Genomic DNA, 139,078 nt, shown 5'->3' on the forward strand with positions numbered 1-139,078 from the left:
ACGCCCCACAGTGGAAATGAATGAATAAATGAACAGAGAGTGAAAGCTTCACATCTGCACAACAAAGCCTCTGGGGGACATTTGCACAACAGGAGACTACTTGGTGCTGATGAATGGTAAGCTCCAACGTGACTGAGATGAGGAAATCCCATTGTGTTTCCTGCTTTTGCCAAGATAACGAATCCATTACCTAAAAAAGGTGACCGGACCAGCAGGAGAGCAAGGAAGTAAACTCTGGCCACCAGGGGGCGCTCTGCACCCGCTCCTGTTTCGTTCCGCGGTGAAAGACCTGGGTCCTGCAGGTGGATCGTTCCTGGGTGGACCAACTCTTTCAGCCCCAGGGGCACCGAACACATCTGGGTCACAGTAACTGTCTGTCTGGTTCTTTCCGTGGTCCTTCTCCTCTGCCTAGGTCAAGGGCACCCACAGCCAGCTGACTTGGATTCAAAGGGAGAGGTGGTGAGAGCTCGTCCAGTCTCCATGGAGTAGGAAGACTGGAGTCCATGAAGAGTGGAGACACATATCCAAAAACCTGTGTACCTATGTCCCCAGATGCATGGTCCGATAGCGTGTGAAGTCTGCCGCAATGCCTGCTGGGAGGTTAGAATCCCGAAAGAGTTTACAGAATGTACTTGAAACATCCCATGCCCAGCACTGGTTTGATAGAACTGCGTTCTGGGTCAGACATTTTGAGGAAGAACCAAAGAAGCAGACTCTGGGTCCGGACCACTCTGAGGACTCAGGAGTGTCTGTCCTCTTCTTCTTCTTCCTCTTGCCTTCCACTAGCCTGATCCATTCTTTTCCTCTGCTCCACCATCTTCAGGACAGGAGCCCACACCCCCGCTCAGGCCCACTGACCTCCCCGCCATTCCAAATGGCCTCAGGGATTGAACTCAGGTCTTCAGGCTTGGGCAGAAAGTGCCTTTCCCCACAGTATCATCTTGTCGGAATCAGTATATATTAAATGTTTGTTGGTTTGTTTGTTTGTTTTTTTAACCAAGGGATCTATGAATGGCCCCCAAACAGGCAGGGAATGTTCACAATGCAGACACACACACACACACACACACACACCCCTCAACCTGCCTTGGTGTCACTCTCTTGAATCCAGAAAAAAAAAAATCAGTTTCTCCGGTGAGGATTGTACTCTTAGCATCTTTGAGAGCTCAGGGGAGGATAAGTGCTCTCAAGGGAGACCAGCATTCAGATGGTTGCAGCACGTGACCTTGAGGGTACAAAGGGGATCTTCTCACCCTGGGCCTCCTGCCTCTGGATGGGAAGACACCATTCCTGGAACACAGCTTAGACATGGTCATCAACACAGCAGCTCCTTGTCACTGGGGTGGGCCTCACAGGTCACTCTATAGCCTCAGGAAGTTCCCTGACTTCCAAGGGCCCCAAAGATATTTCAAGGATGTGTGTGTGTGTGTATGTTTGTATATATGTGCGTGTGTGTGTATATATGCGTGTGTATGAGTGTGTATATATGTGTGTGTGTATGTTTGTATATATGTGCGTGTGTGTATATATGCGTGTGTATGAGTGTGTATATATGTGTGTATGTGTGTGAGAGAGTGTGTGTGTGTGAGCAAGTGTGTATGAGTATGTGTGTGTGTTTGTATATATGTGTATGTGTGTATGTGTGTGTGAGAGAGAGTGTGTGAGTATGTGTGTGTGTTTGTATATGTGTGTGTATGCGTGTGTGTTTGTGTGTGTAGTGTGTGAGTATGTGTATGTGTTTGTATATGTGTGTATGTGTGTGTATATGTATGTGTGTATGTATGTGTGTGTATGTGTGTGTGAGAGAGTGTGTGTGTGTGCGAGCAAGTGTGTGTGAGTATGTGTGTGTGTTTGTATATGTGTGTGTGTGTGTGTCTACCCTCTGCTTCCTGATCTCTTCTTAAAGTTTTTGCAATCATAGAAGGACAGAAAAGAGGTGGCCCCAGCTCTAAACAAACAGAGAGGGGCCCGGAAGCCTGCGTCTACCCTGTTCAGGAGTGACCAGTACATGCTCCTAGAGACCCAGAGAACCTGCCCCGTCTAGGCCCACAGCCACAGGTGACTGTCAACTGCGGTGTAGTTCTTCTCAGCCATCCTCCATGAAAGGCCTCACTGAGCTAGCTCCAACCAGATCTCCTCTATTCATCATTCAGCAAGCATCATGGCAGCAAAGGCTTTGGGGGCGTCAACTCCCACCCCTGCTAATTCTTGTGGGAAGCTGGACAAAGCAAGTAGCCTCTCTGAGCTTCCAGAGATTTTGTTTCTCTGCCCATAAAATGACGACACGGTCTTACCTCCAGGGGCTGAATGGAACGGACATTCAATAGACAGAATCCATCATGCAGTGATCTCGGGCCAAAGAGGTGAGCCATGGTGGAAGCCCTTAGGGATCTTTTGAACAGGAACCGGGTTCATGTAAGTGGTTAAGTAGCTGGTGGCATGATACAGGGTGTCACAGAGGAAGATGGATGAACTGGGAAAGGCTGCGGGGGAGGAGGTGACTGGATTCTTTTGGTTTTGCTACGAAATCCCTGTGCGACTTTGAGTTGATGACTTCCTTTACCTTGAGGACCTCAAGTTCCCACCTATCACAAAGTGGTCATTAAGTAGTGACTATATGTGGTTGGAAATGGCTTTCTTTCTTTCTTCATATATAAACATATATATACATATATATACATATATTGGGTACATATATATTGGATTTTGGATATATATTATATATATAATATATATCAACGCACAAGTCTGCCTCCTGGGTATAGGTTGGATTTTTATGCCCCTCCCCCAACCCAAGAAGTCATTTTGAAGACCCTGGACACAAACTCTCAGCCCCTCCCAATCTTGTGGGAGGCTATCCCACAGACCCGAGGGCTACCCTCAGACAGGTCACTGACCTGTCCAGGAGCTGGCAGCCCTGCAGGACAGAGGGCATCCTGGGCAGGGGAAAGACTCCAGCTGACCCAGTTTGGTTTTGGGAATGCGCCTAGTGTAGCCTGCCCTTGACCTTGCTCTCCCCTCCACACCATCCCCCGCTCCTCCCCTGCCTCCAGATCCCAACAGTGAAGCAAGGAAGGGATCTGGTCTGGTTCTCAAACAGATCCCTTAACCTTGTTCAGCTGCCTGGGTCATAATCCTACATGGCCTGGGGCTGTGGAATCCCCAATCTAAACACCTTAGGCCCTGGCCCTGGGGTTCTCCCCTCTCAGCCCATGCTTGTTTCCTCAGATGCTGGGTTCAGTTTGCCAGAGGCCAGAGGGCCTATCGTAGTGTCTGTGGCTGCCCCGAGGATCACCCTGCATTTAGGGAACACCTGGTGTGCAGGTGGCTGTAAGAATCTTGGTGTGAGGTCTTCCCTCCCTCCCTCCCACCAGCCTGCAGGCCTGCCTGGTCCCTTCCCCCACCCCACCCCTCACCCCCAGTGACAGATAAACGCCATCCCCATCTCCCCATCGCTCTGGCTTGCTGACAGTAGGGAAAGCCCATTTAGCAAACTGGGTCGGTCCTGAGGCCAAACCAGAGCGGCACACAGGTCGCACAGGTCGGATGGCTGTCCAGGCTCCTGGGACACTGACCTTGATCTTTTTTTTTTTTATGTTTTCCTTATTTTAGCTTTATTTTAATTTTATGTACACTGACGTTTTGACCGTTTTATTTCTTTATGAGGGTAATGGATCCTCTGGAACTGGAAGGGCTGCCACGTACGTAGGTGCTGAGAATTGAACCCGGAGGCTCTGGAAGAGCAGCCAGTGCTCTTAAGGGCTGAGCCATCTCTCCAGCCCCGCAGGACTGGGCCTTCTGGGCCCCTTCCACTATGGCAAGGAGATGCGTAGCCACCCCAGGAGACCGTATGAGCAGTCCTTAGACTGTCGGTAAATCAGATTTATTCATTCAAGCATTTATTGAGCGCCTGTTGTGTACCAGGCCCTAGCACATACGCTAAGTATACAGATGATAGATTGGAACCAGAACCCCTAAACACAGATCAGGTTAGTGTCTCCCTGCCTGGATCCGATGCCTCGTGGGCCCAGCCGGGGACTCGGTGACTCGCGTGTCACGGAGGCTGGGCGGATCGGTCTCCTCCCCTTCCTCTACCCGCCCCGCCCCGAGGCCGCCTCCACCCGCGGGATCCCAGCGACGCGTCCGACGCGTCCGCGCGCCAGGACTACTGCGTCCTCCTGTCTGTCTGTCCGGCAGCGGGCGAGGTCCGGGCTGGGGCAAAACGGTGCCCTCCTTCCCTCCCAGGAGCCCGCGGGGAAAGAGCCAGAGCCGGGAGATCACGGTGAGCACGCAGCGCAGAGACCCCAAATCCCTGGCTCCAGAAGACCCATGGGCAGATGCCACCGGGCAGGGACATAACGACCTGCAGCTCTTTCGCCCCCGGGGACGCCACCCCTGAGGAAACCTAGGTCGCAGCTGCACCCGGCATCCTCCATCCATCTCGACATTCCGCATCTTGAGCTCGAATCCCTGCATCCCACATCCTTCATTCTGCATCCCCGAATCCTGCATCCCCACATCCCGCGTCCCTGCATCCCACACCGCAGCCCCCGGTAGCGCGCGGCCTGGGGCGGGGGACGCGCTCCAACCGAGCACGGGTCACTGCGGGTGACAGTCTGGGGTCTGGTGCCTGCTCTTCTCCGGGCACCCCAGGGACTGCAGGGCACCGACCCTCGAGCCTCCCTGCCGCCCCCCCACCGGCGCCCCATTGTTCTCTGCCGCTGCTCCTAGGAGGGGGAGGGGGCTGCTCTCTTCTTAAAGGGCCCTCTCCCCTTCTTGTCGCCCCTGCAGGTCGCGAACACCAGTGGGGTGGGGCGTGCCCCCGGCCCCCGCCCCTCCCAGGGTCCCCCAGCTGCAGCTCCGGAGCCGCGATCCCCACGCTCCGCCCCCTTCCCTGGGAGATCTGCGACCACTCAGGCCGACCAGGAGAGGGGACAGGGGTGCAGGGGTGCAGGGGTGCAGGGAGCCCCGTCGGGAGGGGCGGACCCGAGTCACCCTGAAGCGAGGCACGGGATCTGAAAAGCAGAGCTGAGCGCGCAGGGAGCAGCAGGCTGGGGCCAGGGCCTCCCGGGTGACAAGGCCCTGCGTGGCGGACCGAAGGAACGGGAACGAAGCAGGGAAAGGCCGAACCTAGAGGGGCAAGCGCCTCCTCACTCCTGCACCTGCACCGAGAGGACTAAGGAATTGAGAACATGTCCCCCACCTAGGACAGACATTGCCTTCTGCGCACCGCTGTGTGCAACAGCTGCGCTCTGCGGGAAGGGGTCCTCGCAGCGTCTGGATGGCCACCCATCCCCCTAACCCAGGCCTCTAGGCCTTGGAGAGGAGCCCAGCTGGAAAAGAGGCCACACTCCTCGCCTCCCGCCCTGGAGAGGGAGGACGAAGCTTCCCCGGTGCTCCGAGGCCCAGGAGGAGCTGGGCCAGCAACAGTGGGGACCTGGCCCCGCAAGCGTCAGCGGCCATGTCACGGCCAGGCCAAGGTGTGATGGTGCCGGTGAACGGGCTGGGCTTCCCGCCGCAGAACGTAGCCCGGGTGGTGGTGTGGGAGTGGCTCAACGAGCACAGCCGCTGGCGACCCTACACGGCCACCGTGTGCCACCACATCGAGAATGTTCTTAAGGAGGATGCCCGGGGCTCTGTGGTCCTTGGCCAGGTGGACGCCCAGCTGGTGCCCTACATCATCGACCTACAATCCATGCATCAGTTCCGGCAAGACACAGGTGAGTAGCCTCCCACAGGCCAGGCCAGCAGCTCTCACAGGGGGGATGCAACAACCCCACCCCCACCCCCTCCAGGATTCCTGAAAGGGGAGTCTGGGGCTCTGGAGGTCCTTGTCTCTCCTGGAAAAAGAGACAGTGTGTCCTGGTCCAGATTAACATGTTGGTTCCAGTCCTCTATCTTATATTAGCGCGGGGGGGGGGGCATTGGGGGGAGCAATAAGCAAATCACACGGCTCTGAGCCTCAGTTTCTTCACCTGCAAAGTGGGTAGATTGCTGTCTCTCCGAGCAATGTAAAGATTTCTTTAAGTGGATCCTTCCCCTCCCCCAGCCCTGAGCCCCTCAGTGCTGTAGCACACCCTCCTATCAAACCCACAGGGGCCGTTTGGTTTCTCTCCATCAATCACAGGCAGAAAGTCTTTTTTTTTTTTTTTTTTTAATTCCCAGTAGTCCATTTTACAGGCAAAAGAAACTGAGTCTCCTAGCAGCTGAATGATTTGACAGCTGGGAGTCCAGAGCTGTGGGGGACAAGCTGGCCGCAGGTGTGGGGTGGATGTGGGAGTGGGGGTTAATGGTGTAGATGATGCCTGAGTAGTGCTGGTGGTGTCCAAGATGGGGTTGGGGCCATGCTGGAAGAAAGGGTGGTGGCGGCCCAGTAACGCTGAGACACTGAAGTGTCATGGACAGTGGGAATCCTTGATGGTCTGAAATTGATGGTGCTGCTAGGAGTGACGTTAGGAGTGGCCTGTGACTGAGGGCGGGGGTGCTGGCCATGTTGGTAGCCCCCTGGTGGGGGTGGTAACTGCTGATGATGGTCGTGGTATGTCTGCAGTACAATTGTAACCCTGACGCTAAAGATGTCCCCTATCCTCAGGCCCTCTCTCCTCTTCTGAGGATTGGTCACCTACGGAGAGTTTCTGCTACATCACTGGGTGCCCTCTGAGACACAGGACAGGCAGTGCGCAGTGAGGCCCTGCCTCGTGGGAATCAAGGAACCCTTGGTGTGTTTAACCTCAGGGGCTGTGATGGGGACGGAGGAGACCTCTATGCTTCCCTGGGTGAACTAGCTTTGAGGACAACACAATCTTCGTCCTCCTTATAGCTTCCCAGCCGGCCTCCAGGCCGCTAACCACCTGTAGCTATTTCAACTCCAGTTAGTTAAAAACACGTCAGCAGGTAGCCACCCTTTGATCGCTCAAGAGCCACAAGCAGGGCTAAGCAGGCTACAATGTGGACCCAGAGCGTCCAGGGTTACAAGGGGTAACAGAGTCCAGACATGCAGGGGGTAGGGGATGGGGGACACATCTCCAGTGGCCCATCAATGTGACATTTCAGTGTATCTATTTCCGTACCTTCGGGCATCATCTGTGGCCAGGTCGGTCACAAGGACATTTACTGACCTCCTACTGTGTGCTGGAGTGCAGCAGGGAGTGAGACCCTTCTTAGCAGCAACTGACCACTAGTGATTGTCTGTATGTGGTGAAGGAGTGACCAGGAGGCAAGAGCCTGTGGGACAGAGACGTATGGGTACTTGGGAAGACAGACCAGGATATGGTGTTCCCAGAAAAGGGGATCAGCCAGGGCAAAGGTCCTGGGGGTGAGAAGGAACGGCATGGGCACCAGTCTATAGCGTTTGGGAGCCAGGGAAGCTGGCTCCAGACATGCAGATGTAGGCTTTAGGCTCCTCCTCCTAGAGAAAAGGAGGGTGGGTGGTGTCTGAGAGGAGAAGGTGGGGTTGGTCCCCTCACCTGCATCTTGGTTTAGCTTTCTATAGAGATTTTCCCAGACTTAAGTTGGAGGGTGGGGTCCTTAGAAGCAGAAGTAGCCCCTCCCAAGGGCCCCAAATTTGTATCTTTGCTGGTGATCCTCCCCTGAGGTCTCCTTCATGTCTCGGCACCCCAACTGGAGCCCCCAAGTCCTCAGAGTCCCAGGCCTATACCACAGCATCAGTATCTGTTCTTTGGCCCAACCCAGGCCTAAGCCTTCACTTCCCAACTTCTCTCCGACTGCTTCTTCAAGTCACGCCTAGTCTGTGAGCTGGGAAAGGGACTGGGCCTCTGAGCGCCTGCCAAGATTCTCCAAGCAGGGTACAGGTTATAGAAACCTGTAGGGAAGTAAAGGGACAGCCTAGGATTCTGGGAAGCTTGGGGCAGACTCCTCCCTGCAGAGAGACAGACTGGGCTGAACTGGTTAGGGAAGGCCTCTGGCCCTTCCTGCCCCAGTTCCAGGGAAGAAATGAGATGCATTCAGGCCTCCCTTTAGCTCTGACCAGCTTGGGGACCAGGCCTGAGGACCTCTCTCCTCCCCAGGCCTCAGTTTCCACATTGTGTCAGCAGAGAGAATGGAGCCAGTCTCACCTTATAGACCAACTCCTAGTGAGCCCATAGCTGGGCACACTGTGAATGAGAGAGGGGGTGGCACATCCTAGTGCCAGGGGCTAGGAATCTTGCTCAGTTGAGGGGACCAGAAGTTCAAGGTCATCCCCAGCTATATTGTGAAATCACAACAACCTGGGATATACAAGGCTTTGTCTCAAAAATCAAAACAAATTCAAAGAACAAAAACCAAAAACAAAAACAAAACCGGCCAATTGTAAAGCCATAAAACCCAAAACTCGCGTGCATGCACCAAAGCACACAGGGCCCCCATCAAGACTTGCTTAGTATCAAAGTCCCTGGAAGCTTCTGGAAGCTGACCTGTCCTCATGTGGGGAGATGTGAGCCTGGTTTTGCCCTGATGCACAAGCTGGTGGGCTTTTCAGTCACGTGGGACCTCTTGCGAACCAGAACCCTGCCACTGGAGCATGCGCACTGCGTGGAACATGTGCAAATGAGAAAGTGTGGCTGGGTTCCGATAAACACTGTGGCCGCCGCTGATATTTGAATTTTGTGCCATTTTCACAGCTCATAAGTTATTATATTTTTTACAACTGTTGGAAAATGTAAAAACCACTCTCCATTCTTCTTCGGGTGGGGAGTGGGGGAGTGGGGGTGCGTCGACCCCTTCCACTGCAGTTCACCCCACCCCTGCCCCCTGCCAGAGCATCTTCTAAACTTGCCTGTGGGGTGTGACAGAGGCCGACACCCCAGAACACCCAGCATGATGTAGGCACGCCTCAGGATGTGCCAGACGGAGCTCATGTTCAGTGCAAACACACGCGCGGCCACAGCCTGCTCATCAGCCGCCGGCACACAAATGTCCTGTCAGTCTGCCTGCAAGGCGGCCAGCCAACCCAAGGGAGGGGAAGGGAAGGGGGCCAGGTGTCAGGCTTGGGGACAAGAGGAGAGGACAGATCTGTCACGTGTGCGTGGGGGAGACATGATTGTTTACTCAGCTGCCCCAGATGTTTCCACTTCTCCCCTCTGGGAGGAGGGGTGGTTCCCACAGAGCCCCCCACGTAGAGGCAAAGGCTACATCCCCTGACCTCGGGATATTAGATCCCTAACAGCTACACCCCATTGTCTACTGCTAGCTAGGTTTCTTTTCTGGGCTGGGGATTTGAACTTTGAGCCCAGGACCTCACACACACTGGGCCAGTACTCTTCCACTGAGTTACGTCACCGGTCCTCTTTAGTGTTCGTTTTCTTTTGAGACAGGCTCTCCCCAGCTGGCCTTGAACTTGTGACCCTCCTTCTCACTCTTCTGATGGAATGACAAGGCCTGGCTGAACTCCCAAAGCTTAACCCCTTTGCCTGGAGCTCCACTACCTCAGGTGGTTGCAAATTGTCAGGACCTGAGGGGTTGGACCAAATGGGCTCATAGAGGCCAAGGAGCCATCGGGATGTGAGGTGGGGAGGAGCTAGGAATGGCTTTACTCTTCCCCAACAACTCTGAGACCTATAAGGTTTAGACTCCAGGTAGGAAGACTGAGGCCCAGAGAAGGTGAGTCACTTGCCCAGAATCACACAGCTTAGCAGCCCCAGGGCCTCCTTCAAGACCTTCTCTGAACAGCCAGGATAGTGGGCTCCGTGGTCTCTATGGCCAGGGAGTGGGGGTGGGGAGAGAGAGTTTCTGTGTGACAAGTCTCCCATGTTCCTTCTCAGAAGAGACAGCTAAGGCAGACGCCATGAGAGCTCCACCAGTAACTGTGGCTCTGGAGACAGGGATAGAGTGGTCCTACATCCCTTCCCTGGGCAGCCATCCCTCATCCCTCATCCCTCATCCAGTCCTTAAGGGTGGGTCCTGCCTGAGATACTTAGACTAAAGGGGAGGACTGAGGTCACCTATCGAGGAAGGGCAGCTGTTGCCATTGAAAGCACTTTCAACATTCACAGTCCAGTTGGGATGGGACGACAAAGCTCCAGAGAGGGTGATCAACCTGCCCAAGGTCACACAGCTTTTCTCTCTCAAACCAAAAGTAGGCATCCCAAGTCGGGTCTCAAGGATAGAGATGAGGGCTGGGTGTCCCCTGAGAGCTCTCTTGGGCGTGTTGTTGTTATGTCTAAACTAAGGCAGGGACATCCCGAGTTATCCTGGAGCCTCTAGGGCCCGGGGCCATGACTACCACACCTCTGAGGCCTTTTCCTAGCAAGTCTGGGGCTGGGCTTGATGCCAGAGCAAGAAGGACTGGAAAGTGGTTTCTGTCAGGTCCAGCTAAGCCCTATGCCGCATGTCCCTGTCACAGGCCACAGTCCCTCCCCCGAGCTTCTGTTTTTTGGGGGCTACTGTTGGTCAGGTCCATGACTCTTGAATGACTCTGTCATTATTAAATTGGTGTTGCCCAGGGCCTGGTACAGGGCTGGGTGTTGGGGGGACTCTCAGAGAAAAAGACAAAATCAATCAATCTCAGATTTTATCGATCAATACCAAATCCTTGTCGGTGTTGAGGAGAAAGCTAAAAGCCAGCACATTGTGGAAATGACTTCTGAGCCCATTTCTGACAAGGAGGCCAACAGAAAAGTGTATAAAAGCCCACCTGCTGCCTGTGTGATTGTGAGCAAACCACTTAACCTCTCTGGTTAAGTAAACTCCACTTACTGAAGTGTAAAATGGGACTAATCCTTCCCCAGGACGCTTTCGCAAGAAAACTTTAAAAAAAATTATTTATTTATTATATACAAGTACACTGTCACTGTCTTCAGACACACCAGAAGAGGGCATCGGATCCCATTACAGATGGTTGTGAGCCACCATGTGGTTGCTGGGATTTGAACTCAGGACCTCTGGAAGAGCAGTTGGTGCTCTTAACCACTGAGCCATCTCTCCAGCCCCTTGTCCCTCATTCTTAAGGTAGGAGAGGGACCTAAGTGCCTTCTGAGGCCCAGGGTGCTCCAAGCAGGTGACGTGGGCTCCTGTGGGGAGAGGCAGTCAGTGCAGGAGGCACACTCAGGCCTGGGGACAGAGGGAGGCCATGACAAGCAGGGGGCAGAAAAGGTGTTCCCTTGGGGCCCTTAAGACCTGGCAGACTTGGCTGCCAGCTGCTGCCTTTTAGCAGCAAGGCCCCAAGGGACTCAGAGCCAGTATGCACTACCAGCATCTTAATCTCAGACCCTGGGAGGCTGGCATCAGTGAGCCCGGGGGCGGGCAGGCTTCTCTTCAGCGAGTAGCACTCCCCTTAGCCACACCTTGGAGCTGGGAGGTGAGAGCATTTGTCCAAGACTTAGCCAGGGGATGAAACACAGGCTGGGGAGTGTGAGTCAGGGTGGCGGTGACAAGGACAACTGTAGCAACACCCCCCCCAAGGTTGCTATGTGATACCTTGGATGACCATGAGGGTCCCGAGTCTGTGAGGAGGGGGGTCCTCCTGCCTCTCTTCTCTGGCAGTTCTGGAGTCTATCCTGAGAGCTGGGATGGGGGTACTGCTCTGATGGAGGAGAGAGAGTTGAGAAGGTGATAAAGAGACCAATACGAAGAGGATGGGGAGGGAGGAAGGAAGGGAGGGTTCTCATGGAGATGGAAGGGAGGAGGGGAGAGAGGAGGGGTCATGGTGGGAAGTGGGAGTTTGGGGGCAGTATTATGTCCAGATTCCTCTTCATGCAGGGACCCCAGGGTCCTCCCCGTTTTCCCATGAGCCTCCTATCTCCTACCTAGCCACTATCATAACAGAGCCACACCCAGCTCAGGCCAGTCCTCAGCACAGCCTTGTCTCCTGGGGACTCACTCACCACGAGCCCACTCAGCCTAGAACAGCAGCCAAGGACATGGGAGCCAACATAGACCACCTTGGAATCCTGTGGCTGAGGACAGGATCTCCTGGTCTGGCCCAGGAATTCACTGGGCACAGCGATAAGCTGCGACTTTAGACAAGGCCCACAGGTCCCCAAGCCTCCGTTTCATCTGCAATGTGGTCCCAGAAGCATCAGCCTTAAGTCATTTTACAGGGGCTGGGGACACAGCCCAGTTAGGGATGCTCCCTGGTGTGCGTGAGGCTCTGGGTTCGATTCCCCAGCCCTCCATAAACCAGGGGTGGTGGAGTACAGTTGTAATCCCAGCACTGGGGAGGCAGAAGGGTCAGAAATTCAAGGTTATCCTCTGCTACATAGAGAGCCTGAGGCCAGCCTGGGCCTCAACGGAAAAAAAAATATTAATTTAATGAGCACCTACTGTGTGCGAGTGTCCGGAATGTAACAATCGACAGGGTGGACACAGAAAGCCTGCCTGCGGTACTCAGTCCTGGTGGAGTGAGGAGGTACCACAGAAGTCTAGGACATGGGGCTGTCACTGACCTTGAGCCTGCACAGCTGCCAGACTGGGGCTGCGTCTCCTCCAGATCCTTCGTGGCTATGCCCTTGTTCTGCCTCTCTGGGCCCCTCCCACATTCTCTCTGGACCTGGTCCAGGCTGCCACCTCCACCTGCCCAGACAGCAGTGACTGGAGTTCGTGAAGGAGCCTGGCAGGCAGCCCCATAGCCCAGCATCCTGAACTGTAGAACAAAGGACCCAGCCATCGCAGGTGGCTGCCAAGACAGCCTGCCCATACCCGCAACCCAACTCTTTCACAGTGACAGCGCCACAGCCCCTGTGAGCCTCTGTCTCTCTCTCTTGGGCTCCAGTAGGGCCATCAAGGGTAGCAGAGCTCAGGGGGGAGGGAGGACCATTCCTGTTGAGGTCTGAGCAGCTAGGCCCTGTGAGAGAGTCAGCCTGAGGTCAAATGCTGACTAGCTAGCTAGGTGACCTCAGACAAGTTTCTCTGTCTGGAACTCAGTTTCCCCATCTGTGCAGAGTTTGCAAATTCAATTGTGTAACTGGAAAACAGTGCAGGCAGACGCTGGAAACGCACAGGTCTAGGGGTATCTTACATTCCAACCCACGGCACACAGTAGGTGCTTAATAGATCCTTGAAGGCACTGAACCAGTGTTACATCTGTGATCCCAGTACTCTGGAGGCTACGGCAGGATTATCAGTTTGATGCCAGCCTAGGCTACAAAGTGAAACTCGGTCTCAAAACAAACATCGGGAAAAAAACAACAAAAAACAAAATGAAAAACACTTGAAGTCATGCACAGGGTGGCCCTGACCCAGCTCTGATGACCTGTTGCTAAGGAAACCAAACCTTGTAACCATGGTCTCTGGATATTTGAGGCTAACGTGTCCTTTATTCCCCTCCCCAATTTTTTTTTTTTTTGAGACAAGGTCTATGTAGCCCTGGCTGTCCTGAAACTCACTCTGTAGACCAGGCTGGCCTAGAACTCACAGAGATCTGCCTGTGACTCTGAAGTGCTGGGACCAAAGGCGTGCTCTGCTATGCCTGCCTACTCTCCCAGCTTTTAAATGTTGTTCATGAGTTCTTTCTCGTCATAAGCAGTGGGTGAGCGGAGAAAGCCCACATTCATGCCAGTGAGAGCCTCCAGCCTGGCCGTGGGAACGGCCCACTTAATGCCATCCATATCCACGAATTGCATCATTCATTGGTTGTATCATTCATTCACTGCATCATTCATTCACTGCATCATTCATTCCCTCATATTCAGCCATCATTTCCACGGCTCTGGCCTTGTGCTACTGACGACATTGAGATGCAAAAGAGGCTGAGAAACCCTGTCCCAACCTTCTGGGAGAGGGGTATTAGCCAGGCTGAAGGGGACACAGACAGCCTGTCACCTAGTGGTGCAGCTTCCAGTATCATAGAACGCAAGGTTTAAGTTAAGGGAGCCTGTGGGAGAGTCCTTGGTTCTCCTTCAGATTGGTGGAGACGATTCCAGAGTTAAGCCAAGAAAGTTGAGCTCAGCGAGGAAGAAAAGTGGGAGGGTGGAGGAACCTTTAGACAATCAGGGTTTGGCAGGTGGCAGCCCCCAAGAATATGGCTGTTCAGGATTGTGTTCCATTTCACAGGCTGGAAGGAAAAGCTTGGGGGGATCCATGGGAAGAGGATTCAGGGTCCCCCTGTCTCCTCCCCTTCCCCTTCCCACCCTCAGCTGCTGCTGAGCCAAGCCATCTGAATCTCTGGCTATGGGAATCAGTGTCAGGGAGGCTCCAGGGCCATGAGGTGCACAAGGATTCCCCCACAAACACACACACGCACACACACATGCACACACACGCCCCATGCTGCAGCCTTAGGACATCAGTGGCCAAACGAGTGGAGGAAACTTGGGGCCAAGTCCTCCCCACCCCATCACAGCAGCCCACCCCTAGGGAGCTTGGGCAGCCCCATGCCCAAACCACTAATGGGCCAGTGCCAAGCCTGAGAGTCCCACAGGAGCAATCCCAGAGAATCAGATCTGCAGGTTCATTGATCGCGGCCAGAGCAGGAGGCCCTTGACCCAGAGCCAGCTGCTTCTCCCTCAGTCAGCCAGTGCCGGGGCCGGACATCTGTGTCTTCCTAAGGAGCCTCTGTTTCCCCACTTTTCAGGTGGATCCCCTTGGGGAGGTGATGTCAAAAGATGTTACTCAGCCCCGGGCTGCCTTTTTTATTGCAGCACCAGCCCTGCAGACAGCCTGAGGTGCAAAGCTGCAGTTCTCCTGGCTGGGGTTTCCGCTTCAGCCTCAGCCATGTCTCTTACTTGCTAGGTAGCCTCTGTGCCTCAGTTTCCCCCATGGTGACAGGGCCTTGTGAATACACATAGTTAAAGAAACAGCCACAGACAGTCTGGAATCTCAATGGACCAGGGAACTGTGGATGACCCTGCGTGTGTCCCAGAACTGCCCGGCACCTGGGCACCCTCATCTGTACCCCGGGCAGCCAGCTCCATTTCACAGTGTGGTGGAGGATGAGATGGAGGGACAAGTGGGTTCTGGACAGGGAATAAGCTTACTGATGGTGTCATTGTTTTCTGGGATAGTTGAAGATATCACAACATCCCTCCCTGAGCCTGGCCTCCAGAGGTGCTCAACCGCTCACTCACTGCCCAGCCCCTGGTCTGAGGCCCCCAATTTGACAGGACATCCATGGCTGACTCCCACAGGCCCTCCTTCCCACCCCGTCTGAGTGCCCTTAAGTGAGGTCATGCCCCTTAAGGAAGCCACCTCCAAAGGGAGGGGCCTCTACTGGGAACTGTTTAGTGCCAGAGGGGCAAGCAAAGGTTACCCCCATTGGCAAAGCCATTGTGTTCTGAAGAGCTGCAGGTGAGACTCCCCCATACATGCTATGCCTCTAGGTGTGTGTGTGTGGGGGGTGTCTGTGTAGGAAAGCAAACTGAGGTAGTGAGCTCCCCGTGAGCTCAGGAAGCAAGCAATACTCTCCACTTCCTCTCCTGTGCTCAGCCCTCAACTCTCACCCTTCCTTACCTGCTCCCACCCCTACCTCTCCACCCCCCAACTCCCCCACCCTACCCCGTCTCTAGCCCTCAAGTGTTAAAAGGGATCAGTCTGTGTGGCCTGAGAGGGAAGAGATGGAGGGGGAGGACAGTAATGAACCTGCAAGGGGGCACACATTGTAGGTGCCCATCAAAGGGTATACAGTAATACAAACATGCCTTCTGGTGGTGTCCCCCATCCCCCACCTCCCTTCTCTCACTGTCTCAGCCCCAGCCTGCAGCCCTCTCTGACTCTGCTGGCCTGCCTCTAGGCTTCCAGCCACTCTCTGGTGCAGCACACAGTGCCTGCCCTCTGGCTCCCAGAGAGCTAAGGATCTTGGAGCCTCTGACAGCCTATGAGTGAATGTGTGTCTGTCTCTCTGTCTCTTTGTCTCTGTCTCTCTCTTGCGTTCTCTGCCTTGTCTCTCTATCTCGCTCTGTCTGCCTCTGTCTCTGTCTGTCTGCCTCTCTCTGTCACCTATGCTCCCTCCCTTTTTCTGGCTGTCACCTCTGTGCTGTCTCAGGCCCTGCAGCCTCCAGCAGACACGAGCCCCCCAGCCCCTCACCAGTTCAGGCCATTTTTCAATTGCTCATTCTTATGGGACAGAGGAAGATGGTGCACCCACAAAAGCTGATACATAACACCAGGCCCAGGACAGCCTTCTGCACAGGTACTGACAGCCTTGGGGTCCCACTCTGGGTGGCCAGCCCCGGGCTGGAGAAGTCTGAGTAGTGGACATCTCCCAGGTTCATGCACGGGGTGTCCAGTCTTTGACTCATTGTTCTATCCACAAATCTAGGCCAAGGCCACCATGGAGGAGACCTAGGAAATCTCAAGATTCAAATCCAAGCAGACACTGGGAGCCAGCTGCCTCCCTTCCCCACACACCCCGGGTTCATGGCCACCCTGGTCAGGAGGGACAGATGGGCAGGCAGCAGCAGCCGCCGCAGCCATGCAGGGTCTAGTAGGGCGGGCACAGCCGCCCTAATTACTCCAGCTCTCCAGGCTCCGATCCGTTCTCAAAAGGACTCCGGGGACACTGCCTTTAATAACTACCACTAAACAGGCAAGAAAATCCATGCCTGGTAAACAGAGCCCTGGGGAGGAGATGCGGGCTGGCCAGCTCCCAGAATCCTTTGCAGCAGAGCCCTCTCCCAATGCCCTAGGTCCACCTCCCCTCTTCTCTGCCATGCCCAGACCCTCCCCTCCGCCTCAGCTCCAAAGGTCTGGGGTTCAGCTGCACATGCGGTCCTCCCCCGGGGCAGGTTTTGGAAACACTGTAGCGCTGATATGGGCTTTTGTCATCCCAGAAGTTATCAGCCAGTTCAGAAGACAAAGCACAAAGGATTCCCGGCAAACATGGCAGGCAGCCTCTGCCCCTGAACTAGAGGGGCTGGACTTCCCTGGAGCTCTGTGGGATGATTAGGATTTCACCGTGTAGGGTCCCTGGAAGTGGGTCATGTGTGGGATAGCCTCCATCGCCGCCGACACTGGTCAATGGCTTCTACAAGCTAAGTCACATGCTAAGAAGCAGCTGTCATGCCTTCTTTTATTTTGTCCCCCCAGAAGTTCCTTGGAGTAGTTGTTGACACCCCCATTTTACATATAAGACCACTGAGACTGTATGAGGAGCCAGGGTTCCTGCAGACTCGCTAACCTACTGGCTGCTTACAAGAAGCATTCTGGAATTCTCACTCATTCTGACCCTGAACCCACTTTAGCTGGGGACCTGAGCAGGACCTGCGCAAGGTGGCAGTTCCCTTGTGTCCCTCCTGTTCCATCCAAGACACATGGCTCCTCTTACCTTACCACAAAGCTGACCACCCATAGTACTTAGGGTTCATCTCTTTACAGCCCCTCATTCTGCAAATGGGGAAACTGAGGCATTATGTGGGGAGGAACCTAGCAACCAGGAGCAAAGGGACAGGATACAGGGTTTGCTCCCAGCACAGCGAAAACCACAGAAAATCAATATGCAATTCATTAAAACAAACAGGCATCAGGCCCTGGGGAGTCTTCCTGTGGTTGGCTGGGACATTGTTGCTGCCTAGGGACCTTATTTCATGGCACCTTACACCCTGCCCCCGCCTCTTCTATCAACACCTACAGCTAGAAACCTGTTTCCCCACCTTTCAGGGCCAGTGCTGTTGTGAGGGGGCAGCCCTAGACATTCTAACAGACAAGGCAGATGGCAAGGTCTTTGCAACCTGTATGGCAATACATTGAGGGACAGTCAGACAGGGTCTGTGGTCAGGAGGGGAACCTCCCAGCATGACACTATCTGGCTTAGGCTCCTGCACCAGACACCCTGGAAAAAAAATCTCATGTTCTGAGGACCTACTGTGTGAGGCACTGTGCCCAGACTGGAGATGAGAGAGCTGGAGGGTTAGGCAGAGGACTCCCTGTGGGCCTGAACTGACAGGTCAGGGAGAAGACGCAGAGGACTTGACCGGGATGATTAAGTACCAGAAGTGGGGATATGCCAAGGCAGGGACAGAACAACTCATTCAGCAGCCATATGTGGGAAGAAGGCCATGACATCCATACAGACCTGGATTAAAGAAGTCTGAAAGTGGCTAAGTCAAAATCCAGGCAGAAGGAACAGCCATGCAAAGGCCCTTGAGGTAACACGAGGTTTGGGATGGCTAGGGAGCAACAGGGAGGTCAGGTCATCATGAGGACTTCAGCTCTTACAGGTCACTGGGAGCTCAGGTTTGTGAGGATGGATGTGATGTTGACTGGACGGGATGTTCTGGATGTCCAGTGGGGACAAGGGCACGAGTCTACTGCTCTGGGACAAGCAAAGGAGGCAAAATGGCTCAGGCACAATGGCTCAGAGGAGCCTGGAATCTGGCAACAGAGCTGTCAAAGAGTCAGCTCAATGGTTCCACCTGGTCCCAGGAAGGAGGGTAGAGCCAATGGCACAGGTTTGGGAGGAATCAAAGCAGAGGCAGGATCCTCCCCCACAGCTTTGGGGAGCTCTGCCCACCTGGCCCGTTTCCCTGAGGAGAACCCAATGTGCTTACAGAACTGCACAGTCATGACACGGGAACTCCAGATGAGGGCTGTCTGCTCCTCATCCCCCTAGGGCCTCCAGAAGACTCTGCTAGAAAGGCTACCCTCAAGTCCTTTCAGTGGTCTGCAAGACATGTTGGGCCAGGGAGCTGTGGCCAACCATGGAGAGGAGGCCAGCATATTAATCCTCTGTCTCACTGCTGTGACAAAAAGGCCTGGCAAAACCACTGTTTATTTTGACTCACAGTTTGAGGGTACAGTCTGTTGTGTCAGGCGCCCCGTCATGTGACAGCCAGTCAGGAAGCAGAGAGAGACAGACACCATGGCTCAGCCCCGGCTCCTTTTTTCCTGCAATCCAGGACCCTAGTCCACTTACATCCAAGATGGATCTCCCATCTCCACTAACTCAGTCCAGAAACTCCCTCCCAGACACGTCCAGTGGTTTGGTTTCGAGGTGAGAGATGCTAGGCCCTGGCCAGTTGATGATCAATACTGGCCAGTTGATCAATCACTGTTGTCCAGGCCACAGAGGCCGGGGGAGACATGAAGGATTTCCAACGGCTTTGTAGGAGGTGGCAGCCAGCCTTACAAGTCCAGGGGAGAGATTTCTGTGCTGTAGGCCAGAGCCAGCTAAGGCTTTGAGGAGTCCTGCAGCCTGTGTTATCAGTCACTGGTCAGTTTTCTCAGCTCGGCTCTCAGGCAGAGGGGTTAAGCTTCAGCCAGTGCAAGGGAAGCCACAGCAGTGGCCAACTGCAGGGCAGACCAAGATATCACAGAGCTTCGTGGGGGTCTGGGTACATTCTCAAGGAGCACAGCAGATACTCAGCACCTGAGGACTGGGACACCCACACACGGGGGGGGGGCAGACAGACAGACAGACAGAGTCAGACATCGGAGGGAAGGAGAAAGGCTACGTGTGGGTGTGAATGTATACAAGGTGTGGCTGAATGAATGAAGCAAGAGATGAATGAATGAATGAGTGAAGGTGTGGCTGAATGAAGTGAGAGATGGGCAAAGGTGCAACCAAATGACTGGTCCAACGGGAGAAGTGTGGATTCCGGTGGATCCCGTATGAACGGAGAAAGCCACACCTATTCCGGTTTCTGGGAGTCCCGGAAAGAGCTCGGTGGGCAAGTGGGCCTTGCTCTCTGTGTGGCCACTACCAACCAACCTTTGCTGTTCTCCCGGCCCCTGTGGTTACTCCAACCTTTGGGGCTGCCCCTGCAAAGGACAGACTGGCTCTCCAGGCCCGCCCCTGCCTCTTTTTCCTTTTTGGTTCTCTTTATGGCCCCATCGAGTGCCTGTTTCCTAGCGTGCTGACTGGGCCTCTGCCTGCTTCTTTCCCAGCCCCCTTGTCTGTTAATTTTAATTGCTTTTATTTATTAGTTTATTGAAGGTCAGATCACAGCCTGAGGGAACCGATTCTCTTCTTCAACCGTGTGGGTCTCTGGGATTAGAATCATATTGTCAAGCTTGGTAGCAAGCACCTTTACCTTCTGAGCCATATTGGCGGCCCTGTCCCCATGTCTTGATGCTCCCTGTCTGCACTGGTCCCCTTCCTGACTCTGAAGCCTGGGCTTGTACTGACACACCTCTCCCTCCTGAGCGCAGGTACCATGCGGCCAGTGAGACGCAACTTCTACGACCCGTCGTCGGCGCCGGGCAAGGGCATCGTGTGGGAGTGGGAGAACGACGGCGGGGCGTGGACGGCCTACGACATGGACATCTGTATCACCATCCAGAACGCGTACGAGAAGCAGCACCCGTGGCTCGACCTCTCATCGCTCGGCTTCTGCTACCTCATCTACTTCAACAGCATGTCCCAGATGAACCGCCAGACGCGCCGCCGCCGCCGCCTGCGCCGTCGCCTGGACCTGGCTTACCCGCTCACGGTTGGCTCCATTCCCAAGTCGCAGTCCTGGCCCGTAGGAGCCAGCTCGGGTCAGCCCTGCTCCTGTCAGCAGTGCCTGCTGGTCAACAGCACGCGCGCCGCCTCCAACGCCATCCTGGCCTCACAGCGCCGCAAGGCGCCCATTGCGCCAGCCGCGCCTCCAGCGCCCCCACCGCCCCCGCCGCCGCTGCCACCCGGAGGGCCTCCGAGTGCGCTCGTTGTGCGCCCCAGTGCCACCTTCGCCGGGGCCGCGCTCTGGGCCGCACCTGCCGCCGGTCCCACGGAGCCCGCGCCGCCTCCAGGAGTTCCCCCAAGGAGCCCTAGCGCCCCCAACGGAGCGCCCACCCCGGGTCAAAACAACCTCAGCCGGCCAGGACCACAGAGATCCACCAGCGTCAGCGCACGCGCTTCTATTCCACCTGGGTAAGACCCACACACACACCTCCTCCAGAAGGGCACCCAGGGCCACCCAGCGAGTTAGCAAGCTGGACAGCAGGGCCCCATGAGTCAGGGACCATCGTCATCCCATTTACTGCTGGAAGGTATCCCAGCCCACCACCTGTATAAGCTGGTTGGCAAGCAAAAGCCCCTGGCATCCTCCTGTCTGCCCCCTCCCCCAGCGCTGGCACTGGGAGACCATGACTACCATTGTCTGGCTATTCACACCCATGCACGCCCATGGATGCATGCATTCACGATTCTGAGGGATGACATTTACGCCTTCACCATCGCGTGACGAGCACTGACCCACTGAGCCATTTCCCGAGCCACAAGATGTTTATTATTTGCCAAACTTTCTGAGAGTCATTTTGTGACACCCCCAAAGACGAATCTAGAAGCCATAAAAGAGAGGTACCTTCTGTCCATCACCCAGGAGATCAGGGGTTCATCCCAGACCAATAGATCCAGTGATGGGAATTTTGTTTTGTTTTCTCATTTACTGGTGGGGCAGGGAATCGAATTCAGGATGCCAGGCTTAGTGACAAGCCTCATCTTCTGAGCCATCTTTCCTTTCCAAAAGAGAATGATGCATGGGAACATAGGAGTCTCACCTGCTCCAGGCCACGGTAACCTTGAGGGTTGAACCAATTTTCTCTAGAGAAACATCACTGTCACTTTGTGTTCTTTTTTTTTTTTTAATTTATTATATATAAGTACACTGTCACTATCTTTAGACACACCAGAAGAGGGCATCAGATCCCATTACAGATGGCTGTGAGCCACCATGTGGTTGCTGGGATTTGAACTCAGGACCTCTGGAGGAGCAGTCAGTGCGCTTAACCGCTGAGCCATCTCTCTAGCACTCTCTCCACTTTGGGTTCTTAATGTCACTTTCCAAACTGGGCTCCAGGGACTCAGGTGACCTGGCATGGAGGCCCAGTCAGAGGGAACCAGACTCTTGCTTCAACCAGAGTCAACCGTTTTGGGGGGAATCTTTTCCCCGTAGGACCTCACTAAAGACTCCAGGACCGAAGTCCAGTTTTCGAATCCCAGGGTTTAGTGTAACAGGCAACAGGACAGGGCCCCAGTGAGCTGCTGTGAGGCCCACCCTGGACACGGGAGCATCCCGGAAGGTGTGGGAGGTACATCTGCAGCCAGAACAGAGCAGTGAAGAGACCAGAGCTCGAGTTAGTGGGGGTCCCCAAGAGGAAAGGAACACAGAAGCAACTCTGTGTTCCCAGCGGTGGGCCTTGGGGTCTCCACCATGATTGTCCTGTAATAGGAAAAAGTGGCTAAGATCCAACCAGACAGGGGAGGACGGATGGGAGGAGGTTAAGTGTTCTGTGTACCTGGAGGCTAGAGATACCGGTGTGCGCACATGAGGACCTGAGTTTAGTTAGCGAGCACTGACATAAAACCAAGCAGAGGAGTGTACCCCTGTAATCCCAGTGCTGATAGAATCCTGGGGCTCACTGGCCAACTGCTGGGGCAGATCATCAGCCAATGAGTGCTGGCTTGGGGGATGGGGAGGGGACTGGAGGGCACTGGCTGCTCTTACTGAGTTTAGATCCAGCACCCACATGGTGGCTCACAACCACCTGTAACTCAGGCTCCAAGAGACCTAATGCCATCTTCTGACATTTGTATGTACCAACACACATGTGTACACACCACACACACACAGACACATACACACACACACATACACACACACACACACACACACACACACATACACACCTTCTCTGAAACTTGAAGTCATTTCTGCATATACTTCAAAGCTGCCCTTGCCACAGGGTGTGTGTGTGTGTGTGTGTGTGTGTGTGTGTGTGTGTGTGTGTGTGTTCTGTCTGTTGTCTTGTGTGTATGCACCAGAGGGTGTGTGTGGAGACCAGAAGAAATTTGTGAAAGCCAGCTACTGTGCTGATCCCAGACATGGAACTCGGGTCATCAGGCTTGGTGACAGGCGCCTTGACCCACTGAGCCGTGTCCTAGGCTGCACACACATCACTGGTCAGTGAGGACAGTGTGGAAACCACTCCTTCAGGACACGCTGTAAATCACTCGGCTTTTCCTGCCTAGCCTTGATTCTCCACACAGGTGCCGTGAGATTGAGCTCTCAAAGCTGGGCTAGTGGGGGAGGACTGAGTTTCCGCTATGCACACACACAGGAGATAGACATACAACAGTCAAAGGAGTCAGTGGGCACAGTCCTGGGAGGGAAGGGGAGGTCTGCGGAGGTGGTAGGACAGGGGTGGCATAAAGTCCAGAGTGAGTGGGTAGTCAAGGACAGGCCACCATGGGGGCCAGAGGGGGGAGCACGTGGGAAGAGACTGCTCTTAGGGAGTTCAGAGGACAGGGCTTATCTAGGGAAGAGCTGGGGTGTTCTATACCCGGCAAGAGGAAAGGCATCCCAGCCTGGGCTTTGCTGGTACGTAGGAGTAGACGCTGAACAAATCTAGAAGGTTCTCGAAAGAAACCTCACACAGAAGTAAAAGCTCCCTAATGGAATGGGGAGGGGGGTTATCTAAATTGGGATTTGGAGCCAGATTGGGGAGCCTCAAGGGATCTTGGAGTTGGTGCCACCAACAGCTAGGAACCATAGAGTGCTTGAGCTAGAGAGGGCCTCGGGGGCAAGAAAGCCATCTCCTGGTGGTCCTAAAGACATATCCTACTCTGTCCTGAGTAGCATAATAAAGCCATACTCTCCCTTCTCCTGCCTGACAAGTCTGTGTCGAGACCCCCCCAACCCTCCCTCTCCAAGGAGCCCAAGAAATATACCCCTGGCTCAGCATGAGGTGCCAGTAGGCCCCAGGGGAGTAGATGAGAGGGTGGGACAAGCGACCCCTGGTCCTGTCATGTTGTGAACTGGACTAGGAAAGGCATGTGGGTGTCTCCATGGACTGGGCAGCTCCCCCTATGCCTGCCTTTCCCAGGCTGCTCCCTGAGACGCCTCACATTTCTTCCTGTCCCAGTTCTGAAGCTGAGTCTTTCCCTTCACCCACTGACCCACACTTCTGAAGCCCAGAAACCCAAGGTCAAGGAGGAGGTGGGGCTGGCCACCTTCAAGGTCCTACCCCCTCAGAATCAGGGTGTCCACCCCTTCTCTCTCTCTCTCTCTTTCTCTCTCTCTCTCTCTCTCTCTCTCTCTCTCTCTCTCTCTCCCTCTCTCCCTCCCTCCCTCTGGTATCCTCACGTTGCCTTCTCTCTGGGTGGGCTCTCACACTGGCAGCTGTGTCTCCTTGTTAAATGGCTCTGACCATCCTCATTCTTTCTGGAATTCTGGAATCTTACACTTAGGTCCTTGGGTCTCTGCGACTCCCTCCACAGTTCTCTGTGCCCCGCCCCCATGGTTTCCCCTTTCTCTCACATCCTCCCTTCTCCTCTTTCCCACCTCCCAGCTGAGTGGCCTTCAGGAGTCCTCTCACTGGTCCAGCCTCAGTTTCTCCACCCATCAGACAGAGTTCCACCTGACACCTGTCCAGGGCTCGCAGGTGTATGAGATCACACACTAGGTGTGACCGTTGTACAGAGGGACAAGGGGGTCCTTGGTCTATGATGTGATTCACTGGAAGGGGGAACCAGAAGAGAGGCCCAGAGAAGGGGATCAACCTGCCTAGGGTCACACAGCCGGTGGGGACAAGCCAAGGGTGTTTTCCACTCTCCCTGTGCTGGGACCGGGAGCCAGCTGGCAGGGTGGGACTGGGGGGACATATAGGGTGGGAAGATCCGCCCTGTCTCACGGGAGGTCAGCATCCATCACTGTGGAACACAGCTGCTGGGTAGAGGAACAGAGTCAGACTTTCCATCCCACATGGGGGGGACAGCTGCCGACCTGTTTCTGTTTACTGAACATGCACCGTGTCCCCAGTCCCATCTCACGACCCTGCCAGGACTGCCAGTCTCTATCACAGAAACCCAAGTGATGGCCCCTAGCGTTGCCACTTCTCAGAGGGCAAAATCAAGGCTCCAAAAAACCATGACACTTGCTCTGGTCAAATACTTTCAACTTAGCTTGCCCAAGGTGATGGTGTCCTCTTCCCTTACCCCCCTCCCCCACATGTTCTTGCTGTCCCAGGCTGTGGCTCCCACAGAGTAATAAAGCCCAAGGTGAAGCAACAGAGGCCAAGTTGGGGCCCAGTTTCAACGTCATTGCTGTGTGATCTAGCTAAGCCCATTGCCCTCTCTGGTTTTTGGTTTTTGCAACTTGTAAAAATAGGACTGACGACAGAGGCTGCTGTCTAGCATGTGTTTTTCTTGGGCCTGTGTGTTTCCCACGGTACAGTCTGCTCTCCCTGTACAACACTGCCAACTGAAAATAGGCACCAAGCAGGCACTGTTTGAACCCCCAAAGCCTCCTCAGTGATTCTATATCCCCCAGTTCCCCACTCCCAACCCCCACCTCCATCCCCGAGCCTATGGCTGGCTTATTTCCCTAGCCTCACCTCTCTCCTTTCTTTTCTCTGTTCCTTGTGAGTTTTCTCCCTGCCATGAGGGTGTTCACTGGACATCTTTTCCAGCTCCTCTGCATAACTTATGTCTGTCTGTCTATCTGTCTGTCTGTCTGTCAACGAATTCCCATTTGTTAAAGAACCGCTGTGTGGCAGGCAGCATGGAGAATGCTGGGACACAGGTCTCTGGCCTCTGAGGATTTACAGCCTAATCAAGGCAAACAGCCCGTGAGAGGGATGTGCTAGAAGGTGGTTAGTGCAGCAGAGGAACCACAGTTCAGCCCTTCTTAAAAATTAACAAAGTAAGCCAGGCAGGTGATGGTGGCACGCGCCTTTAATCCCAGCACTCGAGAGACAGAGACAGGTGGATCTCTGTGAGTTGGAGGCTAGCCTGGCCTACAGAGTGAGTTCCAGCCAAGGCTGCACAGAGAAAACTTGTCTCAAAAAAAAAAAAAAACCAAAAAACAAAAAACAAAAGCAAAAACAAACAAACAAAAAACAATAACAACAACAAAAAAGAAAAAGCAAAGAAAACCAATAAAATAAAATGTCATTGCTATTGCCCTTCCCTTTCTATGGCATGGTGGCACACACTTAATCCAAGAACTCCAGAAGCTGAGGCAAGAGGACGGCTGGGGATTTGAGGCCATCTTGGGTTACATAGCCTCTATCTCCAACATGGGGGGCCAAGTGGGTAAAGGTGCCTGCTGCCAAGCCTGATGACCTGAGTTCAAAGCTTGAGAGCCACAGCATACTTATAATCCCAGCACTTGGGAGGCTGAGATAGACCGTGGATTTAAGGCTAGCCTGGCCTAAAGAGACTCTTTGGGGACAGCATGTCTGGAAGGGAGGCAGGGGCAAGCTTTCCAGGCAGTAGGAACAGACCATGCAAGCCTCTGAGGCAGGAGCTGGCCTGGTGCGTTGAGGTGGGACCCAGCTTGCTTTAACTGGTTTAATCTAGTGTTGAGATGAATCTTCAGCTGTGGGGAGAAGTGCCTGGCTATATATGGGGAGGTGATTTAAATTAATATACATATATGTCACACATATATGACATATACGTATATGTGACACATATGACACATCCATCCATATATATATATATATATATATATATATATATATATGTGACAGAGTCTCATGTAGCCTAGGCTGACTTTGAACTTGCTACATATCTGAGCAACCTTGAACTGTTGGTCCTTGGGTTTCCTGCCCTCTCTAATGCTGGATTTACAGGTGTGCCCCAACCCTCGCCCATTTATGTGGTGCTGGGGATTAAACCCAGGGCTTCACGCATGCTAGGCAAGCACTCTACCCGCTTAGCCACATCCCCAACCCTTGTTTATTTCTTGTGATTTTGTATCTGCTGAATGGCAACATGTTATCTCTCTCTAGGTCTTTACATTTAAATGGCTCTTTAAAAAGAAAAAAAAAAAGAAAAAAGTTCCCAAGTCTTGCAGGAGCCTGAATGCGGGAAGGGAGGAGCCTGGCTTCCCACCCATCCCCCCCTTTCCTGGCCAGGGTAGCTATGAGGAGGCAGGGTCACACCCTCACCACAAGGTCAAACCCAAAACCTCCCAGCCAGGCCCCCACCTGAAGCACTTCCTGCCCACTCCCTGGGAAACTGAGCCACTTGCTCCTGTTTGCGCCTGCATGGGGCGTGGGAACGGCAACCCAGCCTGTCCTCCCCTACCTGGTCTCCACCGGAGCTCTGGGGAGGGCAGACCGTGAGATATAACACACACACACACACACACACACACACACACACACACACACACACACACACAAGCAAAATAAATCAATCTGTAAGAGGAGGACTGGAAAAATCCAAATCCTAAATGCCAGCCAGGGGTTCAGGTTGTGGGGGATGTACACCCTGGGAGGTAGCTGGGGTGGGGGTGGGGTGTCATTTAAGAAAGGGAAACTGAGACCTGCAGATGGCCAGAGCTGGCCAGTGAGGGTAAGACAACATGAATGTGAGGCCCTGGATCACTGATGGTGACCCCAGCCCTCAGGCTGCATCTCCGGGCCTTGCCTTGTCTCCACAGATGGGGTGTTGCAGTACGTGTCCTGGGGTGATCATAAGGGCAGAAGGTGGCCACAAGGTGGACTGGAGCACAGGGTCAGCACCTGGGAAGTGTGGGGGACTTCCTTCTCCCCAGTGAGACAGTTTCACTTCTCTCTCCTCTCTACCTGAACTGAGACCAGAGCTTTGGGGGGCTCCCCTGGCGGCTCCTGGGTGCATGTTAGGCATCCTGAGAAGGTCTAAGGCTTGTAAGGGACATGAAAGCCACCATCAGATAGTGTGGCAAGCCTGGGCCTTCTGGGAGATGGAAAGATACAGAAACTCGGAACTATAAGGGGGTCTTGGTAAGGCTCTTGACTCAGGAAACCTATATGAGGAGTTAGTGGGGATCTTGCTCCCAAAGATGGTGACTTGATCTGATGGGTAGACGATGGCCTGTCCTGAGGTCACTTGTACAACTCCTGAGCTAGCTCTGTGGTCCAGCTCTGTGGGTTTACCTAACCCTATAAGTCTCAGATCCATAACACCACCAACTCTGGCCAACCTGGTGGGGTCAGGCCAGAGTCAGACCTAGAAATTCCAGCCAAGAACAGCACAGGCCAGCTGGGTGGCCAAAATGAAGTCACTTCCTTTCTTTGGGCTTCACCATGCTGCCAGGTGCAGGGGTCCATGATAGACTGTCTCTCCGGTGTCCCTGCCCTAGAAGTATGGGCTTTCTGGAGTATGATATTGAGGTTGATTCTCAAATTACATCTTAGCTGTGTGGGAGGGAGTGCTGGGATTGACTGGTGATGTCTGCCATGGGTGCAAATTTGGTAGTAGTGGTACCCATGTTATTTATTTGACATCTGCTCTGATCTTGTTTGGGAATTAGGGGGTAACATCTGGAATTGGAGCCCTTGTTTTTAAGTGTAACCAAGGGACCCCAGAGCTAGTAAGCTACTTTCTTATCTGGTCAGTACTGGGAGCCTGTTTTGCTATCCATCCTCAGTCCTAGGGTCACAGGGTTGGGTGGTTCCCAGAGCTAGAAATCTGGCAGACAAGATAAGAGTAGAATCACACAACCAGAAAACAAGATGAAAAATGCCCAGATCCTCAATGAGAGATGAATTCTGTCCCTCATGGATAAAAAGGAGCTGAGCCTGTGGTCAAAGGACAGATGTGGAAGCTGATGTGGAAACAATGTAGCTGAGGTGCTCAGATGAAAAAAAAAAAAAAAAAAAAAAAAGACGGGCAATGGTGTGGTGAACAGCAAGTGATGGAATCTCCCGGCATTCTGCCTATATGCTGTGCCCTCCCGCCATAACAGGCACAAGTATTGTCTCTGCTCTCCTGGTGGGAGAAGGGACCAAGTGGGCCTCCTTCCTTCTCAGGCTGGAGAAGGAGATGAGTTCTCCCACCCCTCAAATGGAGCATCTTGCCTTAGCCTCTGAGCTATGAAAGAGAACCTGGTTCTTTCCGTGTGGTCTTGTTATGGGAGAGGAATTAGCAGCATCCTTTCTGGGGACTCCTTCCTTCAAGAATGCTGGGGTTGTGGGGGTGGGGTTCTGTTCTCCAGGAGGTCCCCTGAGCATTGTCATCTCAGCATGAAGGCAGCCCACAAGCTGCAGGTGTTCCCTGAACAGCTGCTTCCTTAAGATATAGGTCAGAGGAGAACCAGGGATAGTGTGCTTAGAGCAGCACAGCACCCACCCCGCCATCACCCTGATATGCTCACGGCACAGGTTTGTGCAACATCTGCTAACACGCTCCTCTCTGTCCAGTGTCATCCCGAGAGGCCTAGTTGGGGATATAGTGGGGGAAGTCACAGAAATGCGAAGGCAGAAGAGAGACTGAGTCTCCAACTTAAAAAAAAAATGAAAACCCATTGAGTATGAAGGAGACTGAGAGGTAGGAGGGGAGGCCAGAGAAGGGCCAGATGGTACAGGGCTTGACTGTGCATGAAGATTCCCTTACATCCATGCTAATGCCAAGAAAGCAGTAAGATTAGGAGGAACAGGCTGTCTAGGAAGGCAGTGTTGAACCTAAGACCTCTCTGAGGGAGGATGCTAGTTAAACATCTTGGGGAAGAGCCGTCTGAGGGAGGGTTAGCTGGTGCAAAGGCCCTGGGGTAGAAACGAGCCTGGTACTTACAAGGAGAGCACAGCTGGTGTGGAGCGTGAGAGAGTACATACACAGGAAGTGAGGTTCAGAGCGCAGCAGAGGTTCGATCAGATGGCCAGCCTCAACAGGATAGAGAATTGAGGTCACAGGGCAGCTGACCAGGACTGGGAACAGTAGTTAGGTTCAGGCCTGCCCCCCGGGAAGCTTGTCCTCAGACCCTCTACCAAGTAGGACCCCAAGAAGGCAGGGCAGAAGTGAAGGCTACCCTACTCCCCCTTCTGGAGGCTCTAGGTGACAGTGCTTGTCCAAGGAGATCTTCTCGATGCCTGAGAGGAAGCAGTGTCTTCCCACATCAAAAGGGCCACCCCCCAAGGCTCCCACGCTTGGCGGCATGGGAACTGGGCTACAGAAGGTTCTCTCAGGCAGCTTGCAGACTGCAAGAGGGTGTGTGCCACCTTGGGACTGTCCCCTACGACACAGAGACGCTGCACCATCAGGCCCCATCACAACCCTCCTCCCAAAATTAGCCAAACTAATTTTTATACCTTTGGCCTCTTTGGGAAAGAAAAGGTTTTTGAAGCTTTTCTTGACATACGACTGTGGCCAATCAAGAATACTTTTCCTGGGGTTTCCCTACCAATTTCTCAGGGACAGACTCAGCAAGATGGGGAATCATTTGAACCAGACTTTGGGCATCATGTATCTAAGGTAGCACTCTGACCATCTTGATTGATAAAGGCTGACTGGAGAGCTGTGTTGTGGATTCTTTGGACTTTGGAGAACTGGGATTGATTAGTAGTCATGCCTTCCACTGATAGGAGACGAGTGGGTAGTGGTGTGCATGCTAAATGTTTTCCTCCCTGCCCATATTATACACTGTCCTGAGTAAGAAAAGGGGAGTTCTTGTGAGGCACTGAGGAAAGAGAAGTGGGAAGGCAGAGATGAAGTCAAGTATGTCCGCACAGTTATCGTAGATAGGTGTGATGGAAGGGTAGGGCTGTGTCCCCCTCGCTGCTGCCCTGTAAAGATGAATAGTAATAAATTAGGGTGCTGCTGTCCTCCAGGAAGGTCTTGGAAGGTTGTGATAGAGCCTGAGGTAGGTCACATGGCTGCTCAGTCCTTCCCTTTTGAGAATCCCACCACACCGCAGAAGGAGAGGCTCTTGGATTCTCACAAGACTCCTCATTCAAGGTAGGGAAACTGAGGCTCAGTGTCTTCATCTCACATCCACTGACCATAGACTCCAGGACTCATCCCATCCGTACTCCCTTTTCCCTCCTCCCTCCTCTTTCCTCCCCTCCCCCTCCTCCCATGGGAGCAATGCTTAGTGACTCTAGGTTGTCCCAGCCACTCCTCCAAAGATGGGGCTAGGTGGTGATGATGGTGATGCTGATAACAATGGTGAAAGTGGTGATGATGGTGGTAGAGGTGACAATGGTGATGGTGGTGAGGATGGTGAGGATGGTGATGATGGTGATGGCAGGGACAGAGGTGACTATAAATGATGGTGGTGGTGGTGGTGGTGGTGGTGGTGGTGGTGGTGGTGGTGATGGTGGTGGCAGCGGCGGCGGCAGTGATGTTAGCTAGTCTGCAAAAACAAAAAAACAAAAACAAAAAACAAAACAAAACATAGGCACCACATCATGCCTGTACCACACATAGAGAAATTGGTTTATGAAGGCTGATGGGATGTGCCATGTGTTGCCAGCCACGTAGTGGCTGAACTAAGAAATAAAAGCAACTGTGGTTGACCCCAAAAGGCAAAGAATACCTTTTTCCAGGATCTCTTCATCTGTAGAGGGGACTGGTGTTGGACTCATGAGAGCCTTCATGTGCTCAGATGAGTTGAGAAGCTCAGAAAGGCAGAACATTTTTTCCCAGCTTATGCATACCTGAATTCTTTCCAGAGTGTTCTGCAGGAATCGGTGCTCTATAGACCAAACCTTAAGAGCGCTAACTCACTGATAGTTGGGTTCCAAGCCAGAGAAGGGGAGAGAACTGAGGCCCAAATGTTCTCTGGTGGGAGGAGGCAGTCTGGAGTTGAGCCTGGAAATGTTGTTCAATAGGTAGAGTGCTTGCCGCGTTGTGAAGCCCCGGGTTCAATCCCCAGCCCCACCTACTACTGAGTATGGCGGAACTCACGTGCAAGCTCAGCACACCGGATGGAGGTGAAGGCAGGAGGATTAGGAGTTCAAGGTCATCCTTGGCTAGAGTGCAAGTTCGAGGCCAGCCTGGGCTACATAAGAGCATCTCTAAAAGCAAGAGTCAGAAGTAGGCCTAGCGGTGTTTCCAATAGAGTCCACTGACTGTACCCATCGCTGATATGTGCTCAAGACGGAAAGGAGTTTCCTGAAGGTTCATCCAGATGGTGGAGAGGCAGAAGAGTTAGGGTGTGTCAGGAGGAGCCCTGAGGTGAAAGCAAGCCAGGGCTGTGCTGGAGCCAGTCCAGCTTGAGCTTCTTCTGATCCCCTCAGGGTTCCGGCGCTCCCCGTGAAGAACTTGAATGGCACTGGCCCGGTCCACCCAGCCCTGGCAGGTAAGACCCAATCCATGAGGCCCCGCCTATGGCAGGTAAGACCCAGCCTATGTGCTCCGCCCCTTTGATGAACTGGTGGGCGGGTCTTTTCTTTTGGGTTTGCTTAGCCTTAACCTGAAATGGTTTTCTTGAGTGGGTAGGGTCAGCGTCTGGAGAAATACCTATGGCACACACTCCCCCCCCCCCTCCGCCCCATCAACTCTACGAGGGGAAGGCGTGGCTTGTCATGACTCCACCCCTAATCGCTACACCCTCCCCTCCCCATCCTCCAACCCCCAGGAATGACCGGGATCCTGCTGTGTGCAGCCGGGCTGCCAGTGTGCCTCACACGGGCGCCCAAACCCATCCTGCACCCGCCGCCAGTAAGCAAGAGCGATGTGAAGCCTGTGCCTGGAGTGCCCGGTGTGTGCCGCAAGACCAAGAAAAAACACCTCAAGAAAAGTAGGTCCCGCGTGACCCCCAAACACAACCGCAGTGCTCTTAGGACCCAGCATGCACCTGCCTCTGCTTGCCCTCAACTCCCCCTTCGAGCCCGCCCTCCCTGCCGCTCCCCTACCTGCTCTCCAGCACTTGACCCCCCCCCCACTCCTCCGAAGAGACACGTCTCCGAAGAGACACGTCCCACTATCTCTCTGCAGGCAAGAATCCCGAGGATGTGGTTCGGAGGTACATGCAGAAGGTGAAAAATCCACCTGATGAGGTGAGCCAGCCAAGGAGCCTCAGCACCCTGGACCAGTCTCCTCCCAGGCATCCTGGTCTCACTGAACTCACTTGGTCTTGGCGGGGAGCTTAAGTTTAAGAGCGTCACACCTGTCCGTCATAGTGATAGATGGGTTTTATGCGAAGTTTTCCATTCCGGCTTTTGCTTTGGGTGGTTAAGCATTTAACCCCTTGTTCCGGGGCTAATCAGGCAAGGGAGTCAGCCCCAAGGTTTTCCATCCCCGCCCAAACTTTGTACCCCTCTATGGCCTTCCTCATGGCCCTCCCCCATCTCCTTGGCCATCCAGGACTGTACCATCTGCATGGAGCGGCTGGTCACAGCATCCGGCTATGAGGGCGTGCTCCGGAACAAGAGTGTGCGGCCCGAGCTGGTGGGCCGCCTGGGCCGCTGCGGTCACATGTACCACCTGCTCTGCCTGGTGGCCATGTACTCCAATGGCAACAAGGTGGGCCACAAGGTGGGCTGCCGTGCAGTGGGTGGGGGCCATGCGGTTAGGTGGGCAGTGGGTGGGGGCTCGGTGGGACCCCCGGGGACCTCACATCAGCACACCTTTCTCAGGATGGCAGCCTGCAGTGCCCTACCTGCAAAGCCATCTATGGGGAGAAGACAGGGACACAGCCACCTGGGAAGATGGAATTTCACCTCATCCCCCACTCGCTCCCTGGTTTTGCAGACACCCAGACTATCCGCATTGTGTATGACATCCCCACGGGCATCCAGGTGAGCCTCACAGGCAACAGCCCCGACTCTCTGCCTCCCTACCCCCACCCCCAAGATTCCATCTGTGGTCTGAAACCCTCCTGCTGTCCCCACAGGGCCCTGAACATCCCAACCCAGGCAAGAAGTTCACCGCCAGAGGCTTTCCTCGCCACTGCTACCTACCCAACAATGAGAAGGGCCGGAAGGTGGGTGTCCACCGGGTCTCCACATCTTTTAGGCATGCTCCCCCTTGCCCTCATCCCTGTTGTCATTGCTTTCTAAGCCAGCACGCTAAACAACAGGTCCTGAATCTGCTTCCTCTTCTTCACTAGCTAAACAAAGGTTCAGGGAAGGCAATGAACTTAATGTACAGTCGCACAGCGACCAAGTGGCAGAGCCGGGATTTGAACCCAAGCAGCTCTTCAAAACCTTCATCTTCACACTTGGGTCACGTGATTTTACTGTTTAACCAGGAAGCCAGTCACGTTTAGATTGTCTTGTGAAATCTCCAGATCTTTAATCCTGGGAACTAATTCACAAAGTAACTATTTAGTACCAAGAGTGGGGTCTAAGCCTGGTCAGTACTGATGACAAGCCCCGAAAGAAGCAGAACTTTATGTAGTGGATGGTAATGGAGCTGGTTAAGGCTCAGACTGCCTGTGATATACACCCCCACCCCACCCCTCTTCCTCCAGGTGCTGAGATTGCTCATCACCGCCTGGGAGCGCAGACTCATCTTCACTATTGGAACATCCAACACCACGGGCGAGTCAGACACCGTGGTGTGGAACGAGATTCACCACAAGACGGAGTTTGGTTCCAACCTCACTGGCCACGGCTATCCGGACGCCAGTTACCTAGACAACGTGCTGGCTGAGCTCACCGCCCAGGGTGTTTCTGAGGCTATGGCTAAGGCCTGAGGCCTGAGTTGCCTGCCTTCCCTCTTGCCTCGCCCTTAGCCCGGCACATGCCTCCCTCCACCAGGTGGGAGGAGCCAGAAGCGCTGAGGGGATCTGGCTGGTGGCTGTGGGGGGTGATGGAAGCACACCAGGCCAGCTGGTTCCAACCTGTGGCTTCCGGCAAGAGCAGCAGAGATAGGACCACCAGCAAGGGCGACTTCCCTATGGAAACGATGGCGCTTTGCCCTTCACACCACACACGAACGCACACGTGTCCTGTTGCACGCACGCACTCACGCACGTACACCCACGTGCCTCTGACTTCTCCCAGCTTGGGGAGAAAAGAGACAGAAAGACTCCCATGACACATCCTGTGGATTCCACCTGTGTCTCCATTATACAAGCTCTATAGGTTTGTCCCCCTCCCAGGACTTGAGTCAAGCACGGGATAGTGGGGACTCTGTAAGGCTTTCAGGGGCAAGTCTGCCCCTGAGCCTCAACCCTTTAACCCACGTCAGCACCGCCACCTGCCCACTGAGCACTGCAAAGCCAAACGGGGTAGAAATCCCGGGTTACTGAGTAGCTTTTCGCAGGCCACTGGGGACGAGGCTATCTTATTTTGTGCTTGTGTCTGCCTTTCCGGGACCCTTACTTCTTCCTCCTGTGCCCATCTCTTGACCTCTGTCTATCCCAGGCAAAGACATCGTCCTTGCCTCTGTACTGGCTTCTCCCCAACTAAAACGCTCCGGACATTTGAGACCCACTTCTGGCTTCAGGAGCGATGGGGAGGCCTTGTTCAGGCTCACGCATTGAGCTGAGCGAGCAGCAAAGCGTTAACTTCTCCCTGCTTGGAAATAAGCGGTGGGTGGCTGATCATCTCAGGCCAACCAGAGGTCCGTTGCCCAGGCAACTCACCAGCTCCGCCTCTGAGGATTGGCTGTTGGGATGGAAGTTAGCCAAGCTTTAAAGGGACGCCAGCAATTGCTCCTTTGGGGGAAAAAAAAATCTACCAGTCCCACTGTGGGTGGAGAAATAAATGGTCTTTCTCCTTGTCAGGTCTTTTTTTTTTGTCCTGCTGGGTGACGGTGCTCCTTTGGAACACCGAGGATGGCTTGAGAGACAGTAGCAAGCTAGGGGCAGTGGGGGAGGGGGAGGGGAGCAGGGCATGGACCTTGCGCCACACCTTTCCTAGTGCTCGGAATCCAGCCTGATGGACTTGAGGTTTTTTTCCTGTCCAGAGCTCTCCTTAGGCAAACTCAGGATTCACAGGCTCTTCCAGCTCTGCCAGCCGATTGTGTCCCCTCTGTGGGTTACTCTCAAGCCACACCTCAAACCCACAGAACCATTGAGCCCCAGGACTCACACACCTGCCCCTCCAAATCCTTAAATGCATTCAGTAGCTAGGGCAGAGCCTGGGAACCTCTATTTCTAGCTAAGAAGCTTCTCACTGGCCCCTAGGGTACCCTGATTTTAACACTTCACAGCTAAGCATGCTCACACGTCACTTTATACAGGGTATAGGAGGGAGGAAGAGCCCGTGTCCAGCTTCGAGGCTCCAAATTGGCATGCTGGGCTCCCAGTCCGTTCTTCCGAGAACACCGGGTCCCAGAAGCTTGAGGCCGGGACTGCCAGATGAAAGTGGGGTACAGAAGGATCTGTGAGGTCACCGGGGCCCACGGAAGTGATAACACGGGAAGTTCCTGGTCAAGCATATTGAGTGTTTTTCTGCATCAGCCAGGATTGGAGTTCAGGTACAGCTGCACCCAGCAGCTTGGGGTGAGATGGGTGCCACCGGTATGGGTTCCACCGGTACTGGAGGAGCTGTATCCAGTGAAGCTGAGGCTCCAGGCTCAGAGAAGGAAGTGAGGTTTGGTCAGTCGGTACAAGGCTGGGCCCTCTTAAAGGTTCCTATGCCCTGGCTGGCTACAGGGCACACAGGACCACACTTTGGGAGGCTCCAAGCCACGACAATGAAGATGCCTAGGCCAAAGTAAGCTCAGGGAAGCCCCGTGGCTCTGTCCCCAACTGGCTCTGGCACCTTCTCAGCATCCAGTGTCCTAGAGGGCCACTTTCCCCTAGCCCCGTTTCTGGAATTCCTCATGGGCTTGCTCCAAGTCTTCAAGTACCTGCAGCAGACGGGTGGTGGCCTCCCTCTGCTGGGCTAGAACCTCAGCACAGGGCCCTGGTAGGAAAGAAAAGGCCACAGGTTCAGCAGGCTCCTGGTGGTTGTCACCAGAGCCCACTCCATGGAGCTGTAGGTTTTTTTTCCCCCCCATACAAAAAGAATTCCCAAATTCACCAGGATACTGTCCCACTGGTGAACTGGAAACAAGAGGGCATGCAGGAGGACAGAGGGGGTGTGCCTGGCGTACTGGGGCACACATTTGTAAGGGACAAGAATGGAACCCTTCTCGCTTACCATCTACAGCACTGGAGTCCTTCCCAGGGTCCACATCTGGAGCTGTGTCCAGGCTGGAGTCCTCCAGCAGTTTCAGCCTGAGGGTTGATAGGGAAAGGCAAAATTGGTTTCTGAGGTACAGTGCTGCTCCTACCCAAGATTCTCTGCTGCTTGTAGGAAATCAGGTTCATCACCATCACCACCACAATCGTCGTCGTTGTCGTCGTCGTCGTCAGCAGCAGCAGCAGCATCGCCACCACCACCATCATCATCACCATCATCACCATCACCACCATCATCACAAACCATCACCACTCAGTGACCACAAACCTTTCTAGAGTAGCAGACACTACACCGAGAAGCCTTGTACACACATGAATTCATCTACTTACACAGTCACCTTACACGAGGTAGGTACTTACCAGTAACCCTGTTCAGATAAACCACTGACACAGAGAGATCAAGGAACTTGCCTAAGGCCACACAGCATAATAATATCTCCTACATATGGGAGGTTATGTAGTGTCCTTTCACTATGAGGTCAGTATCCTATAGCCTTGTTTTCTATACAAGGCATGGAAAAGCCAAATGACTAGCAGAGAACCACACAGCCCCTAACTGGCCCAGATCTAAATCCAGGCAGCTCAGTACAGAACCTTCTCTATAGTGGGATGGAACACTAAGTAACAAAGCTCTTCAGGCCAGGAAGTAGAGGCAGGGGAGGAAGTGGGGAGGTGTCCAAGATACCAGGAAGGCTCAGAAGCCAAGTTATATAGAACACCATGCCTCAGTCTCTGGAGCCCCCATACTGTAAGTTCCAATGCTTCCTGGGGTGATCTGAATTTTGAGAACCACACTCACAGGCTCATATGCTTGAATGCTTGGTCCCTGGTTGGGGGAACTGCTTGGGAAGGATTAGGAGGTGTGTCCTTGTGAGAGGAGGTGTGGCCTTGTGGGAGGAGGAGTGGTCTTGTGAGGAAGTATGGCCTTGTGGGAGGAGGTGTGTCCTTGTGGGAGGAGTAGTGGCCTTGTGGGAGGAGGGGCCTTGAGAGAGGGGGTGTGGCCTTTAGGGGGAGGTGTGGCCTTGTGAGAGGAGGTGGGGCCTTCTGAGAAGTTGTGGCCTTCTGAGTGGTGTGGTCTTCAGGAGAGGAGTAGCTTTGTGGGTGGAGGTATGGCCTTGTGGGAGGGGGTGTGGCTTTGTGGGAGGAGGAGTGGCCTTGTGAAGGGAGGAATGGTCTTGTAAGAGGAAGTGTGGCCTTGTGAGAGGAGGTGTGGCCTTGTGAGAGGAGGTATGGCCTTGTGGAAGAAGGTATATCACTGGGAATGTGAGTTGAGGTTTCAAAAGTCAAACCATTCCCAGTAAGCTCTCTCTGCCTCCTGCTTTGGGATCAAGAGGTGAGCTCTGAGCTGTTCCTGCTGTCATGTCTTTGGTCGGCCATCATGGACTCTAAACCTCTCAAACCATAGTTAAAAGCTTTCTTTTAGAGGTCACTTTGGTCATGGATTTTGTCACAGCCATAGAAGCCTTAACTGAGACTATCCCAGTCTGCTTTACACATCTAAGCCCTCAATTCCTGAACACTGAGGCCCCATGGTGGCCCGCACACCTCTAAAAGCTTAGCCAGTGCGATAGAAGATGGATAAATGGGACTGAGTGGAAGCTTGGCGCAGTATAAGGCTCTGAGTTCCACCCCCAGCACGGGCAAACAGAGAAAGAAAGGGAAGAAAACGGGCTGAGCCTACAGCTCAGTCAGTAGTTTGCCTAACATGCACAGAGCTGGAGGCTCAGCCCTCAGCACCCTATAAACCAGGCATGCTAGCACACACCTGTAAGCCCAGCACTGAGCAAGTACAACCAGGAGGATCTCAAGTTTAAGGACATCTGCTACATAGTGAGTTCAAGGCTAGCCTGGGTTACATGAAGCCCTGAGGGAGAGAAACACTTCTTCAGGGGTGAATGAATGTGAGGAGACCACAGCAGGATAAGGCACGTGACACCCACCTGAGCTGGTCTCGGCCCAGGAGCAGCTGGCGATACACCATCTGGGCTTCGGCGTCAGGATCCAGTGGGTCACTCCAGTCTCCCAGCGTGACAGCTGAGTGTGTGCGGCTACAGCCAACAGCTGAGGGTACACACATTGTCAGGAAAGCCTTGTTCCAGGCACAATCACACCCTGCCTTCAGCTTGCCCAACACCTGTGCACACCTCCTCTTAGCCAAGCCCCACCCCCCAATCCTGTAGCTCTTGCATGGGTTTCAGCCTCCTCCCCAGCCTCCTTGCCTCTATCATGAACCCTGACCCTGTTGAGATTTAGCAACTTGACACAGCGTAGAGCCAACTGAGAGGAAGGTCTCAAAATTCCACAGCCACAGAATGCCCAGATCAGATTATCCCGTGGTCACATCTGTGTTGATTGTGAGTGGGTCCAGCCTACTGTGGGCAGCACCATTCCTTAGGCAGGTGGTCCTGGGCTGCATCAGAAAGCTGGCTGAGTGTGAACCAGTGGGTGAGCCAGCAAACGGCGTTACTCCATGGTTTCTGCCTCAAGTTCCTGCCCTGATTTCCCTCAGTGACGGACTGTGATCTGGAAGTTCAAGCCAGACTAAGCCTTTCTTCCCCTAAGGTGCAGAGTGTTTTATCCCAGAAGGAGGAGAGCTAAAACAGACCATAATGATCCATTAGCCCTGCCCTAGCCCCCTCTGTTCAGCCTGATCTCTGCTCTACACATCCTCACTCACCCTCTCAACTCCACGATAGCCACCCAAAGCAACACCTCCTCCAGGCAGCCTTCCCGATCCCTGCCCTGGGACTCGGCCTCAGACAAAGCCTCAGGTTGGTCATTCTAATACTGTTGTAATTGTCTGGCTAGAGCCAGGGTGCAGGTCAATGGTGGAGGGCTCAGGGCCAGGGATTCATCTCCAGCAATAATAGCAGAGCAAACTGTCACTGTCACCACATCACCATCTAACTTCAATAAGTCTGACTGTCTCTACTCTGGGCAGCTGGCACATAGTAGGAATGTTGGAAACAGAACTTGCATGTACCAATACTGCACAGCAGATGGCACTTGGAATATATCCACTTGGTATCAGCTAACAGGACCAAGGAGGTAGCGGCTATCTTCAAACCCACTTCCCAGATGAGAATACTGAGGCACAGAGAAATTAAGTCACGTGCTCGAGGTTGCACAGCACGCCGAGGTGGAAGCTCAGTGCTGCTGACTGGGGACTGTAGAGCCTGTGGCACAGACACCATCTCACCTGAGCGCTCGGCCTGGAGGCAGCAGGTCCAGCGCCCGCTGCGGAAGGCACCAGGGTGACAAGCAGCCAGCTTGCCCGGGTTGGGGGCGCTGGCTTTGCGCAGGGCTGACAGCCATTGATTGAGGTCATTCACGTTCTGCAAGAGATAGAAGCAGAAGAAGATGGGTGAGGCTGAGCCACAGACCCCACCCCTGGCTGTGCCCCATACCTTACCTTGCACTGGAGGTAGGTGGTGTGTGATGCCCCGGTGCCATCCTGTGTCACCACCTGCATGACATGTGGCAGTTGGAAGGCACCCTCATCCACACGCTCCACAGCCCGGATGCAGGACAACGGGATGGATGAGTGAACCTGTGGGCGGCCAGGGACAGCATGCCATTGGCTGTGGAACCAGGTGGGGTCTTCGAGGCCCCGTGTTCAATTCCTAATAGCTCTCTGGTGTCCTCCCCACAGTCCCACTCTGCCACCTACTGAGTGGCTTTGGTTTTTCTAAGTCTGAGCTTGCTTTTGTCAGTATCACTGACACCATCATCACTAGAATCTTTTAGCACCACCATCAGCATCAGCACCGCCATCATCCTTGCCACGGCAGCTGCTGACATGGCACTCGGCTGTGGCTTTCAGAACCACACTTCCATCAGCCCACTCAACCACCACAACCACCTTCTGACACTGGGTCTGTTTGTTATTCTCCCCAGTTAGAAGATGAGGAAACTGAGGCCTGAAGGTAAATGACCCTTCCAAAGTCACTTGATCTGTGGACCCGGCCTGGCAACCCGAACAGCTGATGAAATGCAAGTCGGACACACAAGTCAAGTCCTGGTCTCCCTCGGGCTACACTGATTAGCACAGAGGACAGCGGCTTCTCTGTCTAGTGCAGAGCCCGGCACAGATGGACAGCCAGCCAGCCAGCCAGCCAGCCAGCCAGACACACACACACACACACACACACACACACACACACACACACACACACACACCACGGGTGATTACGTAGTTGAATGAGTGCCCGGATACACACCTGCACAGAGCCGTCAGAACAGATGGATCCTACGTGTGAATCTATGATGCTTGGTGTAGACTTTATGGCCCCCGCCCCCGCATGTCCACACCTGGCAGAGTATGTGTGCCCAGTGTCCCTGGCATGGGCCAGGCTGGCCCTAAACTTGGAGTAAGCCAAGAGTTTGGAATAGCTGCTCTGATGGGGAGGAGTGGGGAGGCGGGGCGTGTTGGAATCCCACCTGCCACTCAGGAGTCTTAGAGTAGGAGAGGTCCCGCCCACTCAGTCGGAAGTAGCGCTTCTTGAAGGCAAAGCGGGTGGCCAGGCTTGCAGGCTCCTCCTTGCGCTTCAGCAGAAAGCCTTCTCGAACAATTGTTGAGGGTTGGACCAGGGCGCAGGTTGATCCCCCAGCCTCTGGGAAATAGAAAGGGAGGTGGGGAACTCTGCCATGTCTGAGGTCTCTAGCACCTATGAAGGGGCCGGAAGACCAAGGCTATGACCTCAGACACCACTCCTTCAGCCATCAACCACCCTCACCAACCCGACCCCTCTCACCCCGCCAACCGCTGAGGTAAAGGAGGGGTCAAGCAGCAGGGGAAAGTGGAACCCAGGTCACTCTGGGAGGCTAGGGCCCTGCAGGTAAGCCTGCAGCTGGCCCAGTCAATCCAGCGATGTCCCTCCCAGTCAGCCTCAAGCGCCAGCTCCAGGCTGCAGACCTTTCACTGCAACAGAGACCCCCTGCCCACCCCAGACCATCACAACCAGGGCTCTCCACTGCCCAGGTTACCCCTTTGTGATCCGAGTCCTCCACTCTGAAGTGCCCTCTGTGCTAAGTCCTTCATTTCAGAGGGCTACCCGACACCACACCCAACACAAGCCCCTGTTTTCCCACAGCTTTCCAGCACCCCACTTCCTTCTTTCTTTACCCCACCCCTTCTCTCTCCTGCACTGGCCTCTCTGATGCTCCCTGTTCCCATCCCAGGTCCTTTGCACGTGCTGTTCCCTGCTGGGATCACTGTAACATTGACACCAGTCCTCCAGATCTTAGCCAGAGTGACTCCATCTTGCACCAAGACGCCATTTAACTATTCTGCGTGCCCAGACAGAATCCAAAAAACACCATCCTCGCCCCGTCGCTGTCTCTGAGGCCAGGAGAATCTCTGATAAGAGCAAAGTGGAGTGTGTTTTAGTCCTGGTTTGGGTTTGTGCCCTGTTGTCTGAGTCTGCAGTCATTCCACAGCACTGACACTAGGTGGCGCTCTGACCCCAGGGTTGCATCAGCGCTTGGGCAGACAGACGCTTGGAGAGTCGGGGGGCGGGACGGGGGTGGGGTGGGCTCTGTGAGGAAAAAAACAGCATTCCAGCTAAACTCTGATTCCATTCTCTGGGCACCTGGCAGCGTCCTCATTTGGGAGCTGATGTCAATTTAACAACACTGCGAAAGAGTAACAATGCACACTCCAGATTGTCCAATAACACCAGGGAAGGCCACTGGGGCCATCTCTTCTCCTGTCTACTCTTCTTCTCTCCCCACCTTTCTTTAGATAGGATCTCACTGTGACACCCTGCCTGGCCTACGACTCTCCATAGACCAGGCCTCTCTTGCCTCTCCCTCCTGAATGCTGGGAATTAAGACGTGGACCACCTCCCTCAGCCCACTCTTCCCTCCTTGGTAACTCCCCGACACTCCATCAACTTGGCTATTGCCTTTTTTGTTTGTTTGTTTGATTGGATAGTTTGTTTTGTTTGTTTTTATAATTTTTAAATTATTTTATTTATTTTTATCTCATGTGCATTGGTGTTTAGCCTGCATGTGTGTCTGTATGAGGGTGTCAGATCCCCTGGATCTGGAATTAGACGGGTGTGAGCTGTCATGTATGTAGCTGGGAACGAACCCAGGTCCTCTGGCACAGCAGCCAGTGCTCTCAACCACGAGTCGCCTCTCCAGCATGTTTTGTTTGCTAGCTTGTTTGTTTTGTTTTGAGACAGGGATTCCCTGTATAGCCCTGGCTGTCCTGGAACTCACTCTGTAGATGAGGCTGGGCTTGAACTCAGAGGAAAGCCTGCCTCTGCCTTTGGAATGCTGGGATTAAAGGAGGGTGTCACCACCCCTCAGCTCTTGGCTACTATCTTACAACATGGCTCCCATTAGAATGAAATTCTACAAATAATTCCAGGGTTTTCTTCTGTCTCACTCACCTTTTTTGGTGTATGTGGTGCATACATGTGTGTGCATATGTGCATGTGTGTGCATGTATGTTCATTGGATGCATGTCTGTGCATATGTGTGCATTGTGTGAATGTGCATACACTTGTGTGCATGTCTGTGCATGTGCATGCATGTGTATCCGTGTGTGCATATATGTGCATTGGATGCATGTCTGTGCATGTGTGCATGTACATGCATTGTGCACATCTGTGCATATGTGTGCTTGTGTGCATGTGCATACATGTGTGTGAATGTGTACACGTGTGTGCATGTGTGTGCATGTGAAGACCCAAGGTCAACATCTGGAGTCTTTCTCTGTTGCTCTCCAGCTTATTTTTTGAGACTGGGCCACTTGTTGAACCAGAACTAACCATTTTGACTACAATGGCTGGCGTTGGTGGGAGTGGGGGAGGGGTGGGAGTTGGGGGCGTGGCGGATGATCTGCCTGTCTTCACACCACCAAGGCCAGGGGTATAGGCAGGCACAGCCAGGCCTGGTTTTAGGTGATTAGGAATTTGAACTCAGATCCTCAAGTTGCTCAGCAAACACTTTACCCACGGAGCCATTTCTCCCTCATCCAATGACTTTATCCAAAGAACCTACAGGGGGATCTATCTTTTCTGCCTTTCTTTCTTTCTTTCTTTCTTTCTTTCTTTCTTTCTTTCTTTCTTTCTTTCTTTCTCAGTGCTGGGGAACCTAGGACCTCATACATGTAAGGCAAGCTCTCCTCCACTAAGTCCTAGTCCCAGGCCTTTGGTGTGGTGCCTGTTATACGGCAGGGACTTAATAAGCATGCCCGCACCAGAGATTCCATGCCATGGCCCTACCACACTGCCACATTGGCAGAGATGACCTAACCAAGCCCGACACAAAATGTTAGTTGACTGACTAGTTGACCTGCAGGTCCAGAGTCTTAGTACTAGGGACTAAGGGAGTGGGATGCTGAGTGCTCCAGGGGACAGGGTCGGGTGAGGGAGATTACAAGCCAGGAATGGTGGAACCACAGGACTCACCCTCATCCCCATCCACATCCACCAGCTGGTCCAGGAAGTCCCTCACACGTGAGATGCTCTGCAGCAGGAAGGGATGGAGGGGGGCTAGCCACTGCTCTTTGCCCTGGCCCAGCTGCTGGCCCAGGTTTCCAATGCTCTGCACAGCCTGGAGCAAAGGAGAAAGGAGGCCAAGTTCACCGTGAGGCAAGCACCTTCTGTGGCCCCAAATTCTGTTTCTCTAATCTATACACCTTGAGCACTGTCTGACCCTCCCTTTTGGGATCAGTACCCCTAGCTCCTGCCCAGACGATTGCACCCAGCACCGGGCTCTGCCCATTTCTGTCAAGAATAGCTTAATTCATACTAAGGTATAAATGACTGCTGGTTCGCTTCTCCTGTTTCTTTTGGAAAGAGTGCGTTTTGATGGTCTAGTCAAAAGGAGGAGGAGAAGAAGGGTCAGGCACTGGGGCTGTAGCTAATGGTAGAGTGATCACCTACCACGCCTAAGGCCTGGTGTTCAATTCCCAGTACCACCAAAAGGAGGGGGGAGCAAATGAAAGTTAGGCATGGTGGTACATTTAGAATCCCAGCACTTAAGAGGCTGAGGCAGGAGGATTGCCCTGAGTCCTAGGCCAGCCTGGGTGACACGGCACGTTCTAGGTCTCGGTGGCCCAGCAAGTCCATGTCACAGAAACAAAGATACACACAAGGTGCTTTGAGTCTTCTCCCAGGCAACCTTCCTGATCTTTCCCACCAAGCTTCTCAGCAGCTGAGAGGATCCAGATGGATTCACGCAATACATACACACGCACACGCACACACGCACACACACACGCACATGCACATGCTCACACTCACACACTCAAACACATACTCACACATATGCACACACACACTCAATATACATACTCACACACATACACACATGCACACACACATACACACATGCATACACATAAACACACAAACACACATACACATACAAATACACACACATACTCAAACATATACACATGCACATACATACTCATACACACATACTCGCACTCATACACACATCCAAACACAACCTCATACATATACATGCATATACGTACTCACACACACATACACACATACACACATACTCATACATACACACACTCACACAATACACACATGCATACACATAAACACAAACACATTTACATACACATATACATACAAACACATTTACACACACATACACACAAGCACACACATACTCAAAAACACACACACAGACCTTGGCAAGCAGCAGCAGGGAGCGGCTGGTCTGGGGGTCTGCGTGGTGGTCTCTGAGGTCAAACAGCTTCGGTGTGAGGATGGCGGGCGCAAAGAACCGCAGAAAGAGGAAGCCGCTAGTGGCCAAGTACTTCACGTCCTGCCGGAGAACCACAGATGACAGGCCCTGAAGCCCACATCCCAGCTGGGAAAACTGAGTTAGCAAAGACTAGCTGTCCAGAGGAGGGAGAAGGAGTTGGGTCAGAATGCTTCTCCTTGCCTTCAGGGAGGGTTCTCTTCTCTGCCTCAGTTTCTCTAGATAGAAAATGGGGCCATGAAACTGATCTGGCAAAATGGCAAAACCAGTTTTAGCAGGCTCCTGTGCTCAGAACAGAGTCAGAGGAGAGAGATGGAGTTGCCACCTCAGAGAGGCCAAGTAGCTTGCTCAAGGTCACACAGCAGAGGAATTGGGATTCAAACCCAGATCTGTAAACTACAGTTACCAAGAACCAGCCATATTCTCCTGCCAATACCTGCCTCTCCCTCTGGGGTGGGTTACATCCAGTTTGAAAGAGGCAACAACTGAGGCCCGAGATTACCCAGCAATCAACAGCAGAGGCAGTGTTATTTACCACTCTCCTGCCGTTCAGTCCCAACACAAGCAGTGCCCCCAAGGGTCAAAGGTCACAAGTGCCTCAAGTTCAACCTTCAACTCCACTTGGTTTCTAAGGAAACGGAGGCTCTTGTTCAGTTGAGAGCCTGGTTGAGAGCCCAGGCTGTCAGGCTGCAGAGCCCTCCTGAGTACACACTGTCCCAGCCCCACTGAGAACCTCTGCGGACTTCCCACACTGGGCACAGCTTGCTCCCCCAGGGCTATGTCAAGCCCGAATATGTATGCTTGTGTTTATTTCGGGGTGTCAGTCACACCTATGACAATAGCTGCCCTGGAGTGTGCTAGCTCCCTGGGCATGTCAGCCTTGCTAATGGGCCCTGCCGTGAGTGACTGTACCCCAAGGCTTCCGGTGAGAGGGGCCCTTCCCAGGCTGATCAGAGCCCAAGTCACTCCTTCATCCCAGGCAGGTCCTCAGGCCATTTTGGCCCCCAACATTAGCTCATCAAGGTACATGTGAGCCAGGGATGGTGGCACATTAGCCCGTCTACACAGAGGCTGAGGCAGGAGGGTCACAAGTTCAAAGCTAGCCTGGGCTACAGAGTAGGTTTCGGGCCAGCCCAAGCAACCTAATAATACCCTGTCTCAAAATGAAAAATAAAAAGAAGTTGGTGTGTATATGTGACGCTGGAGTGCTTGTCTAGTGTACACGGAATGCCGGGGTCGCAGAAACCGGCTGTGTGTGTGCCTATGACTCCAGCCTGTGGGAGGAAATGGCAGAGGAGGCACAAGTTTGAAGTCGCTGTGCTAGTTAGTATGTGTGTGTATTCCTGCCCCACCTTGCACGCGTATGATAGAGAGAGAGAGAGAGAGAGAGAGAGAGAGAGAGAGAGAGAGAGAGAGAGATTGAGAGATTTGTGGGCAAACCTGTGGGGGCCTTTTCTGAACTAATGATTGATGTGGGTGGGCCCCGCCCACTATGGATGGAGCTATCCCTGGCCTGGTGCTCCTGGGTTCTAAAAGAAAGCAGGCTGAACAAGCCATGGGGAGGGAGCAAGCCAGTAAGCAACGCCCCTCCATAGCCTCTGCATCAGCATCAGCTCCTGCCTCCAGGTTCCTGCCTTGAGTTTGCTCCATGATGAACTACAAGCTCTTTTCTCCCCCAATTTATCTTGGTGTTCATCACAGCAGTAAAAAGCAAACCAGCGGGGCTAGAGAGATGACTCAGCGGTTAAGAGCACTGACTGCTCTTCCAGAGGTCCTGAGTTCAAACCACAGCAACCACATGGTGGCTTACAACCACCTGTAATGAGATCTGATGCCTTCTACTGGTGTACAGTACACCCAGCTACAGTGTACTTATGATAAATAAGAAAACTGGAACAGCCATCCTTGGCTATGTAATAAGTTAGAAGAGGCTAGCCTGGGCTACGTGACACTCACGCACTTAATAAAATGCCATAATGAATCCTGTGACTAAATCCTGTGACTCAGGGACTGTCCAGGACTCCCTACCTTCACAAACTGAGGAAATTTCATGGTCCCTGCCCTCTGGGGACGTGGATGTCACTGATGTTGGCTTCCCCGGGCTGACTGAGAGCTGACCCCTGCTCTCTTTCACTTCTCCCAATCTCAGCCGTGTCCCACTTAACACCTATGAGTTGTTGGCCCAGGCAATGCTGTCAGAGCTCAGCCCTGTGTGGGAGGATGGGGAACCTGAGATGGGGAAACCTGGGGAGGAAATCTCAAGCCCTCTGGGCTCAGTTTCCCCTTCTGTGAGCAGGAAGCAGAGAGAGGGGTGGTATATATGTGCAAAGCTCTCAGCTCAGGCTGCAAGAACTGGACTGTGATATTGCCAGTGTTCAACAGTTTCTAGATCTTTCTGCTAAATGGCCTGCATCTAGCACTGGGTAAAAGTTAGTCTGGCTGGGGCTGGAGAGTTGCTTCTGTGGATAACAGCGCTTACTGCTCTATCAGATCAGGGGGCTCACAAAGGTCTGGAATGCCAGGGGCTCATATGATACTCCCTGGCCTCTGAGCATGTGCACCTGCACACACGCACATAAATAAATCTTAAAAGAGAAGTCTTGCTGATTTCATTTGTAATTTAAGACAGTAACAGTCACCTCTGTCTGTGGCGCAAGCTGGCCTCTTGGGGACCTGAGATTACAGGCTTGTGCCACAAAGCTCCCCGTGACAGCCACCTCAGGTTGTGCACTGAACATTGTTAAGATAGGGATCTCAGGCTAGTAGCCCATGGCCCAGGACAACTTAGATGTGTGGGGACTGACTCCAAATGGCTTTTGCTTGGTGAATGGCTCTTGTCTGGGTGAATTAATCCCATTGTTTCAAAATTGGGAGACTTTATGTAGAATCCTAAAACTTGGCAAGAAAGCAGGAGAGAGGAAGGAAAAAGAAGGAAGGAAGGAAGGAAGGAAGGAAGGAAGGAAGGAAAGAAGGAAGGAAGGAAAGGAGGGAGGAAGGAAGGGAGGGAGGGAGGGAGGGAGGTAGATACCCAGCTCAGCCCAGCTCAGTCTAGCTTGGGACAAAGGCCTGTCTGTTGTCCCAGATATTTGAGAGACTGAGTCAGGAGGATGGCAATTCAAGGTCTGCCTTGGAAACTTAGCAAGGTCCTATCTCAAAAAAGCGAAGACAGGGCTAGACCTTGGCTGGGTGGTAGAATACATGCCTGGTGTTTGTGAGACTGGGTTCATAGCCCCAAATAGTAGTGAGAAAGGGGCTCTGCAGGAACAGGGAGACTGGGCCCCATTCCTATGTAGAACATTGGCCTGAGTGGTCTCTGTAGACAAGCTGTGGGAGGGTGTGTGTGTGTGTGTGTGTGTGTGTGTGTGTGTGTGTGTCACATTTTGCCACAGTCTCCACCATTCCCTCTAGTCCTACATCTACTCTGTTCATGTGCCTCACCTGGCCCAAAGTCACAGCTCCCAGTTTCTACCTTTTGTATCCAAGCTGGGGAAGTCTGGCATATGCTGAACCCATTCAGCCTTCATCCTGGTCCTGTTCTTCCTCCTCCCTTTTGCTCTTTTCACCACCACCACCACCACCACCACCACCACCACCACCACCACCACCACCATTATCACCATCATCATCACCACCACCACCATCATCCCCACCACCACCACCACCACCATTATCACCATCATCATCATCACCACAATCACCACCATCACCATCACCTCCATCAGTCATTATCATTGGTCCCCTGGGTTCCAGGTCCTGCCAGGAATACCGACCCTCCTCCAGGACACACATACTTAAGTCTGAGCAGCCTAGGTCGTGGTGTCACCTTTGACCATTGACCTGGCTCTCTGTGTGACCCTGAACAAGGTGACCCGGTCCAGCCCAACATCCGCATCAGCCCCCTCAGAACCCAGCCCACCTGATGCTCCATCCCAGGGAAGCGCTTCTCCACACACTGCTGGAGTTGCTTAAAGGCTAAGCGCAGGGCAAGTGGGCAGCGCCCGGCAGAGCTCACGATGGCGTCCACAACGGACCCCAGGTATCCGGTCAGCAGCCCCAGGCTGGTCTCCCGCACCTGCTCCTCCGTGGGTGTGCCCTTGAAGGAGATTCTCCTGCAGGGAGCAAGCACCAGGCAGGACCTCCAGTCAGAGCACGCCACCTGCTGCCTCAGAAGCCCAGCCAGCCACCATTCCTTTACGCCATGCTCCCCCCACCAGCCCCGCCCTCCCCTCACTCCAGGCTCCCCCTAGCCCCACCCTCCCCTCCGACAGGCTCCTCCCACCAGCCCCGCCCTTCCCTAACTCCAGGCTCCCCCCCAGCCCCACCCTCCCCTCACACCCGGCTCCCAGCTAGAGCTTGAACACCCAGGGGGGAGGGAGTCCCATCTCAGAGTCTTCGATGTGACTGTTCCTTTGTCCTGGAACATTCTGACAAGCAGCTAAACTGTCACCTCCTCAGAATGGCCATATTCCACCTACACCCCACACCCCCTGTCACTCATGGTTACAAGCTCTAGGGTGTCTTCAGCATGGACATGTCAGATGTTCCAAACTCAGGGCCTTGGCAAATACTGTCGCCACCACCTGGTGTCCTCCAGCCAGAAGTTCTGAGTCCCTGTGTTCAACACATGGCCCCTGGTATTGCCCCATGTGGTCCTGACAGTGAGTGAGCTGAGCATCTGACTCCTCCCATCTAACTGACTTGGAAAAGCAGAGGCCCATCAGGTGTCAAACCTGACATCAGAAGTTAGGACCAGGGTTCCATCACCTGTGAGGGCCTCTGAGGCTGCCATGGTCTCCATGGATACCCCGGGAGTTTCACAGATAACTCTGCCCTTATATTTGGAGCCTACGTTCAAATTCCCACTTTGCAACTCCCCTGGATGCTGAGGCCTGCACCCAGGATGGTCGGAGGTGTGGGGAATCTATTATCCTCATTATAGTCCAGCACAGAAGCCGGCCCTCTGAATGTTCTAGAAACAAGCAAGGAAAGAAGGAGGAGCCCACAGGGCTATGGCTTTTCATTACCGCCTAACTTGCCCCAATCTCACAGAAGATTCTTGGGACCCATTCTGCAGACAACCCTCTAGATGCCTCTAGCATCTTCCAGAATCATCCTCAGCTGAGCTTGACATGCAAAACACAGAAGTTCCCACAGCACCCTCAAGCATCAGGGTCAAGTCACAGGGTGCGGGAGAGACAGAGCCGGGATTTGAACTCAGAACAGCCCGAGTGGCAGCACCACACAAGACTTGGAGGTTACACACATCTCCCTAGACAGGCGGCAGCTGGCACATGGCAGCCTACAGCACCTGCAAAGAAGAAGGTGTGACTGGAGGCCTGGGCCACCCCGCCACGCTCACCGGGAGCGGTTCAGGTCCATCTTGGAAGGGTCCAGCTCCATATATTTCTTCTCCTCGAAGACGCGGCTGATCACCGGCCTCAGGACCTCATGCAGGTAGCGCATGCCCACGAGCTGGGGGCAGGGGCCACACGGAGCGGCTAAGGGTGGCAGGGAACACCCTGGGCTGGGGCAGGGGGTGTGCAGGGAGATTTCAGAGCCAGGCCAGCTGTGTCCAAGGGTGCGCCCAGGGCTGAAGCCAGGCATCTGCCACAGCACCCAGCTGAGCCACCTAGTGCCACTTGAGGCCAGCAGGCTCTGAGGCCCCAGTGAGCAGGGGAGGAAGACACTTGCACCCAGACATGCCGGGTCCCTCTACTCACTTTCATGAACTGTTCCATCGACTTGGATGCCAAGGAGTTAGAACGGAAGAGGGTGTTGGGGTCATCTGGGAGGATAGGGAAGGTGTATTTGCTGGGGTGGAGGGGGCTGAACCCAGTTCACCCCGCTCGCCCATGGTGGGGGTTTGATTCTTGAGGCCGAAAGAATCAGGAAGAACCCGAAGTGTCAACTGTGTTCACAATTCAGAAGCCCAGAGTGGTTTGGCAAGCTGCCTGGGGTCACACAGCACCTGAAGCTGGATCTGCACTCTCAGCCCTCCAGGGATCGCAGCACAGACTCCCCAACACATAAGAGTCACCAAGGGACGCTACTTCCCACCCCTTCCTGAGAGCCTCTACAGACCCATTCTTGGGGAGTGGCATCTGGGACTCTGGGGGAGAAACTCACTGGTTCGTGCCACCTCACGCCTTGTGAGGTAATCTAGAAAGGGCCCAGCCAGGCCCCGGCCCAGGAAAAGCTTCACCAGTTTGGTGGCAAGGTCCTGACGACAGTCCCCAGAGGCCAACTCCTCTAGCAATGCCAGGGGGCTGGTGGTGTCCTCCTGAGCGGAAACAGGAGAGCAGACAGATAACCTGGGGCCCCAAAGCACAGCAGTCCCTGGTTCCCTAGGGAGGGGAGAAGCTATGCCCCGGATCCCAGATCGAGGCACCTGTTGCCACACCCACCTCGGCTGGCCCTTGCACGGACTCCAGAAGCAGTTCCATGAGAGGCTGGTAGTACTGGGAAGGCAGGACCCGGTCCTCAGTGAGGCGCACCTTCAGCCGCAGGGCACCCAGGCTCCCCCTAGAGGGAGCAGACGGTAAGGAAGAGGATGTGAGTGCAGGCTAGCCCAGAGTGGAGCAGACCACAGGGAAGGGGATGTGAGTGCAGGCTAGCCCATAGTGATAGAGACATGAGCATAGGGAGGGGCAAGAGACACAAGGTGAAGAATGAACAAGGAGAGCAGTGGGGACCAAAATGGACAGGAAGAACAATGGGGTGGGTAGTCGGGTACGGGAATGGAGTGGATGGGTGTAACCAGGGAGAGAATGAAGGGGCAGAGGCTGTGTGGTCAGTGTGCACAGACATGGGTGGCCCAGGTACACAAGGTGGTAGCAGAAGTCTTGCCTAGCACAGCCAAGGCCCTAGGTTCAATCCCTGACACTGCAATAAAGCAAGGGGTAAAGCAAGGGCAGCCTGAGGAAACCTAGCATTCTGTCACACATTGGGTGGGCCAGCCTGTCTGCAGTGAACAGATGGAGTGCTGTATGGACCTGCAGAAACACCCTGAGGGCATGTGACTAGGGGACCACTGGTGAAGTGCCAGAAGGACAGGGCAGGCTGGGGCCAGCACCCATAATAACCTGCTTACAGATGGAGGAGCCCCTCCCTAGGCACCCACATTTACCCAGAATCCTCAGCTCTAGGAAAAGGCAGGAGACGGAACCAGCCATTGGGTGGCTTCTGCTGGAGGGTCTGTGGGGTGAATTCCACCTGCAGGAGACACACAGACCTCAGCTAGAGACCAGTCATGCCTAACACAGGGTTCACCCAGCCCTGGAAAGAGAGCTTGGACTGCCATCCAGGGGTGGCATGTGGCCAGCCAGGGTCCACTTCATCCTCTCTCTCAAGGGTAGTTAGAACCTCTGGGAAACACTTAACTTATAATTGAGAAAAGCTAAGTCTTGGTGAGATGGCTCGTCCTGGGACACACAGTGACCCAGTGGTGAGCACCATAGGACTATCACAGACGCAACCTCAGACAAGCCTAATGCCATCTTCCCAGAGCAGAGCTAAGAGCCTCGGGGTCTTGACAAGGCCCCTTCCCTGCTTCAGACCTCACTGTTCTAGTGCTCAGAGGAGGCTAATGACTGTCCACTGCACAGGGTGGTAGCAGGGTTACGTCAATGCAGATGGCTTTAGGCCAGCTCTGTAGCCTTCGGCAGGTCACTGCATCCTTTGGCTGACAAATGGACAGTGAGACTCCACGGTATAAGCTGGCCATGGTGCGCGAGGCGCTGAACACCCACCTACCCGCAGCCCTCATCTTGCCTGCCTGCTTGTTAGAGACACCAGGGAGCCACAGAGCGCGTTCGTTAGTGGGAAGGATGCTCACCATGCCCAGGAAGTCATTTTTGCCCACCATGTCCCAATCCCAGAGTTCCACTCGCAGCGGGGATGTGGTTCCCGGAGCCTCTCGTAGTTCCAGCACCTCATCCCAATGTGGGAATCGGGTCTTCTTGATGGTCTAAGGGCCGAAAGAGTTGTGAGTGGGAGGGGCGACTGGCTCCACCCACTGAGGGGTGTCCCACTCCTGCCGGGTTTACTGCTCACCGAAGTTTCCAAACTACGGCTGCCCCAGAACACACGGGCAAATGGGTCCGATGTGCCAGAGATGTCCCGAGGGGCCAGGTCCCTGGGGATAGATGAAGAAAAGGGATGTGTGACCACAGGCCCTCGAGGACCCAGACCCAAGGTGGGCCCAGGAAACAGAGTGCAAACTAGATCATTCTAATGGCAATGTGCTATCTCCAGGGCAACACGCCTGTCCATCACACAGGCTCAGACCTGGTTGGTCCTCACTGGGCCCATGCAGCTTCCAGACACAGAACCTATATAGAAACATGAGATTTCCTGATTTTGGATGGGGAAACTGAGGTAAAGATCAGACTCTGTATCACAAAGCCCAGCAAGGGAAAGTACAATGGAAAAGAATGCCTCAGTTTCCCCAGAGGCCCTACACCGGGAGCTACAGGCATAAATTCTAAGCCTAGCTATGCACTCCCTGGCTGGGTGACATTAGAGAAAGTCTCCTCTGCCTGAAGGAGGTGGCCCATGCCTTTAATCCCAGCATTCAGGAGGCAAAGACAAACGGATCTCTGGGTTTCAGGCCAGCCTGGTCTACAGAGTGAGTTCCAGGACAGCCAGGGCTACACAGAGAAACCCTGGCTTAAAAAGAGAGAGAGGGAGAAAGAAAGAAAAAAGTCACCTCCACTCCTGGGCTTAGTCCCAAAAAAATAAGGACAGTAACAGACCAAGTTCATGGAGCCACGAGTCCAATGAGAGGACACAGGCAAGTTATTTAGCAGAGCACTCTGATCAGATCACGTATTCATTCAACAAACACCCATGCCCACACCTTGCTTAGGAACAAAGGGAATGCATGAGACACAGACATCCTGCCTGCGGTTGCCGTGACAACCCAAAGCCTCACCTGTGATAGCTTACCCATCCCCCACCCCCACTTTTCGAGGTCCCCAAATCTAGGAACACCACTACCACCACCACCACCACCAGGGGCTGTTTCTTCCTCCAGCTTTCTTCCCGGCCATGGAATGCCTTTGGTTTCCTAGGAACCGACACAGTTGCTAAGCGACAGCAATCGGTCCCTCTGCTGCTTACAAAGGATCCTGTACAGCCTAGTGTCTGGGGAGGGGTCATGTGCAGAAGAGCTGAGCTCAGACCCCTGAGCACAATCCGCTATCTGGTTCCCATCCTCTGTGTATCACTATTCCCTGTCCGCACTTCTCAACACACCCAGATGGGGCCAAGACAGGGACCGGAATCCAGAGGTAGCAAGAGGAGCTCAGAGTAGGCGAGGAGGGGTCTTACGGTCACACAGCAAGCTAGAAATATGGATTGTCCTTAATGTGTGTGAGCAGAACCTAAGAGTGAAGGTTCGGGGAGAGAAGTGAGTCGAGGGCAGAAAGACAGGTTGTCAAGAGGATGAAGACATGAGAGAGAACAGAAGGATGGGATTCGAGGGCCAAGGAGGGAGCAGAGAGGGACTCAGGATGGGAGATGGATGCGGCTGGGCAGGTTTTACTGGCCCTGGGTCTGGTGACTTTTTAAAGCTTCCTTCCCATCACCCTTCCTCTCAGCCCACATGACTCCAGTGTGGTCAACCTCCCAGGTTAGCCAATAAGAACTCCTTTCATTTCAGCACTCAGGAGGCGGAGGCAGGCAGATCTCTGTGAGTTTGAGGCCAGCCTGGTCTACATAGTGGGTTCCAGGACAGCCAGGGCTACACAGTGAGACCCTGTCTGGAAAACCAAATAAGAATTAACCCTGAGGTTGTCTGTAAAAGTGAATATCTTGGCCAGTTGGTAGAACATCAGCCTTGGGCCACGAGATCTATCTTGTCCCCACTCACAGAGACACTGCCTGACATCACCCTCTGGGTTCCTGGACCGATCATGCCTGAAGCCACAGTGTGTGTGTGTGTGTGTGTGTGTGTGTGTGTGTGTGTGTGTGTGTGTGTATGGTATGTGTGTGTGTGTCTGTATGTATGGTGTGTGTGTCTCTGTATGAATGGTGTGTCTATCTGTCTGTCTGTGTCTCTGTATGTATGGTGTGTGTGTGTGTGTCTGTATGTATGGTATTTGTGTGTATGTGTGTATGTATGGTGTGTGTATGTATGGTGTGTGTGTGTGTGTGTGTGTGTATCTGCTAACTGCCTGCCTGTCTGCCTGCCTGCCTGTCTGTGCATGCATGCACACGTGTGAAGGTCAGAGGAGAACTTTCTAGAGTTGGCTTTCTCCTTCCACTGTGCATTACTGGGATCAAACTCAGGTCATCAGGCTTGAGTGACAAGTGATTTACCCGCTGAACCATCTCTCCAGCCCTAATGTGTTAAAATGCAACTATTCCCCGCCCCACCCTCATCTGTCCACCCATCTCCAGAATCCAGCTGATTGTTTGGTCCGTGGCCACCTGGGTTAAGAGTTTGCTTTTGCCAGGCTGTGGTGGCACAGGCTTTTAATCTCGGCACTTGGGAAGCAGAGGCAGGAGGATCTCTGTAAGTTCAAGGCCAGTCTGTTTTATAATGTGAGTGTCAGGGCAACCTAAGCTACATAGAGAAACCCTGCCTCAAAATAACAAAGATGTTGCTTTCTCCCCTGAAAGCTGACACCTCTGAGTCTGTTGTTTAAGAACATGGTGGGCAAGTGCAGGAGGGGATCGTAGCTATGAATCGAGAAGGACAAGAGGGTCCCCACCATCATCAGTACTCCTGCTCATTTTTGGTTTGGGGTTTTTGTTTGTTGGATTAGAGTTTCTTATAGCCCAGGCTAGCCTAAAACTCCCTGCCTCCACCTCCTGAAAACTGGGATTAGAGATGAGTACTACCAGGTACAGTTTATGTGGTGCTGGGGATAGACCTCAGGGCCTTGTGCATACTAGGGGAACACTCTACCCACCAAGCCACACCCCAGCCTCCCTGCTTATTTCCAGAGCACCCCACACATCTCCCCCCACCCCGGGCAAGCACACCTGGCCTGTCTCACGTGGCAGCGGAGGCATCTCCCCCGAGCATCCTCCAGCAGCTTCACAGCCAGGCAGACCTCACCCTGCACTTCCTCATCTGGATCCACTCGGCTCAGGTTGATCCAGCTGTCAATCCCTGGAGGACATACACGGTGGTTTCTCCCTCACAATTCCATCCCAGACCCCTATAATAACAGGAGGGGCCTAGGGAGCCCTACCTTCTCTCTTGAATACCATCAATAAAGTTCGATGCACCCACCTCAAAAAAAAAAAAAAAAAAAAAGAAGCACCCAGCACTCACTAGGGGGTTGTGTCAGCTCAGAACTGTCACTGATTATGATGGTGCATGATGTGGGCAGTGGCTTCTCATACATGACTTCTTCAGATGCGACCGCATGTCAGAGGAGGAAACTGAGGCACGGAGAAAAGGCCTCTGCCCTTGACCCCACAGTTAGAAAACAACAGAGATCAATTCTGAATATGGGCAGGGCAGCTCTGGGGCTGATTCTGAGCCTCAGCTCATCTTGGAACATGAATCACACACACACACACAGAAACACACACACACTCACACAGAAACACACACACACTCACACAGAAACACACACACACAGAAACACACACACAGAGAAACATACTCATGCACACAAAACACACTCTGACACACACACACAGAGACACACACAAAGACAGAGACATACACACTCATGCATACTCACACACAGAGACACACAGAGACATATACATACACAAACACAGACACAAACACACAGAGACACACTCACATACACATACATGCACATGCACAGATACAGACATACATAGACACACAGACACACTCACACAGACACACACATATACTCACACACAAAGGGATACACACTCACACAGAGACACACACTTATGCACACTCACACACATACACATGCACAGACACAGACACACACAGACACAGACACACACAGACATGCACACACTTATTCTTACTCACACACAAAGAGACACAGACACACAGAGACACACACTTATGCACACTCACACACAGACACACAGACACATACACACACACACACACACACACACACACACACCTCATCATACTTTGAAATAGTTACTGACTTCTGACTCTGAGTGTAGCTAGGAGAAGCCAGCTTCCAAATCAATCCCTCTTTGGCAAACAATTTTCCTTCCCCATTTGTTTCTCTTTTGGTTTTGTTTTCATACAGGGTATTGTATGTAGCTCAGACTAGCCCAGAACTCCTTCTCCTCCCACTTCTGAGTGCAGGGGCCACAGCCTCGGCCAACATGCCTTGCTTGATGCTTTAATTTCTACTGCCCTTTTAGCTCTTTCAACATCTGGCTTCTTAAGGTACCTGCAGCTGTGCCCAGCGTGATCAATTGACAGTCTCTAACATCACCTGGAAGAGAGAGGCCTCCAGGCACACTTGGGAGGGATTAGCTAGATCGAGGTTAGCCCCTGAGGACACCCGTGGGCTCTTGGTTACATAACTGCAGTGGGGAGACTCATGACAACATGGGTGGGTTCCATTCCCTAGGCTGGAATCCTGGGCTCTCCAAGATGAAGGAAGCCAGCAGAGCCCCAGCTGTCAATTCAATCCTCTCTGCTTTCTGACTGTGGGTGGGATGTGACCAGCTCCCTCTGCTCCTGCACAACCTTCCCCGCCACAATAAACGGCTCTCTTTTTTTTTTTTTTTTTGGTTCTTTTTTTCGGAGCTGGGGACCGAACCCAGGGCCTTGCGCTTCCTAGGTAAGCGCTCTACCACTGAGCTAAATCCCCAGCCCCAATAAACGGCTCTCTTGAACTGTGAGTAGAATAAATTCACTCTCCCAGAAGCAGATTCTGTCAGAGTCATGGGGGAAGAAACTAAGGCCGTGACACTCTGAGGTCAGAGACACATGGACACACTAAAGCAACGGTTCTCACCCTGGGAGTCAAACGATTCTTTCACGGGGTATGCCTATCAGACATCCTGCATTTCAGATATGTACACTATGACTCCTAACAGTAGCAAAAGTACAGTTATGAAGTAGCAACGAAAATCATTTTATGGCTGGGGGTCAGCGCGTGATGAGCTGTATGTATTAAAGGGTCGTGGTGCGAGGAAGGTTGGGAATCGTGGCTCTAAGGACTTGCTGGGTTCTGATCCCTTTACGGCTGCTGCAGACCCTCACAGCGACTGTTCCCTTGTGCTGGGTGGTCTCTGTGAATTTTTGATCTCTCTGCAAACCTCAACAAGTGTGTCCCCCGGGGATGGGAGGGTTCCTGTGTCACTATCTTCTCCCTTGACTCCGGTTCCTTCTCTCTTGACCCTCGCTAGCTTCTTTCTCAGATGCTTTCATCAGGGAAAACCATGCTCCCTGGCCGGCTTGCTGCTCAACCCTTCCTGTTCAGCACCTGACTGAGTAAATATGAGGTAGAAATAAGGGATTTTCTTTCTCAGGATCATCCTGTCTCGGGGAAGGGGGTTATTTCTGAGGATCATGCACCCCCTTTCCATGTTGATGGACACGGAAAAGCTTCCTCCTCTCCCTACCACCCCCAAGTCCAGGAATCTGTTTTCTGTCACTTGGTCAGCACAGACACCTCACTGATCCTTTGTGTCTAGCCTAGTCCTGATGTAACCGGATCCCTGCAACCCCCGCTTCTGACACTAGACCTCCAATCTCTTCACTGTCTTGATCAAAAGAAAAAAACCAATAGTGGAGGCCAAGCGTGGTGACCTACATCTTCAATCCCAGGAGGCAGACACAGGCTTAGGAGTTCAAAGCCAGCCTGGTCTGTGAAGTGAACCCCAGCCAGGGTTGGTTATACAGTGGGCCCCTGTCTCAGACAAAGGAACAAGCAAGCAACCACCAGTGGCCCGCACAGCCACAATGAGAGCACCTAGAATCCAATGTTCTGAAACTGGAGTTGCAGACGCTCTGAGCTGAGCCACATGCAGGGGATTGGAACTGAACTCTCACCTTTGAAACTGAACTCTGACCTCTACAACAGTGGCGCTCACTTTCTCTTTTTGATTTTTTTTTTTTTTTTTGAGACGGGGTTTCTCTATGTAACCTTAGCTGTCCTGAAACTTGGTCCATAGACTAGGCTGGCTTCAAACTCAGAACTCAGAGATCTGCCTTTCCAGTGCTGGAACTAAAGGCGTATGCCACCACCACCTGGCTGTGACACTCACTCCTAATTGCCAAGCCACCTCTCCAGCCCCTGTGGCTCTGGTATAACAATGGGCAAACGTGCAGATGGGGCAGCTCAGTGACAGAGCCATTGGTTTGTTCCCAGGACTAAAAATGATGATGGTGATGGTGATGATGGAGGTGGTGGTGATGATGATGATCATAAATGAGGTCTCACTATGTGACTACCTTCCCGAATGCTATGATGACAAGCATGCGCCCCAAACCCAGCTTGGGAAGCCATTCTTATCAGCATATACCCTCCTTGCTGGTGTTCCTGCCAGTACAGTATTTGGTATCCCTCTGCCCCACAAAGATGAGAACGATGTCCCCCTGCCCAGCACCTACAGGTACCCTTTTCTGAGGCATCCTTGTTTCCTTTGATTCTTGAAAACTCATGGGGTCTGAGATGTATTAAAAAGAATACATACAATGCCACTTGCTGGTGGCTCATGCCTTTAACCCCAGCTCTCGGGAGGTAGGGGTAGGCAGATCTCTGAGTTCAAGGCCAGCCTGGTCTATAGAGTGAGTTCCAGAACAGCCAGGGCTACACAGAGAAACCTTGTATTGAACCAAAAGAAAAAGCAACAACAACAACAACAACAGAATACACCCGAGAATGTATGTTTGATACAATGAATAAACTTCAGTAACTTCCAGGGATTTGTCTGACTGACTGGACCTGAATGTGTGACATTGTTAGTAAGTATCGGGCTGCTCACTGCAACTGCTTAAGCTGGGATCAGGCCAACACCCCATATGCTTCATGAGGGAGCCAGGCATGATGGGACATTGTAGCAGAATTCAGTGATTTCAGAACTCAGAAGTCCTCCAAGCACGGTTACATAAAAAGTATACTGTAGCTGCTAGGCACAGAGGCGAACCCCTATCATCCAGATGTGGAGAGGCTGAGACTGGACTGCATGCATTACTGTCAGACTTGGGTAGCCTGTCTCAAAAGTACATGGTAATGGGGCTGGAGAGACAGCTCGCACCAGCTGCTCTACCAGAAGCTCTGGGTTCTGTTCCCAACACCCATATTCACAGCCATCTGTAACTCCAGTTACAGGGGATCTATCGCCCTCTTCTGGTCTCTGCAGGCACTGCATGCATGGTGCTCATAGACAAGCCCGCAAAACAGTCATAAAATAAAAATAAACCAAATTTTAAAAATACACGATGAGGTAAGAAAGGCAGCTAGGGAAACCAAGTGTAATGGGGTACCGCCTAGGCTGAGAAAAATCCATGCTCACATGCACTCACACAGGCACACATACACACACACACACACACACACACACACACACACACATTCATATACACACATACACACAACATATGCAGAACGTAACAGGATATCATGTGGCCTGAGAAAACCTATGCCCACATGCACTCAGACAGACAGACACACACACACACACTCATGCACACACACATAAACACAGAGTGTAACAAGATACCAAGAGGGCTGAGAGAAACCTACGCCCACACACACTCACACGGGCACGCACACACATTCACACATACAGAGTATAACATGGTGAGCTCAAACCCTGGACACAAACAACCTTGTTCCCAAGTCCTGGCTGTCACGAAACCTTTGTGACCGTGAGCAAGTCCCTGAACCCTTTAGACCATTGTCATGGGTAAAACAGGAGCAAATAAAGGTCCCTACCTCAGAAGAGGGGTCAGCACGCATGCATTAGGGTGGGGTGCTACTATTGCTATTTCTTATGTATGTTTAAAAAAAGCACTCCAGGACTGGGGTACGGCTTAGAGGAAGAACACTTGCTAGGCTCTGGGTTCATCTTCAATGTGTAAATATAGTGTCTGGAAAAACATGAGAAGCTGGCCTCAGCCAGTCATGATGCTCTGCATTGAAATACCAGCATAGGGGAAACTAAGGCAAGGATCACAACTCGAAAGCTATCTAGGGTTAGATAGAAAAGACCAAAACAAGACCAAACTGAAGTTCCTGGCTACACAGGATAGGGAGCAGAGTCCCAGATAGGAAGGGGTGTCATGCTTCTGCTGTGTGAATCCCAAGTCTATGAAGATGAATTAGCTGCTCAACAAATGAATTGAATCACATATTAAAGACATAAGGTCTCCCACCATCCTGCCCCTAAGCCCTTTGTCCTTGCAAGACTCCTATGGGTCAGACCATTCTCCCTCTTCTGAGGGTCACGCCCTGCTCACCTCGAGGGTCCGCTGTGATCGCCTCTTTGCTCAAGGAGATCTTCCCAATGATGTCGTCGTGTCTGTGGGAAGGCGGTAGGAGAAGGTCAGGCTAGGACCAGCACCAACCATCCCCTGGAGCCGTGGGGACAGATTGAGGGGCTAGAGGTAGCATATTTCCTCTTGCAGTCCAGGCATGGGACCCCCATGCACACCCCACCCATCCACCACACACCCAACAGTATCCTCATCCAGCACGTAGAAGGCCAGGTGGTGGAAGTCCAGTGGAAGGTGAACAGTGTACTCCTCCCCCCAAAAGGGGCTCAGGCTCCTCCAGATGGTTGCTGTCCTGCAAGAGGGGTGCTAGGCTAGGGCCTCAAATGGTGGGCGACCTGGGGATTCCCCACAAATGCAGCTATGGACACACAGGAGGACAGACACGGTCACACACACACTAGTGTGTGCACATGCCCCCATCCCAGGAATAGAGCAAATGCACTAAGACTTGTAAGCCTAGACAGAGAAGCACACCCAGACTCACTGCAGACACGCACACACACACACGTGCGCACACACACACACACACACGCATGCATGCATACATCCCCAACTAAAGAGGTTCTCGGGGCTGAGGATTTAGCTCAGTGGTAGAGCGCTTACCTAGGAAGCGCAAGGCCCTGGGTTCGGTCCCCAGCTCCGAAAAAAAGAACCAAAAAAAATAAAAAATAAAAAATAAAGAGGTTCTCAAGTCAACCAAAATACACAGAGAGAGACCCAACTACACACAACTAGAGAAACACACCCAGATACGCCTAGGAAGCCAGAGACACAGGAAGTCACACTCACACATACACAGGCATACGCACATGCATCCTCAGAAGGATCTAGAAATTGTTTATACAGTATCCCAGATAGACACGAGTCTGAAACAAGTCACCAATACCTAGTGGCCCACTCATTCATGCCCTTCCCTACGCGCCACCCAGACTGTAGACATCGTCTGTGATTGGGGTGAGCTCAGCGATGCCTGGCTGGGGGTGGGGCTGGGGCTGGGGCTGGGAATAGGAGAGGGCTTCTCACTCAGTTCGGTCAGGCAAAAAGAGAACTGGGCGGGAAAGACAAGCATCCCAGATGGCTGGAACAGCATGTGTGAAGGCCCTGGGGCAGGCATGTGTGAGCAAAGCCAGGTCACGGTGGAACCGACAATGGTCACAGAGCACGCAGGGCTTCATAGTACCCAGAAAGTCAGGGGATGCTAGGATTAAGCCAAAGCCAGTCAGGTACATATACATATGCCCAACGACTAGGTCTAGCACTGATATGTCTCCCATCATGGCTGCTCCTGGGAATAGAGACTCTACTTTGCCCAGTGACACCCCAGTCAAACCCAAGTGTACAAAGCTTGTTTTCTTCTGTTTCTTCCTTGCAGCCCAGGGAAGGGAGAATGTCTGCCTGAAGGCATAAAGAAAGCCAGTTTGAGGCTTGAAGGTTAGTATCTTATAATAGGGCAACACAGAGGGAGCCAAGGGAGGGGTCAGCCTTCCCTGGGGGATCCCCACCCCCAACTCCCAGCCCATCTGGACCAGAACTAGTGCCAGGAGCATCCTGAATCCTGCCGTCTCCATAGAAACCAAGGCTTCAGCCACCCGCCCACCCACCCCCTCAGGTCTGCGGGGGCTGAGAGCTGTCCCTTCACCTGCGGGGGCAGAAGCCCAGCTCAGCTGATGTGCCATCCAGACTGAGCGCCCACAGACATCCACATACCCTCCCTTGCATTCACACCTTCCCCGCTCTGGTACCCACAGGAGTCCTGTGGGCCTGCACACCCACATGAGCGCTCACACATGGGCAGAAGCATTCACACCAGCTCTGTGCCACCCGAGATGGGCAGGCTGGTACGCACGGGTGCACACACACACACACACACACACACACACACACACACACATTTCCACTTGAACATTGGTGCGAATACAACACACCCAGGCACTGGGCACCCGCAGCACCCGGAGACCGGGAGCCAGTCAACCATGAGATGGCCCCCCCAAACCCCCACCCAGAGGCCTCTGGGAAGGCACAGCCTGGTGGTGGCTGAGTCAGCCCCAGGGAGCCACAGTGATATCATTGGTCCCCAGACAGAAGATACTGGCCAGTTAGCATCTGCCCCAGTGGGCAATACACAAGAGGCCAGGACACAAGCAGTTCCCTTGAAGCCTGAATGACACACCCCCTCAGGAGGGGCTGCATTCTCTGCTCCCTGGAAAGCACTGGCCCTCCTTCCTGGGTCCCTTCCTCTCCCTACCCGGTACTGACTACATACCTGGCCACCACCTCATCATCCACTTTCACAAGACAGTAGGGGTCACTGCTCCCAGACCTGTTGGGGGAAGGAGCAGATCAAGAAGGCTGTTGGGAGGGCAACCAAAGTGGGAGCCCAATCCCTACCTTAGGCCTGGTGAAGCTGAGGCCCAGAGAGGGGATGGGGATCACCCTGGGTCACACAGCAAGTCCTACAAAGAGCCAAGACCTTGGGGAAAACAGCAGGTTATGTCATCACAGCCCAGGCCACTCGGCCACCACGCGCAGTTCCTATAAGCCTGATCCTTCTGGTTCTGGGACTGCTTTGTCACTATGGGACTCCAAACCACCCCCAGAGAGAGCTGGAGGGGTTAAGAGAGGTCTGGAGGAGAGATCCTAAGTTACTTGAGCTCCTTGCCACAGACAAAACCCTAATGTCAACTTCTGAGCTAAACGCTGTGCTCCTCAGCCTGTCCTTCCACACACACACAACCTCCATCAGCGAGAAGGACCTGCAGGCACACACCAGGGTCCGGGACCTCAAAATCGAACCCACAGAGATGACTGTAGGGCCGGAGTCTGTCTCTGGGGCAGAGTGCTAGCCTGGCATGTCCAAAGCCTGGATCCCATCCCCGGTAGGAAAAACAAAACAAAACCAAATCCCAAAAGACATGTGCTGTTTTCCTGGCAAAGCCAGTTCCACCCACCTGCCCTTTATACTGGTTGCTAGTAAACCCCAGGCTGCCTACCTGGGTCTTCAGGACCTCCCTCTCAAAGCCATCTCCTTGGATAGGCTGGCTCTCGGCACCACTGTCGAAATGGACCCTCCAAGCTATCTGGGATGAGCAGTACCCCCACCCTCAGCTCCCGGAAGGTTGAATCACAAGGTTCACCTGAATCCAGGAGTTTAAGACCAGCTTGGGCAACTTAGTGAGAGCTAGTGAGAGCGACCCTCAAACAAATAAAGAGATACTGCCCCCCCCCGCCGCCGCCATTCCCAGAACCTAAATCCTCGTGTGGTTTGCCGGTGGTCTCTACCTTCCTACAATCCCTGAACTGTGACCTCCTTGGGGCACCAGCTGTCACTTCTCCATGAGTGTGGGGGTGGCCCTGCAGGGAAGGTTTGGGGTGAATGGTTGTAGAGAGCAGGCACTGAGGCGGATGGTAAAGACAGGACTTCAGCCAAGGTCTTTTCACCATGTCCCCTCTGCTCCTCCAGCCGCCTTCTCTCTGCCACCCACACGCCCAACTGCAGGGAACAGGGGCGTTGGCTGCAACTTGGGCCTTGGTTAGCTGGCTGAGTCCTTCCTGCCCCTCAGTCTCCCCGCCCCCCAAAGCTTCTCTACCTCCTTCTTCAGACTCCCCAGAGCAGACATGGCCCAGACCGATTGAGATCAGCTGGCTCTGAAGATGCAGCAACCTAGCTTACCCCAGGTCCCTCGAGGGAGCAAGGTTCAACACATCTGCCCCAGGGCCGTGACGCACATGGCCTTATCAGACTCCTATCAGTAGGGACCAGGGTGGCAGGCAGAGCTGGCCTCTCCCAGGCCCTGGCCTCTCCCAAACTCTTGGCCTCTCCCAGGCTCCTGGCCTCTCCCATGACCCCTGCTTGAGTTGAGCATGGAAAACGTAAGCCTCAACCATCACTTGCCCACCTGGTGCTGTTCAGACATTAAAGCCACTGATGTTCATATCCCAGCCGTGTGAGCTTATGAGCATAACTGCCTATCTGGTCCTCAGTTTCCCCTTGTGGGAAACAGAAACCATACAAAGTGCTAAACATGATACCTGTCCCCGGTAAGCCCTCACTAATGACCCACAGACTTGGCCACCCACTTAACCTCGATGGCCAGGCTGAGTCTAGGCACTCTGCCTTAGGAATTAGAAGACAGCAGGACTAACGCCTCACTCGAAGACAAGGGAACTGCAGCTTGCTCTGAGAAGATCCCTTTTAAGGAAAGGAGCGGACCATGAGAGAAACTGAGGCTGGGTGCCCAGAAGGCCACAGTGACACCTCTTCAGCCTTGCTCTGGGCCACAGTTCACCCTAGTGTTTACTTGGACAGAAAACCGGAGGGAGAAGGGGCGAGCCCAGATGCAAGAAGAACCCAAGCCCCTTCCAGAGGAAGCCGGGAGCCATTGAGACTGTGGTGGCAGTGTCTGGTGGGCCAGCTGGAGTTCAGCGAGACAAGAGCCCTGTTTCAAGGCAGGGCCCCTTCCACCAGGTACCTACTGCCAAATCTCCACTCCTGCCCCACAGTTCTGTAATCTCTAATGCTCATCTTGAAGTGGGTAGCTCAAAGCTTTTACTTCAGGTGTGTATTTATTTGTGCTGGCTAATCAGGAAGATGGGGGCACTGAAACTACTCTTAACTGCTCCCCTCTTGGTATAGCTGCAGTGTTGGGGGGGGTCAAGGAGGTTCCCCAAGTCAAAGACAGATGCAGAATCTGCAGCTCGGGTAATTGGGAGTTCACCCAAGCAGAGAGGGTCTCCAGGTCCAGGTCTCCTGCTCACCTTCCCACAGATGACCCCCTAGCCAGTGTCCTCCACCCTCCACAGCTGGACACAGGATCAAACAGTAGCTTCTTCCAGCTCGACCCAACCCGAACGGGACACCAAAGGCCAGCAAAATTGGCAGGTTCAAGGTCACTCAACACACTTCCTCCCAAGGATTCTGATACCTGTCTAAGGTGCTGACTCTTCCAGAGCCCCTTCTGGCTTTGGACCAAGCACGAGAGGGAACCTGCTCCCTCCGCCCGCCCCCAGCCCATTCTGCTGAGTCAGCACTTGCTGGCTCCTCCCCGAAGAACCAGAGCCAAGGACAGGGGCAGAGGAGCCCAGCGCCCCCAGCCCCATCACACGTGGCACATGCGAGTGTCTTTTAGAGCAGTTGGGGATCTGAGACAGTCCACCCTAGGTTTGCAGGTACAAAACTGAGGTTCCGGGTTAGAGGACCACCTGGTGAAGCTCTGCACCCTAAGGCATGAAAAATCTTGGGGTCCATCTGGACCACAGTCCTCAGGGACTCTACCCCTAGTTTCTGGATAGCCCCCTCTGTTGCTCGAAGAAGCCCCACCTCCAACACCTGCTGGAGCTAAGGAAGAGATCCGATCGCTCAACCCCCTCCTGGCTCTAAGAGGACCTAGTCCAGAGATCCCCTTAACCCGTCCTGGAAGACCGACTTGGGGACATCCTAGAACAAAGACACCCTCCTTCCCGGGGGTGGGGGAAGCAGGGTGCGGCACCTGCTAAGCCTGAGAGCCCCCTCCCACAGGACAGGGAAGGCGGATCCCCAACAGCGGGTCCTAGACAGGGCTCCCCATAACCCTTCTACGCACCCCAGTGGGCACCCGGAGACTCACACGTCCTTGGCGGGCAGCGCCCGTCCCTCCACCACGCGGATACTCAGAGAGCCGCTCTTGGCCATGGCGCACAGTCCCAAACTTTCCAGGCAAGGAGTCTGCCGAGGTTCCGAGGCTGGACCAGGAGGTGACCCTACATGTCATCAGCGGCGGGCCAAGCACGCAGTCCACGGGTTCCCACAGGTACGGGTCTGGGGTGCGAGTGGGCTGGATGCAGGGCTAGGAGGGAGAAGTGCTGGGTCCCGGAAGGGGACATGCGTCCAGAGCTACAGGTAGCTGTGCGCTGCGATCTGGGCAGGCTGAGCCTGGCGTCTGCAGCCCGGGAGGTCCCTCCCGATCCCGCCCCCCCGTAGCTGCCCCGCCCGCTCTGAGCCCCTACGCGAGCGCCCCCTGCTGGCACCCCACACCACTGCACTCAGCCGGGGACACCCAGGCGCTATGGGTCAGGGGGTGGGTGTGGGGGAGGCGCGAGCAGTCAGGCAGGGCGGCAGGCTGTTACTGAGCTGGTATTGGGCCCTCCAAAAACCTGGGTGTCTCCTGCCTGTCCTCAACCCAGCACCTCCGCACCTCCGCACCTCTCCCACCCCGCCACCTGCCACCCCAACACCAGCCTCGGGGTCCCGGAACAGTACTCTCGCTGGGCGGCAGGCGGCGCACGCTCCCTGGGGGTCTGATGCGAGTGGAGGGAGGGAGCTCGAACATCCCCTTGCATCGTCTCTTCGGCTCCAATTAAACCCGGAGTGTGCCAGCGGAGGCTCCCACGTCACCGGCTGCCACTGCGGGGGAGGAAGCCGCGGCCGCAGGGGGAGGGGAGGCGCGGAGATAACACCGCCGGGGCTACACGATAAGAACCATCTGCAATCCTCGAACACTTAACCGTGTGCCAGGCACCGCTTGAGCCTTTCATGGGGATTATCTCAGTTTCGAGCCCTCAGCAACTCTATGTCATGCATGCCCTCCACCTATGGATTTAAAAACCAAACAACAAACAAAACGAAAAACCAACCAAACACAGACACGCGCGCAACAAAAACTGGGGTTCTGAGAGGTGGGGGTCACTTGCCAGAAGGCTCCTCCCTGGGTTTGAGTTCTGACTCTGCCATTTGGTAGATTTACTAATGCCTGGTCTTCAATGAGTCAGTCACTTAACCTCTGTGCCTCCGTTTAGTTTTCTCAACTGTTCAGTGAGCGCGACACGTGTCTCATTCACAGGGTTTAGAGAGAATTAAATGAGATACTCCCACACGGGTCTCAGAACAGTGGCAGACACCTAACCAACCACAGAGGATTCGATATTTTTGTTGTTCTTCTTCCTCTTCAAGGTGTGTCTTAAATGTCACATCTCCTGGCAAGACTTTCAGGACGCCCTTCCACCTCACACAGAGCTCTTCTTCCCTTTTGCTCCCTTCCCAAGATGCTTTGTGCGTTTGCGAGTTTCAAATGGGATCATGTGAACAGAAGGCTTGTCCCAGGGTAGACGCTGGCACCTTCCTCCTCGGTGTCTGTGGTTTAACTAACCGCAGTACTCAGAGAGGCTGGCAAGGACGACTTAGGGCCGGGCACCCATAGGAGTGCAGAATGAGGTCACCTGCCACTGCCCAGACTGGCAAGACTGGGAGCACCTGCTGGGCCTCTGGAGCACCTGCCTTGCCCTGGGAGCACCTGCCGGGCCCCTAGAGCAGGAGCCACCTAGTGGTCTGAATCCCCGCCCCACCCCCCACCCTCGCCCCTCTTCCAAGCCAGCACCCAGTCCAGATGGAAGTGAGCTGGTGCCCTGGAATTCTATCCCAGTGGGTTTCTGGGAAGACCGCAAAAGGCCAACCCAGGGGTGACCCAGGTTTGAGCCCCAAAATGCAGCAGCCTCTCCCACCCACCCCGCCTACCACCATCTGCAGTTGTCATTCCACAGTTCCCTAGGGAGAAGGAAGAGTTGTTCTGTGGCTTTCCTGTGCTCGTGCGCGCGCGGACACACACACACACACACACACACACACACACACACCTGGGAAGACACCTCTGCCTGGATATTTTGCCCCTAGGGTTATAGAGATCCCAGACAGGTCATCCAGATCCTCGGGGACCATAATAGAGTCCTCAGCTTCCACAACATACTGGCCAAACGGTCATATAGCCATTGTTACTCCATATTAAACAGGAAGTCCCACTTCTAATTTTCCCAACTCTAGATCCACAGTGGGATCTGTCAGGCCCAGCTAGGCCACCAGGGAACCAGCTCTGTCACCTCCCTCCCACTTGACACCAGGTCGTCTGGCACAGGGGTCGCGGTCTCTAAATTTTCTACATGACCCTTCCTGACTACTTCCTGTTGTTCTAAGAAACTTTTGGTGAAAATAGGCAGGAGGCCTCCTCCTCCTCCTCCTCAGACAACCCCTATCAAGGGCCCAAAAGGGAAAAGACAGCCAGAGAGGGTATGACTTGCTGGGAGCCACCAGCCAAGACTGAAAGAAGAGGCCCTGGCGGCCATCAGTTTCACACGATACCCAATCATGTCCCCTTAACATGGTTAGTATGAGGCCAGATGTCCCCGTTGTTCTAAGTACACAGTAGTTGCTCATGAAATACCCTCTCCATCTTCTTAAAGCAAAAGGCAACAGTCCTTGCTAGATCTCTGCATTGTCTAGCGTCTATGGCTGAAGACAGCAGACGGCAGACAGCAGACATCATGTAGACATTTAGGTGAAGCTGAGGTGTGATGGTGCACACCTATAATGGGAGGACAGAGGCTGAGCCGGAAGGATTGTGAAGTTTGGGCTATCCTGGGCTACAGAGGCAGACCCCTTTCTAAAAAAAATAACAAAAATTTAGGGTCTGGGGCTGCTGCCCGATGGTAACGTGCTTGCCTCACTTGTGCATAGCCCTGTGTTCCATTTCTAGTACTATGCTGGCACGCAACTATAAAACCAGCACTTGGAAGGAAGACAGAGGCAGGAGGACTAGAAACTCAAGTTCATCTTGGCTATTTGGTAAGTTCAAGGCCAGCCTGAGCTACACTTCTAAATAAATAAAGCCTTAGGTGAGGAAAGTTCTAGCTGAAAGGTCTAGGGAAGGGGTCTTCATAGTGAATCCCAGCACTGGGTTCTCTCGGGCAGGCAAGTTACCCTCTCCATGCCTCTGTTTCTTCCTGTGTGAGTTGAAGCTGCTAATAGCACCCATTTCAATGAATGAGGACACGGAGGAGATATCAGAGACGTTTAGCACACCTGGTATACAGCAAGTGCCCACTAAGTGTCATGGACATCATGAGGAATCCCAAAGCCTTCAGCACGCCTGGTATACAGCAAGTGCCCATCCAGTGCCATGGTCATCACGAAGAATCTCAGCTCACTCTGGAGCCTTGAAAGCCCGCCCACTTGACTTAACACTGAGACTGGGTCCTGAGGATGTGGCCAGGTAGAGTGCCAGCCCCAGCCCCAAATTCCAGGGATGGAGGGAGTGTCACATTCCGGCTAGCCGGAGGAAGTTCCCTTCTGGACTGCGGATCTGGGGCAATCTGGATTTTTTTTGTTGTTGTTGTTCTTTTAATCCAAGCAGAGAGATCCCAAGATCAGAGTTCTACCCACCCTTGTAGGCTCTTTGCCCAGATCTGGCTGACACCAGCACTCCCTCCCTCCCTCCCTCCCTCCCTCCCTCCCTCCCTCCCTCCCTCCCTCCCTCCCTCCCTCCCTCCCTCCCGTGTGTGTGTGTGTGTGTGTGTGTGTGTGTGTGAGACATGCTCTGCCAGGGCCCAAGGGAACTCACAGACTCTGAGCAGAGCATCCCTACCCTAACGTCACTATGGGGTCCAGGTGGGCAGAGCTGCACCACAGAGGGCTTTTCTGGTCAATGAGAATCGATTGAGCCACCTTTGAAGCCCTGTGCTTAGGAACCCCACCCTCCAAACCTCGAACTCTACTTACTGTATGAAAACCGGAAACCGATACAACGGACTTGGGTTCGGTTTTGAGACAGTCTCACTATGGGGCCCAGGCTGGCCTTGAACTCACAATCCTCTTGCCTCCACCGGCTGAGTGCTGGGATCCCAGTGTGGAGACTCTGGCTCTTTATGATGCTCAGTCCCTCCACTAACCCATCACTGGGGTTAGGACTGCTGAATTCACCTTTCAGGTGTTTCCCAAGCTTTGTGTGTGTGTGTGTGTGTGTGTGTGTGTGTGTGTGTGTGTGTGTCTATACTCCATCTCCTGGAGGCTGTGTTCAAGGATAACCTTATAGCTTTGTAACTTTCAGGCCAACCTGGGCTATAACCCTGTGAGAACAAAACTAGCAAACAAGGCTTTCCCCTATCCCAAATACCAATTCCTGCTCACTCAGAGAGCCTTTCTAGCCACCTCTTCAGCTACTCACCAAAGCTTGCAGAGGCCGGAGGGAAAGACAGTTCAGCTGCCAAGCCAATGGAACCATATACAACCGTCACAAAGGAGTCTCGGAGATTGGAGCTGGCCCAGCAGGCATAGCTCATGCTGTGAAAGCACTAGTGTATAAAGCTGACAGTTAGAGCTTGCCTGGAACCCTGTGCTGGGAGGAGGTGTTGGGGTTGGGGAGAAGCAGGTGAATCCTCAGGACTCGATGGTCAGTCAGTCTAACTGACTCAGAGAGCTTGGAGCTCAGTAAATGAGCCTATCTCAAAAAAAAGGGGGGGGAGTGGTAGGATATAAGCAGACAACCCATGCCTGTACGCACTTTCTAATTTTTTTCTTTTTTCTTTTTTTCAGAGCTGGGGACCAAACCCAGGGCCTTGCGCTTGCTAGGTAGGCAAGCGCTCTACCACTGAGCTAAATCTCCAACCCCGCACTTTCTATTTTTATTTAAAGGAAGACTATAGGTTTGAGGCCAGTCTGGGCTACATCTTGAGGCTCTGTTTGAAAAAGAAAAACAAAAATCCAGAAATCAGTTCATACTTCCTTCAGTCTTTTTGTTCTTGTTTGGTTTCATCTATCTATCTATCTATCTATCTATCTATCTATCTATCTATCTATCTATCTATCTATCTATCTATCTCATGTATGTGAGTACACTGTAGCTGTCTTCAGACACACCAGAAGAGTGCACTGGATCCCATTACAGGTAGTTGTGAGCCACCATGTGGTTGCTGGGATTTGAACTCAGGACCTCTGGAAGAGTAGTCAGTTGCTCTTAACCTCTGGAAGAGCAGTGTTCTTAACCCCTGAGCCATCTCTCTAGCCCCTTCCTTCAGTTTTTAAAACACATTTTTTTTTTGCCTTCTAACTCTTGCCACTTGGCACCCAGAACCTGGGAAGGCCAGGCAGAGAGGTGAGAAGTCAGGGAGGACTGTGGAGTCCTCCCTCACAGTCCTCCCTCCATGGCCGCATTCATGACCTTGGTTTCCTGATGGCTTGTTTTGTGGTGATTTACCCACCAGTCTTAACACCTAAATGTCAGGGACAATGTCTGATTCATGCCACCGCCTCCCACACCCTTGGCACGGAAACTCAAAACACACTTGATGTGTAGAAGTCACCAGGAGCCAGAGCCCGGCGTTCCTGTGACTGTGTTCCATCGGTTGTTACTTCTCTGTCCCCAAGGTGCCTAGAATGGCATCCTGACCCTCAGCAACTTAGTCCTGCCCTGTATATCTCCTTCTCCACCGAGCCCTGCCAGGGATCAGTCTCCCATCCTAGGGAAACGACTATCTGAGGCCATGGCTGGGGTAGGACTGACAGGGGTCAGGCACAGGTGGGACAGGGATGAGAGTGAGGTCTTTGTCTCTAGACACAAAGCCCAGTTTGTGATGGCCGGGCGTAATTCTGGGCGAGATGCCATGGGGGACAGGCAGCCACGGTAGAAAGTGTATGAAGGATTGGCATACTACCCCATTCCCCAGGCTCCCTGCCCAGGAAACAGGTCTGTGATGGCCTCCCCCACCCATGCCTTGGAATGAAGAAGTAGGAAGGGAAGTCACTGGACCGTAAGGCCGAGGGAGGGGGCAGTGGATATTTCCAGAGCGTGTGGGTTTGTGGCCAAGGGCAAGGACAGCTGGGAAACTGTCCCTGCTGTCACTCAGCACACAACTCAAACCGACGTCCCTCTTCCCCCACTCTAGCAGGGGACAGAGACAAGCAGAAGGGCCCAGTTCACAGACACGGCCCGAGGAGTCCAAACCAACCAGACACATTGTCCCAGTCAAAAGAGGGGAGTTCTGAGCCCAGGGAAGGGAATGACTGTGTGCGGCTAGAGGCAGAGCCTTCCACAGTTGAAAACAAGCTGGTGGCTTAAGAGTGGGTGCCTGACCTTCAGCCATGTGCCATCTCAGGCTGAGGTGGCTCTCTGTGTACAGGCAAACCAGAATGCCCGGTGTCATAGAGTGCAGCTGGAACGCCAGCACTCAGGAGGCAGAGGCAGGAGGATTGCAGCTACTTTGAGGCCAGCCAGGACCAAGGAGCAAGACCCTATCTCTAAAAGAAAGGAAACAAACAAACAAACAAACAAAAACAAAAAAAAATGAATCCCAGGTCCTCGAGAGAGTCCCTTGATCCTATAGTTCCTCATGAGTGAGCCATAGAACAGGTCTGGATAGTCTGTGGCCTGACCCAGCCCTCACCCCTTCCTGTTTGAATCCCACACACCAACTTGATGTTCTTCCTTCCCTTGCTGCCACAGGACCTTTGCACATGCTGTGCCTCTACCCAGACCACTCTTCTGCTAGGCTCAGTTCTCTTGGGTCCTTAAAATCTGTTTGTATGTGATTTTTTTTCAAGTGCCTCCCCCTTCCAGGAACCCTCACAGCAGTGCAGTGACTTTCCCCCAGAATCCTTAACCTTATCTGACCTCCTGCAGCAGGTCTCTGAGCCCAGGGACACATTTGGAGTGGCTCTGAGAGCTGATGTATCTTTGGCATCTATAACAGTGTAGGGCACAAAGTAGGTACTCAATAAACATTTGCAAAAGTGGGCTGGGGAGGTAGCTCAGTCAGAAAAGGGATTTCCACATAAACACAAGGACCTGACTTCGGATCCATGCCCACACATACAAAGCTAGGTACAGTGGTATGTATTTGTAACACCAAGTGTTAGGAGGGTGGCAATGATCAGGCAGATTCCTGAGTCTGGAAGACCTTGTATCAATCAGCAAGATGGAGAATGATCCAGAAAGATACCTAATGTCAACTGCGGCCCCCAGGAACACGCCCCCAGGAGGCATCACTACACAGAGAGCAAAATGATTTTTTTAAAGATTTATGTATTTTATGTATGTGAGCACACTGTTGCTGTCTTCAGACACACCAGAAGAGGGCATCAGATCCCATTACAGATGGTTGTGAGCCACCATGTGGTTGCTGGGAATTTAACTCAGGACCTCTGGAAGGGCAGTCAGTGTTCTTAACCCCTGAGCCATCTCTCCAGCCCAGACCAAAATAATTTAAATACTACCTAGGATTGTGTCTCAGTGGCTGCAGGTTTCCTTCCACACAGGCAAGGCTCTGGGTTGGAGATTTAGCATGACAAAATAAATAAGGAATTAAAAAAGAGGTAGAAGGGCTGGAGCGATGGCTCAGGGGTTAAGAGCACTGGCTGCTCTTCCAGAGGTCCTGAGTTCAATTCCCAGCAACCACATGGTGGCTCACAACCATCTGTAATGAGATCTGATGCCCTCTTCTGGTGTATCTGAAGTCAGCTACAGTGTACTTATATATAATAAATGAATAAATCTATTTAAAAAAGAGGTAGAAGAGCAGAATAGAAGAAAAAAACAGTGATAAAGGCTGAATGTCCCTCACCCAAAAGATTCTGGACTTAGTTCCTACATTGAGAATTTTTTTTGACTTACAGATTTGTTTGTTTGTTTTTTGCTTTTTCATAAGTTTCACTTAATGAACATCTCTGATCTGAAATTTTGGAATCTGACATATTCCAAATTCAGGAACAGTTGAGATTTTAAATTTCCCAATTAAAGATGGTCAACTGTGGGCTGGAGGGATGGCTCAGGGGTTAAGAGCACTGACTGCTCTTCCAGAGGTCCTGAGTTCAATTCCCAGCAACCACATGGTGGCTCACAACCATCTGTAATGGGATCTGATGCCCTCTTCTGACCTGCTGATATATATGCAGAACACTGTGTATATAATAAATAGATTTTTTGGGCTGGAGAGATGGCTCAGCGGTTAAGAGCACCAACTGCTCTTCCAGAGGTCCTGAGTTCAATTCCCAGCAACCACATGGTGGCTCACAACCATCTGTAAAGAGATCCGATGTCCTCTTCTGGTGTATCTGAAGACAGCTACAGTGTACTTATATATAATAAATGAATAAATCTTTAAAAAAATAAATAGATTTGTTTTAAAAAGATGGTTAACTGTAGTAGAAAGAATGCAGAGATTCTGGATGGTAGGGCTATGGGGAGGGGACCAAGGCAAAGCCAAGTCATTAGCTCGGATGTGGTGGTGTGTGCCTTTAATGCCAGCACTTGGGAAGTGGAGACAGAGTGAATTCCAGGACCTCCTGGGATACATAGAGAGTGTGTCAGTAACAAAGATGGTATCTATTCATTTCTTATAAAAAATGGATTTTATAAATTTCTGGGTAACCCTCTAGCAGGAACAGATGACCATAGCTGAGTAATTTTATTCATCAGCCAGGAAAATGTCTCCTTAGTCAATGTTCTCCAGGCCCCTAGACACATAGTAGCGATTGACTCCAGAGGAAGGTCATCGAGTTCCGTCAAAGATCAATGGTCAGAACTCAAGCAACTCTTTTTCCTTGCCCCGGTTGGTGAACTTGTGAATGTATGCAGTGGACACCACAGGATGATCAAGCACGCCCCCGTAATGGCGAGCGAGGCCATGGGAATTTCAAACCACATTTCCAAACCATCAAGGGCTCCTCAGAGATGACAGGTCTTCACCTCCCTTCCAGCAGCATGTGGGAGGGGCCGGAGCATGTGGGAGGGGCCGGAGCATGTGGGAGGGGCCGAAGCATGTGGGAGGGGCCGGAGCATGTGGGAGAGGCGGTGGCGGTCTCTTCTTAAAAGCTAAATATACAATCATTTTAGGACTTTAACAGTCTATCCAAGGTACTTACAATAGCAGAGATAAAGGCGTGCATTCACCCAAACCTCCTCTCTAGACTAGGCTGTTCTCGAATTCAGTTATCTGCCTGACTGCCTCAGAACTCAGAACTCACAGCGATCCACCTGACTCTGATGTGTCTGAAGGTGTGTGCCACCACTGCCCACCTAGAAAGAAGCCTTGTTCTTTATTGTCAAAAAGTAGAATCAACTAGCAATGTGGCTCACACCGACCTGCCATCCTGGCACTTGAGAAGCTGAGGCAGGAGGACCATAAGTTCCAGGCCATAGGGAGACAATTAAAAACAACACTTTTTAGAGGACTCAAAAAGGCATACATTGGGGCTGGAGAGATGGCTCAGTGGTTAAGAGCACCCGACTGCTCTTCCAGAGGTCCTGAGTTCAATTCCCAGCGACCACATGGTGGTTCACAACCATCTGTAAAGAGATCTAATGCCCTCTTCTGGTGAAGACAGCTACAGTGTACTTATATATAATAAATGGATAAATCTTTTAAAGAAAGGTATACATTGTAGGCTTTATATAAAAGATTTATCTTTATTTTATGTGTATGAGTGTTTATCTGCATGTCTGTCTGTGCAGCACCTGCATGCCAATGCTTAGAGGGCCCAGAAGAGTGTGTCTAATCCCCCGAGGCTGGAGTTACACATGGTTGGTTAGGGCCATGTCAGCCAGCACTCCTAACTGCTGAACCATCTCGACAGCCCCTATAACTTGTTTTGTTTGTCCTTGATTCAATATGCAGTCAAGGATAACCTTGAACTTCTGATCCTCCAAAGGACTGACATGACATATGTCCCAGCATCGGGTTTGAGCAGTGCTGGGGCTTGAACCTGTGACTTTGTACATGCCAGGCAAGCATTTTACCTGCTAGGCTACAGCCCCAGCCCCTGTCCAACATTTTTTTAAAAAATTTATTTCTTTGTTGTATATAAATACACTGTAGCTGTCTCCAGACACACCAGAAGAGGGCATCAGATCTCATTACAGATGGTTGTGAGCTGGGATTTGAACTCAGGACCTCTGGAAGAGCAGTCAGTCTGAGCCATCTCTCCAGCCCCTGTCCAACATTCTTGAGCTGGTAAATCTGTACTGATACTGCTGGCTGGGACTCAGTCGGGGAGCAAGTGGTTATTACAGGACATGGCAGGGGGCGGGGGGGTTGAGGGGGAATAATGTGGGCTAGAATAACATGCCAGTAAATATTCCAGGAAGCTGTGGCTGTGAAACCCGGCTAAAAATCAAAATGGAGTCAGTGAAGCTAAAGCTTCACGTCCTGGAGCTAAAATTAAGCTGTTTGTCAGGCCTTCCCAGAAACGGGGATTGGCACTAACAACCCAAGTTTCCAAACAGGCAGGTTTCCATGGGAAATTATGAGAGAGATTTCTCTGCTTTAATCCTCACACAAAAGAGCTGCAACAGCAGGATGTTCGCTCATCAGGCATCTTCCTATATCGCTTTCCCGGTCCCTGCTGTACAGGGGGAGGAACTGGGGAATAACTCTTCCTCTGTGTGTGTGTGTGTGTGTGTGTGTGTGTGTGTGTGTGCGCGCGCGCGCGCGCGCATGCACTTGTGTGTGCATATGTGCATATGCATGTGTGCATGAGCATGTGTGCATGTGTGTGGGTGTGCATGTGTGCATGCGTGTGCTCCAGTGTGTGTTTGTGAGTGTGCATGCATGTGTGTATGTGTCCATATGTGTTTTGTGTGTATGTGTGCACTTGTGTGCATATGTGCATGTGTGCGTGTGAGTGTGCACGTGTGTGCGTGCATGTGCGCACATGTGTGTTTGTATGTGTGTGTGCACGCTTTCGTGTGTGTACATATGGAGGACGGAGGTCCATGTTTGGGGGTCCTCAGTCACTCTCCACCTTATGTTTTGAGATAGGGTCTCTCTCACTGACCCAGAAGCTCATCCATCTGTCCAGGCTGGCTGTCTAGTGAACCCTGTCTTTACACACACACACCCGGCCCTGAGATAACGGTGCTCCCTCCTGGGTTCTGCCACTCCCAGTTTTTTTCTTCAGGATCTGAGGATCCAAACTCAGGTCCTCCTGCTTTCAAGGCTCACAGCCCCTCCCATCCCTGTTTCTGCTCTGGCTTTCTTCACGCTTCTCTCTTCTGTTCAGCCACCCTCCTTTGTTCTGACTATTGGAACATTTATTCTGTTTTGTGGAATAAAGTGTTCCCTGATTCTAGAATTCAAAATGGGAGAGTGGGGTGGGGGGAGCTGAGGCTAGGGAAATTGTTCACTCAGACAATTGCTTTCTGTGGCTGCATAAGGACTTGAGCTTGGACTCCAGCATCGATCGACCCAAGTATCCAGCACCTGGGACCCCAGGGGGAGCTCTGAGATCCTCAGTTGGGGAGGGAGGGAAGGAGAATGAGATGGCCTGTCTGGTAATAGCACTCGCCACCAAGCCCGACGACCTAAATCCAATTCCTACCCCATCCTCAAAGCTACATGGTAAAGTTAAAGAGCCAGCGCAAGGTAACCTTTGATGTCCATGAATGCACTAGGAGTTGCCCCACAGTAAATAAATAGATGTTTAAGCTGGATGGTGGTGGCACATGCCTTTAATCCTAGCACTTGGGAAGCAGAGGCAGGCAGATTTCTGAGTTCAAGGACAGCCTGGTCCCTAGAGTGAATTCCAGGACAGGATAGCCCAAGCTACACAGAGAAACCCTATCTCAAAAAGCAAATGATCAAATTAATAATAATAATAATAATAATAGTAATAAATAATAGTAAAAGTGTCTAAGGTCATCCTCAGCTATACTAAGGCCAGCCTAGAATACATAAAACTCTGTGGGGCTGGAGAGATGGCTCAGCGGTTAAGAGCACCAACTGCTCTTCCAGAGGTCCTGAGTTCAAATCCCAGCGACCACATGGTGGCTCACAACCATCTGTAAAGAGATCCGATGCCCTCTTCTGGTGTGCCTGAAGACAGCTGCAGCGTACTTATATACAATAAATAAATAAATAAATCTTTACAAAAGAGAAAGCAAAACATTAAAAAAAAATAAACAAAACAAGACAAGAAGCTGAGTGTCGGGCTGGAGAGATGGCTCAGCGGTTAAGAGCACCCGACTGCTCTTCCCGAGGTCCCGAGTTCAAATCCCAGCAACCACATGGTGGCTCACAACCATCTGTAATGGGATCTGATGCCCTCTTCTGGTGTGTCTGAAGACAGCTACAGTGTACTCATATAAATAAAATAAATAAGTTGATCTTTAAAAAAAAAAAAGAAGAAGAAGAAGCTGAGCGTCTCAGTGGATGATGGGAAACAACCCGTAAGTGTGGCTCACCACGCTGGATGCAGGACCATGTGCTTAGCTGACAGGAACATGACACCCAGCCTCACTTAGAGGGACATGAAGCCTGCCCTGGACACTAGGGCTGCGAATGAGAAGCAATTGATCTGTCCTCTCTTCAAAGGCTGAAGTAAGACGCTCCATGGCACCCATAGTCACCCTAGCTTGCTTTTTATTGTTTTAATAAGGCCAGCCTGGTCTACAAAGCAAATTCCAGGACAGCCAGGGCTACACAGAGAAACCTTGTCTCAGAAAACAAACAAACAAACAAACAAACAAAAAAAAAACCCAACATTGTGACCTAAAGCAACCTGGGGAGGAGAGGACCTCCTTCATCTCACAACTCAGACCATCACTGAGGGAAGTCAGGACAGGAAGCTGCTCACAGCTGGCTCCCCATGGCTTGCTCAGCCTGCTTTCTTATAGACCCCAGGACCACCAGCCCAGGGATGGCTCCATCCAGAGGCCTGGGCCCTCCCTGTCTATCACTAATTAAGAAACCGCCCCACAGGCCAATGAAGGCATTTCCTCAACTGAAGGCTCCTCCTCCCAGATGACTCTAGCTTGCGTCGAGTTGACAAAAAACTAACCATATTGTAAATACTACTCACCTGAGAACAAGACGGGGCTGACTTCACAGCAGTGTTGCTAAGAGAGAGTGGACAGACTCAGACCATTGGGTGTCACTTGTGGCAGTGTGCCCTTCACCTCCATACTGGAGATGGGACCCAGGGTCTCCTGAATGCTGGACAAGCACTCTACCCCTGAGTGCTATGACCATTTTGACATCTTAGACAAGGGAAAAATCATAAAGGATTCTCTCTCCTTTCCTCTCCTCCTCCTCCTCCCCCTCCCCCTCCCCCTCCCCCTCCTCTTCCTCCTCCTCCCCCTCTTCTTCCTCCTCCTCCTCCTCCCCCTCCCCTCCTCCTCCTCTTCCTCCCCCTCCTCTTCCTCCTCCTCTTCCTCCTCCTCCCCCTCCTCCTCTTCCTCCTCCTCCCCCTCCCCCTCCTCCTCCTCCTCCTCCCCCTCCCCCTCCTCCTCCTCTCTCTCTTTCTCTCCTTCTCCCTCTCTCTGTCTCTCTTTGTGTGTTTCTCTCTGTCTCTCTACCTATCTGTCTTTCTGTGTCTGTCTCTGCCTCTGTGTGTCTCTGTCTGTCTGTGTCTGTCTGTCTCTGTGTCTCTGTCTGTCTCTATTTCTGTCTCTGTGTGTGTCTGTCTCTATATCTCTCTGTCTCTGTCTGTCTGTTTGTCTGTCTGACTCAACAAGTACTCTGACTGAGCTCCATCCCCAGCCCTCCTTTTTTTTTTTTTTTTTCACTTTTCCTTTTGAGGCAGGATCTCAGTAGACTTCCCAGGCCGGCCTTGAACCTTCATGTGGCCCAGCATAGCCTGGATTTCTACCTCCTGTTGCTTTAGACAGGGCCTTGATGTGTATCCCAGACTGGTTTTGAACTCTCCATCCTCCTGCCTCAGCCCCCTGAATACCACCAGGATTACAGATATGCACCACCATAGGAGCTACCCCAGTCAGATTACAAATGGGTCCAGAGTCTTGAGGTCTTTGTGCCTTAGGCATGGTAGCTACACAGCTTTCCACATTTGCAGCAACCCATAAGAACGTGTGTGAAGAAAAGGGGCGAATATCAGGAGGTAGAAATTACACCTCCATTTTTTTTTTAATTAAGAAAAATGAGCTCATGTTTCTTGCTGAAGCCTCACATCAGGTTACACGGGAGGATAATGTGGGTAATTTAATGCAAACTGCTCCAAAGGGAGAACGTGGGTTATTTTAGATCGCTTTTTAAAAATATCCCCTAACAAAACTCCTTAGGAGTGGTTTTAAGCAATGTAGGCATTGCAAATAAGTATAGGTTGGCACAGCGCTGGGATCACGACGCCTGAGGCTGAGGAAGTCTCATGAATCTGGGGCCAGCCTAGGCGCCACAGCAAGACCTTACCTTAAATCCACCAAACAATGAAATTGAGCAGGGTAGTTGTCTTAGTTAGGGTCACTGTGGCTGTGACGGAACACCATGACGAAAAGCAACATGGGGGGGAAAGGATTTGTTTCGCTTACACTTCCGTATAACTGTTTATCACCAATGGCAATCAGGAAAATCAGACAGGGCAGGAACCTGGAGGCAGGAGCTGATGCAGAGGCCATGGAGGGGTGCTGCTTATTGGCTTGCTCCTCATGGCTTGCTCAGACTGTTTTCTTATAGACCTCAGGAGCACCAGCCTAGGGATGACACCGCCCACAGTGGGCAGGGCCCACCCCCATTAATCACTAGTTAAGAAGATGACCTACAGGCTTGTCTACAGCTGGTAGACATTTTTTTTTTTTTTGGTACATCTTTTGGAGGTATTTTCTCTGTTGAGGTCCCCTCCTCTCAGATGATGTTAACATGTGTGAAGTAGACACAAAGCTCTCTAGCGAGCCTGTTACCACAGCATTTGTGAGACACACAGACACACAGACACAGACACACACACACAGACACACACACACACACACACACACACACACGGGCACTAAATAAATGTAATACATTTGTTCTTGTTGTTGTTTTTATTTTGTTTTGTTTTGTTTTTATAAGACAGGGTTTTCTTGTGTCCTGGAACTCATAAACATTGTCCACCAGCCTCTGTCTCCCAAGTTCTGGAATTAAAGGTGTGAGCCACTGTGTCCAGTAATTTCGAAAATAAATAAATAAACATAAACAAAAGAAACATTCGTTTGAAGGGGGAAATGGCAAGAAACGAATGCAGGAGAATCATCACGAGTTAGAGGCCAGCCCTTGGCTATGTAGTGGATGAGGAAGGGAGCAGGGAGGGGAAGGGAGGGATCGGAGCAGTTTGAAGCAGACGACCAGTTACTGCCTGCTGCTTCCCGTTAGATACACTGTGGGCAAGTGTTGCTGAGTCCTTTCCCCTAGTGCCAGTGCCTTGGATTGAAAGTTGGTACCGTACAACGGAGGGCATACTGTCCGACCCATGGGAATTACTCAGACTGGGACAGCTTCTCCCTCTTCCATCGGTCAAGTGCAAATGGCCCGCCCTTCCCAGGGAACTTTTCCTGAACAACTTTTTCTGTTTTCCAAAGCAGCCTGAGGCTCCCTGAGACATGATCAGGATAGTCCCATCACCATGGGCAAGGAGCTCAAAGGACTAGTTTTCCCTAGAATGGCTGACAGTACATAGAGCTGGGCAAACAGTAGGCACTCAGTAATTACTCTTTGGAGGGGAGCGCCGTACTAGAGCTAGAACCCAGGGCCTTGCAAAGGACAGGTGAGAGCTGTAGCCCCGAACCCCTGTCCACCCCCTACTGAAGGAGCAAGCCATTGCATGGTGATGCCAAACCCTACCTAGTCGAGAAGAGGCTTAGCTAGGCACAGCCCCCCATCCCTGTAAAAGGAAATATTGACCCATGACCGGCATCCTGTCCACTGCTTCCAAATTTAGATTAGAGGATAGCCTCCCTTCCTGGCTGTCGTCTGTCCCTGTCAGAAGTGTGTCCTAGGCTGCTGCCTGGTAACAGAATGTGTACAGTTGGCTGCCCAGGCAACCGTGACTCGGTCAACCTCGGGCTTCTAGGAGTTCCAGACTGGGCCGTTCCTCAGCTTGTGCTAAGGTGGCTGGAGACACCTGTGGGAGAATGGCAGTGGCCTGGGAGGAGTATTTCCGGCTGGCCTTCAAAGAGAAACTGCATCCGTGAGTGGTCCAAGAGAGGCTGAAGGGGCAAGATGGAGGGATAACAGGCCCATCCCTTCTAGGGTCCCTGCAGCCTCGGTGCTTTGGACAGTTTTGGGGTGGGGTGCAAGAGTCCTAAGAGAATCTGTAAGTCAGGTAGGTCTCCTCCCCTCCAAAGTCTCGGTGAGCAAGTTAGAGCTGAGCTGGCTCTCTAAGCTTCTGAGATGGCTAGCATGCTCCCGCCCCTCCGCCTTGGCCAGTATCTCACAGAAATGAAATCCTTGAACCGGGGTGGAAAGGAAATTTCCCGTGAGCCGCTGTCCAGTGGAGAAACTGCATTTTAAGGATGTCAGCTTTGTAATGCATGCCTCGAGGCAGTGGGACCTGTATCTGTCAAGTTGGGGCAGGGGGTGGGGAGCGGGAATGGGGGGTAGGGATAGATCCTTCTGATGTAAAGATGGGCGAGCCTTGTTGAATGAGGTGTCAGACTCTGACTTCCTCCCATCCCCTCGGGAGAGCCAGGCTCCTACAGCTAGCCTCTCTTGGACCTCTCCCCACAGAGAAATGATTCCTCTTTGTGGTCAGAGCAGGAACCGGTCCAAACCATCCCACCTGGTCATCCTACAGACATCCCTCTTCTTTTTTCTTTTTTTCTTTTTTTTCGGAGCTGGGGACCGAACCCAGGGCCTTGAGCTTGCTAGGCAAGTGCTCTACCACTGAGCTAAATCCCCAGCCCCCAGACATCCCTCAGAGTGATATCTTTCCAGCTGCTGAGATCACCTTCACCCCCTCTCCTCCTGCCCTGCTCCATCAGCCCCCCTGTCAAGCTGTACCCAGAATAGGTCCATCCTTACCTCCCCATCATGCCTCCCTGGATCAGAACACCTGGAGCACCCTACTCAAGGTCCCTAGCTCCTCACAGCCTCCACAAAGGTTTTCTCCTCCACTCAAAACTCTCCCGTGGTTCTCATCTCAGCCTAGGGTTATAGCCAACGTTTTTCTTTTCCTGTGGCCTGCCACAGTCTGACCTTGGATAGGTCCAATTTTAGTTTCAACCTGTCATCTCCTTTCTCCATTAAGACTCCTTCAATGTATTCAGGTGCTTCGCTGGGAGTCTAGGTGCTGCTTAGCCATTCCGTTGACCTGGACTCTGTCCCCTAAAGTTGTCGGTACAACCGTGTCTTTCGATCAGAGAGACTTCCCGACTCCATATTGAAAATCACCTCTGATCTACTGACTTTTATATCCCAGGGCCCAGGCAGCGTTTGCTTGCTATTAGTGTCTCTTTTAGCTGTCCGTGGTCCTCAGGGGAGTACAGCTCCCGGGAACATGGGTTTCTGTCTGTCTTCTTGATGGTTGTACCCTCTGTAACAAGGACATTGCCTGGACAAAATAAGTACTCGGTAAAACTTGTGAACAGAGTGACAGCCCTGTGCCTGTCATCCTCGCACTCAAGAGGTAGAGGCTTGAGGATCAAGAGTTCAAGGCTAGCCTGGTCTACGTGAGACCTTCTCAAACAAAAGCAAACTAACTCTGTAGGTAGTGAGGGGGGCCATCCTCAGGCATCCCCAGGGAGTCAGACCCCTCTTCTCATTAACTCCTCCCCTTTGGGTCTCTTCAGGAAGCCACTGGCGGATGACAGTTCGGCCTTGCAGCTTATATTGGAGAAGAAGCAAGAGGTAGCAGTCACAGACCAGGGTCTGCAGGCCCAGAGGAAGGTGAGCCTCAGTTGCTAAAATCTGAGGGTTCCTCAGACACACACTGGTGGTGCCCAATGTGGGTTATACAATCCAGGGTGAGTCTACTCTAAGCTCTGAAGTCTCTTATCTGTCAAAGGAAGAGAGTGTGAGAACACTTGGTACAAACCTGCATGTGTGCATTGAGCACCTACTGGCCATTGACCTCCAGGGCTTCAGTCTGGAGAGGAAAATAGGTGTCAGGGTGGAGGTTGCTGTGCGGGAAGGCACTAGGCAAGGGCTGTTAGACTCTGGGAGGAACGTCTACTCACCAATGTAACTGACAAGCAAAGCTTCCTGGAGGAAGACTGCCCTCAGGGACAAAGCTCAGAGTCATCAGGCTGGAGAGAAGGCTCAGCAGTTAACAGCACTGGCTTTTACAGAGGATTCGAGTTCAAGTTCCTGCATCCATATTAGGTGGCTCCCAACAGCCTGCAACTCCTGCTCCACCGGGATCCAGTGCCCTTTTCTGGCCTCTAAGGACACTACACTCACAAGCACACACCCCTCCCCTAAATACACACAATTTAAAACGAAAATACGTTTTAAAAAGAGCTCAGTGAGTCAGGTAGCTTTAACATGGAGAGTCTAGGGGAAAAGAGGTTGGGAGAGCAGACGGGTACACTAGCATTCGGGATGAGGGGAAGGGGGAAGAAGGTGTTGCGTCTGAGCAGGGGAGCAGCTGTAGTTGGGACTGTTAGGTGAGCAGACACACAACTCTAACTGCATCCTGCTCCAAGGAATTCCGCAGCACGATGGAGTCCGTGAACCAGCGCTGGATAGAGCTGGCGCAGAAAGGGCAGGCGCTAAAGGGGTCCGCCATCTACTTTGACAAACTCCGTAAGGTCAGTGGAGGCTGAGGGCCGGAGGCAGGTTGTAGGGGCTCCTGCTTGCCACTCTAGAGTAGCCCCAACTAGGAAAGCCTCGTGGGTGATGACACGGGGAGGGAAGAGGTGCATATCCGGTTGTCAAAGGTCTGAGGAGGTGCAAGGATCTCGAATCCCAGCTCCGCTGGCTTAGAGTGCAAATGTTGTGGCTTGGCGGAGGCAGAAGAGCACCGTAAGCTCCAGAGTTCTGAGGCTTTCGGATCACCACCCTTCTTCCCAGGAAGCTGAGGCCCGGAGTGAGGTGTGGAAAGCCATACAGGAGCGGCACAGAATGCACAACCTGGAGGCAGATGTGCTGCGGCTGCGTGCACAGTTGAAGGAGCTACAGCTGCAACGTGAGCGGCTGCAGCGGAGAGTGCAGCGCCTGGAGCCCTGCGCGCAGATACTGGAGGGCGTGCGGAAGCAACTGCCCCAGGTGAGCAGTGCTGAGGGCCTGGGAAAGACTTTGTTCCCAGCACTAGTAGAATTCTGACTGTATACAAGAGACAGCACTCACTGAATACTAGGGACCTGTTTTGTTCTTCAGTCATCTCCTAAATCCAGTCAAAAGGGTTCTGTTATTGATGACCCCATTTTGCATGTGAAAAAAGGTTCCAGAAATCACTCAAGGTCATTAAGCAGGTGTGTGTGTGTGTGTGTGTGTGTGTGTGTGTGTGTGTGTGTGTGAGAGAGAGAGAGAGAGAGAGAGAGAGAGAGAGAGAGAGAGAATGAGGACAGACAATAATGTAAAATTTATTATTTGTAGACTTTGGGGAGAAATGTGTGTCTTTGGTTTTTTGAGACAGGTTTGGTTGCTTATTGTTTTTGAAAAGGTCTTGTACTCCCTACATAGGGAAACAGTTCCCAAAACAGTTTTTCTCTGTATATATAGCCCTGACTGGCCTTGAACTCAGATACTCACCTGCCTCTAGCTCTGCCTCTGCCTCTGCCTCTGTGCCTCTGCCTCTGCCTCCTGAGTGCTGGGATTAAAGGCGTATGCTGCCACGCCCCTATCTTCAACTCTTTACTACTTTAGGCTTGTGCTGTCACCATGCTCAGCTCTAGTAGGGGAGGGGGGTGTTGAGACAGAGTCCCCATTCTGTAGCCCAAGCTAACCAGGTACTCAAAATGTAGTCGAGGCTGGCCTTGAGCTAGAGGGAACCCTCCTGCCTCGGCCTCCCAAGTGCTGACATTCCAGGCATCAGCCACAAAGTTCCCCCACTCAACAGTGAAGTGGTGTCAACCTTCATTGTGCGGCACCTGCCTGCTTAGGTAACTAGGTTTGATCCTGGAGGCAGGAAGGGCATGGAGTTCAGAGCCTGAGATATCCCATGGCACACCTGGACTGAGGATGCTCCCAGGGTGCGTTGGCAAGCTGGGTGGGCAGAAGAGGTGGATTTCAGGCCACGTGAGTCGCTCTCCTCAGTTTCAGGAGGTTTTGGACATGGTGGCGCGCTTCCAGGTCCTGGTAGACACGAAGGCGGTCCTGAAGTTGGCAGAGATCGATCGACATGTAGAGGTGGAGGCGACCCGTGCGCGGCTGCTCCGTCTGAGGGAAGCGAAGCAGGTTGAACTGCTGCGTCTGAACCAGGAACGCATACGACTGTGCGAGCAGTTGGAGGCGGCACGCGAGCTCACACAGCAGAGGGTGCGTGTCTCCAGGGTACCCATCCGCTGTGCTAGCCCAGGGGCTGAGGCACTACTTTGCCACTGGGCACCAACGACAGTGCTTGTCACCACTCTGCAGAACACCTGGGTGCCCGTTAGGCAGATATAGGGCCTTCCCGATCCATAGGGTCAGGTCCCCGTTCAAATGTGGCGATCTGGGCGTTCATTCCACAGGAATCCAAGTGGACTGAAATTCAGAACAAGGCATCGGAAAAGTCGCTGCTCCTAGGACGCACTAGGATGGCTGTGCTCAACCTGTACCAGCTTGTTTGCATGAAACAGGGGCAGAAGCAAATCCTGGACATGGAGGACATAGAGGGGCAGCTGGAGGAGGTGAGGTGCCCTGTACCACTCACTGCTCAACACTCCTTTTGGGACAGCCCACTGCTGGGACACCTAGAGGTTAAGGGTCCTTTACTATGTGCCCAGAAAACCACACCCAGCTGCCAGAACTGGAGCCACCACCAGGAAGTGTAAGTGGGTCCGTGTGTCCCATGCAGTGTGGGTTAGATTCTCAGAGGCCATTTGCTCCATCATGAGTTGCCCTGGTCCTTGTGATAACACATGCCAAATCCAGGTGGGTCTGAGGGTCATGTGAACCAGGCAGTCTTTGGGGGGTGTTGGGGGGGGGTGTCTGTAGCCCAGGCTTACCCCAGACTTGCTATGTAGCTGATGATTCTGAACTCCTCCCTCTCCTGAGTGTTGGGATTTACAGGTGTGCTGGGTGGGCACTTTGTCTGACTAGCTGAGTTAGTCCCTCTTCTGTATCCCTCTGCTCCTGTGAGGAAGACTCAGGAGGGCGCTGGGTCTCTCCTGCGCACTCTCGGGCTGGGTAGAGCAGAGAACTGTCACCAGCCTCATTGTCACTGCCATGGCAAGGGATGGCTCGTCTGCTTTTCCCTTCTTTGTGTTGTGGCCTCAATATTTACCCAGGTGATAGACCTGAGGAGGCTCCCACAGGCGCTTGCTTCCCGATCACAGCAGTGGGCCTGGAGGTGTCCCTTAAGTTCCTATCGGTGGGCGATTAGCACAAAATGAATGATGCTATGTCGATGAGGTCACGAGCCAACAAGCCCGATCCAAGGGAAACATGACCTGTCGTGGGTGGGACCCCAGGCTGGCCTGGAGCCAGCTGGAAAGCAGCAAAGTGTCTGGGCACACACCTTTAACCCCAGCACTCAGGAGGAAGAACCAGGCAGAACTTGGGTTTGAGGCTAGCCTGGTTCAGAGCAACTTCCAGGACAGCCAAGACTGTATAGAGACATTGTCTCCACTTCCCTTCCCCCTTCCTTTCCCCCCAAAATCTCTATTATACACAATCATTTTCAACACTTAGGAAACTGAGGCAGGAGGACCACCCTGAGTTAGAGGTCAAGTTTGAGTTACTTTATCAATAAGTAAAACAAAGGAAACTTTTAAGAGGCTGGACTAGACACTACCAGTGCCTCTCCAGTGGGGTTTCCCAGCCTGCCCCTGCCCTGGGCTTCCTTCTGTAGGGGTAGGGAGAGGATGTAATCTGACCATGTCGTTCCTGCCCCCAGGTGAAGCAGTTTATCATGAGTGTCTCAGCCATACTGGCCAGCTTTGACCAACCTAAGGCTAAACCCACAGAGACTGCCTCCTAAACCGACCAGGCGAACAGTGAAGGGAACCCGAGGAACCAAGTCCCACGTTTCTTGGTGTGCAGGCTTAACACAACTGCTCTCTGAATCTCCTTTCTCCTGGCAAGATGGAGCCATGGCAGCTCACGCCATTGTGAGCCTTCCACAGGACACTCAGTATGAACTCAGTTAAGTAGACAATGGGGTGGGCAGCTGTGCTGCTCGCTCCACCCACCACACAGGCTGGGGACGGGCCTCTCCCAGCTGGCTGGGGGCATTGGACAAGCTCAGACAGGGCTGGTGCATGCCAAGACGGGCCCTTGCTGTGCACAGTGTCTGAGGTGATTATCAGCACCATCTGCTTTTTGGTCTGCACTGGGGTCCAGCTGCTGGAGGATGCTTGCCACCCTCCACCCCCAATCAAGAGGTGAGGAAAGCCACCAGCAGGATGGCGCACCTGAGGATGGCACAGGCTGGTTCTCTCTTCCATGTGCAAGAGGGCAAAGCCACCCACAGCCTTCCTCTGCCCTGCAGTGGTGCTGAGCCGCCATGGGCAAGTGGATCCAGCCACTCATTTTCTTCATTCGGCGGCCAGGAGCGACACACAGGCATGGCCACTTGCTCTCAGCCTCAGCTGAGACACCTTCCAGTATCCTAAGCAAGCTACACTCCTGGTCTACTAGAGGCAGTAAAGTTTACTCATTAAAACTCAATACTGAGTCGGAGGCATCCATATGGCCCCAATCTCTGAACCCTGAATGCATAGAAATGGAAGCAGCTAGCTGACTTGCAGGCTCAGGACTTGGTCGGCCTGCTTTCCATAGCTAGACGCCTATGCATCCTCCTCTAAGAGTCCACCCAGTGTCCCAGTCAAAAGCAGTTGTTGCTTTCTGTGGCCATGTGGCACTGCTCCTCATAGACACTGGCTCCTCTGTGGAAGGATCTGCCAACAGCACATGGAAACATGTCCCTGATGTCCGCACCAGGGCTACTAGGAAGCCCCAGGGCTGAGTCTGGCTCTTTACATCCTTTTCCTCATCTTGCCCTTCCTGGTGGGAGCACCCCGGCCAAAGGCGCTCTGGCGCAACTCCTGGGCTCGGCGGCGGTTGCGTGCTGAAAGCTGCTTCAGGCCCCCTCGCTGCAGGAAGCGCTGCTTCTGGGCTTGACGGCGCTGCTTGAGGATCTGTTCCTTGGTCTTGAGTTCGGAGCGCATGTGGCCTGTGGGTACACTGGAAGCTCGGGACTGGGACGCACCTGTCAACACAGGGATTTGGGGGGAGCTTAGCCTTCGCCCCACGTTCATCTCTGCACCTCACCGAGCCTGGCTTTCTCCCTATTCACACCATACCACCTGCCCTGCCCACCTTGACTACGACCTCGCTTTCCACCTCTGTGGGGCCCAGGGCCTCGCCGGTTGGATGGTCCTTCTTCCTCGGAGTCCCGGTCATCAATTTTCTGCTTCTGCTTCCACTTCTGGTAGCTGAGAGTCTCGTTAAGGAATTAACAAGTAGCACCCGAGTTGGGGGAAGGCCCCTTCTTAGGGGGATGCTAAGGAAGCCACTCGGGCCCAACCCCAAGTGCAGTCCCTCCTATAGGGACAGCAGCTGGATGCTTAGCCCCGCCCCCACACACAGCCTCTCCTATAGGAGCAGCAGCTGCACGCCCGGCCCCGCCCCCAGACACACCCCTCCTATAGGAGCAGTAGTAGGAAGCAGCCTGGCCCTGCCCCTCAGCAGCCCCGCCTCTCAGGATACAGGTCGCGCTTGTAAGAGCTGCTGATAAACCGGCCACTCTCTGTCTTGATCTTTTTCTTGTCCTCTTGGCCTGACTGCCCCACAAACCGCTTCTTCTTCCGGTCCCTGAGAGGGAGATGGGAGGTTCTGCTTTGAGGAACCCGTTCCCTCACTTACCTGTCAAGTGTGGGCAGTAGAGGATTAAAGGCAAATAGCCAGCCACACCTGGTCTGCACCCGACCACTCATAGTTCCTCAACCACCTACCTCTTCACCTTCCCTGGATGGCCCAAGTCTCAAAAGGGGCATGAGGGTTGGAGACTTGGGGCTTGACACCCCCATATCACATTCAAGCCCTTGTGTGTGTTGGGGGAGCTGTACCAGAGTCCTCATGGGTACAGCAGGTAAGAGGCCTGCCAGGAAACAGCTACCAAACACGGGGGTATGGAGCTGGGAAGGAGTCAACACCTTGCTCTGAGCAGTCAAAAGGGAACAGAAGGTCATGCCTGGTGGCACGGGGACTGGTCACTCACCACTTGAGCTGCTGCCGCCCTCGGCTCATGTTCTGGGCTTCATCCCCCATCAGATCAAGGACGGCACCGGCCACCTGCTGCTCAAAGGCCCCTCCAGCCCCACTGACACTCAGCCTGCAGGTTCAAGTGGAAGATCTAATTAATGGGGCCCAGACCCTCTGTCTACCCCACGCCGGGCTCTAAGTTCACACTCACCCCCGCTCACTGTCGAAATCCTTGGGCCGGTAGGGGACATAAAATTCCTGGTCTCGCTGACTGGCCTCCTTCCTCCGCCTCTTGGCTCCTTGGTTGGGTCCTGGCCTTGGCTGTTTCTGGCCCACAACCTCTGTGAAGACACCCTGGCAGGCAGAGACCCAGTGTCACTCTTGTGGCCTTGCGGAGCCCCACCAGAACCAGGGAGTCAGGATTTCCCTTTTCCTGTGCTAGAAGGCATCTCCCTGTGTCCTCACCTGAACACAATGACCCCTGCCTTGGAGAGCAGCGCAGGCAAGAGGGGCAGGGCTGATGCTGGCAATGTTGCCATGTCCCAGTCCTAGCCCTGACCACACTAGGCGCTGGCTCCTTCTGTACAAACAGGATGCACCCAGGGTTTTGTGGCTGGGCCTTCAGACTATGGCTCTCCCTGCCCCACTAAGACAAGAGAGATGGAGTGGAGATGGAGGAGGGGCCACGGCCAAGTAAGTAGAACACCATCCTCCAGCCCTACTTGCTGGGGTGTGGGTCGCTCCCACAGGACCTCAGGCTGAACCACTTAGCCAGGCCACAACATCTGGGAAAGGGCTCTGTCTTTTTAAGATTTTATTTTTAGGGGTATGTGTATGTATATACACGGGGGTGCTGGATCCCCTGGAACTGGATCCAGGCAGTTCTGAGTATGTACTGTGATGCTGTGAACCCCAATTCCCTGAGAGCAGAAGGCCTTTGTTGATTTTGAGACAGGGTCTCAGTATGGAGACTTGCTGTTTGCTGGCTGGCCTTGAACTTACAAAGATGCATAAGCCTCGGCTACCCAAGTGCTGGCATCAAAGGCTTATGCTGGCACACCCCGTGGAGCATGGGCTCCTAACTGCTTAACTGCAGAGACAGCTCTTTGGTTATCCACGACAGTACGACTCTGTAGCTTAGGCTGGCCTTAAACTTGTGGCTATCCTCCACACCCCACTTCCTGCAGACTGTAAGCCGAGACAGTGCTCCACTTCCACAGACAATATGGAGAGATGGGGAGGCATCACTGCCTGACCCATGGGCTACTGGGACCTAGCTGTGTGTCCCCCAGCACCAGCCGCCCCTCAGCCCGCACCTCCACAGTCTCAACCATGTCCTCCTCTTCCTTCTGAGGCAGCTCCCTCTGAGGGACTGGGTCAGCTGGGCCGTCCTGCCTTTCCTGCCGCCCCTGATGAAAGCTGGTAATAGCTTTCCGGTCCCTCTGCCGCTTGGCACGCATCATCTGGCTGCTTGGGTCTTTGCTGGAGGCATTGATCTCGAAGATGGTCTGCAAGAGGACACCATGGTTGCTGACTACTACCCATCTACCCCCAGCCCTTCCCCAAACCAGTTGCAATTTGTATGTGTACTCCTCTAGTCTTCACTGTGGGAGGACACAGTGGGTAACATACAATTAGAGGGAGGCCCAGAGAAAGTGGATGTCTTGCTTGAGGCTACTCAGCTAGGAAAAGCCAGAACCCGGACCTCATACTGAGGGCACTGGGCTTTGAACTAGTAGTTACTAGTTCATCTGTCATGGCCACCTGGGTACCTGGCCGCCTGGTTGGGCTCTCCTTGCCTCTGTCCCTGAACCCTGTTGCACATGCCTGCCCATGGATACTCAGGAGGAATGGATGGGTGGGGAGGCTCAAGGCTGGGTAGGGAGGCTCATCAAGCCTCTGGAAGGCAGAGAACGCACCCCGTCCCTAAGGGGATTCAATCTATCTTCCAGTGGTAGGAAGTGGCGACCCACACAGGACCTGCCTCGGGTCACAGGGATACTCCAGAACAAGGGGAAGGGACCTAAAAATGGCCAACAGAACCAGCATGGTATGGCAAGAACCTCACAAGGAAAGCCCCGCGGCGTGGCCCTGGGTCCACTCACTGTGCGTGTGCGATAGTTCTTGATGCTGTCTACCAGCCTCAGGCGCTGGAGCTCTCCCTCCTCAAAGCACGAGCCTGCAGGGGAAGGAAGTGTGTAAGGCCAGTCTGGGTTGTGAGGGACCCGTCCACCCTCACCTACTCCGCCCTGCCCAATCTCACTGAAGAGTGGGTGCAGGCCCAGCTCTGCCAGGTCCAGTTCCTTGGCTCTCTTGATGGACTCCGGTGAGGGTGCCGGACGCGAGCGCAGGTACTGCTGCTGAGCATTGTTGGCCACACGCTGCAGACCCTGAAGTTCCAGTGACGCCTGCAGGGCGGTCTGCAGGCTGCTGTCCTCGTCATCCACTACACTCTGTGGCACCCGACCCAGCACACCATCCCTGCCAACTGCACCTGCTAGCAACAGGGCACACGGGGGAGTCAGCCTATAATCTGTCCCTCTCGACCTACAGACTCCAAGACAACAGCTACAAACAAGAGGGACTTTTAGAGTGGGATGCTCAACCAGACCCCCACTCTGGCAACGATAGCCCAAGAGTAACCCCAGCACCCACGGCCATCACACAGCTGCCTGTGGCTACCTCCCAGGACACATCCATCACATCCACACCCAGTAGCCATCTCCTAAAGCCACCCCTGCCTGCTCATGAACTCCACAGGGACCTGAGCCCTGGCCAGCCTCGCCTCACCTGAAGAAGGTTCCTCATGAGGCCGGGCTAGGGTGACAGAGCGGCCCAGGAACAGGTGAAGGTCGAGCAGGTAGGGAACTTCGTCTGGGGCCACCAGGGAATAGGCTGTGCCACTTCGGCCTGCTCTGGCCACTCGGCCTGTTGGGGGAAAGTTGAGTTTCAGCCAAGGGACCCCAACTCCCTGAGGGCTAGAGGTAGACCAGGGCCTTTCCTGAACTGCTGTCCCCACCTACAGGGTAGGTGGGCAGGGGTGGGCACAGGCTGGTACAGAGTGATCAAAGGCAGGGCAAGTACCACTCATGACCAGGACTCAAAGTCCCGGACACTCCCACTTTGGGAAGATTCTTCCCCAAAGAATAATTTAGGCTGCAAATTCTCACAACAAAAAAAAGTTTGGGCCAGAACTTCTGAAAGGTGTCAGAACAGAGGACTGACTGGTCAACAAGCCGATGACCACCAGGGAGCTTCAAAGCTGAGGAAATGGGAGCCCCATCTGGCCCACTACTTGTTTGTACAATAAAGTTTTATTGGCACACAGCCAGCCTGCTCATTTACATATTCCTAATGGAACTTTCCACCTAACACTGTAGACTCAATTAGCTACAAGGATGGTATAGTGCATTGTGTAAAAAGTCACTACTCGGCCCTTGACTGAAGATGTGCCCCACATGAAGAAGGACGTCACAGTAAATGAAAACATCTGTAAACACTACAGAGACTTAAACAGCAGCAGCTGGTAGGAAACAGTTCAACATGACCCCAGCGTGGTGTGGAGTGAACTGCAGGTATCACACTTCAGCTGGGTTTATTGTTTGTGACAGGGTCTATATAGCCTTGGCTGGCCTCGAACTCCTGATCCTCCTGCTTCAGCAGCCTAAGTGCTACGACCACAGACATGTCCCGCCATGCCCAGCTTTCTCCCTTGTCTCCCCTCATTTGCAGGTTTCAATGGGAGTGGCTTGTCACGTGGCACCTGAGGAATTCCCCTATTAGCTCCGGAAACTCCCCAGGCAGGGAGCCAGCCATCCAGAGAGCAATGGAGACTTGGAGACAGCAGGCAGCCACCAGCAAGGTTGGATCTGGGCCGGCATGGTCAGGGTCTCCTGCGGGCCTTATAGTGAAGTCTCAGGACACAGATGCCCAGCGGCTGCCCCTCTTCTGCTCGAGAGATGCGTGTATAAATCCAACCACACTCGGTAACACGGAGAACAACTCTAAGAAACCCATGCCCAGCTTAGCTTCTTTCCCATGCATAGTTTTATCTATCTGCATTTCTGAACTTGGCATACAACTTGGTCTGTGGCAGTTTGCCCAGCATGGGCGACACCATAGGTTCTGTTCCCAAAACTGAAAGAAAAGAAACTCTGAGAGCTGAGGGCTACCCTACCTGTCAGGATCCACCTACAATGAACATTATTATTATTTTTTTTTTCCAGAGCTGAGGACTGAACCCAGGGCCTTGTGCTTGCTAGGCAAGCAATGAACATTATTTAAGGCCTCCATTTCCCCAAATTCCCAGCTGCTAGCACGGCGCAGCGACCCTCCCTAAGCCCAGCGCCCCTCCCCAAGCCCAGCAGTGCAGTCAGGCTCCTTACCCACTCGGTGTAGAAAAAGCTTGCCCTTGGCAGGGAAGCTGTAGTTGATGACGTTGTCCAGCAGTGGGATGTCCAGGCCCCGGGCAGCCAGGTCAGTCACGATAAGGGTGGAACATTTGTTGTGTGTGAACTTGGCCAAGTTGATCTTGCGGGCCGTCTGGTCCAAGGCACTGTAGATGTGGGCGCAGCTCACACCCTGGCCCGTCAGCAACTGCTCAGAGTGAAGGTGGGAGGTGAGGAAGCTTGCAGGAGCAAGGGGTGGAGGTGTGGCCCAGGCCAGGGCACCATGTGCTGAGGGTCTGAACCCCGGCACTGCTGGCTGCCCTGATTGCTTCCTGCATCAGCATGAAAGCAGCTCCTACCACCTCCCAGCTAGCTCTGCAAGGCTGCTGGAGCATCAAAAGATACAATTTGTATCAAGACTGGTTTAAGGATCCTCTGTGACCATGGGCATATTACTCAGTCTCTCTGTGCCTCCCAGGACTAAGTGGTTAATGCACCACTGAGGAACGAGCCTGAAACACAGGAAGCCCGTGAGAGCATCAACCGCTCTCTCCATGTTACTATTTTAGTCTCAGACGCTCGGGGGAGGAAGGCACCGTTAACATGTCGGGTAAATGAGACTCAGGCACCCGTGTCCTCAGCAATGCCCAGGTGTGTCTACTGGGGTGAGACGGCGGCTAGACAGCCCCTCCCCCAGTCTTCCAGGCTGCTGGGACTCCCCAGTCGTGCATCTCGCTGAGGGTCACACCAGTGTGAACATATTGAAAGGGCCAAGGGCACACAGCACCCAGTTAACATGCTAGCTTTATGCCTAGATGCCAGGTGCATCACAAACTGGAAATTCACTCCCACTGGGAGTTGCTGCAGATGACCCAGCCGGACAGAAAGCCAGACAGGCCCAAACCAACTTGGGTGTGCTGACAGTAGCTGCGCTCTCACAAATAGTACTGACAGTTCACCAGTGTCTTCTGATGTCAGTGTGTGGAAAAAGCCCCACCCAGGCTCATGGGAGCCCTGTTGCCGCCCTCTGGTGGCCTTCCTTGGAAGTGCAACTCTGGGCGCTGGATGAAGTTGATTTGAGGCCCCAATGGCTTTCTCCATCCCCTGGAGCCCTGGCTCACCTCTGTGAGGTACTCTGCGTGGTGCTTCGTGGCTACAAACACCACGTTCTGGTCCTGGGGCCGAACGACATTCTGTAGCAGGTAGAGGAGCACAGCAGTCTTGGTGTCCTCACGCACAAGGAAGAAGGAAGTCTGCGGGGAGAGGGATGGATGGATGGATGTGGGCTCCCGGCCATGGGCTGGCTGGCAGACTCTGCCTGGCCACTAGCCTGAGGAAGGGGCCAACACTGCCTCACCTTGAGCTGTTCATTGAGTTTGGAGTCTACATCCAGGCGGATGAGCACGGGCTCTGTGAGGCCTGTTGGGGCGTGGAGGAGATTGCGGGGGTCACAAAGGGGCAGACCCCAGGCCCCACCCTGAGCCCAGCACCATGCCCCACTGGCTCACCTGCTCGTGCAAATTCCACCAGCAGTTTGGGCAGTGTGGCTGAGAACAGCACTGTCTGGTGGCCCCCAGGAAGGCGGCCTATGATCTCCTGTAGCTGCTCAGCAAAGCCCATTTCAAAGAGCCTGTGGGGAATGGTAGGCAGGGAGGGTCAATGGTAGAGGTCAATGGTAAGCTTCTACCCTACAGAGCTGGGAACCTGGCTACCCTCACTCCAGAACCCCTGCCATGTTAATCTTCCTGTGTCTGTGTGTCCACTGTAGGGGAACGAACTCAGCATCACGCATGAGCAGTGAACACTCTCCACGGCTCACAGCCAGCACGGAATTTAACATTCTTTTCAGTGCTAAGACATAAACTTAAAACAACTAGCACAGGTGTCCCAGGAATGGGTCTCCCCAGGAAACACCTACTCTCCTACTCTCCTATGGCCTCCCTTCTCTTTGCTTCCTGGGCCCTGGGGACAACCTTAACAGTTGCTCGGGGCTATATGCGTGGCCTTACCTGTCTGCTTCATCAAAAACCACATACTCCACACTCTGCAGCTTTAAGTTCATCTCCACAGCGACATGCACCAGCCGCCCAGGGGTGGCAATGATTCTACAAGGAACACACATGCCAGGTCACCCCAGGCTCAGGGCTATCATAGCCCTCAACCCCCTCCCAGAGCAACACCCCCCATCAACAAACTCACATGTCAGGGTTCTCGTGCAGGGCTGCAAACTGGTCTTCCATTCTAGGGGGGACACAAGGGCAGCGTGAGAGCACAGGGCTTTTGAGTCTGTCCCTCCCCTACCCCACAGCCAAGCATGCCCACACCTTGCCTGGTACACGCACTACAGGTATAGAGGTGAGAAGTGCCAAGGCCCTGCCCCCGCTGAGAAACAAGGGAGAACCTTAGATGCTGGCTTCTTCTCTGCCTCCAGACACAGCAAAGTGCTGCCGACCCACAGCGCCACCTAGTGACCCAGCCTGGAATCACCAGCTTCACCTAGCACCCCAATCTCTCTATGGCTATGTCTGCCCGGCCTTGCCATGAATCACTGGTGCAGCTGTAGAAGTGGGGATCCCTGGCTCCATGTAGCCTGGGAAGGCTAGGCTTTCTGATAATCACAGACGACGTACCTTGGTAGAGGCTAGAACAGGGGAGCGGGGCCGACTAGCCTCAGCACCCAGGGAATGACATATCCTGTATAACTAAAACTCACCAAACTCCCTGACCCAACACTGTAAGCTGATAGCTCCTTCTGCCCCTGTCCCTGCTTCCACCACTTGACCCCCTGCCAGCTTGTTGGAGTACACAGAGAAGCTGGCGTTACTGACGAGCAACTAGGACCCACAAAGGGAACCCTCGAGGCCCGGGGTTGTGCCTGCACAGGGAAGCTGGGACGCAGGGTAAGGAGTCCTTACTTGTCTCCACCCAGGATCAAGGCAGTCTTGAGGCCAGTGAACTTGCCTAGCTGTGGAGAGAGGGAGACAGAGGGATCAAAGGCAGGTGAGGGCTACCTGCCTCAGCTCTGCACCTCATGGCTTCCCACGAGGCCCAGCCACGCATACCTCTTTAGTGAACTTCATGGTCTGCAGGGCCAGCTCCCGGGTGGGTGAGAGGATGAGGGCCCGAGCCCCCGTCTGTGCACTGCGTGCCTTCAGCCGCTCAAACATCGGGAGGAGGAAACAGGCTGTCTTGCCACTGCCTGTCCGGGCCATAGCCACCACATCCTTGCCATCCAAGATCACGGGGATGGTCTGTCAGACACATGATGAAGGCTCTGTCAGTTCTAGCCCCAGCATGGCTGGGCACGGGTGAGCCACAGGCCTATCAGCACACCTCCATGAACAAGCATCCCCAACCCCTGTGCTGGGAGACTCTGCCTCCCGAGTAGCTAGCTGTAAGTGCTGGGTGCTCATGGGGTGCTTGTGTGCTACCTGGGCAGGCTTAGCATGAAAGATGCAGAGAGCCACAGTCAAACCCCAGCTCTGTTGGGCCCAACCTCCCCTGTGAAATGGCTAAGCTGTGTGGAGCTTCAGCATAGAAGACGGCAAGCAAGGTGGCCACTGGGTCCAGGAAGAGCTGTCACGAGGCCAGTGTTCACAGCTGCCCTCCGGCTCCTTACCTTCCTCTGGATGGGTGTTGGCACCTTGTAGCCCTTCTTCATGATCCCCTTGAACACTGGGTAGCTCAAGCCTGGAGAGACACGGGAGTGGTCAGGGGCCACAGCAGGCACCAGGCACTACAGGACAAAGGACTGTGCTGTCTACCAACACAGAGGGAAAACAGAAAGCAGAAAATAGAAGGATAAGGGGGTACAAGACACCAAACCGAGGCAGGCCCTGCCTGACCTTGGCTGGAATTCACTCACGTCAATTTTTCAGTCTAAGACAAGGCCTTGCTATGTACCCCACACTGGCCTTGAACTTGTGGCCTCCACCCGAGTGCTGGGATTACATGCTTGAGCCACTCTGACAGGTGTGATAGGGGCGTGTGTTGGGAAATAGGGTCAGTGAGGGTAGGAAAGTGGCCCTCTGAGGGCCGGACTGAGGAGCTGGGAGCCAACAGAAGCCCCAAAGCCCAGTAAACAGTTTAACAGTTGTCTGGTCAACCCTTCATCTTCGCTGTGGCCCCATGTCTGTCTCTTCTTGACCCCCTCATTATCAAGAGTCAGCACTGTGCTCTTGATATAAACAGTCATCTACAGCACTTCTGTGAGTCAACAACTCAGTTTCTTTACTCCATTCTCCCAGAGCTTTTATCCTTTTCTTATTGATTTGTAAGAACTCTTTGCATATTGTAGATATTTTTTGTTTTGTGGTGAGACAGGGTTTTATGATGAAGCCTTGGCATGCATCACCATACCCAGCTCCTTTGTATTGCTATTAAAAGTCATCGTGGGTACCTCAACCCTGGCAGTTACTGCTCTGTCAAGAGCAGAACACTTGAGCTGCACTTCCTACACAAGCATCCTGACACCACACCATCATCCTGTGGCCATCTCTTTAAAGTGGTTCTTTTATCCAGAACTGAGGCCTCTGCCACTTTCTGTGCCTGCAGGGGTAGCCCCTTTCCAGGCCTGCCTTGGAAGACTGTTTGTACTACTTCAGTCTACTTGACACCTACCATGCTGCCAGGCCTAAGGTAGATGTCGGTGGCTAAGAAGAGAAGACACAACACCACCACCTCCACTTCCACCCTGACCCCCACGGTGCACCGGCTACCCAGCCTGTTTACCTACCCATGGACTGGAAGCCTCCAGACTTCTTCTTTTTCTTGTTCTGGGCTCGTACCATCTCTCGGGTGTCAGGCTCCACATCTGATACGCACTCTGAGGTGGGAAATGAGGGCAAGGCTCTGCCAGGGCCCAGCTGTGGGGGAGAACGGAGAGATGGCTTCACCCCAGCTTTGATGGACCACAAGGTGGGAGGCCTGGAGGCTCAGCCACTCTAATAAGCTCTCATTGCACCAGGCTGGGGCAGAGGTGCAGGTTAGTTCTATAGAGAGGCTCCAGGGCTTGCCAGCCGGGCTCTCTCCCTTACTAGCAGTACAGCCACCTCCCTGAGCCTGAGCCCACCCTTCTAGAAACTGAACTCAGGGTGTGGGCTACGCGAAGATCCAGGCTTGGCCAGGAGAGCCGAATGCTGAGGGCTAAAGCGCACGTGTGTGTGTGTGTGTGTGTGTTTGTGTGTGTGTGTGTGTGTGTGTGTGTGTGTGTGTGTGTGTGTGTGTGTATGTAGTTGTGAGGAACAGTAGGAGTAGTATCTTGGGATGTGCCTGTCCTGGAACTCACTATGTAGTTCAGACTGGTCTCAAACTCAGAGACCCACCTGCCTGTCTCCAGAGTGCTACTATCAAAGGCGTGTACTGCTAAGCATGCATCACCATGCCTGAATCTCATTTCCTACTTTTAATTTCTTAAATGGCAAATTTTTCCTAGTCCTTATAAAAATTCTCTCACTTCATGGCACAGGTTAAAACTGCCCCCCCCCCCCAAATGCTTCTGTTATTCTGGTGGTACTAAAGACGGAACCCAGGCCCCTGCACAGGACGCAACACTCTACCACTGAACTACATCCCCCAGCCCTCTTCTTACTCTTTATTTTTGAGACTAAGTTGCCCAGGCTAGCCTTGAACCTATGATCCTCTGCCTCAGTTTCTTACGCTGCTAGAACCAGAGACCGTCCGGCCTGGTTTATTTCTATTCCTTTCTCACTTTCATCTTGAGATTATTGCATTATTATCTGTCTGAGAAGAGACAATAAGCTTACTGTCACGCAGCTATAAACGTAAGATGAACCCAGATTCTGTATCATTACTGCATATGTGCACGCACATGGGCATGGAGGCCCCAGTGTGTGGTGGCCATGGCCGTCTTTCAAGAGTCAGCATGGGCTAGAGAGGTGGCTCACTGGTTAAGAGCACTGACTGCTCTTCCAGAGGTCCTGAGTTCAATTCCCAGCAGCTACATGGTGGCTCACAGCCATCTGTAATGAGATCTGATGCCCTCTTCTGGTGTGTCTGAAGACAGTGACAGTGTACTCATATATAATAAATAATTCTTTAAAAAAAAAAAAGAGTCAACACACTCTCTACCCTGGAGAAGAGGGATCTCACTTGTTTCTGCTCTCATTTCTCCATGATAGCTGGCTGTGAGCTTCTGAGCAATTCTCCACTCTCCATCTCACCTTAGGGAGGTTGGGGTTACAGACACTTGCCACCAAGTTCAGCTTTGTAAATGGTACTGGTGTTTTGCCGGCACGGAATATGGGTACCATGTGTGTGCAGTACCCAAGGAGACCACAAGAGGGAGGTGGTGCCTTGGAACTAGGTGAACTGAGCCCCATTCTGCTTTTACATCCAGCCTTGTAAGGTAGGTTCCAGGGATCAAATCAGGCAGTCAGGTTTAACAGGCAGGCGTTTCTACCTCCTGGGCCGACTCTCTGACCTCTCAATCTATTTTCCAGCTTTAAAATAATGTTTTATGTTTCTCTGTATATTGTTTCATTTCTGGTCCTTTTCAGACAGGGTCTCCTGTGCCCAGGCTGGCCCTCTGAACCTCCAACCCTCTTGCCTTCTGAAAAGAATGTGGTGGCACACATCTGCCATCCTGGCACTAGGGAGGCAGGAGAATCAAGAGATCAAACCCATCCTTGTCTCCTCATGAGTCCATGGCTACTTAGGGCTACACAAGACCCTCCCTGACACTTTAATATGACAGGCTGTGGCAGTTAACCCAACAGCCCCAGCATTTGGTAAAGGCAGGAGGATTTATGTGAGCTCAAGGCCAGCCTGGGCTACACAGAGAGACCCTGTCATAAATCAAAACATAACAAGTAAAGAAATACAAAAAAAAAATTAATGTAAGGCAAATAACTTTCATAACAAGTGTTAAGCTTTGCTCACTGGATTTTTTTCTTAGCAGTTTAAGCATTTTGTTTGGGGGTCTCCCCTCCGCCATGTCTGAAGATAATTAGGCCAAGATTAATTGAAAGACACAGGCATACCTAGCACAGACAGAGCCCTGGGTTTGGTCTCTAACCCTACCAAAAATCAAGGTAGGGGAGGGAGGAATGAAAAAGGCCATCTGTCCGTCCCCACTAATCCTAAATTCACAGACTCTGCTCCCTGTTTCATTTCACTGCACAAAGATACTGTTTTGTTTTGTTTTTCATTTTTATTTATTTTTGGTGGAGGGTAAGCCAGTTCAATGAACTTGGCTTCTCTCCCAACCATATTTACATCAGGTGTGTGATTAAACCTTTAAGAAGCACGTATTTCCCAGGTTGGAAGAGCCTTTGTGGGTTTTGTACAGCAAAAGATTCAGGATTAGTGGTATAGCTCACTACATAGACAAGGTGGCCTTGAACTCCTGATTCCCCTGCCTCCACCACTCCTACCCTGGGAGCTAAGATTACAGGTGTGTGCCACAATACCGGCTTTTATGCGGTTATGAGGTGATGGCGTTCAGACCCAGCTTTGGACGCGCCAAGCAAGCTATCTACCAACTGAGCTACATTCAGAGCCCACAGGCTGGGTTTTGACTCGCAAAACAGCTGAGCAACTTCTTTATGTCTTACTACAGCCGGTGCGGGGCTGAGCCTCAGCAAAACCCTTGGTCTGAACCACGTGAGCAGCTTTATTGTATTTGCCGATGAACACATGCCTTCTCATTGCCTCTAGCAGTGTTTGCACATTTACTGACCACCTAATTTACTGACTGAGCTGGGAAGGAGAAATGGAGAACTAGAGATACCCGCTAAGCACAAGACGACGGGCATCGTGAACGGTAGGCTTTTCGGCTCCACTTGGCGCTCACGCCTGTCTCCCCAAATGGCTACATATGGAACCAAGACCATCCCCAGTTTCAATCCTGCTGTCCCCTCTGTCAGTGCTGATGAGCCTTGCACAGTTGAAGCACCACAAAAGTCCGTAAATACTAGGTTAGTTTAAAACCCGCTTCTCAGAAGTGTGGTCCGGTCTCTCCTTTAATTTTACCATCTAAGACCGCCCAAAACTCAGGCGGACCTTCCGCACATGCACTTTCTATTGGCTGTATAAACTGGACCCCGCCCCCTACGCGAAGAGACCCAATAAGGGCCCGCGATTAGTGAGACGGACGGGCGGAAGGGCGCAGGCCGAGGGCCCGACCAGGACCCCCGCGTTATTACCTTCCGCGCCCGGGCGTCATCCTCTGCTTGGATCTCGAACTCGCCGTCCTCCGAATCGCTGTCGCGGGCCTGGGAAGCCCCAGTTCGGCGTTTCCGCAGCCTCTTCTTCTTCCACGGAGCCATGGCGGGATGCGACCGCGGGCCAAGCCCCACACGTCTGCCGGCAGCCATGCGGGCCGGGCACTCGGACCCGGAAGAGGGCGGAGCCTGTGGGACGCATGAGTGGCGTCGGGGACGAAGGCGGGGCCTAAGAGTTGTACCAGCCGGGCAGAGGCGGGGCCTGAGGGACATACCAACTAGTGGGGGCGGATTGTACCAACTGAACAGTGATAGGCGCTTAGGAGACCTACTAATTTGCAAGGACACCAAACGCTAATAGTTAGGATAGATGTGGAGAGAGCAGAGCCTCAGGAACATACAACTCAACGTGTGGAAGCTTTGAGGAATGTACCAACTACGCAGGGCAGCCCCCCAGGGCGGGGTCCAATGGATGCACGCATGAGAGGGGGTGTGGCCCGTGGAACGTACCATCAGCGCGAGGGCGGGATGTACCAGTGCGCAGGGGCGGGGCTTCACTCCTGTTGCCCAGCAAGGGCTGTATGTGGGCGCGTGTCGCCGGGGCGCGGCTGCGGATTTTGTGCTATGCGGGCATTTGTGGCGAAGATTATGCTTGCTGGCCAGAGGTCCCAGTAGGAAAAGCTCCTAGCATGAAATTCCCGGGACGCCTGCGCTTTCCGCTTTGTAAGCTGTCTGGTGTGTGCTACTCCGCTGTTTGGAGCCTGAGTTGTAATTGGGGAAAATGGATTTAATCTGAAGGACCGGTTGGCGAGGACTAGAACGCACCACGCTTGCAAAGCGCTTTGCACAAGGTAGGCATGGGGGCGACAGTGGCTTGGGAGCCCCTTTCCCTCTTCCACCGTAATTAGTTTGTCTGGTGCCATTCCCCTGCACGCCCATAGTCGTTCTATAAATATTTGTTGAGCATACACTGTAGGCTATAATTGTGTATCTATTTATTCATTAAATATTTGCTGACGGCATTTCCCCCTGTCACAACTAAGAAGACAGGAGTGCCTGCTTAGCCTGCGGCATGCACAAAGCACGGGGTTCGAACCCATGCACCTCAGACGCCAGGCGGTCGTGCAGTTCTTCGTGGGAAGTAGAAGCGGGAGGATCCGGAGTTAAAGGTCATTCTTGGCTATATAATAGACTTCAATATAATGGGTTTCAGGCCACCTTGGGCTACTGAAACCGGGTAGGGGAGGGGCCAGAAAGTGAAGCATTTCCGAGGTGCCCACTGAACAACAGTCGCTTTCCCTCAGCAAGAAAAAGCCCCCTTTGCCCTTGGGTTTGTTATTGCAAGAAGCTACTCTTACTTGGCCCTGCCCTTAGCTCACTCTGACCCTCCAGGGAGCCCTGGAGGCTGAATCTGGCAGGCACAGTAAATCCACTGGGCAGCCTGAAGACCCCGGTGGAGGTGGAACTGGCCCAGCGTCGGAATGCAGGCACTCCACCTTCAGCACCGCAACCCGCGCAGCTACCGGGTCAAGGCCAGGGCATCCTATGTGGATGAGACCCTGTTTGGCAGCCCAACAGGAACCCGGCCAACTCTACCAGACTTTGACCCACCCTGGGTGCAGAATTGTAACAGATCTAGAGGAGTGAGCCCAGGACCCCCGAAGGTCTCTCTGGCCAAGAGAGACTGTGAGTCTCCCTCCTCCAGGGGCAGCACCCCAAATCTCACACCAAGGAAGAAAAACAAATACAGGTAAGGTTGGGGGTGGTAGCATTGCACTCCTGTACTGAGGGTGGCCGTCTTGGTCCCTTTCCTGATTGCCCTGATGAAATACTCTTGGCAGAAGAAACTTGGGCAAGAAAGGGTTTATTCTGGCTCACAGACGGCTTGAGTGGCTCTCCGTAGTTATAAGAAGTCTCAGCAGTGTGGGGTGGAGATGGCTGGTCATGTTGTGTGTTTGCTGCTCAGCACTTTCTCTTACTTTCAGTCCCAGGGCATGTGACCCACCTCTTCTGACATCTGGGGCATGTGCATCTGACACCCCACATGGTGCACACGGACTTGCCTGTGGGTGCGCATGCACATTAAACACCAGTGCTAAAGGGAAGGCCTGTCGTAGGCATGCCCGAGGGCCAGCCTGACTTAGCGGATCACTCTCTGCGGGCCGCTCTCCGTGGTTCTAGATCCTGCCAAGTTGACAGTTGAAACTGACCATCAGAGTAGCTGTCAGGCCTCCTGGGACTGAGTGCTAGGGACCTGCTGTGTGGCCATGGCCAAGCGCCTTGGTTCTCTGAGCCGTGTGTTTCCTCATGGCACATGGGATGAGTGTCGCTGTTAAATGAGACTTGGGGCAATGTTGGCACAGCAACCGGTGCTTGGGAAGGTCTGGATGAACGGTGGTGTGGGCTGGTGAGACGGCTCAGTGGGGAAGGGTTCTTGCCTCGAGCGCCTGGTGGCCTAGGATTGCTGGAACCTTCATAAAGGTGGAAGAGAACTGACTCCAGAGTTGACCTCTGACCTCCACTTGTGCGCCTCTGTCTGCATACACACACACATACCCACACCATACACAGGACAATAATAATAAAAATTTTTAAAAATCTTCAAAGGAGATTTTTTGGGGGAAAAAACTATTCAACCAAAGAAAAAAATGTATCTCTATTGAGCTCATATGGACTTTTTTGAAAAAGGTACAATTGTATTTGGCTGTTTTTGGGTTGGGGGGCGTATACTGGTAGAGGTCAAAGGACAACTTATAGGAGTCAGTTCTTTCCTTCTACCATGTGGAGCCTGAGGATCAAAACTCGGGCTGTCAGTCTTGGCCACAAGCACCCTTACCCACTGAGCCATCTTGCTGGCCCACGTTCCTATTGTCCCTAAACAAGTGTCTGCTACTTCTGTTTATGAAGCACTTAATGGACCTAATTGCTCCATTAATCTGGAGCCGAGCAGATTCAGGAGGGTGTCTGTCATTTGATGCACAAGACTTGAGCGTGTACGGATAGAGATTCATGGGGGGGCGGGGCAGAGGGGGCTGGAGTGGCCTACCCTGTTCCCCCACCTCCACCATATCAATGAATGACCATATCGGGACTCTCGATGGTGAGGCTCATATGAGGTGCTCCTCTTAGGACTGCTCCCCTCTCTAGGAGATGAGACAGAGAAGCCCCAAGCTGTTTTGGGCTGATACCTGTATTAAAGAATAAGTCCGGTTCTGCTGCTTTGGTGTCTGGTGGGCAGTGAGGTTGTAGAGGGCTTTAAGGTCATTGCCCTTCTCTTTTCCAGGTTGATTGGCCACACCCCATCCTACTGTGATGAGTCACTGTTTGGCTCCCGGCCACAGGGCACCAGCAAGGAGAGGTCTCGGACAGCCGTGGAGGATGCGGCCAAGCTCCGGACCCTTTTCTGGACCCCACCAGCCACCCCTAGGGGCAGCCACTCACCTCGCCCCAGGGAGACCCCACTTCGGGCCATTCACCCAACTGGACCTCCCAGGACAGAGCCCAGAGTGGCCACAGGCTCCCAGATGGTGTCCCGGGATGGGCTGGATGCTCCCCGCTCTCTGGGACAGAGGCGTTCCTATTCACTCACCCACCTAGCTGTCCCCAGCACGGGTCATCCAGCTTCCACTGCCCCCCAGACCAATGGGCCTTGGAGTCCCCGGCCTTACACATCAGGGGCGACTGTCCAGAGTCCCCTAGTCACTCGCAAGGTATGCTCAGGCAGTGTTTCGGGGCCAACTACCCCTCAGCGAGGGGCCTGCCCCCAAAAGCCAAAGCCTCCTTGGAAATGACATTCTTACCAGGTAAGCCTTTGGCTCAAAGCCAGGACTCAAGCTCAGGTGTGGTCCTCTGGAGACAATGGTCCCCAGGGCCTCCAAATGCTGGAGAAGCCTCCACGGGGCTCCATGGTAAGGATGGGCCATATTTTCCCTAGTCCCCACAAGCTCAGGATGTCCCCAGCCTTCTCTGCAGGGTATTTGGGGTCCTTGAGATAGATGTCTCTGTAGCCATGTGTCAGCCTCCCGGCTTCTGCGTTGGTGCCAAGCCCCACCCGGTTCCCTACAAAGGGTTCAGTTTCCACAGGGGTCTGAAGGTCTTAAGGGGTCCTGGGCTGTGTGTGGACCCCAGGGGTGGGACCCGGGGAGACATTATTTTAATATTCATGTATTTATTCCACGTATTAAATGTATTTGGATCGCCAAAACCGGTAGCATGTTACTTTCCCCCCCTTAACTAAAGGCCTCAGTCGATTTCAGTGGAGTTAAACAGGGCAATGGGTGATCAGAGGATGTGACAGAAATGTCAGTGGCTGCTAATGTCTCAAGTAATGCTGTCTGTCCAAGGCCTGTCTCAGTCCTTAGACACCACACGTAGGTGGGTGGGTACGAAGTAAGAGTCCCTTGCTAGCAATTGTCTTGTTAGGGAGGTGGGGATATACCTCGTGGTAGTGTTTGCCTAGCATACATGAATGGTGCCCTGGATTCAGTCAGTCCCCAGTAACCCCCACCCCAACAAAACAAAACAAAACAGGGCTTAGTGATAAGCCAAGTAGAGTAGAGGCTCCTGGGCACACGCATGCATGCACACATACACACACACACACACACACACACACACACACACACACACACACACACACACCAGCACACTGCAGGGGGCCCTGGGCCTCAAGCTTCACCCAAGGTCCTGAATCCTTACCTGGATGATGGGCATAGGCCCTTGAGCCTCCCTGAGCATTCCAGAGAGCGTTGTCTAGGGGTAGCTAGGCCCAGGGACATGTGTACTCACCTGCAGAGGTGCCAGGGCCACGCCCAGGCACAGACACACTTTGTGCTTTAGCTGTGTAGGAGATTTAAGCTTCTAGAGCTTTCACAAGGAATTGGTTGTTTTTCTGTCCCGTCCTTCCATGTTGATAGACATGGGCTAGAAATAGAAACACATTCTTCTCCTGTCTATGCTAAAGGTTAGCTGAAGCCCAGGGTGATGCCACGAGGTAGCCGATGCCAGGTCTGGAGTCTGGTTGGCATTAAGTGTCAGAGCAGTTGGGGCTGATGGAAATGGGGCAGCCCAACAGAAACCGCAGAAGTGGAGGAAGGGAGACTGGAGGGAGGACCCTGGGGGCTGGAGAGAGGAGGACCCAGCAGCTAAGAGCGATTACTGCTATTCCAGAAGACCTGGGTTTGGTTCCCACATCAGATGCCTGTAACTGCAGTTCCAGGGGAGCCAGCACCTGACCTCTGCAAGTACCAGGCATACATGTGACATATATATAAAGGCATGCATAAATGTGCACGCACACACAGTTTAAGAAAAATAAAGTTGGAATGGACGGGGAGGCTTGTGGGTTAGAATGTACAGCTCTGTCAGAGGGCCTGTGTTCAGATCTCAGCACCCTCTCAAGTGGTTCACACGCCTTTAGCTCCAGTGCCAGTGAATCATGCCCCCAGCTGTGGCCTCCGTAGGCACACCACATAAAATAAACCCTTTCCTGGTTTTGCAAGACAGGGTTTCCCCCATTGTAACTCTGGCTGTCCCAGAACTAGCTTTGTAGACCAGGCTAGCTTCAAACTTAGAGATCTGCCTGCCTCTGCCTGAGTGGAGAGATTAAAGCCAAGGCATGGGCCACTAGTGTTCTCCCCCCCACCCCAATTTTTCAATAAAGACTCGGGAGAATGGGATCCAAAGTTTGCACCCTCGTCAGGGTGTTGCACCCATGCGCACACCCAGCCTCAGTCTGGGCAGACACGTCTGTTGATTGGTGAGCCATTGAGTATGGTTTAAAATGGGTTTTATTGCTTTTTTATTACTTATATGTTTTTAAGGTTTTTGTTATATATGTGAATACACTGTCGCTGTCTTCAGACACACCAGAAGAGGGCATCGAATCCCATTACAGATGGTTGTGAGCCATCATACGGTTGCTGGGAATTGAACTCAGGACCTCTGGAAGAGCAGTCAGTGCTCTTAACAGCTGAGCCATCTCTCCAGTCCTGTTATTTGTTTTTAATTTTAGCCATCATTAAAGCCAGGGATAGAAGGGGTGGGGCAGAATGGGGGTATGGTCGTGACAGGGTAGGGTGTGGTTGAAGCTTGGCAGGGGCAGGGCCAGACCAGGCAGCGGTCACTTCTTGCCTTTACCCTTGCCCTTGGCTTTTTTCTCCTTGCCCTTCTCTTCCTTGGGCTTCTCCTTGCCCTTCCCCTTGTCTTTGCCTTTGCTCTTGACCCGCTTCTTCTTCCTGGACCTGAGCATGGAGCGCACCAGGTAGCCCTTCCACATGGCCTGGATGAGCGTGGCGGCTCTCACCATGCGCACCATCTCGCGCTCTGCCTCTACGCGCTTCTTGGAATTGATCTCGCTCTCGGCGCGGATCTGAGAGAACTCTTCCACCAGCACTGCATGCCTCTCCTTCAGCTCCTCCAGCTGCAGCTTCTCCTCCTTGTGGATGGTCTCCAGGTCCTCGTATTCTTCCTAGGTGAGGGGCATGGCTGGAGGTGTGCAGCAACTGGCACGGCCTCCCTGTTCCGGGAGCCCGGGAGCCCGGCTTCCACCCCAGCCTCTGATCCTGTCTATTTATACCTGGGCTCACTCCAGGAAAGACCTGACTGAGCGGATCTCGGAATGGAGGGAGGAACAAGGGTTGTGACTTGTGCAAACATGTGTGCTTTTGTTCTCGTGTAAACGCACATGTAAATGAATGAAGTGTGTGTATGCGGGCTTGCGCTTGCGCTGTGACTGTAGGCGGAGGCTCGAGGTCAAGGTCAGATGTCCTCCTCGGTCTCTCCACTCTACTTTCTGAGGCAGACTCTCTCTCTCTGAACCTGGAGCTTGCTGATGTGCCTGAGCTAGCTGGACAGCAAACCCCTAGGATCAGCCTGTCTCTGCCTCTCCAGCGCTGGGATTACAGGTGCACGTTTCCACCTTCGCTTCTTACATGGGTGCCAGGTCCTCGTGTTTGCGTGGCAGACATCCTACTGAACTGGCACCTAGTTTTGAAGTCTAGCTTGTCTTCACCTTTACAATATTCCCCTCGAGGCTTCTGGTTTTCCTCCTTTGAAACACTGGGACAATTCCAAATACCAAGGGCCAGTTTTCTCGGATCAAGTGACATTTGGGCTTCAGTATGAACTGGCTCCTCACAGACACCTGGATTGGAAGCCCGGTACCCACTAGGTGGCACTGTTGAGTAGTGACTGAATCAGGAAAGCTCCAACCTCTGTGGGCTGGGTACCCAGTGGAGACATGAGCGCTGAGCAGACAGGAGGGCCCTTGTGGGAAGAAGTCTCTTGTGGAGAGGGAGTGGGGCAGGCCCTTGAAAAGTGTCTTCTTCTTGGTCTGTGTGTCTCCCTATCTTCTCCTCTTCCTCCTCCTCCTTCTCTCTTTCCTCTCATTCCCAGCTACTCTGTCCCCTTCCTTCCTTCCTTCTCTCTATACCTCCCTTCCGCCAGCATCTACTAAAATGGGCAGAACACTTTGAGGACAATTGCTGGGCAGACAGAGACCTTGCCACAAAGGACCCTGTGGCTCTCAATGGACTCTATCTGTAGGGTTTGTTTTGTAGGACTATACCCTCTGCACATTAGACAGATGCTGAGCCACTCAGCAGCATTCCCCAGCCACACAACCACTAGTGGGACCCACGAAACAAGACCAACACCAGTGCAGCTCCGGTACCAGGAGGACACCATGGTCAGGCTGAGAGGGACCCTGCTCGATTTTCTCTGGGCAGGCCTGGCCTTAAACTGCCCTGGTATGACTCCTCTGCTCTCTAATAGGTCAGGGCCAGCTGCCACCTGTGTCACCTGCAAGTGGGTGGGGCCATATGGGCTCCCACCGCAGATCAGGACTTCATCTAGACCCAGTTCACAGCTCAGATTCGGCAAATGTGTCTCAGTGACCCTACCCCCGGGATCCCGGGACAGAAGTACAGCCTGTGTTCCTCACGGTCCGATGCGAGCTGGAAAAGCCCAACTGATATATCATCAGCTCATGAGTGACATCAGTTTGAAACCTTCAGGGGACAGTGAGGACTCTTTCGATTCCCTGCCTTATCCTGGAGCCTGGCACCTAGACCTTTCAGGGATATAGTGACAGAGGCAGGAGAGCAGGCAGGAGCTGAGCCAGGCTAGAGGAGAGGACTACAGAAGGCGGGAGGGGGGAGTGTTGTTAGGTAGAGCCATGGGCTTCAGGATGAATCTGGATTTCAGTGGTTTCCACTTTTCCTCTCCTCCTACCCTGCACCCTCCACACACACACACACAGACAGACACAGACACACACACACACACACACACACACACACACACACACACCTCATATATCTACCACCCACGCCTGGACATGACCCTACAGGCAGAGTTCTCCAGAGGAGGCACAAACCTGGGTCACGTGAGCTGTTCCTTCCCACCCACCCCCACCCCCCATCCCTCCCTATCCCTCAGGAGGGAACCCCAGCGCGTACCTGCTTCTCGTTCATCTCCATGTCATATTTCTGGATCCAGTTCTCAATTTCTGTCTCCACTTTGTATTTTTTCTTAAAACAAAAAAGTCCAGGGCCTGGGTAAGTTGGCTCAGAAGGTAGGTAGAGGCACTTAGGACTTAAGTTTAATTCTCTGGTGCCACAAGGGGGCAGCAGGGAGCTGATAACAGAGTTGTTCTCCAATCTCCACACTGGTGTTGTGGTACACGTATGTACGCAGGTACATACATATACACACAAACACACATGCATACTACACACAATAATAATTTTTAAAGGGTTAAATCCCAGCTGGAGATGTGGCTCAAAACCATTGCCTAGCACGAACCCCAGTACTTACAAATTAAATTAAAAAAACATTTGGGGCTGGAGAGAGGGCTCAGCAGTTAAGAGCACTAGTTTCTCTTCCAGAGGACCCAGGTTCAATTCCCAGTAACCACATGGTAGCTCACGACTCTCGGTAACTCCAGTTCCAGAGGATCAACATCATCTTCTGAGCCTCTGAATTAATTAATTAATTAATTAATTAATTTTTAAATTAAAACATTTTAGTTACATTTATTTATTGTGTGTGTGTGGGAGGAAAGTGGACATGCATCACCAGGAGGTCTGAAGACAGCTTTCGGGAGTTGGGTTCTTCCTGCCACCACGTGGGTCGGGGGATCAGAGTCCAGCTCCACAGCAGGCTCCTGTTACAGGCTGAGCTCTCTTGCTGTGCCCCCCCAAGTCCCCCATCCCAGTGCTATGTTTTGAGGTGATGAAGTAGTTTGGAGCTAGACAGGTTGCAGGAAACTGCAGAAGTGACATCGAGTGGACCGCTTTTAAACGGATATTTGTATTTTATGGTTTTTTTTTAAGATTTATTTTATTTATTCCATGTATGTAAGTACACTGTTGCTGTCTTCAGACATACCTGAAGGGGACATCGGATCCCATTATGGATGGCTGTGAGCCACCATGTGGTTGCTGGAAATTGAACTCAGGACCTGTGGAAGAGCAGTCAGTGCTCTTAACTGCTGAGCCATCTCTCCAGCCCTTTATAGGGGTTTTTTAACTCAAATAAAAAGAAGCAGGTCCCTGGGTGTCATGATGGGCACCTGTGGTCACATCGCAGCCCTTGGCAACGAGGGGCAGCAGACTGCTGTGAGTTGAAGACTTCCTTGGGGTACACTGACTGACATGGTCTTTTCTTGGGTGTGTGTGTGTGTGTGTGTGTGTGTGTGCGCGCGCGCGCGCAAGCATTCACAAAAGCAATCGTGAGCTATGGGCAGAGGGCAGAGGACCACTTGCAGGAACTGATTCTCTCCTACCACGTGGGTCCTGGGAATTGAACTCAGGATATCAGGTTGGACTGCAAGTGCCTTTCCCCACTGACTGTCTTCCCAGATCCACATTGTCTTTAAAAAACAAAAGGAAGTCCTAGGTTCCACAGAGCTGTTCTCAGTGTGGGCACTGAAGACAGGCTGAATTCAGGGAGACCCAAGACCCTCTGGGATCGTCCACGAATTTAGGGCAGACAGACCTTAGCATTTTGTCTAGAGACACACAACTTTCATGAGATGCTCAGAGGGTCAGGACACTGGAAAAGACTGGGGCTGGTCTGTAAGAAGGTATCCTCGGAAAAAGATATGAAAGGTGGTCGAGGCATGGCTGAGATCGGAAGCTAATGAAACAGCCCTGCTTGGCACATGCGCACTGCACACACTGTGCCCAGACTTCCACCTGTGTTTCCTCAGAGCTCATTGGACCCAGATATAGAGGGGTCCTTTCCACTTTGCCTGAGGCTCATGAACTATTTCAAGTAGGGGTCATCATCCCTCGGGCTCAAGGGGTGCTATCCCCTCCTGCCACCCAGGAGATACCACCCGTCTTGGTCTTCCGCACCCCTGGGCCAGCCCCGCCTCCCACTGCGCCCCTGAGACCCCAGGGCACCTTCCTTAGTGCCTGCTCCGCCTCCCGGTTCTCCATGACCAGGTTGTGGTACTGTGCGCGAAGCGCCAGGATGTCTTGCTGCGTCTTGGCCTGCCTGGCCTGAGAGGCCCGGTAATCCACCTTCTGCTGCTTCTCTGCCTCCTGCTTCGTGCGGAGAAGGCTGTTCTCCGAAAACTTGAACACCTGGTGCAGATGGTTCTTCAGTTCCTGGATCACAAAGTTCTCCTTCTCCACCTAGGCCGGGACGGATGAGGACAGGGCCCTATTAATAACCACACAGCACCCCCCTCCCCCAATCACAGAGCAGCTGGTCTTTGGCTGTGTCCCTTCCCCCTTAAGGTTCCAAACCAGCTAGGTTTATGCCTGTCTCAGGCCTGGGACCACGTGCTCCCCTCCCCCAGGAAAGGGGTTGGTCAACTAAGGCCTGCAGCCAAATACAGATACTGTCCATGGCCGCATCCATGCTAGCTAGCAGCAGAGGCTTGTTGAGCCCGGCTTGTTGAGCCCAGCGTGTGGATTTGTGACCCTTTGGAGATGGGATGCAGAGCCAGAAAGAAAGACGGCCGCTGTTGCTCACCTGTGGCAAGTGTGCAGGAAGACAGTAGCCACCGAAGACCCACAGCTAACGAGATGCAACAGATCTGAGACTCATTTTAATACGCTAACTAGTAAAGTCTGGGTAGGGGGTGGGGCCGGCTAGAATGCACGTACGCACGCACTTTAAGCTGCCTGCAGAAGCTTTGGATATTCAAATATTCAGACCCTTCAGCAAGATGAAACACAGCTCTGTGTTCACAGCTATAGTGTCCTGCGTGTGTGCGTGTGTGTGCAGCCTCAACTGTCATCTACCGCTTTCTTTGGCTTGAAGCATGTGGGCTATGCTAGGCTGGTGGGCCACTGACTCCCAGGGGCCCTCCTGTGAGTGCCTGACCAGTACTGAGATGACAGAGGCATACCACCATGCCAGTTTAAAAAAAAAAAAAAAAAAAAAAAAAGAGTGGCTCTGAGGCTCATACTCAGGTCCCCTGGCTTGTGCAGGAGGCTTTGTCCTCACTGAGCCATGCCCAGCCTGGTGTGTGAGTGCAGTGCCTTTGGTGTCCAGAAGAGGGCGTGAGATCCCCAGGAGCTGGGTGTAAAGGTGTTTGCAAGCTGCTGGACCTAGGGGCTGGGGACCGAGCTCTCTTGATCTGTAAGAATAACACCACTGGTTGTGGTGGTGCACGCCTTTAATCCCAACACTTGGGAGGCACAGGCAGGTGGGTCTCCGTGAGTTCCATCTCTGGTCTATGGCATTCCAGGTCAGTCAAGACTGTATAGTAAGACCCTGTCTCAAACAGGCACTTTTAACCTCTGAGCCATTTCTCCGACTCCTTCCCCACGTGCCTGGTGTCTATCCTACCTGAGACAAAGGACCCACTTAGCTGGTGACACAGACACTTTGCCAACCCTTGGCTGGGAAGGTCTTCCTTGTTTGTCTAGCTCACCCCACCCCACCCCACCCCTCCTTTCTGTGTCCTCCTTGCCTTAGTGACACTGTCCCTGGCCCTTCTGGATGGAGTTCAGTTCTCTTGTATCATCCCTTCATAGGGCCCTGTCCTTGTTCTTCACTGGACTCTGGAGGTTGGGCTTACAGGCATTACCTCATAGTAAAGTACTCAGAAGAATCTCTAAGGAATAAATGAAGGGAAGCTATTGGAACGCCATGAGAGAGAACCCAAGTCCTAAGGGGTTGGCCCATGTGGGTGCAGTTTCTTCCCTAGCTTGGGGGGTGTGCTAGGGAGGTAATACCTCTGCCTCCTTGTTCTTCAGCACCTCGGCCAGCTCAGCCTGGAGGGCATCGATGATCTCCTGGTTCCTCTTGCTCCTCCGGCTAATGTCCTGTATGAACTGGTTCTTCTCCCTTACTTCCATGGGACTGGTGAGGAGCTTCTCAAAGAGGAAGCCCCGGAGCTCCACCAGACTGGTGAGGAGGCACTGGGCCCCTGGGCTTCTGCCTGGTGCCTGCGTGTGCAGCAGCCTGGTGAGCTGGGGCTCATTGATCAGGAGCCTCAGGATGGTCTTGGTGGAGTCTCGGAACTGGTGTGTCAGTGGCCACAGGTTAGTCTTGTGCAACTCGATGGACAGTAGGCGTTCCTGGTCCCAGTCTTCCTCTGCTTCTTCCCCTTTCTCCAGCTCTTTTTGCTTCCTCTGCAGGATGCTGGCCTTCTCCACCAGGGCCTGACCAATGTCCAAATGCTCTCTTATGGCTTCTACAAAATTCTCCGGCAACGCGTCCTCTAGAGCCTCTGGGTGGGACTCCAGGTAGGACATCAGGGTTATCAGCTCTACCTTGTTTATGGCCTCGTCCAGGACCGACATGATCCTCTTGGCCTCAATGGTGTTGAGTTTGGATTTGGATGGGGCTAAGGTCTTCAAGGGCTCTGCTGGGACGAGACCTGTCTTCAGAGGGATTCTTTGGATGATCAGTCCGTGGTAGGATGGGGGTATGCTTAAGAGGTTTAAGGCCATCTCTGAGGCAGCTGCCTTTACCTCTGTATATCCTGGCACTGAGGCGGCAGGCTTGAGGCTCCCTTGCGTTTCACAATCTCCAGTAACTCTGCAAAGGAAGGGGTGGCTGATAGGCACATCACCACTGACCACGACCACCACTGTAAGAACCTCAAAGCTACTTTGAGCTCTGTTGTCTTCGAGGTTTGGTCTGGTTTGGTTTGGTTTTGAGATATGGTCTCTTATAGCTTAGGCTGTCCCTTCCTCCTGATCCAAGGGCTATGATTATAGACATGTACCACCACCCTGTCAGGCTTATCTTTTAGCTTCGTGACGGTGCTTGAGCCAGCAGGGTAAGAAGCCTGAGGGGGGAGGTGAGTCCCAGGCACATAGATCAGGCAAGAGGCAGCTACTGTTCTGAGGTCTGACATATGGGGGTTACCCAAGAGGCAGAAACATAGAGAGCCCAGCTTCAGGCAGCTGAGGTCAGCCAACAGTGTCAGCAGCAGGAAGCCACATGTGTAGGGCTCACCGGGGGCAGCAGACCCCCGGGGAGTTGAAGCTGTGGCTGGAAGTGCTGCCCAACCAGAGAGTGGAAATGCACCCCTCCAGGAAACCAACTAAAGAGCCTGGGGTGTGGTGTGCCGCATCAGCAGCCCAGGACACAGAGGAGGCCGGGGCAAGGAAGAGGATATGCTGTAGGTCACGACGGGACACGGACAGAGCAGGATCGGCCACAGAATAGGAACAGACACGGACATGGTAGGACAGGTCACAGCTGACAGTGGGATAAGGTCAAGCAGGGTGGGTGACCATGCACCAGCACACAACAAGAACATCTATGATCAGGTGTGTGTAGTGTGTATGCATGTGTGTGTATATGTGCATGTGTGTGTCTACATATTACATGTCTATATGCAGGCAGGACATCTCTGCCTTATTTGAGACAGAGTCTTTCACTAAGCCTGAACCTGGCCAGCTTGAGCAGGCTGGCTGACAGCAAGCCAGCGGGCTCACCTCCCCGATGCTGAGATTAGAAACTCTTGCCAATGTCCTTGGCTTTTTATGTGAGTTCTGGGGATGGAACTCACTTCATCGTGCAGACACCTACCTTCCCAATGCAGTCATGGCCTCTGATCCAGGCCAGGTGATTTGGGGGTATTGACTTGAAAACTAGGGCAGAGTTGTAACAATAGCTTCAAAATACAGGGGACAGAAAGCTTCATGGGATGGAAGACAGGCAGGGAGATGGCTGAGAGTTCAAGGCCTGCCTGAGTATGTTCTCAAGACTCCGGAAGGAAGGAAGGGAGGAAGGAAGGAAGGAAGGAGGGAAAGAAGGAAGGGAGGAAGGAAGGAAGGGGCGGAGATGGGCAGATCTCGTGAATTCCAGGCCAGCTTGGTCTACGGAGTGAGTTCTAGAAGAGCCAGCTCTACATTGAGAAACCCTGTTTCAAAAACAAACAAATAAACAAACAAACAATTCACCAGGTGTGATGGGGAAGGCCGGTAATGCCAAGATTTGGAAGAAAAGACCAGAAAGAGAAGACGGAGGGAGGGAGGAAGGGAAGAGGAAGGAAGCTAGTCCCATTTTCCTGAAAACAAATCAAGTCCTCAACTAGAGGTTCTCTGTATGTGGGTCGAGATGCCCCTCCCCCTGCACCGGTTGCCTATCAGATACCTTGCATATCAAGATATTTACATTACGGTTATGAGGTAGCAATGAACTAATTTTATGGCTGGGGGGCGGGGTTCACTGACACACGAGGAACTGTGTTAAAGGGCTGCAGCCTTAGGAAGGTTGAGAGCCGCTGTGTGGACTCTGTTCTGAAACAGAAAGGGCATCAGGGTAACACTTGGGATGTCACTAAATCCAAGGTTTGGCTAACAGAACTGTATCCACCTACATATTTGTTTCTCTGTTTGAGACAGAGTCTCATGTAGCCCAGGCTGGCTTGGGACTTGCTGTGTAGCAGGTGATGCCCTTAAACCCCTGCCTCCATCCCGGAAGCCTGAGGACTGCAGGCCTGTCTGGTCAGTGGTCATCCTGGGCTAGCAATGTTACTTTCTTACTTCTGACCTATAAAGTAACATCGGGGGAGCTGAAGGAAGGATGCAGAGAACCTATATTATCCACAGTTGTTATGAAGTAAAAGGTTTGTCTTGAACTCAGTGGTGACATCAGAAATCAATAATCCTTTGGCAAGCTGGGTATAGGGGCACACACCTTTAATCCCAGCACTCAGGAGGCAAATGCAGGCAGATCTCTGAGTTTGATGCCAGCCTGATCTGTGGAGTGAGTTCCAGGACAGTCAGGACTGCACAGAGAAATCCTGACTCTAAACAAAAGACTTAAGACAATTCCTGTGGCTTCGGGAGGGAGCACAGTGACTGAATCCCAGTCCTTGCTGGGGGACCTAGGTCTGGTTACCATGAGGGGGCTGGGCTCCCTTTACTGTAAGGCAAGACTCCTTGGATTTCAACAGGAAGCTCCGAGCACAAGGCTTGGACAGACATAATGTGTCTTCGACAGACAGCTGATATTATATTATAGGTCCAGGGAAACCTAAGTGTGAACCTGGAACATCGTGGTGTCCCGAATGAGTGCCAGCCACAGCCCGGGTACCTAGCTCTGTGCTCAGCCTGCCCCTTCTTCGTGCCTGTGCCCTGCTGACTGGTTCTGATCTCCCCACATGGACCAGATTAACGGTTACCTTTCCATTCTCCGAAGAAGCAGGGCCTGCCAACACCAGCAGGGGCTCATCAGGGTGTGTTACACACTTCTGTGACTTGGGGAAGCCTAGAGAGTATTTAGGGGGAGGGCAGAGGACTCCTTCTTAGACTCAGGCTCCTCAACCTTAGACTTGGACTCCTAGAGGTCTTAGTAGCCAGCACTGTAGGGGACAGTGCCCCTGATGTCTCTGTCTGCAGAGCTCTATGTGCTCGTCAGATGAAGGCACCCAGGTTTCCTTCAGGTAGCCACCTCTTCCTGCCATAGGCACTTGTGGTTTGTGCAAAGCCCCACAGGGTGTGTGAAATCCTGGGTGCCCAGCCCTCGGAGCTATGCAGAGTTGGTGGGACGTTTCTTCTTTAAGAGGTGAGGTCTAGTGGGGATTTCCTTTTGGGGGGATGGGTGGATGTTGAAACTGTGTAGCCTTGGCTGGTCTTGAACTCGCCAAGATCCACCTGCCTCTGTCTGCCTCTAGGATTGAAAGGCATTGGTAACCATACCATACTTAACTGGCTCAAGGTTCTTGGGTCATTAGGGGTGTGCCCTTAAAGGGAACACTCACACTGTGTCTCTGTATCTTTATATCTCTCTCCCCTGCCCCCCTCCCCCCCCACCCCGTCTCCAAACCACAGAGAAGTGAGCAAGCTTCTCTCTCACAGACTCTGCCGTGATGCGATGCACAGTCCCACCACAGCCTCTTAAACAGTGGAACCACAGACCAGACCAGCTTTTGTCCCTTGCAAGTCATTCACCTCAGGGTCTTTGTCATGATGAGAAAGCTGAATGACACTATAGTCTTGGCGGAATTTCTATCAAATAGTCCTGTCCACTGTCTCTGGGGCAGGGACTCTGGCTGAGGGGTGGGGAATGCCAAGCTCCCGGCTCCTTGTTTTCTTTGCTGCACCCAGTCACTATTTATTTCTGTTTGCCATGAGAGAGGCTTAGCTTATCACGTATGCAATCGAAGCGATGATAAAAATGGAGGAAAAAGCTCTAAGTGAAGCCACAGGAGACTATCTTTAGCTCATCAGACCACAGATGGCAAAGCAATTGGGAAAGTAAGGCGTCTAAGGACAGAGAAGAGAGGCGCCGGGTCTTGTTGTGAAGGATGGGAGGCTCCTTGGCCAATCAAAACGCACCCAGAGCCAGACCTTAGAGGCTGAAGACCCAGCTTGAGGTGGCGCCATATTGCTTCCCTGGGACTCGCTCATTCCCACTTCCTGCTCTCTCATCCCACAGTGAGCTCCCTAGGGGCCTTTCCCTAACGACAAAGTGTTCTGGAGAGCTGTGGTGTCTCTCCTCAGCCCCTCAGAGAAAGGGTCCCTGTACCGAGGCCACAGGACGAAGGAAATACGGACGGATAGACGGACGGATGGATGGATAGGTGGGCTCACTTTTCCATGTTGTCCTCGGAGTTCTCCAGGAATCAATCAAAACTCCCAGAATTCCCTGGGAGACGGAGGCTGGGAACTCAGAGCCACGGGGAATGCTTCCAATTTGCTTCCAGCCAAATTGCCTCTTTTGCTTTAAAGGGCAAGCTTGTTTTCTTTGATTACCACGATGCCCATCAGCTCTTGACAGCTCATTTGGGTGAACAGGGGGAGAAATGGGAGAAGGGGAAGGTATGGGGAGAGGGGGTAGATGATGACGCCAGCGAAAATTACCCGAGAGTCGGCTCCTTGAATTCTAATATGATTGTTCCCTGTCCTTTGTGATACCACCAACCTTCGTTTGGAAATTGTTGCCAATCCAGCCTCCCTTTGGAAGGTTCCTGCCCAGGGAGTGTAGCAGGGCTGCTGCTGGACCATGGCTTTAATGGTCATGAATTCTATTGATTCATCTTTATCATGCAAATGTGCCTCCATTTCATTCAGATAGGCCTCTTGGATATTTATTAGTGCGATCTTCTTTTGAAAAAAATCAGCTAAAGGAGCCCCCACAAACACTTGGAGAGAAGCTGGAAGAAACCCCATCACCTGTGACTATTTCACTGACCCCAACACTGGCTGGTGGGGAGGTCAGCTAGAGAGAGAGGTGTCTTGGTTCAAGAACCTTTTTTTTTTTAATACTAGCTAATGTTAGAATTTACTTATGTGCCCAACTATTCTAAATACATAAGTGATCCCAGCTCTCTGGAGGTGGGGGTCAGGACCAGAAGTTCAAGACCACCCTTGGCTATACAGTGAGTTGTAGGCCACCCTGGGCTACATAGGGAGACTCTGTCTCAAACGAGATAAAATCAAGAAGTACCCTTTGTTTTTTTTTTTTTTTTTTTTTTTTTTTGTTTGTTTCCAGGCAGGGTTTCTCTGTGTAACCCTGGTTGTCCCAAAACTCACTCTGTAAACCAGACTGGCCTTGAACTCATAGAAAGATTGGTCTGAGTCTGCCTCCTGAGTGCTGGGATCAAAGGTGGGCATCACTACTGCTGAGCTAAGAAAGACTCTCTATGGATGGATGCTTTTGGTCCTTATAACCCTGCAAGGTCGTGTCATTTTCTCCGACTCATGGGTAAGAAAAGGGAGCTGAGACAGGTACAGGAGTCTAGTCAGTCATGCTGGAAACATCCATTCATGCTCAGTAGGTAAAGATGCTGGTTACCTAACGCTGAGGGCCTGAGTTCGACTCCTGCAACCTGTAGCGGAAGAAGAGAACCAACTCCCCAGAGTTCTTCTTGACCTTGATACATGCTCGGTGGCATGCCAGCACTCGCACACATGCGTCATGGGTGCACCTATACACATGCATGCATGAGCACAGACACACACTACTAATATTACCACCACCACCACCACCACCACCACCACCACCACTACTACTAAACCTTTTGTCTTACGCAGCTATCATATAGTTGATGCTCAGTGAATGGTTGGTTATTGGTAGATGAGGAGACAGTGGCCCTGCCTTCCCACCACTTCCTGCAGGATGATGCAGATGCAGTAATGAGGTCACAAGCCGGATCGTGTCCTCCATTAGAGCCAGTCAACGTGTCACTTGGTATCTTAGGATTTCCACTGCTGTGAAGAGACACCATGACCAGGGCAACTCGTACTTTGGAAAACATTTGATTGGGGCTGGCAGACAGTTCAGAGGTTCAGCCCATCATCAATCATGGTGGGAAGCACGGTGGCCTGCAGGCACACAGGGTGCTGGGGGAGCTGAGACTTCTGCATCTTGACCCACAGACAGCGGAAGGGGGCTCTGTCCCACACTGGTGAACCTTGAGCATATACATGCTCTCAAAGCCCCGCCTCCACAATGACACACTTCCTCTAACAAGGTCACCACTCCTCCAATAAGACCACACCTTCTTCTAATCCTGCCACTCCCTGTGGCCAAAGATTCAAGCACGAGTCTCTGAGAGTCATACCTATTCAGACCACCACATTGGGGTTGGTTTTTTTGTTTGCTAGGCAGGATCTCCTTATAAGGCTTGATCACGTGATGCCCAGCCTTAGCCTCCCAAGTAGCTGGGAACTACATCTTGTGGATTATATGTGGTTTCTGGAGGCCCCAAGGACAGGCTTGTGGCAGAAAGGTGCTGGAAGTGGACTCGTCAAGAGATAGCGTCTCAGCTGTGAGCAGAGGCCGCAGAGCATCAGAGACAGATAGATGGTGGTCAGTAGCAACTGGGGATAGATGCTTACATGTTGCTTGTCCTGGTCAACAACCTTCTGCAGCTTGGAACAGACCTGGGCACAGTCCCCTGACTTTCTACAAGTTCCAAAGTGAAAAGAGGAAGCCAGGGGCTCACTGTGTGGTAACTGAGTTCACTTGAAGCCCAATCCCTGTGGTTCTCACCCAGTCGCATGGGTTTTTGTGATCTGATCACCCTCTCCAGGCTTTGGCTGCCCTTCTGTAAAATGGGGACACTCTTGTATGAATGTAATACTACCAAATATATCCGGCTTTTATGACTTTTATTACTAATGCAAAACGGACAGGTAGGAGCTGGGGAGATGGCTCAGTGGTTAAAAGCGCCTGCTGCTCTTGTTGCGGATCAAGGTTTGGTTCTCGGTACACACATGGAGGCTCACAACCATCTGTATTTTCAGTTTCGGGGGACACAGTGCCCTCTTCTGGTCACTGACAGTACTTCACAATGACACACATAAATGCAGGCAAAACATTCATACACAGTAAATAAAATTATCAAAAGGAAGAAGTCCCGAAGTACGACTATGGAATATCATTTTGCAGACTGAACAGAATAGGAGCAGATGCAGGAGAATGCTGGGATTGTTGGCTTGCAACCTAGATGAGAAACTCATGCCCAGGTTCAGAGGAAAACCCTTCCTCAGAGGAACACACTGAGAGTGACAGAGGATACTTAATCTCTCTTCTGGTATCCACGTCAGATGCTTTGAAATCCTTTCTTGGTCACAGTGTGCTTTAGAGATGTGCTTTTCTGGTCCTATATGACTGTACAGTTGATACTTTTGGTTGTTTCAAAAGGAAGGAAGGGCTGAGGGTGACACAGCTGATTAGCATGTTTGAAGTCCTGGGTTCCCTCATAGCACTAATGCATGTGCACATTTACATGTGTACACACACACACATGCTCACACATGCATACACATATACATGCATACATTCACACATACAACCACATGAATATATACATGCATTCACACATATACATAAATGCACACACATACATGCACATATATAAGGATGCACACACACATGAACACATATACATGCATATACATATGCACATACATGCACATGCACACGTGATACACATACACATATGATTACATGACTACAAATACACATGCATACACAATACACATACATACATAATACACATCTGTATACATACATACGCTACACACACACAGGCAGATGCATACACAAATATCATCACACAAATACACACAAGCAAGCAGGCACACACACACAACACACATGCACACACATCCATGTGCACACATACATGCATAACACATACACACGTGCACACACATACACATGCTAAATAAATGAAACTGAATTTAAAATGCAGGTTAGAGAGACGGCTCGGTGGGTAAAATGCTTGCTGCTTACGCATGTCTGCTGCTTGAATCAGAAGTTCCTTCACACCCGTGTAAAAGCCAGGTGACACACAGAATAAAAATAAATCCTTCATCTTTAAAGAAACATTAATTACCAGAGTGTAAGATATCAATATAATTAACGCGTGTAGGAAGCACAGAATTTGTATTTGCCTGGCATTTTGGTGCTGGGGATTAAATTTAAGGCCTCACATGTGAGACACACTCAATGCCATCTGACTGCAGTTTGAGCCCACGTTATTCTTTCAATAATTAAACCTGTACTGAGACTAGAAGGAAAACACATTTCCTTGTCCATTAAAAGATGAAAAGTCTCCTGCACTTGGAAGCATTAGAGTTAAAATATTTTTGTTGGCTACAGGATCTAACCTGTTGCTATAACGAAACCTGAAGTTCAGAGATATTTTCCTCTGATGCTGTTTCAAATGTTCTTGAATTTTAATCACGTTTGATTCCAAGAACACCCGCTAGGGGCTCAAAGAAAAAGTGTGCATGTGCCTGTGTGTGTGTGTATATCTATATGAGTGCAGGTGTCTTTGGGGCCAGAAGAGGGCGCTGGATCACCTGGGAGTCAAATTACCCACTTTATGTGGGCACTGGGAACTAAGGGTCTTCTGAAGAGCAGTCTGTGCTCTTATTGTCTAAGCCATCTCTCCAGCCTCCACTGACCACCCTAAGCACTCAATAAACCCCTGTTAAATGTGTGAATGATTCACTGTGCGAGCCAAGAGAATGTCCTAGGAAATGTTTAGACAGAGAGAGTTAGGGAAGAATGAGTCACTGCAGGGATCACTGCAATTAGCTGAGCAGTCATCCTGTGCCTGTGCCCATTCCCACCCTTCTTTGCCTCGTCTCATTCAATCTTCCCAAGAAATTCTTCTTTGTCTTCAGGATGCACAAGGAAACCACATTTTAAGGATATGAGTGAAAATGTAACGTTAACCTCAAAGCAAAATCCTGTGTATCCAGAAAATAACCAGGCTGGAAAGATGTCTCTGTGTTTAATAGTACTGGCTGTTCTTGCAGAGGATCTAGGCTCTGTTCCTAGCATATACATACCAGCCCAGAACTCCAGGTCCAGCGGATCCAGTGCCCACATCTGGCCTCCTCAGTCACAGCACACACACACATTGTGCACATACACTGCACACACATACATGTAGGCACCCACAGATACATAGAAAGTAAAAATAAATGAATCTTTAAGTTATTTTAAAGAGTGTGTATGGCTCTTTCAGAGGACCAGAGTTTAGTTCCCTGAACCTAAGTTGGGCAGCTCATAACTCCCTGCTAGTAATTAATTTCAGCTCCGGGCTCTAGAGGGTACAAAACACTTTTTCTGTGTTCACATTCACACACCCCACCAACGCAAGCATAGTGATCAAAATAATAATAATAATGAAAACCTTTAAAAACAATTAAAGAAAAAACTAATTAACTAGGGGTGGTGGCATATGCCTTTAATCCCAGTACTCGAAGGCAAAGATTGGTGGATCTCTGTGAGTCTGAGGCTAGCCTGGTCAACAGAGTGAGTTCGAGGCTTCATAGTGAAACCCTGTTTCAAAACCAAAACAAACAACAAACCCTTATTTTTAAGAATACACTGAAAGGGACCGTGCACCTCCGAACATAGTGGCGACAGTGGGCGCCAAACAAAACAACCCATCCCATTACTTGAACTAAATTCACTCTATGTCTTCATAAATGGTACCACTGAGGGATGAGGAGCGGAGCGATGAAATGAGGACCAGGAGACAGGACAAGAGGATGCGCGGTGGTCTTTGCAGCAGGCCTAGAGGAGGCCTGGATGGAGCTAGGGCAGGGGAGTGAGGCCCCGGAGCTGGATGGGATGGCAGTGGGGTGGGAACCCCTGGGGGTGTCACTGAACGGTGTGCTCGCTAGGTGCACACAGCCTGCAGCCCCGGGCTTTCCCACTGTCACTCACCTGCTCCACGAGCTGCAAGTTTCTCTGCCCACAGTTTCTCTGCCCACAGTTAACCAAGTCGGCGGCCCCTGTGTTGCTAGGTTACGAGCCACTCCTAGAAGGCGGGACTTTGCATTTAACTGACCTCCTTTTTCCCCATTCAACTTCTAGTCAGATTGAGTTGGCTCCGCCTTCTTAAAGATGGCCAATCAAAATCACCGCCTCCCTGACGTTTCGCCAATGGAAAGACCCGGGATTCCTGTTGGTTGAGTGAGTGAGGCGGGGGAAAAATGGGTGGTGCTTCCTCGCTCTGTCCTCCCTCCGGGAGGAGGCCTGTGAGAACAGTGAGTGACATGTAGTTTACCCTGTCAAATTTCATTGCGACCTCTCGGATGGCCAATAGGCCGTGGCGTAGGGCCGTGGGCGGGGCTTGCGAGGCTGAGTGACAGGAGTCGGCGGATGCGAGGGCTGGCGCAGCTGCCGCTGTGGCAGCGGTGAGGCGGCGGTGGCGGCTGCTGAGGCTCCGCTGTGGGGATATTGGCGGCAGCAGCTGCGGGCTGAGCTGCGCTGTGCAGACCCGGTGCACGGTGCGGGATCCGGGACGGCGCGTGTAAGAATCCGAGGGGTGCGCGATCTTGGCCGGAGGACAGGGGTCAGGGGTCAGAGGGTGCAGAGAAGGGGCTGGACTGGGGCTGGGTGCTCCCGAAGCCCGAGGCGGGGCCTTGGGAGGTGGCCCGCGTGCTTCTCTCCCTGAAGATCCCCTTCTCTTTGCACGCCTTTTATTTGGCCTGACTTTCTGGACCCGGACTGCAACGGGGATCATGGGGAGCTGGAGCCTCTGGGTGACCCTTCCTCCCCGCCTTCCCTCCCCTCACTTCCCGGGGCTGTGTCCTCTTGTGACCCGGCCGGGGACTCCTGCCCCGGTCAGTCTGCCCCAGAGGACAAACCGAAGGATTGCAGTTAGCCATCTGATCCTCGGACTTTCTTCCAGGGGTGACCTTACCCTGTGGGTGACTCTCTGGTTCCTCTCTAGAGTGAGAACCGAGGTTTGCCAAAGGGCAGGACCTGAGGAGCTCTGAGTCTGTGTCTGAGCCTGCTGTGTAACCTTGGACAGTTTCCTTCTCCTCTCTGGGCCCGTTTCTTTCTCTTTGAAAAGTCATAGGTTCCTTGGGAGGCAGAGGCAGGAGGATGGCAACTTCGAGGCTATACAGGGCTCGACAGGGATATCCCTGTCTCAAAAGATAAACAAGAAAGTGGTTGGTGGATTTCACTTAAGTGGAGTGCCGTTTCTAGGAATAGTTGTGGGACCGCGCTGAAATGCGGGGGGGGGGGGGGGGAGGAAGTACCACCCGCGTTCCATGACTACTTGTGTCTGTTTACTCGTGAGAGGCGAGTTAGCCAAGCTAGTCGGCCTCATCTATAAAGTGGGCGCTCGCTAACCCAGGCTCTACGGAGGGCAGAGTCGGAGCCAGGAGGTTGTTTCCTGTGGGTAGGGTCTCAGCTGTGTACTGTAGATGTTCAGTGGCCCCTCTGGACTCCCTCGAGATCTTTCCCAAGTTGTGACGCTGGAAATATTTCTAGACAGTGGGAACAAGGTCACATCAGGCAAGAGCCATTGAGGTAAGACAAGGCGTGCAAGAATGGAGCCGTACATTCAGCCGTTAAAATGTAAAACCTACCGGGGAGATGTCACTAGGATGCTAGTGACGAACACGAGAAACCTGTTGTCACGAGTTGGGAAGAGTTTCTTGCCTTCCAAATGAATAGAGAATACACTGTTAGAACCTCCTCCTCATGGCTTCAGAGTACATTCTTGTAATCCCCCTGCTGCAGAGTGTGTTAGAAGAGTGAACCTAGCCTGGGCAAGGCACTGGGGGAGGAGGGGGAGGAGAGAGTTAAACCAAAATTCAAAACAGTGCAGTTCTTTAGACAGCCAAGTGATGGTATCTTGGGGAAGTTCCTCTTCTGTCTCCCCTTGTTGAGATTTCAAAGCAAAATAAATCCTCACATCTGGAGGAAAAGGAAAAGGAAAAAAAAACAAACAAACAAACAAACAAGTCCCCCTCCCCTGGACAAACTCCACCTGCAGGAAGTTTGCCAGGCAGAGTGTCTCGGGCTTAAGCTGACAGCTTCAGAGAGTGGTATTTATCTCTGCCATCGCCTCTGTTGAGAGAGACAGGCTGGCTGTGCCCGATGATGTCCCCATCTTCCCCAAAAAGGCGGCATTGCCTCGTAGTCCTGCAGTGGGTTGATTGGGAGGCAGAATCTGTCCAGTGCACAGGCCACACAGCTGGAGGTTAGCAACAACCTGCTGCCTCTCCAGGTTCAAAGGTCTCCAGGCGGATCTGCTGAGCCCTGACTTTCCTTTTATCTCAGTAAGCAGAAGCCGGCTGTGTAAACAGCTGCCCGGAACAGGCCAGTCCCAAGGGTTTAAACTTGAAGGGGTGGGTGGGTCTTTTGAAAAGGACTCTTGAGTATACGTTGGAACAGATGTGCATGTGCTCCTTCCTTATCGGACGTTTCTCCCTCGAGGAGGACTGCACAAAGTCCATGCGGGAACAATTTGTGTTGGCCACCAGCAAAGCCTGGGTGATCTTGTGTATCCCCAAGAGTAATTACTGCTCTCCGAAGACAAGACTTGGGGACTTTGGAAGGCACCATACCTGGCTGAATGGCGAGGAATGTGGGGCTGGAGTCATACTGAGCAACGCAAACTTGGCTTTCTGGCTGTGGGCTCTCAGCAGAGTTACCTGTTGGCTCTGTCCCTTCTAATGTGTAGAGGTTTTTTTTTTTTATGATTTTTAAAATTTATTTATTTATTTATTTTTTTGGGTTCTTTTTTTCGGAGCTGGGGACCGAACCCAGGGCCTTGCGCTTCCTAGGCAAGCGCTCTACCACTGAGCTAAATCCCCAACCCCACATTTATTTATTTAATGTCTGTAAGTACACGGTCACTGTCTTCAGACACACCAGAGGAGGATATGGGATCCCATTCCCGATGGTTGTGAGCCACCATGTGGTTGCTGGGAATTGAACTCAGGACCTCGTGAAGAGCAGTCAGTGCTCTTGACCGCTGAGCCATCTCTCCAGCCCTTGTTTTTGTTTTTCTCAGTTGTGTAGCCCTGACTGTCCTGGAACATACTCTGTCGACAGGCTGGCCTTGAACTCCCAGAGATCCACACGCCTCTGCCTCTGAGTGCTAAGGTTAAAGGCATGTGCACACCTGACTCTGATTTTATTTGTTGAGACTGAGGATGGGGCTGGAGAGATGGCTCAGTGGTTAAGAGCACGGACTGCTGTTCCAGAGATTCCGAGTTCAATTCCCAGCGACCACGTGGTGGCTCCCAACCATCTGTAATGCCTTCTTCTGGTGTGTCTGAAGACAGTGACAGTGTACTCATATACATGAAATAAATAAATCTTAAAACAAAAAGAAAAAGTCAGGCTGGCCTTGAACTCTGACCTCCCCAGTGCTGGGAACACAAGCCTGGGTCACCACACCTGGTCTTAACTTCTTCATATGTTAGTGTGCTCATATCACCATAACTATTCTCTCATATTCTCTCTCTCTCTCTCTCTCTCTCGCTCTCTCTCTCTCTCTCTCTCTCTCTGTGTGTGTGTGTGTGTGTGTGTGTGTGTGTGTGTGTAAGTAGACTTACTATACAGTTCCAACTGTCCTTAAACTCTTGTCACTCTCCGGCCTCAACCTCCTAATCACAGCGGATGTGGCGATTCCTAACTTTTTGGTTTAAGTTGAAATACAGCGGTGGTGCGGGCTGTGGCTTAGCAGTCAGAGTGATGCCTAGCAGACACACAGACTTGGGTTCAGGCCTCAGTTTTCTATAAACCAGTTGTGGTGCATACTTGTGATCCCAGAGGAGGCATGGGGGTCAGAGGTTCAAAGTCATCCTTTACTTCATGGCACGTTTGAAACCAAAGTGGGCTGCATAAGACTCTGTCATTCGTGTGTGTGTGTGTGTGTGTGTGTGTGTGTGTGTGTGTGTGTATATATATATATATATATGAAAAGATAAGATCCAGTGGTTTTAGCCTGGCCTCTGTTTGCACCACCATTGCTTCTGTCTGACTCTAGAACAAGTTCATCAGTAACGATTATGTTTTAATCATTACCTTTTTTTTTTTAAATTTTAATCCTTCAGCCCCTAGAAGATGCCCCTGATGGAACGGGCTCTGGGAAGCTTCTCTGGCCCCGTGGCTTTGAACAGGAGCTCAAGCCGGAGGCCATTTAAAGCCCTGGCTGTTGTATCCTGAGGACCACAGGTCAGGAGAAGATGTCTGTAATTTTAGACGACGACGTGCTGCTCATCCTGACCTTGGACGAGGAGCTGAGTGCGCCGCTGACTCCTTCCAACGGCCTGGGCCAAGAAGACCTGCCCAGCAAAAGTAAGGGCCTGGTGGGCAGGTGGGCGGGGCTCAGTCACGGCGGGTGGCCTTCAGTCTCCATGAGGAGGGCCCTGTCACCCTAGGAGACTGTGGGTGTCTGATGCCGCAGTCCAGCTGTGCAGTGCTTTTGGGGTCCCTCTGTGCACCCTCTCTTCTTTTTTTTTTTTTTTTTTTTTTTTTTTTTTTCGGAGCTGGGGACCGAACCCAGGGCCTTGCGCTTCCTAGGCAAGCGCTCTGCCACTGAGCCAAATCCCCAACCCCGCACCCTCTCTTCTGACACAGCTTTGACGCTGTGCCAGGAGACCTCAGGCAGGCCTCGGTCTTTGTTAATGAAAACATCTCTCTGAGTCGAGATGAGCTGCTCTCTCCAATGCCTCAGAATGGGGTGGAGGGCGAGCCTCGTGGTGTCGAGCCTCGTGGTGTATTGATCAGGGCTTCAGGGTTTCACGTCGTCTTTCTGGGAATCGACCCCTGCTCCGGAGTAAACCCGAGAGAGGAGACGAGCTGTACGCGTTTTTAAGTGTCTTTCTGGCAGAGGGAGAAGCCTTAAAACCCTTCCTGGTCCCCATCCCGAAACCATGTCTTCATTTGCTCTGGATGAGGGTTCAGGAGAGGCTCAAAATAACTCACCTTTGCGGAGGGTCTAGAGAAGTTTGGGAACAGGGCTTCAGGGTGTCCCGGTGAGTGCAGACAGCCTGCCAGGGTGGAGGGTCAGAGGATGCCATGCAGCCCACACCCATGGGGGAAGATGCCATGGACTGAGTAGTGTTGAACCTGGCACCCCCATCTCCTTTGTCCACAGTTAGTCTTTGGGAATCTCAGAGGCTCCCTGGGAAGGAAATGAAGGAGAACAGTGTTCCACAGTGAGGATGCTGGAGGGGCTGACTCCCTGCACATCACAGCTGCTGCCCCCTCACGCTCACCGCCATCCCCAAGAGGCTGTGCTGGGTGGCCCCAGAGGATCAGGCAGGAAAGAGAGTCCTATTTCTCCTAAGGGCCGTGCAGGCTTGCAGAACCTTCTGGCTCTGACTCCCGGTGTCAACCAGCTCTCTTTCCAAGAGCTCCTCCACAGAAGGCCGTATCTTTCATGTTTTACAAAGGAGGAAACTTGAGGGCCAGAGAGGTTGAGTAAGTTTCCCAAGGCCACACAGCCAGCTAGTGAGTGCAGAAAGATCTGAATTCGGGCCTGCCTGACTAAACTTTCTTCCCTTCTCCTTCCTTTTTTCTTCTTCCTCAAAGTCCTCCCTCTCCTTCCTCCACCTTCGTTTTTTTTTTTTTTTTTTTTTCTCTCTTCTTCACCAGCTCTTAACACGCATGGGCGGAGGGTTGGTTGTTATTTTTATCTGAGTTCATTTATTTGCTGTCTTGAGGTTTCAACCCCGGGGCCTGGCAGAAGCCAAGCTTGTCATGTGACCTCAAGACAGTTACTGCTCCCTGTATTTTACAGAGGAGGGATCAACCTCCGAGAGGTGACCTGACTTGGCCAGGGTCACACAGCCAGTGGCCAGAGCCCTCTCAGCTTGTTCCTCTCATACCACTTTGGAGCTGCTCTGGGGAGAGAAAGAGAGAAGCGGGGTGGAGGGGAAGGGGGAGGGGGAGGGAGAGGGGGGGAGGGAGAGGGAGAGGCAAATGAGTTTTAGGGGACACCCCTTCAGGAGAATATCCGTCACCTGCAAAAGGGAGTGAATGGGGTAGGGTGGCTTGCTTGTGTCTGCCAAGAGGCGGGCCCATTTCTAAATGGCAACCTTGGCTGTCTTTGGGCTCTTCGATCTCTCCAGAGTGCCTGGGCTGGGGGCGGGATGCCAGGAAGTTTCTGATCCTGCAGTCCCATGCCAGGAAGTTTCTGACAGCAACCCTGTTCTGTTCCAGAAGGAGGCCTTCAGCTCGGGGCCACCCGTGAGGCCACCGGGTCTTGCTGAGGTCTGTAGCTGATTCTCGCTTCAGAACAGAAACCTACGTCCCTCGCCGCAGAGCACTGTGTTTTCTGCTTAGGGCACTCGTGCCTCAGTTTCCCCTCTCACACCATTACAGGGTGCTTTCTGAAAGCTCCGAGAAGCAGAGGCTATGTCCCCCATAGCTGGCTGAAAGGCAGGAGCTCTCTAAGGACAGGTGTTGCCTTAGTGGTGGTTTCTATTGCTATGGTAAAACACCATAACCCGAAGCAACTTGGGGTGGGAAAGGCTTCTTCTTAGATTTCTAGGTAGCACCCATAACAGAAGGAACTTAAGACAGGAACGTGGAGGCAGGAACTGATGCAGGGGCTATGGAGGGGTGTTGCTTACTGGCTTGCTCCCCCTGGCTTGCTCAGCCTGCTTTCTTAAAGAACCCAGGACCACCAGCCCAGGGATGGCCCCACCCATAATGATCTAGGCCCCCCCATATCAATAATCAATTAAGAAGATATACTGCAGACTTCCTACAGGGCAGTCTGATAGGCAGCATTTTCTCAAGTGAGATTCCCTCTTCTAAAAGAACTCTGGTTTATCTCCAGTTGATATAGGAAACCCGCAGACCTCTGTCCAGGCGTAGGTATTTCAGGCTCTGATTTTCACATTGTCCTGAGGTTCTCTACTGTCTGAGCTGTCAGCATGAACCACACCCAACCTAGCAATTTCCTCCTGTCCTAAAACTGTTTGGGGACTGTCCCCTCCCTACATGGTGGACTCAAGCGGTTTTGCTCAGTGCCTTCTTTCCTGCCTGATCCTGTTCCTGGGGATAGCCAATGACGTCAGCCAGCCTCCAGTCCAACAAGTCTCCAGTGCTGTGTAGAGCACGGGCTTTGGTCCGGCAGTCGGTTTGGAAAACATTCCTGAGCCTTCTGTTTGCTGGAGGATTCCAGTTTGAGCTGAGAATTCTTCCTGTTTACATAGTCCCTTGGGATCTGTAAGCCTCCCTTTAGAGAGTTAATGAATCACGTCCCTGCTGTCTCGAGAGCCGCCTGTAGTAATGATTCAGCCATCTGGTCACCACCGGGCCCTGACTTCCATTCATCTTTGGACCTTAGCTTAGTGCCTACAGGTGCAGGGACTTCTCAGGCCATGGGGAAAAGGAACTGAGCTGAGTTTCTGGGGCCTCGAAGCAGGTAGGTGTGGCTGACAAATGGCCCTTGTCAGACGTATGTGACAACCTGCCTTGCCTAGAGCCAGTGGCTAGAGACTCATCTCTCCCAATAGATACGTCATGGTCCTGGAGGCCCCAGGCCTCAGTCTGTCATGGCTGCAAACCCTGAAGACCTTCATTTTACCCCAGTTACCTTAAAGATACCATCTTGAACCCCAAGTGCTATATTCTGAGGCTCTGGGAGTCAACACTTCAAACACAGGGATTTACTTCATTTACATTTACTTCATTTGATTTCGTGCGCGCGCGCTTGCGTGCCTGTGTGCGTGTGTATAGACTGTGACACATGTGTGGAGGCCAGAGGATGACCTGCAGGACTCTGTTCTGTCCACTGTGTGCATCCCAGGAATCAAACACTGGTCACTGGACTTGGTGGCCAGGGCCTTTACCCACTGGGCCATTACCACAGCCCGGGAATGTTTTTCATTGTTTTGTTAATGGGGAGAGAGGTATTTGAGCCTGGGTCTGTCTGGGTTGCCAAGGCTGACTCCGGGAACTCCCTGTCTCCCTTGAGTTCCAGGGAGTGGACCACCACACCTCTCTCTCGTGGTCCTTGCGGCCCACAGTGCTTGTAACCTTTCCCCCAGTGGCCCCTGACTTCGTGTGAGGTCTTCAGTTCAGGAAATGCAGGGTTTGGATCTGGTGACGTGCGGACTTTATACAAATCTTTGGCTCCAAGGGCGGCTGGGGGGATGTTAGTGAGTGACTCACAGGCAGAAGGGTGTCAGGCTGATGACAAAGGAGGTAGTTAGGGGTGAGGTATTTAAAACTTGGAAATCAAGCAAGAACTCAGGGAAGGGTCCTGGGGCTGACAGGTAGCAGAGTGGCTAGAGGCCACCAGTAATCTGCATAATCTGCATGTGTTGGGGTAGCGATCTCTGCTGCGTGTGCACACTCCAGTCTATACCATGGATGTGCCAGGCAGCTCCTGGCAATTCACACTGGGACTTGCCCCTTCACACTAAGATTTGCCCCTCCCCCCCTTTTAGCCAACACATGCTTTTGCTGTACCATGGTCTTCTGGCTGCTTTGCTATGACAGTGTTGTAGTTTTGAGGTGACAAGGTGGTCAGGGATAGGGCCTAAGGGGACAGAGCAGAAAGTCTTGACACTCAGGCCTTGGACACTGTGCCATATCTATAGGGAAGGCTGCTGCCCCTACACAGACCTCTGGGTGACACTCAGGCTCCTTCTCTAGAAATCTCATATAGGCTGAGCCAGCTGGTGCCAGGTACCATCTAGATGAGCAGAGCTGCTGACCTCAAGCAGACACGGCCAAGAGGAGCTGGGATGGAGCCCCAGGACTGTTCTGGAAGGGCAGTCAGCTCAACGGTCCCTCTGTGCAGCAGTCCGACTGTATAGCTCTTTCTTAGGCCAAACATCCCAGCATGCTTGTCAAAGAGGCAAGAACCTGCACCCCCCACCCCCAGGGTCCTCCAAGGCTTTTGTCACGTGTAACCTGTGCGGTGGGGTGGCTGTGTGGATTCTGGAGCCAAGCCCCAAGCCTCTGTTCCTAGCTGAAGACATAACTAACTTCTACAAGTTATAGCATCCCAGCAGTAGAGCAGGGTTCTTACAGTTGCCCAGCCAGGGGGGCAAGGACTTGGTGAAATGTTGCAGATCACATGGTCTGTGCATGACACTATGCACAGCTATGACATAAGTAGGTGATAAGGCCGCAGACTGGGCTCTTCCTTGAGACCTGAACCCTCACTCCCATCCCAGCAGGTGCCTACCAGCAGGCAGGGACACTGAGACAGTGTAGCGGTTGTATCTCTTCACTCTGGTCCCAGCAGGTGCCTATCACCACACAGGGACACTGAGACAATGTAGCGGTTGGAATCCAAGCACAATTAAGTTTCCACAACCTCCCACTTACCCTGGCCACCTGGCCCTGCCAGAGTCATTCCTCTGACTTTTATAGGGCTTTACCAAGGCAGAATGCCGGATGTCACCAGATTGTTGGTGGTACCGATTAAAATGAGGGAGCACCCAGCATGCTGAGACGGATCCTCATAATGGAGACGCAAAGCCTTACGCTTCCTGGCCCTCTGCATCTTCATGGGGGGATCCTGTCTGTTGCCTCGGGGCCCCCTGCCACGAAATGCCATCTCTTCCTCTGCATGGAGAAAGCTACTGCATCTAAATGGCAGGCGCAGCAGCTGGGTGCGGGCCGGCACCTGCTGCCCTGTTCCGCCGATCACCCGAAGGAGGTCTGAGATCATACATGCTCTGGAAGTATTTTATGAGCCAGAACAGTTGACTTCCCAGCCTCCAAGTCAGGGAGGGGAGGGACATGGGAGCAGCTGTAGGATTTACTGTGCTGTTGATTTGGTGGTTTCTGGCCCCAGTGTCTCCTGGGACTGTCTTGAGTAACAGCGGGAGGCCCTAGGAGGAAACCCCATGCATACGTACCCTTACAGAAAGGAACCAAGACTGAAGTCAGAAGCACTGGGGTCCTTCATGGTCGGTGATCTGAGGGGTAGGTAACTCTTCCTTCTGGCTGAGTGGATTCCCTGATGGGGGCATTCTCTGGCTCAAACTCCTCTCCCGCTGCCCAGAGTGAGAAAGTTCACAGCGGCCTGTGGGGCGGCTCCTGGAATGCAGCACGAGAATGTCCCCTGTGGCATCGTGACCCTGCAGACATCTAGGTCAGTGCTTTCAAGATCCTCCCACTGAGAGGAATCTGAGGTTTTTCAGAGGTCAAAACCTGTGTCATAAAGGCATGCTTGGCATAGCTCTGTGTCTCCATCAGGGTGTGAAGGTTGAGGGGGCAGGATCCGGGGAAGGGGATCTCACCCCCAAGTTGCTTTCTGGCTTCGGTTTTCCAAACTGAAGTATGTGCCGATCCACGGTCCCGTGTGGCATCCAAGGCGGCGTTCTTCATTGTCAGAATGGCCACCCTGGTGGTGTCTTGTTGTAAAATGTCTGTGGGATCGCCCGGTGGCCTGGACAGAGGGCAAGGGAAAACCCCAGCTTCCTGTCGTGAGCCAAGACTTCCTCCTCCATGCACCCTCCCCCACCTGCCTTTAGCACCATCCCTTTACTTGAGCCTCTGGGTTCGTTTTGGCTACAAAAATACGATGTGTCAGGAATCAAGATTAAGGGCCAGGAAAGGAAGGACCAGGCAGGATGCGCTTGGAGTGGGGAGATAACCGCAGGCCATGTGGATCCCAGATGTTGGATCCCTGTGGCAGGCGAGCAATATGGAGTGGTTGGGAGATACTCCAGACTGGGGGGCCACTGACCATTATGTCTTTGGTTCCTGTGACTCCTGACCTTCTTTGCTTCCTGTCAGGAGTATAGCTGGGGTTGGAAGTCTTGGGCCAGGCACAGTGGTGTGTATAACCCGGGGCCTGGAAGGCTGAGACAGGTAGATCATTGGGTCAAACCCAGAGAGTGTACTTTTGAACACTCGGGGTTGTGGTGATTGAAGAAGCAGCCTTGGACATGCTGGCATGTGTGCTCTCCACTGGGGCAGCTGTCGCCCTGCTCTGTCGTCACAGGGTCACAGGCTGGCACTGCCAGAGCCAGCTAAGGACATCTTAACACCGGCTGCCTCCTTACGCCAGCAGATCGCATCAAGTCGAGGAAAACAGTGCCCACATGGCCAGCCACCTGTCCTGGTCTGAGGTCACCACCCCTGGGTGCCATTCAGGGAGTGTCAGAACCGGTTGAGGCAGACTTAGCCTGTCAGGCAGAAAATGGAGAGTGCAGAGGGGCCAGTTTCTGTCCTGCCTGGCTTCAGGCTTCTTCCTCTTCCTCCTTCTCTTCCTCCTCCCCCTCCTCCTCCTCCTTCACCAGTTTTTATTTTTTTGTGCTATAGCTTCAACCCCAAACCCCATGTATGCCACAGGGGTGCAGCACCGAGCCATACCCTTCTTGCAGTGACTTGCCTTCGATCTTAGATGATAGCGAGGGATTATTTATTCTTTCAGTTTTGCCTTTTTTTTTTTTTTGACAGTGCTAGGAATTGTGGCCTCAGCCACACTAGCTGAGGACTCTGCCACTGAGCTACACGCCCAACCTAAAGGTGTCTATAGGTAGGCGTGTGTTCCATCTTTGATTTTGGGATATAGAGCAGAGATTCAAGGAGTTACATGTTTAAAGAAATAATTGTGTGGGAGTTGGAGGGGTGGCTCAGTGGTTAGGAGCACTGGTGGCTTTAGCAGAGGACTTGGGGTTCTGTTCTCTGGACCCACATTAGGTGGCTTACAGCCACCTGTAAGTACAGTTCCAGGGTGAAATGGCGCCCTCTTTTGGCCTCCACGGGTATCTGCACTCACATCATGCATACACACACACACACACACACACACACACACGTGTGCACACAGATGAAAACAGACAATGATTTTAAAAGTTTTTTAAATGCAATGATTTGTTACCTGGCCCTTCTTAAACCTTTCCCATCTTTATTAGCTAAGAAGGTGATACTTGCTAATGGCCGACTCATTCGTCTTTAGGACGGTGCCCTGGTGGTTGCAGGAAACACCCGAGGAGGCGTTGACAGGCTGGGGAGCATGTAGTGTGCCCATTTTGCTGCAGTGATTTTGCCACTGCTACGAATCTGGAGATAGAGGTTTGCCAGAGGGATCTCGACCCACAGGTTGAGAATCGCCACTCTAGCGATTTTTTAGGTGGAGTGCATATTAAAGGCACGATGACCAGGAAGTGAAAGTCTGTCCCTGGAGATGAGTCAGAGAGAGCTCTGCTGTTGTGCGTGAGTAACATGGCAGTGTTTTGATTACAGGGTGGAGTGGGGAGCCAGGATCCTGAGGGCACCTTGCCTCCACCCCAG

At 52.6% G+C, this 139,078-nt stretch overlaps 7 protein-coding genes, 1 long non-coding RNA gene and 1 pseudogene across 23 annotated transcripts in view; 4 read left to right on the top strand and 5 right to left on the bottom strand.

Annotated features, from left to right (window-relative positions):
• Positions 1-4,123: 4,123 nt before the first annotated feature.
• On the top strand, positions 4,124-35,233 carry Dtx1 (deltex E3 ubiquitin ligase 1). 2 transcript variants are annotated; one of them, XM_087579303.1, is made up of 10 exons: positions 4,124-4,282; positions 4,792-5,720; positions 20,020-20,722; positions 31,798-31,859; positions 32,139-32,300; positions 32,498-32,559; positions 32,867-33,037; positions 33,139-33,300; positions 33,396-33,485; positions 33,975-35,229. In XM_087579303.1, exons 2-10 carry the CDS (start codon positions 5,462-5,464, stop codon positions 34,197-34,199), a joined length of 1,896 nt encoding a protein of 631 aa, XP_087435429.1. In that variant the 5' UTR covers positions 4,124-4,282; positions 4,792-5,461; the 3' UTR covers positions 34,200-35,229.
• Positions 35,234-35,663: 430 nt separating this feature from the next.
• Positions 35,664-68,134, bottom strand: Rasal1 (RAS protein activator like 1). 7 transcript variants are annotated; one of them, NM_001108335.2, is made up of 21 exons: positions 67,398-67,711; positions 64,058-64,114; positions 61,973-62,086; positions 61,759-61,820; positions 56,367-56,496; positions 53,430-53,511; positions 53,212-53,343; positions 52,504-52,589; positions 51,782-51,899; positions 51,504-51,657; positions 51,098-51,162; positions 50,737-50,849; positions 49,294-49,486; positions 45,303-45,440; positions 44,060-44,204; positions 41,079-41,251; positions 40,051-40,188; positions 39,838-39,973; positions 38,579-38,699; positions 36,598-36,674; positions 35,664-36,360 (listed from the first exon to the last, which is right to left on the bottom strand). In NM_001108335.2, the coding sequence occupies exons 1-21, from the start codon at positions 67,460-67,462 to the stop codon at positions 36,254-36,256; spliced, it is 2,406 nt and encodes an 801-aa protein (NP_001101805.1). In that variant the 5' UTR covers positions 67,463-67,711; the 3' UTR covers positions 35,664-36,253. The 7 variants fall into 7 exon arrangements, with proteins under 7 accessions (NP_001101805.1, NP_001424493.2, XP_087435089.1 ...); XM_087578963.1 differs by having other exon boundaries at positions 35,668-36,360; positions 53,217-53,343; positions 67,398-68,134; XM_087578959.1 differs by having other exon boundaries at positions 35,668-36,360; positions 50,737-50,901; positions 67,398-68,134.
• A 7,886-nt stretch (positions 68,135-76,020) lies between these two features.
• Positions 76,021-76,232, bottom strand: Ndufa1-ps2 (NADH:ubiquinone oxidoreductase subunit A1, pseudogene 2; annotated as a pseudogene).
• Positions 76,233-83,326: 7,094 nt separating this feature from the next.
• Cfap73 (cilia and flagella associated protein 73) lies at positions 83,327-90,061 on the top strand. Of its 2 annotated transcripts, none has more exon segments than NM_001431760.1 (7): positions 83,327-83,482; positions 85,083-85,179; positions 85,938-86,042; positions 86,305-86,499; positions 87,490-87,711; positions 87,906-88,064; positions 89,273-90,061. In NM_001431760.1, coding segments are annotated over 7 exon segments (918 nt in total). In that variant the 5' UTR covers positions 83,327-83,426; the 3' UTR covers positions 89,357-90,061.
• On the bottom strand, positions 89,096-104,333 carry Ddx54 (DEAD-box helicase 54). Of its 2 annotated transcripts, none has more exon segments than NM_001191548.2 (20): positions 89,096-90,586; positions 90,697-90,812; positions 91,087-91,191; positions 91,598-91,711; positions 91,793-91,935; positions 92,898-93,089; positions 93,687-93,760; positions 93,845-94,078; positions 94,372-94,509; positions 95,967-96,177; positions 97,091-97,222; positions 97,327-97,388; positions 97,478-97,599; positions 97,979-98,074; positions 98,169-98,210; positions 98,885-98,934; positions 99,032-99,220; positions 99,589-99,659; positions 100,705-100,834; positions 104,135-104,333. In NM_001191548.2, coding segments are annotated over 20 exon segments (2,625 nt in total). In that variant the 5' UTR covers positions 104,306-104,333; the 3' UTR covers positions 89,096-90,353.
• Positions 104,334-104,708: 375 nt separating this feature from the next.
• Positions 104,709-108,356, top strand: Rita1 (RBPJ interacting and tubulin associated 1). 3 transcript variants are annotated; one of them, XM_087578114.1, is made up of 4 exons: positions 104,709-105,003; positions 105,196-105,321; positions 105,545-105,902; positions 107,436-108,356. In XM_087578114.1, the coding sequence occupies exons 3-4, from the start codon at positions 105,634-105,636 to the stop codon at positions 107,941-107,943; spliced, it is 777 nt and encodes a 258-aa protein (XP_087434240.1). In that variant the 5' UTR covers positions 104,709-105,003; positions 105,196-105,321; positions 105,545-105,633; the 3' UTR covers positions 107,944-108,356. The 3 variants fall into 3 exon arrangements, with proteins under 3 accessions (XP_087434240.1, XP_087434241.1, NP_001037691.1); NM_001044226.1 differs by having other exon boundaries at positions 104,775-105,003; positions 105,199-105,321; XM_087578115.1 differs by lacking the exon at positions 105,196-105,321.
• Positions 108,357-109,923: 1,567 nt separating this feature from the next.
• On the bottom strand, positions 109,924-126,811 carry Drc10 (dynein regulatory complex subunit 10). 2 transcript variants are annotated; one of them, NM_001402221.2, is made up of 5 exons: positions 126,776-126,811; positions 116,350-117,157; positions 114,562-114,795; positions 112,612-112,683; positions 109,924-110,621 (listed from the first exon to the last, which is right to left on the bottom strand). In NM_001402221.2, the coding sequence occupies exons 2-5, from the start codon at positions 117,067-117,069 to the stop codon at positions 110,274-110,276; spliced, it is 1,374 nt and encodes a 457-aa protein (NP_001389150.1). In that variant the 5' UTR covers positions 117,070-117,157; positions 126,776-126,811; the 3' UTR covers positions 109,924-110,273. The 2 variants fall into 2 exon arrangements, with proteins under 2 accessions (NP_001389150.1, XP_087435328.1); XM_087579202.1 differs by lacking the exon at positions 126,776-126,811 and adding an exon at positions 121,171-121,449.
• A 413-nt stretch (positions 126,812-127,224) lies between these two features.
• The window catches only part of Tpcn1 (two pore segment channel 1), a 56,368-nt gene continuing 44,514 nt past the window's right edge, over positions 127,225-139,078 (top strand). For 2 of the 4 annotated variants that reach the window (XR_015633870.1, XM_087577684.1), the window contains exons 1-2: positions 127,225-127,379; positions 130,915-131,158. Coding sequence is in view for 2 of the 4 variants with exons in the window: in XM_087577684.1 (XP_087433810.1) it covers positions 131,047-131,158 (112 nt within the window). In the remaining 2 variants the exon portion in view is untranslated. 4 annotated transcript variants of the gene reach the window in all.
• Positions 131,157-137,314, bottom strand: LOC120095848 (uncharacterized). Its single transcript, XR_015634790.1, has 3 exons — positions 137,077-137,314; positions 136,693-136,873; positions 131,157-131,987 (listed from the first exon to the last, which is right to left on the bottom strand). It is a non-coding gene; the product is annotated as an uncharacterized LOC120095848 (long non-coding RNA).

Source organism: Rattus norvegicus, chromosome 12, assembly GCF_021556685.1.
Source record: "Rattus norvegicus strain SHRSP/BbbUtx chromosome 12, alternate assembly SHRSP_T2T, whole genome shotgun sequence".
Taxonomy (NCBI): Eukaryota; Metazoa; Chordata; class Mammalia; order Rodentia; family Muridae; genus Rattus; species Rattus norvegicus.

What these genes read in the sequence shown, in the direction of transcription:
- Rita1 (XM_087578114.1), top strand. Translation starts at nt 105,634, where the DNA reads ATGCAGGCACTCCACCTTCAGCACCGCAACCCGCGCAGCTACCGGGTC. An exon ending in AGGAAGAAAAACAAATACAG is followed by an intron (nt 105,903 to 107,435) that starts GTAAGGTTGGGG and finishes TCTCTTTTCCAG; the next exon opens with GTTGATTGGCCACACCCCAT.
- Drc10 (XM_087579202.1), bottom strand. An exon ending in TGAAGAACAAGGAGGCAGAG is followed by an intron (nt 114,796 to 116,349) that starts GTATTACCTCCC and finishes GTCCCGGCCTAG; the next exon opens with GTGGAGAAGGAGAACTTTGT. An exon ending in CGGAGCAGGCACTAAGGAAG is followed by an intron (nt 112,684 to 114,561) that starts GTGCCCTGGGGT and finishes TTTTGTTTTAAG; the next exon opens with AAAAAATACAAAGTGGAGAC.
- Rasal1 (NM_001108335.2), bottom strand. Translation starts at nt 67,462, where the DNA reads ATGGCCAAGAGCGGCTCTCTGAGTATCCGCGTGGTGGAGGGACGGGCG. An exon ending in GATGATGAGGTGGTGGCCAG is followed by an intron (nt 62,087 to 64,057) that starts GTATGTAGTCAG and finishes CCCCTCTTGCAG; the next exon opens with GACAGCAACCATCTGGAGGA. An exon ending in GCGTGAGGTGGCACGAACCA is followed by an intron (nt 51,163 to 51,503) that starts GTGAGTTTCTCC and finishes CTATCCTCCCAG; the next exon opens with ATGACCCCAACACCCTCTTC.
- Dtx1 (XM_087579303.1), top strand. Translation starts at nt 5,462, where the DNA reads ATGTCACGGCCAGGCCAAGGTGTGATGGTGCCGGTGAACGGGCTGGGC. An exon ending in TCAGTTCCGGCAAGACACAG is followed by an intron (nt 5,721 to 20,019) that starts GTGAGTAGCCTC and finishes TCCTGAGCGCAG; the next exon opens with GTACCATGCGGCCAGTGAGA. An exon ending in GAAAAAACACCTCAAGAAAA is followed by an intron (nt 32,301 to 32,497) that starts GTAGGTCCCGCG and finishes ATCTCTCTGCAG; the next exon opens with GCAAGAATCCCGAGGATGTG.
- Ddx54 (XM_087578964.1), bottom strand. Translation starts at nt 104,305, where the DNA reads ATGGCTGCCGGCAGACGTGTGGGGCTTGGCCCGCGGTCGCATCCCGCC. An exon ending in TGGAGGCTTCCAGTCCATGG is followed by an intron (nt 99,660 to 100,704) that starts GTAGGTAAACAG and finishes GTGTCTCTCCAG; the next exon opens with GCTTGAGCTACCCAGTGTTC. An exon ending in GTTTTTGATGAAGCAGACAG is followed by an intron (nt 97,600 to 97,978) that starts GTAAGGCCACGC and finishes CATTCCCCACAG; the next exon opens with GCTCTTTGAAATGGGCTTTG.